Consider the following 131,972-nt stretch of genomic DNA (forward strand, 5'->3'; position numbering starts at 1 on the left):
CATGCGCCAGTGCAGCTCGGAGTTGTACCTTTGCATGTGACAAAGCGCAGACAGTGAGGCAGTAATGGGTTGTACGCCCATGTTCTTCAAATCCAGGGCACACGTAATCATCTCCCGCGTCATTAAACCCAGCAATTATCCACTAATTAATTATGATTAATGTTATTATTACCGTATTAATTACGGTGATAATTATTATTATAATTGTATTACTTGTAATTGCGGAGGGTTTTTATCTTATTATTATTGCACGCCACATGTAACCACGTGGATCACGTGCCGCAGATGCACGGCACGTGACTACATTCGACGTAATTAAATTAATGGGAAATGTAATCTCCATAGTCAATTTTTTATTTGTTATTTTTATTTTGTTGCAGAAATGCTATCCAACTCATTCTCGAGATTCAATATTAATCCATTATTTAACGTTCTATTGATCCAATCCTTATCCTAAATTATTAAATTAAATATATATATATATATCATAAAGTACTGACTAGTAGTACTTTGTCCGTGCCTCAAATACACCTCGTTAACAATATAATTAAAATATACATTATTTTAAATATATGTTTGAATTTGTTTTCTTTGTATTTTAAAATCTTCAATTTATATTACTCTCTCATCTCTGTCCGATAACAAATTATTCATTTTTCTATTTTAGTTTGTCACATAATAAAGTATCCATCTTATCTCTGTCCCATAACAAATTATTCATTTTTCTATTTTAGTCTGTCACATAATAAAGTATCCATTTCATTTTTTAGTAACTGTACTATCTACCTAACATTACAAATACACTTACAACTTACAATATATTACACAAATGACATTACATTTATATCACACGTACTAATAAGATTATTTTAGTCATTTTTATTTTATTCCTACTATATCCCACTATAATATTATATTTCTAAAACTACGTGTAAAAAATAAATAAATATTTAATTTCGGGAAGGAGGGAATATTATTTTTCTTATTTTTTTTAAAAAAATATTATACTTTAATAATTAACTTTCATACAAGATACTTTTTTGTTCCTGTGTTGCTGGTGTTTTGTCTGTAAATGTTTGAATATTAATTAATATATAGTATAAATTGAAAAAAAAGAAAAACAAAATTTTTATATTAGTATCTTATTATACAGATATAATGATATTTGTTGAATAAATTATACAAATATAAAAATATTTTTAATTTTAAGTACAATAACACAGAAAAACGAACGACATATTCTTATAGAACAGATGTAGTATCACATTTGGTAATTGGAAATTATTCCATCCGTCTCATATGCCATGTCCACGTTGCCGTTTCTGTCCATCCCACATTCCATGCCACTTTCTTTTTTTGAAAAATGATTACACATTTTAATCTCATTTTAAATTTTTTAATTTTTTTTTAATTTTGATTAAACTAATTAGTTATCTTAATTTTAATTTATAATTATTTATATTATAGAATAATTATTTTCACTAATATATTTTTAATTATCTACTAATTACATCCTTTTTTAAAATACCGTATCTACGGTGTAACAGACACGGTACGCGGGACAGAGAGAGTATTATAATGTTATTTGAGATATTCAATCAATCAACATTACATTTGAATTAATACAATATATATGATATACAATTTACTGTATATTTACAAATTTGTTGTGTTAACATATCTTTTTATGATTATTATTATTGAGATTAATCATAAGAGATATTATGCAAATTATTGCATTTATTGTAGATTTATATGTTATACTATGTCCGTCCCTTAACAATTTATTGATAACAAAGTATCAATTTCATTTTTTTAGTAATTGTACTATCTACTTAACATTATAAATACCCTTCCAATTTTTAATATATTATACAAATGTTATTACCTTTATATCATACAATACTAATAGGGTTAATTTAGTCTTTTTACTTTTAGTTCTACTTTATCTAAATATAATACTAATATTTCTAAAACTCCGTACAAAAAATAAATGAATATATAGATATGGGAGGAATGGATTATTTCATGATTTTAACAGAGCAAATAATACGTGGAATTTAGTGTTGAACTTTAATCATAACCTTTATTCTTTTAGAAAAAAAAAATAATTAAATTGATTTAATTACCCCTATTTAATTAATAATTATGATTAATTTTGCATGTGCTGATTTTAATTTGCATCTCAAAATGACATTCAAGGATTTTTTTATTTTTTTTTCAATGACGTGGGAATTCGCAACCGCTATCCGAAAGTGCGCATTGGGTAAACCCCCGGTCGAACCTAATACTCGTTCAAGCATTTTTAACTTTATATATGGTTGCCCAACAATTTTTATTGACATACATACTAATTAATAATATTAAAAAAATATTACATATAAATTTATACAATATATATTATATTTATTCATAAAAAGAAATTATTTTTATATTATCAACATATTTTTTTTTTATACGTCACATAAAACATACTTTAAAAGCAAAATATAAAACAAACCTACTTTCAATTCTCAAATTTAAGATGGTGTGTGTTTGTTTTTATTTTTTTTTATTTTTTCATATTTTACTATTCAATTTATTAGGTATCTTTAAAAGATAAATAAATAAATTGTAATCACACTTATTTTCCTCTGTCGCACTACATTCATTTATTATTCTCACTTAAAAAATATCAAAATATAAAGTATAAAACATAAATGACGTATTTGATTTACTTTTTATGTTTTGTACTATTTTTATTTAAATGATATGAGCAGTTTAATATGATATTTTATGATATATTAATATATATTTTTATTAAAAAAATCGTCGAAAATTATATATAAAGAAAATGCCCTTGATCCAAACTTTGTCCTATTCCATGGTTGGCCTTATTAATGGTACTTGAAATACTAAATATAAAAACCACCTAAAAATAAAATGTATGATTTTATTTTATTTTATTTATTTGAATAGTAATTTAAATATAATATTTTATAGGAAATATTATACTTTTATAATAAATTATAAGAATTGAATAGCAAAAAAAATTAAAAATAAATAAAATAATTATAATTTACCAATTGATCATAAAGCTAAAATAATGTAATAATTGAGGACATGATATTATATAGATTATTCCTAAATTATTGCAAGAAATGAGTATGAAATTAATTAAGATGTTAATTATTATTATTAATTAGTATTCTTGAGCATATTTTCTTTAATGAGTCTTCTCATGATCTTCCCCGAAGGAGATTTGGGAATAGCCTCCACAAACTGCAAAACCCTAATTTTTTTGTAACTTGCAACGTTGTTTGCAACATACTTCATTATGTCTTCTTCTTTCTCTTTTGCTTTCTCGTTCATTACAACGCTCGCCGCCGGTATCTCCCCGGCTTCTTTGTCCGGTAACCTGCGAGGCACCGCCAACCTCGTACTCGAACAAAAAAATATATATAATAGTTTATAACTTACATGTAATTTGAAAAGTCTGCGCCATCTTTTTTTTGGTAATTTACAAACAATATGGCAGCCTTCACCAATCCGTCAAATTATACATTTAGGGTATGTTTTTTTTCGGAGATTTCTCCGTATTTCTACTGTTCACCAAAATTTTCTTAAAAATATCAAATTTAATATTTATTTTTTATTTTAAATTTTTTACTATTCAAATCCTAATATCATATCAACACACCCTAAAGGTTTGGATATAGTTAATGATGTGATATAAATAGATGTTGATGTAACGTTTTGAATATAAAATTAATTTTTAATATAATATAAAAAAAATAAAAAATACGTGTTTGATTTAATGTTTTTAGAAAAAAAATATTAATGAATAGTCAAAATCTTATAAAATTCTTTAGAGATTATGTGTAGTATTTTTAAAAATACACGTGTATTTCTAAATTAACGAAGAAAATGATGCAGATTTTTCAAATCAAATGTAGATTATAAGAGATTTTACCAAAAAAAAAAAAAATGTTACCCGACAACGGCAGCATCTTCGATCGAAGGGTGTGTAAGAAGTATCGCCTCGAGCTCAGCCGGCGCGACCTATCGAGTGTTATTGTCAAATTTAACAATTATAAAGTTATATATATATATATATATATAACGCGCTCGATTCGTGTAACAGCTCTACCTGGAAGCCTTTGTATTTGATAAGCTCTTTGATCCGATCCACGAGGAACATGTCCCCATCGTCGTCGATGTAGCCAATGTCGCCGGTGTGAAGCCATCCGTCATCGTCGATGGTGAGGCTCGTCTCGTATTCGTTCTTGTAATATCCTAGAGTACATATGTTTTCTTGAGCTTATTAAACAAAAATGTTCGACGAATCGAGCTGCTCGTACAATACCTTTCATTACACACTGGCTCCGGACACAAATTTCTCCCGGTGTGTTCGCCGGAAGCGTGCTTCCGGTCTCCGGATCGATGAACTTCACTTCCAAATTCGGAAGAATGAACCCGACGGAATTTTTCTTCGCGATTCCGTGTCCCTTGCTCGGGTCGCCGTGAGTTAACGTTATGCAGCTATGCTCGGTCATTCCGTAGGCCTCTTGAACTTGAACGCCGGGGAACTTTTTCTCGAACTCGTTGAGAATCTCCGGCGCGAGAGGGGCCGCTGCCGTCATGACGGATCTGAGTCAGAATCGATTATTAGTTGAAATCATGTGTTGAGAATACGAAAAAAAATAAATAAATTTAAGACCACGCTATCGTGAATGACGGATTTGAGTCATAATCAAGTGTTAGTTGAAAACATGTGCTGAGAATACGAGAAAAAATAAATAAATAAAATTAAGAACACCTTAGCTTGAGCTTGGAGAGATCGAATTCGTCGACGATCGGATTCTTGACGAGGCCTAATATGATCGGCGGGACGATGGGCGCGAACGTGACCTCGTGCGTGATGAGTGCGTCGAGGAAGAGTCGGAGATCGTAGCGGTGCATCACGACGACCTTTCCCTTGTTGCGGATGGTGGCGCAGCAAATTCCGGTGAGGCCGTAGATGTGGAAGAACGGGATCAAGCCGAGTATGGTGACTTGTCCGATCAGCTCGGGGCCGACACTGAAGAGGGACGAGCAAAGGTTCGCCACGAGGTTACGGTGCGTCAACATCACGCCCTTGGAAAGACCCGTCGTGCCTAAACGAATCGAATCGAATCGTTTCTCATATAAGCATCATCGAAAATCATCGAGTTTGAGTTAAGAATGTATGCATGTTAACTATAAGTTGTTCCTAAACGAATCGAATCGAAAGTGTCGTTGAAAATCATCGAGTTTGAGGTAAGAACGTCGCATATCAACTACGACTTGTGTCTAATCGAATCGAATCGAATCGTTGCTCTCGTATAAACATCAATCGTCGAAAATCATCATATGAGTTGTATGGATGTCGATTGTCGACTACGACATGTGCCTAATCAAATCGAATCGTTGTTCTCGTATAAACATTGATCGAAGAAAAATCATCGAGTGTATGAGTTAAGAACGTATGTCGACTACGACGTGTGCATAAATGAATCAAAGCGTTGCGCTCGTTTAAGCATCTATCGTCGAAAATCATCGTATATGAGTTAAGAACATATGCACATCGACTATGATCAACAATGAGTTTCTTACCCGACGAGAAAGGGAGGGCGCAAATATCCGTTTGTTGAACTTTTTCTTCGACGGCGCCGGTGGTGGCTCGCTCGGCGGCCTCGAGGAGCTCATTCCAATTTATCGTACCCTCGACGTGATCCTCGCCTTGTATTATAACAGGCAAGCCCAAATCCTTAACCTGATGCGAGAAAGTCACGATCGACATATTATTACTACAAATCGAAAAATCAACAAAAAAAAATAGCTATTATACAATACCTTATGGTACGTCAATGCATCGGTGATGATGAGCTTTGCGTCGGCAGCCTCGACTTGCTTCTTGATCTCCGACGAATGACCGTTGGGATTGGCGCCGGAAAAAATGCCGCCAGCGGCCATGATGCCGAGGGCGATGGTGGCGTACTCGGCCACATTGGGGAGGAGGACGACGACGACGCGGCCTTTGCGGAGGCCGAGAGAGCGCAAGGCTTTGGAGAACCGGTGGACGTCGCGGTTAACTTCGCGGTAGGTGTAGGATTTTCCGGTGACGGCGTCGACGAAGGCGACTTTGTCGAAGTAGCGTTGGACGTCGGAGAGTATGAATTCCGGCAGGGTGACGTCGTCGGGGACATTTACCGGGGGGTATTTGCTACGGAATATGATCTCTTTCTGGGCTATGGTTTGAGTTTCTGTTCCCATGTTGGTTTCTTTGTGTATGAAACTTTTGGATATTGTGACGAGTTTTATAGAAGGGGGATTTATTTTATTTTTATTTTTATTATTATTATTATTAAAATTGTTGGTCATGGAGGGCTTGTGGTTTGTGAAGAATGATGGAAGATGGGTATCGGGAAGGTGAAGTATAGGTGAGTCTTTAATTAGTTGTGATGTAAATTTTAGCTGAAATAATGAAGAGGTTTGGTGAAGTCTTGTTGACTCGTAGACTCTAATTTCTTTGGGAGTTTTCAGCTAAAAATTCGTTAATATATATATATATATTTAAGTATAAAATCAAAATTTTATTTTTTTTATTCTTTATATCATATACTAAAAATGAAGTTTACTTCACAATATGATGAAACAACCATTTCAATAAATTCTAATATTAGAAAAACTCAAACTCACAAACACAACCATATAATTCTTATTCAAAAACTCAAACCCAACTCTCAAACCGACACCATAATGTTTGCACAAGGTTGTTCCAATGCTATTAAGATATTAGTCAATACAATATTGATAACACATCGAATAGCATATAAAATATAGATAGATATACAAGATATAATTATATGCTAATATAATCATACAAGTATATAAATTGGTTAGATGATGTAAATCATCGTCTAACCTAAAAGCAGCTTAAATTACTAGGAATACACATAATTTATACATCTTAAAAATATAAAAGAACAACATATTCTAGGAATCAATGTGTTAATAGACTGCATTTTATGTGCTGTTAGTACAATACTGAATACCGATTATTAATTTAAATCAACACCATTTCACACAATTTATCACATTTTCAGTCTTAAACATACATAAATACTATATATGTGTGTACATACTCCTGTAATAAAGGTTCAGAACCAAAAGGGTTTATTGATTGATTTCACAGTGGGAAGATACAGACAAGAGCTTAGGAGTTCTTCCAAGAAGAGAGACAGATTGAAGAAAGAGTATATTGTCTGGAAACAGGACATAAGTTATTTCTGTGTCCCAAATTGAATAACACATCCATGTTCACTACTACAGCTTTTAAATAGTGTATTATTTTAGACAAAAAAACTTACACAGGAACGGAAATAGATAAAAATGGAAAACTGTGCTTCCTGAGAAGGGCAGTGAGGAGGAACCTGAAAATGAAGGAGCTTAGTACCGGAGCCAGTAGGTTCTGCGTCTGAACCAGTTGTAGTCGGGCAGGCCCTGAATGGGTCCGATGGCGCTGATCGCCACGTCCTGTGGGAGAACCAAACAAATTTAAAATAGATGTTTATTTGTCGATGAGGTGAGAATTTGTAGAGCATTTTAACTTACTCTATCAAATATGAAGCGGTTTGCGACGCGCTTGATGGTGCTGGTATCCACGGCATCAATCCGGGAGAATAGTTCGGCATACGGAATCCTTCTCCCATATGTTATCAGCTGCAAGCAAATCGACAATTAACTTTTTGCTTTTGCTCGGGAATAAAATGATTTGTGTTCTTTTAATTTCAATTGCAAATCATACCTGGCGGCCGATATCTTCAGCAATGGGACTGGTCCCGTCAATGTGGAGCAGAAGTGAGGATTTCAACTGCATGTTGCGAGCAATTAAGTTTGTATTTCAATCGTACAAGTTGCTGGGAAGGAATATCGAGTGGTAAATGTTCTTTGGTTAATTACATTACCTGGTTGCGAGCTCTAATCACGTCAGCCTCTGACACTCGGTAGCACAATTTGGTAATTTCATACATAATGGCGTAGGACAGATCATCCAAACAATCGGGCTGTGAAGAAGAAAGCAGAAATGAACATCAGTCATATGGCCGATAAAATAGATGAATAGGAAGTAAAGATTCGACCAGCTATTCATAAATATATATTCTTTTCAGGTAGTAAGCAGATAATTGTTAGATATAATTTTTAGAAGTAAGCAGATAATCAGAACAGGAAAACTATGAAAATTATAAAAAATATAAAGCCATTGCCATTCACAAAGTTGATTATCAGACACGGATCGTATTATTTGTCACCTATTTATTTCCTAGTGATTGAATTTTCAATCAAATCTACTTAGTGAAAGTAGAAACCCTACCTTAGCAACAGCATACACACCGAATAAACCGGTGTCTTTATAATTGGTATTGAAAGCCATCATGCTCTCTGCAATTTCATTGATCCCAACCTTCTGGGCAAGCTCAGAACTGAATAAATAGAACTAAATTAAATGCCACAAAATGGATGATCAAAAGCATCAACCGATTAAAGAAGACAACTACTAGCTGAATGTAAAGTGCCAAATGATAATTACCCCATGTGTTTTCCACCACCAGCATTTTTATTCCAAGATCCTAACATCGACTGCATAACCATTAAAGCTATTGAATCGGGATCCGTCCAAGAAGCCCCTTCAAAAGCAACGGCGAATTGGGCGAGAGGAATGTCATCATCGACCATCCTAACCTGTAGTTTACAGAAATTGTCATAATAATGACCTTTTAGGGTGCACGACATTCACAATATTCAAATAAGAGGGGAGTACCTCTGAACCAGTAAAGCTCGAAGGTTCTTTAGCAACTAACTCAGAAGTGGTCGTTGGGTTTGATGATAGCTTTGTGAATAGTTTCTTCACTTCCTCAACAAACTCTTCATGCTTAACAGCACCAGAGCCAACGATCACCTAAGATAAAAGCCAAAAAGGAAAAAAAAAAAAAAAAGGCAACTCTTAAATCAAGGTGGATACAACAGATGCCCCGACAGATCAGGTGGGGCTCATATGGAGAAATGTTTCATTGTAGTAACTACCGTTCTGGGAGCAGTGTAGTGAGTTGAAATGTAGTTTCTTAGATGCTCTTTGCCGATTTTCTTGATATTTTCGGCAGGTCCAAGAATTGTTCTGCCCAGAGGAGTATATTGAAAAGCAGTGGCATGCAGGTGGTCAAATATAACTTCTTCTGTTTGTCCTTCAACCTACAACCATAAGCAACAAAGGTGGGCAAGCTAAGTATAAACTATAAAGCATGACATCACACAATCTTAATAACAATAACAACAACAACAACAACAATATCAAAAGCATTCCACCACACTTTGATGTAGAAACTAAACCGATAAGAAGCATAATGGCTCAAGTAATGCAATTAAAGAGGTTGTGAGTTACGAACAGAATTGAGATTCCAAAGAAATGCATGACTTAAAGAATCTCATAAAAACTGAGGCAATAAAAGTCGGGATTAAACAAGAAATTCATTTTGCACCTTTCCAGAACTTCCATACCTACAAATAATACAACAATAACAAAGAAGGAAGATGAAACATTATACAGAACAGTTTCATATAAGAAAACTCCACCTCAGGCAATTTCCTCTTTATCTCAAGATAACAAAAACATTAAAGCATATTGCATGCATATATATATATATATATATATATACGGAAAAGGTAATATTATAGCACTACCTACAAGATCCACAATTCGGGGATTCGGCTTCAAATGAAGCACCCAACAAAATGAAACCACCCGTTGAAGATGTCATGGTCAGTTGTGCATATACATTTGAAGCACCATAAACTAATTAGGGTGAGCATGGTCCAGAGAAATGGAAATAGAAAAATGGAATTTTGTCTTGTTTGTGTGAATTAGAGAAATCAAAATTGAGAAATAAATTATTTTTCTTCTATCATAAGGAAATAGAGAGAAATGCGGGTTCAGAGATGCAGGGGGTGTTCATTTGGTAACTTCTTTTATTTTTACTTTTTTACAATTCAACTTTCACTCCAAGTACATTATTTTATCTTAAAAAACATCACATCTAAATTACTATTCAAATCACAAACTAAATCCAAAAAGAAAAAATACCAACCAAATAAACCATATTTATCCACACTACTAAAAGCCTCTCTTTTCGAATCTATTGTCCCCTCCCAATCAATTCATTTTTCTCCACCAGACCGATCCAATCCTATTGTTGCATTTCTATATTAAAATTATCTGTTTTAAGAATCGTCTTTGAATTCTTTTTCTCAGTAATTATATTATCTACTGTCATTTCTCAACAATTACATTATATGCATCATGCACAACCTTAAAGATCCACATACACCTGAAATAAGCTTACTTCAAATCCCTCAAAACAACCAAGAAGGGCAACATTTGCATACATGAAGTCACATATAACATAAAACAATGATCAGAGATTACTCATCAACAAAATCAACATCTACAAATGAGAAAAACTCAATCAATCAGGCAGTAAAGGTCAGAGATCAATTGTACCTCCTCCATCTCGCGGAGAATCACATCTCTCTCCCGAATAATCCTCGGTTCCTCAAACTTGGAATTCTGAAGAATATCAGATAAAATATCGAGCGCACGGGGCACATCCTTGTCCATGACCTTTGCGTAATACGTCGTCTGCTCCCGAGAAGTATAAGCATTCAAATGCCCGCCCATATTCTCAATCTCCTCCTCCAATCCCCTCGCGGTCCTCTTCTCGGTCCCCTTGAATATCATATGTTCCAAAAAGTGCGCGGTACCGTTCGATTCCTCGCTCTCAAATCTCGATCCAGCATCGATGAAGACGCCGACGGTGGCGGTCTTCGACGCGAGAGTCGACTCGGTGGCGATTCGGAGGCCGTTGGGGAGAGTGGTGACTCGCGTCGCTGGAGCGGATAGGATATCGGTGTGCGAACCGACGGCAGGATGCGGGGAGTTGTACCTGAGGAAGCGCGGGTCAGGATTTTCCAGCTGTTTGAGCTTGTGCTTAACCGATTCCGCCAATCGATCGTAGATCATGGCGTTTGGAGGCGGGGGCGAAGGGAGGGGGGGGGCCTCCGATGTGGCGACCGCAGTGGATAGAGGTGCAAAAGCGTGCAATGGCCTTCGGGACCGGCGGGAGAGCTTGATTAGATGTCGGATCGCCATGGCTGCGGCGGCGGTTGCTCCGGCAGTTGAATTTCCTTTCCTTCGAAGACTAGGGTTCGATCGGAGAAATGATGCGATAGGAAGCACGAACTCTTACTTTCAGATGGCGAAAACCAAAACGTCGTCGTTTTGATCCGGCCCAATAGCTAAAAACCCGGCCCAACTAAATAACCCAAATCGCAAATTTTACTGAGCCCAATAAAGGGCCCAATAAGAAAAGACAATTACAATTATAGACAAAAAATTTAAATAATTCTTATTACTTTATAAATGCAAAATTTATCTAAAAATTTTGGGTAATATAATAATTATTTATTGAAAATTTATTTACATCGAAAGAATCAAAACCAGTAGGTAATATGTCATAGAAATCACAGTAAAGTAACACAAAAGATTCTCAGGCAGAGTATGGCTTCCCACCACCACTTCTGCCACCACTCCGCCGCCGTCGCCGCCTGTAACTGCGGCTGTTGCTGCGCTTCATACACCCCATGCCACCCCCACCTCCACCACGCGCCGCCTCCGCCGCCGCCGTCGTCTACCGGTTTCCATCAGCCCCATTTCTACCGAGACTATACAAATCCCCCAAATCCGCCCCATTTTCCCCAAATACATCAGGACCGTTCATTTCAAGATCAACGGCCGACGCACGCCGCCGTCACCTCCCTTCTCCGCCGCATCTCGGCGCTCGAGTCCGCCCTCCGCCGCCGATCTCCCGAGGGCTCCGCTTCCCATTCTCTCCGCGCCGCCGCCGCCCGGACTATCCAAACCTACTTCCGAGCCTACCTCTGCCGCAGATCGAGAACTCTCCGGCAACTCCAGGACCTCGCGGCCATTAAGTCAACTCTGGGAACTCTCAAAACCCTAATCTCCAAAAATCCCCAATTCGATTACGACGTCGTTTACCATAAGACTCTGAACCTTCTCCTCAAACTCGACGCCATTCAGGTAAGACTGACCTCCCTCCCTATTTCCATGGCGGATCTGATTAAATTAAATTAAATTAACTCCTCTGTGATTGATTCAGGGAGATGATCCAATGATTAGAAATGGCAAAAGCTCTCTAACAGCAGAACTGAACAAATTCCTGGATATAATCGACGGGATTTGCCTGGAAGGAAAGGCACAATTGATTGGATTGAGGAAGACGAAGCGAAAAGGGGATGATTTGAAATCTAGGGTTTCAAATGTCCAAATGAAATTGGGAAATTTGAAAATTGGGAATTCGAAAGTGGACAATGTGGATAAACTGAGTGCATTGCTAGAAAGAATTGACAAATTAGCAGAGGAGATCAACGAGGAAGAAGACAACCAATCACTCAAAAACTCCATTAATGGAGTTTTGAGAAGTAAAATCGGAGCTCGATCCAAATCGAAGAAAAATGTGAGCTTTGTGGAGGACGGGAGGGTTTATAAAGTGCCAAGACGACCCGGGCAGCCATTGTTGGAGGACTATAGCAACAGTGAGGATGATGATCTTGATCGGGAAATCGAAGAACTTGACGACAAGGATGACGAGCATGTCGAAAATGGAGATGTGGAAAAGGGTTCGAGAAGTTACAAAAGCAGCGAAGAAGATGACGACGAGGAGGAGGAGGATGAATTGGTTTACGAGACTCGGTTGCCGGGAGGTGGTTCGATTCACAAGAGGACGATGAAAGTGCCGAGTTGATGTGTCTGTTTATTACATGTCTTGCATCCTCGTAATTTTGTGGGATCGTTTGCGGGTTTTCGACTGGGAATTGATCGTCGTCGGCAACGAATTCGGTTAGTTTTCTTGGAGGTTGAAGGTTCTATGTTATGTAGCCATTGGAAGTGAAGTGTTTTGGAGGTATTTTGATTGAGTTTTGAGGTTTGGATGTTTTGTAGTTTGTTTCCTAACGTTGTTTCGTGTTTGTGTGATGCAGTTGAGTCTTGAATGTTTTAATTGTGCGACATTTGCCATAAAACAATGAGTCAGTTAGACTAATGTCAAATTTGTATTAACTGGTCAAAATAATACTATTTTAAATAAATATTTTCTCAAAAATATTATATTAAAATATTATTTAAATAAAAATTTAAATCAAATATTCTATTTGATAAATTTCAAACATTTCAAACCACAGAAGAAACGGCTATCAGTTTCGGACATATTTGGTGGACGTCAATGCACAATTTGTATTTCGTATATATTTATTCAAGCGTTTTAAAGGTTTCGTTTATTTTTATACTTAATATTAAAATTATTTTTATATTTGTCTAATTTTTTTTACAAATATCATTATAATAGTATTAAAAGATATTTTTGTCTTTTTTTTTCTCTTAATTTATATTACGTTCTTATATAATAATTAATATTCAAATATCAACTCGCAAAAAGTAAATGAGACATTTAGAGTCGGACGGATATAGTATTATTTTTAATTAAATATTTGAATTTTTTTAATAGGTATTTATTTTTTTATTTTGATTTTATAAAATATAATTTTTATTATTATTTTTTGGAATAGAAAAACTTTAGGCCAACAGAGCAAAGGTGTATGTTTAGTTTTGACACAAAATATTAAAAAATATTACTAGTAGATGGTATTTAATTGTTTTTACTTTCGTATAAACTAATATTTTTTCTTGTCATTATGTTCACTTTTTTTTATATCATATTTCAATTTTTTTTTTTAAGTAAACATATATGGGTGTGTTTGTTTGAAGTTTTGGATTTTGAGTTGAGATTTGAATAGTAAAAATTTTGAATTTGAATAGTTGTATGATGTGATATAAATAGGTGTTGATGTGATATTTTGAATATAAAATTGATTTTTAGTATAATATAAAAAAATAAAAAATAGGTGTTTAATTTGATATTTTTAGAGAAAAAAATAGGGTGAATAGTAAGATTAAAATTTAATCCCCAAAACAAACACACCTTTAATTTTTCTATTTATTCAATACCTTTTTATTAATTTTTTAATACAATTTTCACGATACTTTATTTCGCTTTTTATGTACAATATCTTTTATGTTAAATTACCAGGGGTGCGTTTACTTGTTAGATTTTGATTTTTGGTTTTGATTTTGAATAATAAAATTTTGAATTGAAATAGTCATTTGATGTGATATAAATATGTATTGATGTGATGTTTTGAATGTAAATTTAATTTTAGTGTAATATAATAAATAAAAAAATAGGTGTTTGATTTGATGTTTTGGGGAAAAAAAATTAGATTCTAATTTGATTGAGTCAATATATAATATAAAAGTAATTTATATGTATTTTTTCATTATACAAAAATCATATGTTGAATTATAATTTAACATATATAGTATCATTGCTAAAATAATACTCTCATCGTCCAAATACAATAGTCTTATTTACTATTTTTTTTTCCGTCTCAAAACAATAGTCTTATTTTCATAAATAACCATATCACTATAAAAGTACCTTTATTTTTTCATTATTATTACACAATTGTGACTACTTTTTAAGCTAACACACTCATAAGGGCAAAAACAATATTTTATTCATACATTTTACCCGCATCAATATAATATTAATATTTTTTAAATCCTGTGTCAAACGCAACCAAGAATATAATTATGGAGTAGAGAAAATATATAATATACTCCCTCAATCCCAAAAATAAGTATCCATTTGTTTTTTGCACGTAGTTTTGGGATATAGTAGAAATAAAGTAGAAATGACTAAAATAACTTTATTAGTATGCGTTATATAAAAGTAATGGCATTTTTGTAATATATTGTAAGTTGTAAGAATATTTGTAATGTTAGGTAGATAGTACATGGAAAAATAAATACTTTGTTATGGGACGGAGTATGTTGAATATTTTGATGTGATATGCTTATATGATCGGATCAACTATCATATCCGCGTATCTTTTTATCTTATAATATTAACCTTATTTGTCAATATACATATATACTCCTTTAATATGTTGTAATTATATAGTTTTTTCTCTACTAAATTAAATTTATACTCTATTCATTGTACAATTTTATTTATTTAAATTTTTATTACATTTACTTTAAAAAATAATAACTAATTCATCGTTATATTTTTATAACAATCTCTTACATTTTTATTAATTCTTTACTAGATTTTTGACAAAATAACATAATTAGTCTGTAGAGAATATACATTGAGACAATACCTTTTATTAGTATTTTTTTTAAAAAAAAAGGGCAAAAATTTCATATTTTTTTGGTAAGTTTCCTAAAATATAATTTTGTTATTATTATTATATTAGTATTTTTCTAAATAGTGATTAAGATTGTTACTTAATTAGTTTTAATTAACAGATAATTACCATTTGCGTTAGCACTAATAAATAATTTTTGACGCCTTTGCCGCTTCGCCTCCTCCTCCTCGTTCTTCGTCCTTCCCCTTCCTCCGCAAATTTGGGTTTTTTGTTTCTCCAAATTCTCGAATTTTCGGGGAAGGGAAAGTAGGGGCAAACCGATCCGAGATTCAGGTACTGTATTGTTTGTTACGATGAGTCCCATTTCATTATACGAGTGGATTGATAATTGATTGTGAGGTAGGTAAATGATGTGGTGATGCGCATTTCATCGTAATAATTATAATGATAGTGTGCTAGTTATATCAACTGTTTCTTTGATTCGTTTGTGGAGCAGCCGTTCGGTGCTTTCTTGATTTGATGCGGTTCAATTTAGTGAGGAATTTTTGCTGATTTTTATTGCGTTGGATTCGGCTGGCACTCTCGTTATTTGAATTCATTATTAACTTTTTTTGTTTGTGTCGAAATGTTGTTTGCAAATTGATCGCCGATGCATTATTGGATTAGTTCATTCCAGATTTGGTTGTTCGGCAAATTCGTATAATTGTTTGTTTGTATGCACAGTGATTTAAATGTATTATATTATCATCTAATCTGCAGTCGTGTTTCAGATTCGTTTAAATTAGGGAGGGATGCTCACTGGGAATCACTATGAAGCGAAGCTGTATATGTGATTGAGTGGGTTTCTATTTTTGGTGCTGGAATTGCACTGTGGAAGTGCCGAGCGTGTGAATTTTGATTTTTGACCACAATTGGATATGTCTGGGGCACAAGATTCTGTAGACATTAGATTTCGGATGACCGATGGAACCGACATCGGTCCCAGCAGCTTTCCGGTGTCGACCAGTGTGGCAGACCTGAAGGAGAATATTATATCTCAATGGCCTACAGGTTAGCTACATACTTGTGTGTGTGTGTTTTCCAGGAGAATGCTGGGCCTGATTCTGCATCTATGGTTAACGAACTCTGAATTTTGTTAAAACTATGGACACATTAGTACATTACCTGCTCATTTTTAACTGGATGGATCTTTATTGAGTGCATTTACTTGTGTTTTAATGCTTAGGGTTGTTTATAATTTTGATAATTTTGAGGTGACAATGATATTGGGTTTTATGTTTTGAATTTTGATCATTTTGAGGTGAAAATGATGTTGGGTTTTATGGTTTGAAGGGAAATTAGGTGTTGAATGCAATGTCTTTTGATTTGCAAAAATGAAAATAAAACACAAATTCAGCAGTTTTTCTTTCTTAATACTGATTGAGGTCATAAAGTAGCCTACATGTGCATTTTTTAGCCATTCATTAAGTCCATTTGGTCTTAAGTAGTAGTACAAAATTGTATCAATGCTGCTGAATCCACCAAATAAGTGGAATGAAAAATGCTCCATTTAGTTAAAAAAAAAATTTACGGGCTTAGGTATTGTCATGTTGTTCTCCAATGGGAAGCTGTAATCTTGAAGCAGCAACTCAATGAAGTGATTTTGGAAATGATTTATATGATGAAACTCAAAAGTAATTTAGCAGCACCCAACGGCATTTAAACTGCTCAATACGAGAACTACCAGTTCTTGTACTGATCATAAATTATTAAGGAATCTATTGTTTCTATTGTACAAGAGATGCAAAAGTTGCCTCTGGGTTTCAGTAGAGGCTGATGGATCAGTATTTGTTCCTTCTATCCACTAAGGACTCATTATTTGATCTCATGGGATGATGCTAATATATATATATATATATATTTTTGTGAGAGATATGAACGAATACATTGTACTATCTCAAAAATTTTGGCTGTCAATATTTTTTCTGTCTGTTGCTTTCTAGTATGATATGAGCTTGTAGACTTGTCACTTAATTTTAGAGCTTGTCATTGTAGACTTAAAATTAATTATTCCCTTGGATTACAAAGAAAGTGACATAATTTTTGCGGACAAAGCGAATATGAAATCGTGTGTGTATATATGTACTCTGCGTGTAAATATACATGTATTACTGTAAGATGATATGATGCTAGAAGTATGAATAATAAAAACATTTTAGAATATATGCATATGAATGTGTGAATACATGTGCTCCCACAAGCATTCACAAATTGAATCGGAATTCACACAGGCTTATATAATGCTTTAAAGTAAAGATATATTTTTAAGGGACCATGTGTGTAGGTGTCTTGGGAGGGTTATCATAATTCTCATTTGTTATTTCTTTAATTTCTCTTAGCTTCAAGTCAACTACAAAACCTAGTGAAAGTTCTTGCATCTAGCTCCTGAAATCTCGTTGTGTACAACAGCTTAAACTTCATTTTTAGGTTATAATCACGTCACTAAACTGTTATCATGCCTTTGTTCGACTACTTCATTCCTGGTTAGAACACATTACATAATTCAAGCACTTTATGTTATTTGCATTCGATCTTATCTTTGTTATTCTGACAGAGAAAGAGAATGGTCCACAAGCAGCAAAAGACCTAAAGTTAATTTGCACAGGAAGAATTTTAGAGAACCACAAAACCGTAGGGGAATGCTGCAATCCGTTATGTGACATACCCGAAGGAATCATAACCATGCATGTTGTCGTCCAACCCCCCACCCGGAAAGGTCGGATCAGACCCCATTTTTACAACACTTTCATGTATTCCCATAGAATCCCACATTTGGTTCTTAATTTTATTGTGTGCATTTCACATGAACAGATGAAAAGTTGCTACGCGATCCTAAGCCGAATAAATGTGGATGTGTAATATTATGAGATTCTAAGCAGCAGCAGCCATGGCAGTTCCCCTCAAATTATCGCGCAGCTGTTGTCGTCATCATCATGGAGGTACTCGACATTTCTCCACGTCCCGTTTTCTTTAATGACTGAAAAACCTTTTGTTTATCTGCTTGCTGCATGCTTTGATAGTATTCAGTCAATGTTTTTGTTCATAAATTGAATATATTTTCTTCTTGCTTGTGTTGGAATGAATAAAACTACATTTTGATAAGCCTTTTTCATGGTATTATGCACTTAGAGTTAATGAAATTTACTGTTTCAGATAATTCTGCAGATATCTGTTTTATTTTATTTTATTTTTTTACTTTAAAAATGATTTCTATATAATAATGATCTGCACAATTTTAGTAGAGTTTGGGATTGAATAATGTGCTTTGCTTGTATTTTGATCTGTACTATTTCAAAATGATAAAACTAATAGGGTTAAAAGTTATTTAAAATCTACTGCAATGTTTTGTACAGAGCCTTTTGTTGAACATAATTGATTTGTTTGAATGTGTTTTTTATTAATGTTCCTTCGTCCTATATAATGTCATTTATATATATATATATATACATTAATTCTATTTTAAATTTTAATTAAATTATATAGTTATTTTAATTTTAATTTATAATTATTTTTACCAGTATATTTTTTTTAACTATTTATTAATTATATTTTATATAAATATTAATGTTTACATAATAATAATAATAATAATAATAATAATAATAATAATATTAATAATAATAATAATGAGGGTGTGTTTCCATATTATATACTAAGTTTTAATAGTAATATTTGAAACAAAATATAAACATTTGATGATATAATATTATGAGTATGAAATTTTGTTGTATATAATATTTTAGTGTATGAAGCGAAAATAAAATAAAATAAAATACAGAAACACATCACATAGTTTGAAATTTGGGTTTAGCATTAGCACATGTATAAACTTAAATTTGTATAAACTCTCAGCCGACCAATATATACTTCACTCCCAATGTATAAACTTATATTTGTAATGCTTCAGTGCTTTTTTTTTTTTTTTTTTTTTTTAATTTTTAAATTTTTTATTTTTGTATAATACGAAAAGTCGCAACCGTATTCTAAGTAAACATTCGATCAACAAAACAAATCAGACTAATTATGTATGACAGACAAAATTCAAAGGCATCAAAGATTTTAAGTTAACGGTAGTTAGATGAATATGATATTTTGTAAATATATATATGTGTGTGTAGAATTTTAAAAATTACTGAATTTTTTTGAAAAGAACATAACTTAAATTGCACAATTAAATTTCAACCAACCTACCAAGTTCCCGATGTGACGAGCCATTTCACTCAAAACATTTTTTTTTTTTCAATATTTTAATACATTAACAAGCATTTGTTTGGAAAATGAAAAATAGAAAGTGCATAAGTAAATTAGAAAGGGAGAAATGTAAGTTGAATACTATAAAGAAAATCTCATCAACTGAATGATTTTTTTTTTCAAGAAATACAAACACATAAAAAACGATATATATGGATATATAAAAATATCATTACATACAGGTGTGTTTATTTGTTGTGTTTTGATTTTGTTTGAATATAAAATTAAATTTAAGTATAATACAGTAAATAAAAAATAAATGTTTGATTCAATATTTTCGAATTAAAAAGATTTTAGAATAATCTCACATGTAAACACATTAAACACACCTATTGAATTTTTTGGTACATTATTTTTTTATCATATTAAAAAATCGGTATAACAAAAATTCAGTATGATAGATATTTATATTGATTATAATAATATACGGTATTTTCAGTATATATTGAAATACCGAAATAATTTAAAAAAAATTGATATTTCGGTACATACCGAAACATCAAACTATATAACGTTACTGTACAAACATATTCAATATACTACCTCCGTCAATCGCCAATCTATCTATTTGTATTTGATGTTATTGTTTTTAACATTAAAAATATCTTATATGTATAATTTTTTTTTTACAAATCTCATTACATTAATGTTATAAAACATCAATAGAAATATTTGTCATTTTTTTTATTTGTACTACATTTTAATATAATAATTAATATTTAAATATTAACCTACAAAAAGATAAACAGATCGATTGACAGTGGAGGAAGGTAGTATCAAAATTTTGATCTTTTTAATATTCTTTTGGATACTATTGTAGCTTTTCTTTCCACTTTTTTTACTATTTGTATTTTGTATATTTTTAAAAAATATATATACATATTGTTTCTTTCACAAAACATGATAAATCAAAATTTTCTAATCTAAACCCGAAGAAACACATCCAAAGTATCATCTTCTAGCAACAAAAATCGACTAAAAAAGACAATCACATAAAAACATCGTTACAAGTCCCATAATTACAAACAATTAGTGTCTCATCCTTTACAAAAAAAGGGCTTCCAAATTCAAAGAGGTCATTCACACATAGCACAAAATACAACCATGTCATAAAGACAATGGAATACAATGGCTACCCAATCAAGAAATTCGACCTAAACACAAACTAACCATCGATGAAAAGCACGCATCATCATCTAGCCCCCCCGGCGCTCGATTCAACACAAGCATCCCCCGACTCTCTGGTTTTCGAAAGTAGACAACACATAGTTTAATACGAATACCATAATGTAAAAAGCAAAGTTATGCACCACGTAACATAATCGAACAAATTGTCATGTTAAATTTAAGCGAGCGCAATTTATAGACAAAATTGCTTATAACATACGTGTAGTTTGATAAGTCTGCATTATTATACCCCGTGATTAATAAAGTAAATAAGACTTCCTCATATTTTTTGAAATATTGCACAATGTCACATAGTTTTAGGAATTTCTATGCAATATTTTCTAAGATACGAGGGGTGTGTTTCTTTTGTTTTTTTTTTCTTACACATTTTCTCAAAAAAATTACTCCATCCGTCCATCAATATTAGCACATTTGGGTCTGACACCAATATTAAAAAAAATGAATATTTTATTGAAAAATAATAAAAGTAAAAAGATAGTTTGAGATATTTTTGAAAATTCAATTAGAAACTAAAGTAAATGAAAAGAGAATGTAATAAATGTAGTGGTATTTGTGGTAAATAAGTGTAATAATTAAATGTTGATTTTTTGAATTTGCCAAAATTAATAACGACTGACGGACTAAAATGGAAAATGAGAATAAATTTTGAAGTAATACATTACACATATTCATTTTTTATATTAACTATACAATTTCCTATATCTCACATAAAACAAATATCCCTTCAAATTATTTCACAAAACAAACACACCCCTCGGAGTCTAATGCATTTTTTAAATCACGAAGGAGTATAGTGCACAGTATGACATACTTAGTAGAGATTCTGTGCAATATTTTCTAAACTCAAGGAGCCTTATGCATTTTCTAAATTAACTTTTCAAATCATAAATCAGCTATAAGCAAATTTCGCCAATTTATTCGTAATTCTCCTAATAAAATTTAGAATGAACCAAAAAGTTGTAAAAGGAATGCATACCTTAAGGGTTAATCACTCCTCGGACGCTTCATCGGTGTCGGACAATGGCAAGAGAGTGCAAATCCCGAGTACATGACCATTAAGACAGACATAATACTCGATGCAATCCTCGTAAGCACCCAACCTGCAACTAGCGCTCGATGGAATCATCCCAGCTGCCAGCATGTTCCATAGCTTCGCCTTACAGTACATGCAGACCTCGGTAGGGTGCAGAGGAGCCCCTCTTTTAATCAGCATTTTCCTCACCTTTGACGTCACAAACGACTTAAATATCCCGCGAAAAAATCCAATATCGCCGTCATCCCCTTGATCAAGATGCTCACAAGGATCAGACACGTAGAGAACATCGCTCCTACATTGTGGCAGCAGAAAGCTCTTCCCGGATGTTCTTGAGAACCGTGTACGGTAAACAAAGTGGCCCGGGATTTGGCTGCTGTTGAACAAGCCATCCTTGGTGCATCCCGAGCAATAGATGAGTAGCTTCCCTAGAGCCCTCCAGTTCCCATCTACGCTGTGGCTTCCGCTGGATTGCATGTCGAGCATCATCTTAGGGGCCCGTGTTTTGCAGAACTCCTTCCAAAGGACACGCTTGGCGAGATCATCAAACCATTTGCAAACACAGGAGAGTGTCGCGATCAACTTAGGGTTCCAATTCAAGTTGTTGAACACTAGGAAAATGATTTCTTCGGTAAGGTGCCCTTTGGTGCAGACACAGCTTGTTGAGTGTAGGCAACGATACTGCTTCGTCAGATTCATTTTTTGACCTGACAACAGAAATGAAACAATTTCTTTACTATGTTCGTAAGCATTAGTTAATCGTGGGAAGCCAATGATTCACCTTAGCAGGCTATAGTTGTATGAAAGTTTTTCCATCACTAAGATCTTAAACACAAAAAGCAATTAGAGAATAAACAAATAGTACAATCAGATTTCAATGATTCTTGAACTCTATTTTTCGAAGAAATTGAAGATATGAATGGAAATTAGAGAACCTCATATTCAGCATTTTCTTAGGCACTATACTTAAATTTGTATCACTTAATCAATCAAGAATGCCTCAAACAGAGACATGCTTTAAATTTGAGAGAAGTCTAAGCTCATTCATGTAGCAAAATGTCGAATCTTTCGGTAGAATAAGCTTATTTATTTTCATAGAAAAATCAACTATAAAACCAATAACAAAGAAGCTGAAAATGGAACAAACTTGACTGAATTCGAAGACCTCTTCGTCCAAAACAAATCTCAATGTTGGTCAAATGATAGCTAGTTTATCATCTAGTTGAAGCTTGGCCGTTCCAAATCAAATCACCACCAAATATATAGTCCTAAGAAAGATTGAAGACATGAAAATCCCACCCGATCGCCCACACAAATGCAGAGAATAATCGACATTCTGTCAGCACAAGTTGTTAGATTGCATAAGAAGTAGGATTCTAGACTGATCCAAAAGAGAAAACTACGGAACAAAATCAACACTAATTCGATACACCACTGGCGATAACATCAAATAAAACATTATATAAACCCCTCCCGTTCTTGACATTTCCATTGAATCCACAATCAATGGATAAATACTACAGAGATTTCAAACAAACCCTAGACGCAACAATTTTTTGTCAAATTAAAGTTAAATCCAACTGCCATGCCACAACTTGCATTGCAAACAACTTATCCACCGCAACAAATATCCCAAACTATATGAGAAACAACAGTTCAATCAAATTTCTAATCGCAGCTATGCCAGGACTGAAAATCTTCTAAAATAAGCTCCAACGATTACCAATTTTTTTTTTTTTTTTAACAAATGAAAATAAGAATCTGCAATTCAACCAAACTAATAGAAAAAATAAATAAATACGAGCCGCTTCTTCCAATATACCACGGATCAGTAACAAAACACGAAATCGAGCACTCAAAATCAAACCTCACTCCAAACGCAGCTCACTTCCGGCAGACGCCCCTAATTTCAGCTGCACGACCAAAGAATACACGAGATTTTAGGAATTTACAAATTAATTCAAAATCTGAGGAAACGAAAGGAAAAATTCACAGAAATTGCCGAAAATCGTACACATATCTGGAATTGTTCTTGGCGAATTTGGAGCAGAAACGATTTGTCTTGAGGTGGGAGAGATCAGTGTGCCCTGGGATTTTCTGAAAACAAATTAATATAAGAACAAAATTGAAAGAGGGCAAAAAAAAAAAAGAGCTGCATATCGAGCAAGCAAAAATTTAAAATAACAGCTCATGTTGACGGCATGTGGTAAAGTTACAGGGCGGTGATTCAGACGTTGGTGACAGGCATGGCTGTGTTTGGTTTAGTTTTAGAGTTTGAATTCGATTTTAAATAATAAAAAATTAAATTTAAATAAACGATATATAATATGATATTTAAATATAAAATTGATTTATTATTTTATTATTGTCTACTTACAAAATCTACATATATTTATTCTAAATTGTCTAATTACATTATTATTTTTTTAAGTAACTATGAAACTCATTTTTTTTTTAAAAAAAAATATTTTACTTTTATTTTATCATTGTTAATTTTACATTAAAAATAAAAAATAATTATTTTTATATTATTTTTAACTAATCATGTAATTAAAATATTATTTTTAAAAAAAATTTAAATCAAAATAAATATACATTTTTTAGGTGGATAGATAATATATTTAATTTTATATATTTTTTAAAAAATTAATGAATAATAAAATTTGAGTAAAATTTCCTATCAAACACGCATTCACCGTACTGACAAGATGCCACGTCAACAAGCAAATAAAGGGTTGTTTGGAGATATTTTCAACTACAACTAGTATTTTTAATATTTATAAAAAATTATCTATAATTCATTTATTTTTATTATCATGTCTCTCCTTAACAAAATTAAAAATAATAACAAATAATTTGAAAAAAAAGGAATATATGTAAGATTTGTTTACTTTCATATAGATTAGATATTGTTCTCAATATAAAAACTTTATTTTACATCTCAAAATTATAAAAATTATTAAATACTAAAAAGATAAAATAAATTTTTATTTCTTTTTTTAAAAAAATATTTTTAACATTATTAGTCAACAATATGTCTATCTATGATTTGAGCATATATAATCGGTTGTTTTCATTATAAATATATACTGGTAACAAATCTTCGAGTTTATCTGAGTATTTTTTATATACTAAATTTTTTTTGTTGATGTCGAGAGATAATATGTATAAAATTTTTTACACTAATCAAATTTTAATGATAATATTCCCTTACCTCTACATTGTTAAGTCGGAAGTAGAACTCGAACAGCCCAAGCAAGGTTGTCGCAAAATCAATAAAAAAATGTGATATAAGTTTTAATTTTTTATTTTTTATCATTTTATCCTAACTTTTATATTTGAAATCATTTTAATTTTTATCTAAAAGAATAAAAGAGAAAAAATTGTATAAATAAAAAAATAAAAAAAAAAATCAAAAGTTTTAGGGCATCTCTAGTTAAAAGAAAAATAAATACAAGTGCATTTTTACTATGTTTAGATAAAAGTAAAAATAAAAATATTTGTAAGTATGTGTAGACAAAAGTGAAAATAAATTACTTCTATCCGTCTCAATATAATGTACTATATATAATTGTATTTAAATATAAAAAATATCAAAACAATCTTATATACTTTTAATAATTAATAGAATATTATTTTTTAATTAATTTTAAAAAACAAATAAGTAAAAAGTGTATAAATTTTTTTTTATATTTTTGTCACTTGACTTTACTTATAAAATAATTGTATATGTAAATAGTATACTTATCATTTAAATATAATAAAAAATAGATACTTTAAAATAAAATAGAAAAAAAATAATAAAATAATATTTTAAATTATGATTGAGAGAATATAATATATGAATTAACAAGACATAATAGTAGGCCACACATTATGTATTAAAATTAATATCAACATAAATAATTATATATTGTACACTAAAAAGAAATATTAAGAATGATATAATAAGTAAATAATGAAAAAATATATTAATAAAATTAATTATAATACAATATAAATAATTATATATTAAAATTAAAATACTTAATTAATCTAATTAATATTAAAATAATTATAAATTAAAAAGTTAAAATATTATAAAAGTGTGCATTTTTTTTTTTAAAAAAAAGATAAAAAATATGAGATAGAAGGAACATATAAAATAACATATCTTTTTTTATTATTTATTTAAAATATTACATCCAACTATTATTATTTTTTCCATAAAATATCTAACTCAAATAGCACCACAATTTTCTTTTTTTTTTTTTTTTTCCCTTAATTGTCAATAACACCAAAAGAACACACTTTTACCATGTCATTCTATTTTATTTTAATTTTTAATTTGAATATAATATTTCAAAAAAAAAATTATCTACTTTTCTGAGATATTAAAGAAAAAAAATTGAAATCGAACTAAAAAAAAGAGCCATATTTAGCAAGAAGAAAAATGTTACGAGGTTTCTAATATTAATGGAAAGAAGACATACCTTCTTGGAGAGAAATCACAGCTTCAAATGCGCCCACAAGAGCTTTCACTTTACTCTTCTCGCTTAGGACAAGCTTATTAGCCGTTTCTTCGATCACATTATTCAGCAAACCTTCCCTTTCTTTCTTCCTCTGCACTGTCTGATGCTTCAGATTGATTTTCAGACACTCATCATCTGCGTTCTTTCCGCTTGCAGCCTCGATGATCCTCGATGTCCTAAACCTGAGCCTCCGGGGACTCGAAAACCTGTCCTTTGTGTCATTAGTCGAAGACAGGGGCGATGATGATGATGATGATGTGGCATTTACGGCTGCGTCGACAATCTCTGTTCCTGTCCTGACAGTGTCTAAGGTTCCATTACAATCGTCGTGATTGGAAGCCCCGATCGTTCTATGAGGCGATGAAATTAGCCTTTTACCGGAAGATACCGATGTTTTCCTTGTTCTCCCTGTTTTCGCATTGCTGCATCTTTGTCCCTTTCTGTTTGCGCCGCCATCCGATGTTGTCTTAAAACCGGATGACTCTGGCTTGTTGTGCTCGACTGCGTTCTGCATTTTTCGCTTGCCGGGAATGGCCATATCTGCAGATTTCGTGACATTTTGGGAAGATTTTGGCCATATTTTTTGCAGAGGTTTTCGCCTATTCTCGTGGTGTCCTCCATATTTACAAAAATCGTGGCAAGAACCAGTGGAAGCTCTGAGATAATTTGGAAGCTTCTTAGGTTTATCCTCCGGCGGCGCACTGCCCCCGGCGCTGGAGAAGCCCTGCCGATTGTTTAGAGATCCCGGGAAACAGTTGGTCATGTTTTCCCGATTATTCAAAGAACCTGTCATTATAGAATGGAAGAACATAAGGAAAATCATTAATCAAAAGTGGCGAGAAATTTTTGGTAAATCAAACATCTATTTTTCACTTAGTCGGGTGTTAGTACGAGGAATGTTTATGTTCAATATGGTGTTAATAATATTTCAAATATAGCCAAGCAATATACAACTACTCTCCCATTCCCACGTAATTTGTCCATATTTTTTAATTTGTCCTTTCATGTTTTGGAAAATTGATTATACACTGTAATCATATTTTAAAATTTAAATTTTTTTTAATCTTAATTAAACTATTAAGTTATCTTAATCTTAATCTATAATTATTTTTACTAAATAATAATAATTTTTACTAATATACTTTTTAATTATTTACTAATTATACTTTACCTAAATTCCAATATATGCGATAATGCTCCCATCTTATCTAGAACGGAGGGAGTAATAGACAAATTAATATTATACAATTTATGCTAATTTAATATAAAATGAGATATGATAACCGACTATACATAACACAATAATTCAACACATATCACATGTTACAAAGTTGCAATACAAATAACATACAAATATAGTACATGTTAATGTCGCTTAATACATGGTCTAGTAGTGCAGAGATGAACTTGTGACCGTGAGATCATAAGTTCAAACTCCAATGCTTCCATGTCTTGCTATCACACATGATGATTTGTCTTGTCGGACCTGATTTAATGTGCATTTATTACTCCATTCGCACCGGCTCAATTTATACTTTTTACTAATTGTACTTTCTCTATATATATTTTTTAAAAAGAACTTTACAATTTATATATCCACAGTCAATTTATCCATTTACTTTTTGTATGTTAATTTTTAAATATTAATTATTATATCAAAACACAATAAAAATTAAAAAAAAAAACAACCGACAAAAATACTTCTATTGGTGTCTTATAATACTGATGAAATAAAATTTGTACAAAAAATTATACAAATATAAAGATATTTTTAATGTTAAAAATAATAACGCCAAATACAAATGTATAGATTATTGGTGGACGGAGATAGTAGTAAAATACAATATTTTTTATAAATATATAAAATACTAATATTAAAAAATTTACTTGTAAAAAAGATATTAGATCAAATAAATACCTAGGTGTATATCATATCGAGCACAATTTGAATTCAAATGGTTACTATTCCCAAATCAGAAATCAAAATCCAAACCCTAGATATGTACACCATCAATTTCTATATAATGCTCAACTTGATCACAGCTCTCTAAATTACCTAATCCACACGAATTATTAACACACTAACAACACACTCTAAAAGACAAAATGAAAATGTAAAGAAGTTCTTTGGATCATACCCTAAGTACAACAAAAATGTATATTTTTTTGTCTTGATCGGAAAAGTATCCAAAAATTCAAGAATTAACAGCACTAACACACCATTGATCGAAATGTTTTCAAAATCAGGAGAGAAGTCTAATACAGGAAGAACAAGCAAATCGATGAGGTCAAGAATTCATGAAAAGTTCAATGATGAAATCAACCAAACCTCTAGCAGTAATTCTGTATAGAACGCAGATAACAATCCTAAAATTACCACTAGGCAATTGAATATCGATTATCACAGTGAAAAAACAGAGTAAATTAACCATACATTATGCACAATAAATCCAGATTTGAAATTCTTAGACTGAAAATTCCACAACTAATGCGAAAATTGAACTTACCATTTAATGTCGTCGCCATTAATGATGAGCAAAGAAAGAAAGCATAATCTCATACTACCATCACGGACCGCTTTAACACATTCGAAGGAGTTCAGAACGAACAGGACTTTGTGAAATCCCCAATCAATTATCCAAAACAATTCTTCATGACGATCTGTTCATTCATTCAAATTCTCCACACAGGCATTTCTTCGAATACATTGAAGCTATACGCATCATAGACAAAAAAAAAAAAAAAAAAACAGAGAAAGGTCGCACACTCACACGTCTCGATGATCTGCATGAGGTTTTGTTCAGTTGAACAAATCCGCAACTGAAATTCGCAGAAATCGGGATTTGGAGAAGAAGATCGGGAATTGACGTCTCTCCTACAACTGAATTCAAAATTTTCCCCCAAAATATGCAAATAACGTGTAGCAATTTCCAAACAATAATTCGGATGCGTTGAATTCGTCGCCGAGTGTTGTAACCGTTGGAGAAGATTTCTTGTTTTTGGATAACGTCACAGTTTTGAGAAAGTGGAAGAGAATTCCCAAATCTAATTAGGGTTTTGTTGGATGTATTTTTCTATCAGTTTCTCCCTCATGCATGCAAACTACGGGACTTTGCAGGCCCCGCCATGGATTGGGCCTCAAAGATCAGCCCAAAACGAACAAATTTCTATGTAGATCTGAACGAGGAACCTTCCAGAAGGAGACAGCTGGAATTTTTGTAATACTGCTAACTTACTAATAATACCCCCACCCGTATATTGACACGTTTTTTTAACTGTACTGTTTGGAAAGATATATTCCCTCCATTCCAAACTTCTAATCATTAGTATTAATATTAAAATAATTTATATCTACAGTAAAAAATAACAATATCAAAATAATTATATATATATTTATTAATTAATAACATATTAATTAGATTAATTAAAACAATATCATTATATTTGATTAAAATATAAAGGTTAAAAAGATTATACAAAATTAAGTACCCATCAAGGTATAATTCAAATACAATGAATTTCGGACAACGGTCGAAGATTTTTCCGTCATAAAAAAAAGTAAAATAAAAATAATAAATTTGCTTTTTTATTTGAAATACTCTTTTAGTACTATTAATAAAAATATATTAATTCTTTTATAAAATATCATATCAAAATATATTTAAATTAAAATTAAAATTAAACATTCAATTTCAAATAAAAACCAAACACACCCAATATATCTTAAATTCTGTAATAAAAAAATAAATGGATCTCTTTTCAATAGACAATATAATATAATTTTGATGGTTTTTAATTTTATCATTTTTTATTTGAATAATTTTATACGTTGTACTCCAAGCTATGTATTTTTTTTTTCTCTTTGACAAAAATATATATATTTTTATTTACAGTAAATATATATATATATATATTACATGTTATTTTAATATATAATTATATTACAAATTTATCACTATTATAATTATACTTCTTCCATCATATCACAAATAATTATTTTTTTTGTTCGTCTCATAAAAGATGACGTCTTTTTATTTTTAGTAAATTTATTCCACTTAAATATACTTGACGAATATTAATCATTTTAATTATATTTTCAACTTCTTATGCATAGTACACTCGAAATCCATTAATTTCTATTTTTTTCTTCAATAAACAAATATTTTTATATATATTTAAAATTTCTAATTTTTAATAAAATAAGTTTAAAGTTAATAGTAAATAAAAATATATATTTTTTATTTATTTGTATTATATAAAATTTTATTATCTATAAAATAATATCCATATTTCATATATTCTATTGAGATATAATAATCCTAAAAATATTTAAAATATCAACCACACTACTCGTATAAAAAATAATAAACTAAGATTATAATTTATTATTAATAATTTACTGATTTACACTACGTAAAATATAGTGTCTCTGACCAAATGGTTCATCATTTTTGGGACGGAAGGAGTATTATTTATACATTTCATTTGTACGATTTATATGATTTTGTGAAATTTTAAATTATACTCCTTCTATCTTACATAGTTTGTTTTTATTTTATATTTTCGTCAGTTATATGTAATTTATCCTTTTTTTAAAAAAATATAATTATACGTATTTTAAATTTTATAATTTTTAATTTTTAAATTTTAATTAAATTATTAAATTATTAAATTATTTTAATTTTAATTTATAATTATTTAATTGTATAATAATTATTTTTATTAATATTTTTAATTACTTACTAATTATATTTTAATTAAATTTATATATATATATAAACAGTAATAAATCCAAATTATATGGAATAACTAATACTTCATTCGTCGTATAAATATGTGCTCATTTGATTTGATACGTATTTTAATAAAAGTGAGTAATAATTATTAATTTTTTTATAGTAAAAAATAATACACAAATGAAATGATTTTTTACTTAAAAAATAAATGAAAATATTTTTTAATGATAATTTAAAAAAAATTAGTATAAATTTGAATGACGGATGTAGTACGGTAAAAATTGTGATGCCAACGTGTTAATAATTAAATAAAAGAAATAAAGACAGAAAAGTTGCGTACGTTATTCGAATAGAAGTGTACGGAGATAGAAAACAATCGCTTTTGAGTTTTGTCTAGTTCGGTCACTTTCAGATCATAATTCTTGGGAGCTCCCGGGTGTTAACTTCCTATATGACAGTGCAAGTGCAACGCTATGCGGATGGACCCTCTGGAGTTCGTAGGCTCCCGGACTTCATGCAAAGTACGTATGTTTTTTATTTTTATCTTTTTTTTATTATTAAAAATAAAATGTATTTTTCATATTAGCTTCAAAAATAATGAAAATGAAATGAATTTGGAAGTTACTATTGGCACAAATAGATCAAAATTAACATATAGTTTGGCATCGCGGCGGAACTAGGACCCCTTTGTGTGGAGGCATCCCTTCTCCCGAAGTTACGGGGCTATTTTGCCGAATTCTTTAAAAAGAGTTGTCTCGGGCCTCTAGGTATTCTCTATTTACCTACCTGTGTTGGTTTCGGGAACGAAAGAAGTTTATTTTAAAAATCTTTGAAATAAAAAAGAATTATTTATTATATAAAATAATTTTATTCCTCACGAGGTCATATTTAAAAATTTTGCAAAATACTCCCTCCGTCCACAAAAAAAGTATACAATTATTTTTGGCGCGGTGTTTAAGAAATAATAGTATTTTAATTATAGTGGGTAGTTAAAAGTAGTGTAATGATATTTTTGTCTTTGCTTTTTGGTGTAAAAATAATGATGTGATGTAAAGTAGGGGTATTTGTGGAAAAAAGTAAGGTATTTAATGAAATGTTTACTTTGTAATTGAACGTCCCAAAATAGAAACATGTGTACTTTCTAGCTGGACGGAGGGAGTAATAAACTACAATAATATCAATTACATAATAATTTTTTATTAGATTTTTTTTTAAAAAAAAATATCGGAGATTGTTTCTTCAACATATTTTTCTAATATCTTTTAATTTTATTAAAAATTAATTTTATATTTAAAAATCACATCATATTTATTTATATCAGATAAAAGATATTCAAATTTTAAAAATTTTATTATTTAAAACCTAAATTTAAAATCCACACAAATATACTTTATACTCCTATAAATTAGTATATTTTTAGTTATTCTATATTTTTTATATACCAGATATAAAATATTATATATATATTGTTGATCGGTCTACTACAACAATGGTATATTCTGTGTTCATTTTGTATATTTGGATGAATGTATTTTTTTTTATATTAAATACGAGAACCGTATCGAAAATATAAAAATAATATTTTTTTATATTGAATTGTTAATTTTGTGTATATGCATATATGAAATGTTTTTTTTATATATAGGATATGTGAATTATATCGCTAATATATGAAAAAATATTTTAAATTGTTGATTTTTTTTTTTTTTAAAATAAAATTATGTGGTAGTATCACTTAAAAAAAAGATTGGGCGTACCAAACCTGCAATTTAGTCATAATTTTCAAAATTTTATTTCAATAAAAAATATATTATAATTCATTCACTTAATATTTTTAAATAAAATTATTCTCTATAAATATTAATAAAAAGTACTATATATATGTATAATATTTTATCAACTGATAAAATATCAATAATTTAATATAAAATATTATTTTATATAATTTTTTATATCTAATATAAAAAATACATCTATCTAAAATTAGGTATATTTAAATACATATTTATGACATAACTTTTATTAATTATATAAAATATTTATCTATTTATATAATACTCCCTCCGTCCCAGATACCATATCCACGTTGTCGTTTCTCTCCGTCCCACATACCATGTGACTTTCATTTTTTGAAAAATGATTACATACTTTAATCTCATTTTAAATTTTTTAATTTTTTAAATTTTAACTAAACTAATTAGTTATCTTAATCTTAATTTATAATTATTTATATTATAAAATAATTATTTTCACTAATATATTCTTAATTATCTATTAATTACATCTCTCATAAAATACAGTGTCTACAGTGTAACAGACACGGTATTTGAGACAAATGGAGTGTATTTTGTTTTCTATAGATATAATATATATATATATTGTATAATTGTTGAAATATTTATTGCATATTAATTTAATTTTACTTAAATATATTATATCATATTTGGAGTTATGTATTATCCTACTACCTTGGTTAATAAGTGTCTTCTTTTTGTGTTTGTTTGATATATTTCTATAATTATTAGAAAATTATTATATTGCGAGAATATCAAATAATTATCGAAAAATAAAATTCGATAATTACGTCAAATTGTGGTAAAATCTCTCTATTAAAACAAATAATTCCTGGTAGTGCAAGCGAAAAATGAATTATGCGTATCTCTAGTCATAGTGTGAAGAATTATGTCCAGTAAGGAATGACGGGTTGGACTTGTGACCGTGAGGTCATGGGTTTAAACTTCTGACACCTCAGGTCACCTGCCACACATGGTTCGCCTAATGGGACTTTCTCGTCGGGCCTGGTTTGCAGGGTATTAGGTTCAAAAAAATAAAATACTCCATCTGTCCCAAAATAATAGTCTTATAACCATAAAACTACGCCGACCAACCCAATTAAAACTATATTTATGGGACGGAGTGAGTATAAGATAGATGTTATGTACATTTTTAAAATCACAAGAATAAATTTAGATAAATAATCTTGCAAATGACTTCACGTACAAGTTTCAACGGCCTAGCATATTACAACATTGTATCTCATCAATATTTTCAATAGCTTGATATACTAAATAATAAGTACTTGTTCATATATACGAAAAAAATATATATACATATATATTAATAATACAAATTATAATTTGTCACAAGAATTATAGGTTCTAATAATTTAAATTTAAATTTAAAAAAATATAAAATTAAAATGTTACAATCAAATTATTGAATGATAGAACAAGGCACATGCACATCACACGGCCGCAATGGGCATTTCCCTATTTATGGAGGCCACAAGATGTCATCAATCAATATTCATACCTATAAATGTATGTATATGCAATTATATATATATATATATTTTAGTTATGTATGGTTTTTTTTTTTTTTTTTCAATTGGTAAAATTATATTCTCTTCGTTTCAATACAATAGTCTTGTTTATCATTTTTGTCTGTTTCAAAACAATAGTCTTATTTTCATAAATAATCATATCACTATAAAATTATCATTACTTTTTCATTATTATTACACAATTGTCATTACTTTTTACACTAATACACTCACAAGGGCAAATAAGTATTTCACCTGTACTTTTTACCCACTACGAATATAATATCAATATTTTTTTAAATCTCGTGCTAAATACAAACTAGATTATAGTTCTGGAACGGAGGGAATATAAGTTTATTTCAATATAAAATTAAAAATAATAATATTTTAATATTAAGATGGGGCAAGTAAAAAATAAAATACAAGTATTATAAAAATGTATTAAATGATTAATAAAAAAGGTAAGGGAGTAAATAGAAAAAGATAGTGATAAGTTGATCATTATTTGCTAATATAAAAATAATAAAATTATGATTTTAAAAAAAAGAACAATATCATAATTTTGGGATGAAAGAAGTAGTATTTCAATAATATTTTAACTGAAGTCTATATACTTCCGTGGTTTCATTGAAATGTTGTCATTTTTTATTTTTATCCATAAAAAAAAAACAAAAATACTTCTATTAATGTTACTAATAGAAGAACATTTGTATAAAAAAAAAGTTATACAAATATAAAATTATTTTTAATGTTTAAATACAACAAAAAAATTGTATAAATATAAAATTATTTTTAATACTAAGTACAAAAGACAAATATAATCTTGTGGACGAAGAAAATATGACATCTTCAATATTAGCGAGCTTTCCGGCGACTAATTATTAGATATAGCTATATATAAACTTTAATAAAATGATTAAAGTGATAACAAGTGCTATAAATTAGACGGAAAATATATATATATATATCCTTTTATTTCAGGGTAAATTGTTTTTTTTAGTTTCTTAATTTGATTCCCTTATCATTTTAGTATCGTAAGGGGAGCCTATCGTAAACTAGTTTTATAAGTGAAATTTTTTCGCTATTTTAGTCCTCCGGCGCCGGAGACGCCTGCGTGGCTCGTCGGAGGTCATGTGTCCGCCAAGTCAGCGACACCTGGCGAACACGTGGATTTTATTTTTTATTTTTATTTTTTATTTTTTTTAAAAAAAATTATTTTTAATTTATTTTTAATTTTATTTGTTTTTTTTTAAAATTTTTTTATTTGGTCCAATTAAAAAAATTTAAAAAATTTAAAAAAAAAAAAAAAATTCACGTGTCCGTCCGTCGGGTGTCGCTGACCTAGCGGACACATGGCTTCCGGCGAGCCACGCAAGCATCTCCGGCGCCAGAGGACTAAAACAACGAAAAAATTTCATTTATAAAACTAGTTTGCAACATGCTCGACTTACGCGACTAAAATAACAAAGAGTGTCCATTTACGAGATTAAAAAAATAATTTACCCTTTATTTTATAACGTATAAATTGACAACGATTATTTTCCACTAGTATAATAATCTGCAAATTATGTCAATAGAGAAAACTGTATATCTTAACTGTATATCCTGAATACTTCATGTATATATATATATATATATAATTAAATAAATAATTAATTAAGACAGGAAGAAGTTTTGGACAAGTGATGAATTTATTGCATGGCATCTGTTTCAACACAAATATTATTGAGCCTCTGAAGATTGAATCAATGTCTGTTTCTCTGTCCTTATTATTATATACACACATATTATATTCTTTTCATGATAGGCTTAATATCAATTATTAGACTTCATGATTAATTGAGATCTTATCATATATACAAATTTGAAACCAACATTTCATTGTTCAGTAATAATTTTTTTTTTACTATTCAATTTTATATTTTTACATAAAATAATACTCAATCCCTCGTCCAATTGTATGCTTCTTTGACCGAGCACGAATTTAATAATAAAGAAAAGGTAAAAATTAAAATTTTTTACTTTTTTGAGTAAAGAAAAAATAGAAAAGTGGTATTTTTTACTAAAAGATAAAACGAAAATAAATTTAAATGACAAAAAAAAATGTAAAAATAGATTTAGATAACAAATGAAGATGGAGTATTATTTTACTTCAAAAATATTAATTTTTTTGTTCTAAAAAAAATCAGTGCCAATTAATCCAAATGAATTCTTTAAAATAAATAAATATATATAACATAAGATTATCGCTTTTGTATCAAATCAGTATATATTTATACAGAAAGTAGCATATTCCGACAACATATTTTAATATAATACATAATATATATTTTGATAATATATTATATAATTGTATATATCTCAATATATTCTGATTTCAACTTTATACATTACAACACAATATATAACTCAAAAAAAATATTAATACAATATAATATCATACTATTATATAATAAAATAGATTATATAATATAATACAATATATAACTCACACAACAAATGTACTCACAAAGTCCCAAATACCCTGCAATATTTCTTTATTGGTATGTCCCAAACATCATGCAATATTTTCAAAATAGGAAATGATTTATCTTTACTCCATACTTTATCCCCTCGTATTATCCAAATAAAAAAATAATTTCTAAATGATCCTACTTAATACTACTTGCCTAAAAACTCGTGCCAAAAGCAAATGTTGCACCTTATTTGGGACGGAGGGAGTACTATTTATCTTGTGATGAAATATTAATTGGTTCATATTGGTATACTAATTTTGTCAAATCAAACACTCTAACTGATCTCGAAGATAATTCACATATTTTTATTTTTAATAGTTTATTTTGGATAACAAGGATTTGATATTTTTCAATATTAAAAAAAAAAAATTTAATATAATATTTTAAATAAAGTATACTTCTTTCATTTTCTATAATTGTCAATTTTTTTTATATATATTAAATTTATATATAATTTATTTATAGTAAATTACTTTATTATTATCTCTATTTTAACAATAGTAATAATCAATTTACGAATAAATTTTTTCCATTTATCCACTATATTATTATTAATTTTTTAATAAATTTTATATAATTATCTTATTTTATTTTTTAATTATTTGTTATATAAAAAATATTATTATTTTTTAATCTTTGTATCTAAATATTGTGTCATAATTAGCTCTGATGAAAAGAATAATAAATATGAATATTTTTCTAAAAAAACAAAAGAAAAAATTGAAAACAGGATACAAACATAACATATCTTTTTAAACTTGCCAACGAAACTTTTTTTAATTTATTTTTTATTTTTTTATTTATCACCTTCACCTTTCATTAATAGTAACATATAGTATGTGTTTGTTGTCAATATTTTAAGTGTTAAATATATATATATATATATATTTAAACCACATGCCAAGAAAGCTTTATAATTCTCTTGAAAAAAAGTTTGCTTTTTTATGTGTATGTTCATTTTGTATTTTGGATGTATATTTATTTGTTTGTCATGCTTTATTTTTTTTAGTAAAAAGTTATACTACTTTCGTCCCATAAAAAAAGATAATATTTATCTTTTGCGTCATTATCTTTAACGTTAAAAATATTTTTATATTTGTATAATTTACTCCACTAATATCATTGTATTTGTATTAGAAGAAATTAATAGAGATATTTTTATCATTTTCTTTTAATTTGGACTACGTATTGATATAATAATTAATATTCAAATATAACATCCAAAAAACTCATAATATTTTCTTATGGACGAAGGTAATACTATTTTAATTTTTATTTTTTTTAATTATAAAGGCAAAAAGTACACATTGTTTTAACATTTAAATACACAATTGGTCGATTATGTGTTCTTGTTGTTAAAAAAAAACAATTTAACATATTTTTCCAAAAAATTATCAATATATCAGACACATTCGTTATTTTTATACTCCCTCCATCCCATATAATTTGTCTTTATTTTCTATTTTCGTCCGTTTCACGTAACTTGTCATTTCTATTTTTGGAATTATAATTATGCACTTTAATCGCATTTTAAATTTTAAATTTTATAATTTTCTTAATTTTAATTAAACTATTTATTTATCTTAATCTTAATTTATAATTATTTTTACTAAATAATAATTATTTTTACTAATACACTTCTTAATTACTTACTGATTATACTTTACATAAATTACGGTGTCTACAGTAATACACATATTACATGGACGAAGGAAGTATTAGTTTAACACAATTATTTTTACCTACATAATTACTTATACTTCACGTAAATTTTTTTTCCTACAAATCAAAATACAAAACAAACAAACTATGTGGGGCTTATCAGCCAATTTGATTAGAATCCTTGTCCAATTTGAACAGCTCAGTCTGTGGTGGTCATGTCCTTTTCTTTCTTTGTTTTCTTAAAATTTTTTTAATTTTTTTTTTTGGTGTTAATAAATGTGGATGAAGTTAACTGTAATTGTTCTTGAATAAATGATTAGTAGACATCCTAATTATTGTTGGAATGTTTTCTAGCTACAAAATGGATAAAAACAACGAACAGGATATCTATATGTAGAGAATTTGGATAAAAAGTTAGTTCATGATTATGATTACTGTTCATCGCGATCTGATGAACGGCCATGGCGATGATAATTACTGATTCATCTCCATAGTACTGCCATGTGATTCCACTGACACACACTCCAATTGCGCTCATGCATTTCGTCTGACAACGCCTGCATCATCTTCAAATTTGCCTTGTTCGTTTCCATTTCTGTTGTTTCAGACTGTAATTGATCCGCATCTCTCTGCTCTCCCATGGTTAGCCGCCTACGAAGATGCCTAATTCGTCTCCGGCGTTCGAGTTCTCCATTTCTAGGTAAATTGATTTTGGATTTGAAGTTTGAGTTTGGATGTTGAACTGGTGGTTATGTTAGGTTTTGAGTTGAATTTTTGTTTGTGGTGAGGAGATGGATTGGAATTTTCCGGCGGAAATCAGTTGCAGATACCGCCAGCGACGAGAGCGAGGAGAGTGTGCAGTTCTCAAATTCCGGCGAGTGCTACGCCTGCACGCAGGCCGGAGTTCCGGCGTTCCATTCGACGAGCTGCGACAACGCGAATCCGCCGGAGTGGGAAGCTTCCGCTGGATCTTCATTATTTCCGGTGAAAAGCCAGTCGCAGATCAGAATCCCCGGCCGGCGGTCGTCCAGCGGAGTATTGGACCCGAGGAGCAAAAGCGTGCAGCGGTGGAACCGCGCGTTCCTTCTGGCGCGTGGAATGGCGCTGGCGGTGGACCCGCTGTTCTTCTACGCGCTGTCGATCGGCCGCGGCGGATCCCCGTGCCTGTACATGGACGGCGGATTGGCGGCGGTCGTGACGGTGCTCCGCACCGGCGTCGACGCCGTACACTTAGGTCATCTATGGCTGCAGTTCCGGCTGGCTTACGTGTCAAGGGAATCTCTGGTGGTTGGTTGTGGGAAACTCGTGTGGGACGCACGTGCCATAGCTTCACACTATCTGCGCTCCCTTGGCGGTTTCTGGTTCGATGCCTTCGTGATTCTTCCCATTCCTCAGGTCAGATGAAATTCCCCAATCTGTTCATTTCATATACAATTTACCAATAAATCTTTGTGAATTGAAGTGATTTCGCTCTGTTACAGGTTGTGTTTTGGTTGGTGGTGCCGAGATTGATCAAAGACGAGCAAATCAAGCTGATAATGACGATTCTTCTCCTGATGTTCCTCTTCCAATTCCTGCCTAGGGTTTATCACAGCATATATTTGATGCGAAAGATGCAGAAAGTCACTGGCTATCTCTTCGGCACAATTTGGTGGGGATTCGGCCTCAATCTCATAGCTTATTTCATTGCTTCCCACGTAAGTCCGATTTCTTCAATTTCTTATTAATTTTTTGAATATTTCAGTTCAACTTCAAACCTTACTTGTATCCATGGCTGTTTTCCGATTAAGGTCGCCGGCGGTTGTTGGTATGTTCTCGCGATACAGCGGGTAGCATCGTGCCTGAAGCAGCAGTGCAGAAACAGCAGCATCTGCAATCTATCCCTGTCCTGCTCCCAGGAGGTCTGCTACCAAGTTTTCATGCCCTCCGAAACGATGAACAATCCTTGTGGAGGTAACTCCACACTCGCAACTAGAAAACCTATGTGTTTGGATGTCAATGGACCATTTCGTTACGGCATTTACAAATGGGCACTTCCTGTTGTGTCGAGCAACTCTGTAGCTGTAAAAATTCTTTATCCAATTTTCTGGGGATTAATGACTCTGAGGTAATATGAGGATTGAGGATCTATCATCCATGGCTGCAAACTAATTTTACAATCGCCATTTTCACCTGCAACTCCTTCAATTTCAGCACTTTCGGCAACGATTTGGAGCCGACGAGCAATTGGCTGGAAGTTATCTTCAGTATCATCACTGTCCTCAGCGGTCTTATGCTATTCACTCTGTTAATCGGTAACATTCAGGTTAGAAATCAAATATCTATATTCGATCTGTGTTTTGATACGTTGAAACAGATGATGATGGTTAGAAATTTGGTTCGAAACAGGTGTTTTTGCACACGGTCATGGCGAAGAGGAGGAAAATGCAGCTGAGGTGCAGAGACATGGAGTGGTGGATGAAGAGGAGACAGTTGCCGTCGCAGCTGCGACAGAGAGTTCGACGGTATGAACATCAAAGATGGGCAGTGATGGGCGGGGACGAAGAGATGGAGCTCATTGAAGACTTGCCCGACGGCCTAAGGCGCGACATCAAACGCTTTTTGTGCCTCGATTTGATTAAGAAGGTAGAATGACGAGAACGTCGGACTGATGATGCTTTGATTTTTAGTACTAATTCGTGTATAGGAATGTTTCTCCAGGTGCCGATCTTTCATAGCTTGGATGATCTGATCCTCGACAACATATGCGACCGCGTTAGTCCCCTCGTTTTCTCCAAAGACGAAAAGGTACGACAAAGCGCTTTTGCTGTTATATTTCGTAGAATTTCATAATTGCATATTATTAATAATGAAGTCGAAAGTTTATAAATACATAGTGATCATAATGATCGAATAGAATCCATAATAGTTACATATGAAATCTCTCAATATTTCATTCAAATTGAAATGGTACTTTAAAAATCAATTTGAACTAGATAAGGGTCGGAAACATGATTCTCAATAGAATTAGAGTTTGACCAAACTCTTAACAGAATTAAAATCGGAAAGAAATATTTCAATGGATTGAGAGTTTTAAGAATTTTAAACAACTATAAAGTTAAAACAAAAAACGAATTGAAATTGAAAAGAAACTTTCAATATAGTTAAACTCGAAAACATAACTCTTAACATAGTTAGAATTAAAAGTACAAAATAAGACTCTCAATACCGTTAGAATCGAAAGTAAGATTTTTAACAAAATTAGAACAACAATCAAAGACCGGATATAAGAATTTACCAAAACTAGAAACAAAAATGATAAAAGAAGATATCATGGCAAGAATATACTCGGAGAAATATCTCAAATTATAACGACTTTATTTAAAGAATCACATAAAATCTCTAAAAGACATGGTCGTTCTAGCGACAATGAACAAATTCTTACCGTATACATTTGTGATGCATAACGGCAGATTGTTCGCGAAGGCGACCCGGTGCCAAGGATGGTCTTCATAGTTCACGGCCGTGTGATGAGCAGCCAAAACCTCAGCCGAGGCGTGGTGGCGACGAGCACACTCGAGCCCGGTGGCTTCTTCGGCGATGAGCTTCTCTCATGGTGCCTCCGACGTCCATTCCGAGACAGGCTTCCGCCGTCGTCTGCCACGTTCACCTGCATCGAGCCCACCGAAGCGTTCGCGCTCGACTCAAAACATCTCCGGTACATCACCGAGCACTTCCGGTACAAATTCGCCAACGAGAGGCTCACCCGAACTGCGCGATACTACTCATCCAACTGGAGAACATGGGCTGCCGTCAACATCCAGCTCGCCTGGCGGCACTACACTCTTCGGACGAGACCCGTCACCGGACAGCCCTTTCGGTCAGCTGCCGCCGCCGGCGGAGACGATCGCCGCCTACGGCAATATGCTGCTTACTTCATGTCGTTCCGGCCTCACGATCACCTCGAATAAGGTTCTCCTGAAATTCTTTTTCCTGCATCCATTGATCAATTTAACCATTCTTGTGAGAATTAAAAAGTGCTGTTATATTCATGTATGTGCGTAGAGCTTGCCGATTTGTCTCAGGTTTGATTACTTTAAACGGATTAAATAATTCAAATCTAACTCAATTCGTTTATTATCACGTTGAATTCGTGTTAACTAGTTTATTATTTTGTCTGCTTAGTGTTGACCAGTGTTGACCCGTATATACAATTAAGTCGAAATTTTGGATTCAAATTCAATTCTTTTTTATGTTGTGATATTATGTTAGTTTTTATTGTTTATAGTGTAATGTGTAAGATAAAATTAATACTTGGTTTAATTATATAATTATAATTATTTTACATGTATAATAAATATATAATTAATATAGACATTTTATAAAGAGTTGTGTCAGATTCGAGTTAAGAGAGTCCATCCTAAACTGACCCGTTTATTATCGTGTTAGATTTGAGTTAATCCGTATATATGATCGGATTGAAATTCTTGATCCAAACCCAATTATTTCGTGTTGGATAAGTTTTTGTCAACTCTATCCTTAGATATATCAATGTTCTCTGGTGAGACTTTTATGTTCTTACATCATAGGGATCATTTTTTGGCCCTGAGATTCGACAAAGAACATACAGGAAATCAAAAGCTTCAATTTTGCCTCACTCCAGATGATCATGAGGCCTAAAAGAAAGAAACATGGAAGCATACTTTCGAAGCCGGCGACTCCCGCCGTCACCGCCGCCGCCGCCGTCGTTCTCGACTGAATTTCCTCGCCGTGTTCTCCCGACATGTCGCCGCCAGGCCAGCTGTATATTGACGGCGGCCCATGTCCTCCAGTTCGACGAGTAGTACCTCGTCGCTCGCCTTACGGTATCGTTCGTGAAATGGTAACGGAAGTGTTGTATTACGTATCGCAAATCCTCGGCCTCGAGAGCGTATGCTTCCGCCGGACGAGTGCATACGAACGTCGCCGACGACGCCGGGAGCCGGTCGAGAAATGGGCGACGAAGGCACCACGAAATCAGCTCGTCTCCGAGAAAGCTACCCGTCTCCAAAATACTCGTCGCCACTGCGCCTTTGGTCCGGCCTTGACTCCGCTTGACTTGTCCGCAGACGACGAAAGTCATCCGTTTCACCGGATCGCCTTCTCGGATGATCTACAAGACGATAAAGAAATTCGATAGGTACGTCGTCGTCGACCATAATTCCGCATAAATATATATATATATAATTCACGAGCACGATCGAGATCGATCGAAAAAACCTTTTCGTGTTTCGAGTAGACGAGAGGCTTTACGTGGTCGCAGATGTTGTCGAGGATAAGATCGTCCAAGTTGTGGAACAATGGCACCTGCGAATCAGTTTTTTTTTTTTTTTCGTCGTTAATTACGTTTATGCGTACGTTACGATCGACTTGATAAACGTACTAACCTTTCTAATCAGATCTAAGCAAATGTGTCGCTTGATGTCGCGCCGAAGCCCCTCGGGCAAATCTTTGATCAGTTCGTTCTCGTCTTGCCCTCCAGTCATCTTCCATATCTGATGTTCGTATTTTTTCACCCGTCGTCGCAGATGGGAAGGTAATTGCCTGTGGTTCATCCACCATTCCATGTCTCTGTATCGTAATTGCATTTTTCGTCGTCTCATCATGACGGCGTGCAAAAAAACCTTTTGCACACAAATGCAAGCCCGGTTAGTCGAACATTTTTCTAAACTATGGAAATGAGTTTAGGTCGACGAATGAAACCTGAATGTTTCCGATCAACAAGGTGAATAGAAGCAAGCCGGCTAACACCATGGTCATCGAAAATAACACTTCCAAGCAATGGCTCGTTGGCTCGAGATTGTTTCCCATAGTGCTTGAACAAAATTGAGGGAAAAGACGTATAAGGTGTGAGTATACATATTGTTAGATGATATAAATGACTGACTAATCTAAAATCACGAAAATGGAAGATAGTGGACTCGAATTCGAGATCTAAGACTCTGATACCATGTTAGTTGATATAGATGACCGACTAGCATAAAAGCTTAAGCTATTAGGATACACATCAACTTAATTATTTATCTACGAACGAGAGTCAACCAACATATATATGTCGGAAAAGATCAAATGCAATTTTGATCAGGTACGTGACGTGACGTTCTTATCATTTTAGTCGATTTTGAACCGTCGTATATTTCATTTGTCGTCACGCTAATGATCATATATTTGTATGTGACACTCACACATGTATTGTGGATCCATTACATATCACTTTCCCTATAAAATGCATGAGTGTCACATTCAAATATATAATCACTAGAGCGAACATGTGAGATATATAACGATTTCTCTATATAATTCATTTAAGGTGTGTTCGTTTATGGAATTTTGTAAAAAATCTACTATTCATCAATTTTTTTTTTCTCAAAAAATATTAAATCAAATACCTATTTTTTTATTATATTATACTAAAAATTAAATTTACATTAAAAATATTATATCAACGCTTATTTATATCACATCATACAATTATGTAAATTCAAAATTTTTACTATTTAAATCTCAATTCAAAATTCAAACTCCCTAACAAACACACCCTTATATAACCAGAACAATAAGAAATGCTACTTATATTACACTGACATAGATTATGTATACATATATACATATATATATATATATATGTTTTTCGATTATGGATGTGTACCTGAGAGCCATTAGTCCCCAAAGATTCGAGTAAAGGACTTTCGTCGCGAAAGAATTGCTCGTCATAAGAGGAAGTGCAAACTCAAAAATCCCATACGGAAACGGTCCATCGCTATCCAAGCACGTGCTTCTTTTAGCCGTAGTTGTCGAGTTATGAAAACACGACATGTCTTGTGTCGAATGACATACTTGCCCCGAGCAAGACAACGAGACGTTCCAATTTCTTGCATTATATTGTTGTGTAAGACATGACGCTATACGACGGACGGCTAGGATGTACCAATACCCTCCCGATGCCTACACAAATGCACATTCGATTAATTTGTGTAATAAACATATGCAACCGTACATTTAGCCACTTAGCTTCGCGCGCACTTACGTGAGAAGCGAGAAAATAGGCTATGAGATTGAGACCGAATCCCCACCAAATAGTCCCGAAAATGTAGCCGGTGACTTTGCGCATCCCGCGCATTAAGCTAAAACAATGATAGACTTTCGGTATGAACTGAAGTAGGAATGTTAGTTGTAGTATAGTCATCGTCGACCCGATTTTGTTTTCTCGTATAAGTTTTGGAACTACAAGCCAGTACATAGCCTGTCGATATAACCACACAATCATCAAGGCTTGTTGTCATAAAATTTTTACTATGTAACCGTTGCAAATTCATATAAATATATTTATATATATATATATATATATATTATTTTTTCTAATAAAATGTTACATTTAAAAAAGTACATACTTTTCGTCGTGCTGAAAATTTTTATGTTATAAATAATAATAATAATAATAATAACTAAACTAAAAAAGAACACATCTTTGCTGATTATTACTTTGCATTTTTTAAAGTTAAAAGTTTGTCTTTTTTAAAAAAAAGTTTGACTTATTTTTTTAAAATTAATATATTACACACTTATTATTTTTATATTATCTACGTAATTCTATATATCTTATGTTTTTCACACACCTACTTCTCTGTCATTCAAATCTCACTAAGATCGAACTTGGGATTCAACCCTTAAGCTAGAGATGCCTCACTGTTTAATTTATAAAGGTTTGACTAGACATAAATTTTATTTAAAGTGAGTAATAATTATTTTGTTTTTCTTTGTTTCTTTTTTTTTTTTATACTTAAAAGTACAAAAAAAAACATTATGGATCTTTTCTTTAAAAGAAGATAATTCTTTTTTTTTTAATGAAAAAAAAAAAAGGAAAATTAACAGGGACGTAAGTCTCCAAACATAAATGTCTTCGCACTTTATTTACAAGTGCTCGGCTATTTTTGTCACATTTTAAGAAATTGGAGTTGGTATGGAAATTATCTTTTCTTTTACTAAATAGATTAAGAGAGCCATGTGTTGTCTAAAGGCATGGCCAGTTTTGCTATTTTTTGTCATTTTTTAAAAAATAAAATATTTAATTTAAAATATATTAATAAAAATAATTATTATATAATATAAATAATTATAAATTAATATTAAAATAATTAAATACTAAATTAAAAAAAATTATGATATATGGAAAGGAACTATTCCTCATGGTTTTTTAAAAAAGATTTTATTCATATATATATATATATTAAGTATGTTCCCTCAATAATTTTTAATGGAACAATTTCTTATAAATATTATTAAAAAATACAAATATATCCATATTAATATAATATACTCCCCCGTCCCATAAAAATAGTCTTAATTGAGTTGGACATCAGAGATAAAATATTAATGCAAAAAATAGTAACAATTGTGTAATTAAAATGAAAAAATAAAGGTAATTTTTATGGTGATATGGTTATTTTTAAAATATTATTCACTAGTAAAAAAATCAACAATTCAACCAAAAATATTATTTTTTACATTACTAATATAGTTATTATACACAAAAAAAAATAAAAATAAAAATAAAAATAATAATAATAATAATAATAAATCAATTTATCTAAACAAACTAAATGAATAAACTGATTATATATTATATATTTATTTTTTATAATATTTTTTAAATGAGATAAAATGTAAATTATAAACAATGAAATCGAAATAAAAAAAAAAAAAAATACCTGAGGGATTGGCAATACGACGAACAAATCGAACCAGAAGCCCTTCCAAGTCTTCAAATAATGTGAAGCTATGGCACGTGCATCCCACACGAGTTTCCCACACCCCACCACGAGCGATTCCCTTGACACGTAGGCCAGCCGGAACCTCGCCGCCAGGTGGCACACGTGCACCAAATCCACGCAACTCCGCACCACCGCCACCGCCACCGCCGCCGCACCATCCACATAAATACACGGCCTTCCGCCGCCACCGCCGCCGCCGATCGAAATCGCGAATAAAAACAAAGGATCAACGGCCAGCGCTACCCCTCGAGCCATCACGACCGTCCGATTCCATCTCTGCACGTTGACGCTCCGCGGGTCGATGATGAACCGGCGCCGGTCCTCGTAGACCCCGCCGGACCGACCGGCGATCGGGACGAGCGACGAACCGGCGGTCGAATCCCACTCCGGCTTTTCGACCGGGTTGCACTTGGTCGAGTGGAAAACCGGCCCCGATTGTGCGCAGGCGTAGCAATCCGCCGGCGAGTCGTCGGCGTTCCGCCGGAAATTCTTTCCGGTTAATCTGAAAATACTTAAAAGCATTTGAGGCAAAGAAATTAACTAAAATTCGAAAAATAAAATTAATAAAATTATTTTTTTTGAAGAACCTGAAAATGCGATTGCAGAATTCAGACATCGAAACTGAGCAACATTAATGGAAATGGGAATGGGAATTATCAAAGGGTGTCTGCATGAAGCAGAAGATATTAGAAACCTGTAAGCTTAATAGCGTGGCCGGAGGACACGTGGAGGGCACATGCGCCATTCAGGGATTGGACCCCACACCATCGACGGCTGGAGTGGATCTGGTGTTGGAGTCCAGGGAGCTCGCCGATTTTTCTAAGGTGTTTCGCAGTGTTTGTTATGTTTAGTTTGTTTTGTATGAAAATTTATTTTGCATTAATAAGTAAATTTATTTTGCATTAATAAGTTCGTTTGTTTGTTGCGATTTATTATTAAATATATTTTTTTCCCCTTAAAATAGTATTATTATAAAATAATTATTTTTACTTTAAAAAATTAAAATAAAAGTAAACATTTAATGATACAAAAGCGTGTGCTCATTTTTTTACTAATTTTTTTTTTTTATATATAAAAAAAGTATGCCATTTTATACCCATTTCTAAAAATCCACATTAATTCTTGATTGTCCCATCAAAATTTTACTAATACAATTTTTAATACATATAATATTTATTTTATTCTATTATAAAAAAAATACGTATAATATGTGTATTACTGTAAACACAAGAATTTAGGTAAAATATAATTAGTAAGTAATTAAGAAGTGTATTAATAAAAATAATTATTATTTAGTAAAAATAATTATAGATTAAGATTAAGATAAGTAAATAGTTTAATTAAAATTAAAAAAAAATTATAAAATTTAAAATTTAAAATGCGATTAAAGTGCATAATTATATTTCCAAAAATATAAATGACAAGTTATGTGGGACGGATGAAAATAGAAAATAGGGACAAATTATGTAGGACGGAGGGAGTAGTATTTAATACTTCCTCCGTCCACGGATAAAATATACATTTACTTTTGGCGCGGGGTATGTAAAAGTAGTGTAATGACACTTTTGTCCTTACTTTTTCGTATAAAAGTAATAATGTGATGTAAAATAAGGGTATTTGTGAAAAAGGGTGGAGTATTTAATAAAATTGTTACTTTGTAATTAGACGTCCCAAAATAGAAATATGTATATTTTGTAGCTGCAGAAATATAATTTTTTTTTTTTTTTTTATATTATTGAACAATCTTTATATTTAACATAAAAGGAAACACCTTCAACTAAACTAATGAATCAATCAATCCAAATTACTCTCTCTCTCTCTTTCTCTCTATGTGTGTAAACTTTACGACTTCTCATTTGTCATTTTAATTTGTTTAAATAAAAAAAAAAAAATTATTTCTTTTTCAAACAATTAATTCTCAATTAACTATCGTAATACTCATAACTTTTTTTTTTAAAAGTTAAATAGATATTATATTGTTTTATTATATTAGATATCTATACAAAATACTAATTTATCTTAATTCGCGTACAAATGTCAAATAAAAAATTTACTAATAGACTAAAGAAATATTATTTTATGAATAGTAATGTAAATTAAATTTTTTACCAAATAAAATAATATAAAAATTGTATGATAAAAAAAGTGAAAATAATAAGCAAATAAAATAGAACTTTAAGCTTTTTTAATTATTTTTATTATATATATATATATATGTATGCTTGCTTAAAAATAATTAGAATTTAAAACATCAAATAAATTAAATTCCAATTATTATCATAGTTTTTCTTTATTTTTATGTGATTTAATTTTCTTATGATGAATGATGTTAATTCCTATAAGTGTTATATTATTTTTCATGTGTTGTCACCTTGTGATTGGGAGCATGTTTGCGATCATTATTATTTTCGTATAATAATTGGGCCAAAGAATGTTCTAGAATTATATTTCGTATAAATCTCTAGACTTTTACATAATTGCACATGCAAGTTCTACTTTTATTTAATTTTAGAGCCGGCAAAAATTGATCCGATAAGAAATAATTGGGTTTGAATAAAAAATTTCAAATTATTTATGTATGCGGATCGATACGAACCCGACACGATAATAAACGGATTGGGTTAGGGTTGGGGCTCTCAACTCGAACTTGACACGACAATTCGATTATAATATATTAGTATTAATTAATATATTTATTATATATATAAAATAATCATAATTTAAAATTTTTTTCATAAATGAATTTAAACTAAGTCCAATTTTAAATAATTCAATCCAATTTACGCTCAAACCAATAAAAATCAACATAACACGACAAAAAATAATTTAATTTGAATCAAGAATTTCGACTTAATTACGTATATGGGTCAACACGAGTCAACCCGAACCCCACACGATAATAAACAGATTGGATTACGGTTGAGTAATTTAACCCATTTAAAATAATCGATCAATTGTCAGCTCTATTTAATTTGGTCTTAAATGTTATATTTTAAAATAAAAAAAATTATTGAATATATTAATTATTTAGATTTTTTTAAAACAAAATTTTAATTACATGTACAAACACGCTTTATGAAAGCAAGCAATGTTAATATAAAAATATTGGGTGTGTGCCAATTCTCGACATGTCTTTTGTTAATATTATAAAAAACTATATATTATAATATATATATATATAACCTAAAAAAATATAATAAAATAAATGAAAAGTACAAAAAGAAAAATAAATAAATAAATAATAGATATATACATATATATTTTTAATTACGGTCTAAAAAAGCATATTATTTTTTAATTATGAAAAATAGAGTAATCAATTTATAAATGTAACTTTGGTTTGGAAATGGTAATTGAAATCATTATTTCGTCTTTGTTTCCTTTGATTTTATTATTAAAATTTGTTTTATCTTTGGTTTGGAAATGATAATATATATTATTTATTTCATGTAAGATATATCATATATTTAACAATTATTTATCAAAAAACAAAAAATAAAGACACATAAAGAACCCATTATTAATTCGATATATATAGATTAATTTAAAAAATAAAATAAAAATAATATTATCCAATATTAAATGAAAATATATATATATATATATGTATTTTCTCTATTCATCAAATATATGTATATATTTTATTTTATTTTTCACAAAGAATACATAATTTTTATTTATAGCAAATAACTTTTATACTATTTAATTTATATAATTTAATATTCTATTTATTTACGTATATTCAAAATTTTGTCTCATCTCATTAATTTAATCGTAAATTTTACAAAATATTCTAAATTTACGTTATAATATTATGTTCGTTAAAGCTCGTGTAGAGCTCATGTGAGCATACTTTTTTTGTGTAGGGAGAAAGTAAATTTTAAGTATTGTTTTGGTTGTTGTAAATACAAAGAATTATGAAAATATTATAAATACATTTAATTTAAAAGAGTAGATTTAAATAAAGTTACTTAAATATAAATTTAATATAATGGTTCCATGGTGTAGTGGTTAGCACTCTGGACTTTGAATCCAGCGACCTGGGTTCGACTCCCGGTGGGACCTATTTTTAATTATTCTTATTTAATATAATAAAATTTTAATTTAATATAAAAATTAGTTTGAAAATTGTGGACAGCAGTAATATTTACTTCTTAGAATTAAAAAAAGTATATATCATTTTATCTAATAAAATTTTAATTTTATTTTAAATATTAGTAGTATTTTTTATTAATTTGAAAATTTTGGGTAATATTTTATTTTTAGATTTTTTTTTTTTTTAAAAAAAAAACAGAAAAACAACTGAGACCGTCAAAATAAGCCTGTTAGGCATTGATTTTGCTAGACAAGAATGGCGGCGAGGTTTCTGGGCACACCTCATTCCGCCGTGCTCAGCGCCGGTGGCTCTAATTCGTCAAGACGAAGAAGTATGCTCTTTATGCATCAGGCGAGTTGCAGACCTCGCTTCTGCGATTCAGGAATTTTCGGGAATACTACCTTCTCAGTTCATACTTCTGCTTCTACGCTAGGGTACGCATAACTATGAGTTAAATTTCCAGCTATCAAATAAGGTTTCGTTACTGCTCTCTTCGATTTATCATGGAGCTTGCTTCACTTGATTTTGCATTCCTTCTGAATTTTCGAGATTGAGTGTTGTTAGTCGGTTATTAAAGTTTTGGCTGAGGAAATTTCGATAGATCACAGACAATTCTCCGTCAATATCAATCACGATTATAAAGAAATTACATTTCTTATGTGGAATCAATGTTGAAGTTAAGTTTGATCTAAATTCTAATTTCCTCCGTTAGATCAGCGCGGCGAAGCAGAGTAGATGAGAGCGAGAATTACAAGCTCGAGGGGATAAGGCACTCGTTGATTAGGCAAGAAGATAGCATCATCTTTAGTCTAGTGGAGAGAGCTCACTTTTGTTACAATGCTGATACGTACAATCCCGCTGCTTTCCCCATGGACGGTTTCCAAGGCTCTCTGGTTGAGTACATGGTCAAAGAAACTGAAAACCTTCACGCAAAGGTACATTGAATGTGAATCTTTCCTGCGCAATCAGACTCGTGAATTGCATTCTAATGATTGATTCTTTGTTCAGCTGGGAAGATACAAGAGCCCCGACGAGCATGCTTTCTTCCCTGATAATTTACCCGAGCCACTGTTGCCCCCACTAGAGTTTCCAAAGGTACACTAAATTGCAGGGGAATCATCCATTGTTAGTTAGCAAAGAAGTATAATATATAAACCTGGATGTCATTGAGTAGTATAGCTAGAAAATCCAATGCCCCTGTTAAAATAGATAACCTGCAGAATCATGGATAACAATTTTTTTTTGCGAATGATCGATATGTGGCTAACAAAGAAGTAGAATAAATATTCCTGGGTGTCGTTGAGTAGTGTATCTAAAAAATCAAATGCTCCTGTTATATTAGATAACCTGCAAAACATGGATAACAAAAAGTTTTGCCAATGATCGATGTATAGCTTGCATAGAAGTAGAATATATAATCTTGGGTGCCATTTAGTAGTATAGCTAGAAATCCAATGCTCCTGTTAAATTCGATAACCTGCAGGATAATGGATAACATTTTTTTTTTGTTGCGAAAGGACATTGTATTAAAGAACTTGATAGCTAAAAGGTGCATCTGGATATTATGAAAGCTGTGGGCATCTTGTCACTAGCATCGGTGTTCAATTTTCTTAAAGATTTGGGGGTTTCTGAGACATGGATGGTTTCTAGTTTAGTGTGGAATGGCTCGTTTGCGTCTAATATGTGCATAGGATACTAAGTTCTGCTCTCTTACTGTTATATAGTTAGTTGGAGTGTTAAGAGAGAGCACTATTGAAAATCGTGCAGGTTCTTCATCCAGCTGCAGATTCGATCAATGTTAACACCCAAGTATGGAAAATGTACTTCCAGAACATCCTCCCAAGTTTAGTTAGAGATGGAAACGATGGTAATAATGCATCATCAGCGATTTCTGATACAGTTTGCTTGCAGGTACGTGTGTTGACAATTTTCTTTTTGTTGATAGATGAACTACCTGAGATTATTGCTTATTCGATTGAATTATATTGTACGCTTAAATCTTGATTTTAGAAAGAAGAATTACCTCGCACCTGATGCAGTTATCTGCTGACAGATACAAAAATATAAATGTAGTAGAGGTGGAATTCATCTCCACTTTTAGGTATGGTTTTCACTGGGATATGTGATACGGAAAAGATCGAAATAATACACAACTAATAAGAATCTTTATTTCATATAATGATTTCACTATGTAAAAAAACATTTGGGTAATAAGAAATAACATTATTGATCTTCCATGACAAAATCCAATTTATGATCAATCGATAGTTCCTTGTCCAAAAAACTTATCGAATTTATCATCTAGCAATAGGATATAAGATTTACTGAGACTTATTTACTGCTCACTGCTCGTTGCTCTATTCACAGGTCTTATCCAAGAGAATCCATTACGGCAAATTTGTTGCCGAAGCGAAATTCCAAAGTGCCTCCGAGATCTATAAACAAGCAATCAAAGCACAGGTAAGATGGCGCGCCTACATTTCTTGAAAAAACAACGTACACAGTGTCTGATAACTTTCGACTGTACGGTAGGATGCAAGTAAATTGCTGGATCTGCTGACATATCCGGCAGTGGAGGCTGTAGTCGCGAGGAGGGTGGAGATGAAAACCCGAAAGTTTGGGGAGGAGGTGAGCGCAGATGAATACGAAGGTAACAATGCGGAGCCGGTATACAAAATTAACCCGCAGTTTGTTGCTCAGATATATTTGGACTGGATAATGCCGCTAACGAAGCAGGTTCAGGTCGAGTACTTGTTACGAAGACTCGATTAAATGAAAAAGGAAATTAATCAACGGTCGTGCCTTATGCTATTTTTGTTTTGGACATAGCTCGGGAGGAATTTGAGCTGTCTATTGAGTATTGAGTAAATAAGTACTCTTTTGTATATTATAATTATAAGAAATAATAGTATTTTAATATAAAAAATATAATATATATATATATATATTTAAAACTAGCCTTAAATTTTTAACTTGAATTTGTTCTTCTAAAGTTTAATTTGATTCACTTGGGACTTAGAGTTGAAATGTTCACAGAGGCTAGAAGGCCCGGGCTTAAATAGGTGGAAATAGGTCAGGCCAGACTTTGATTAAATAAGTCAAATCTATTTCATAAAATTAAAGCTTGAGTCTGACTTATTGGCCTATTAAAATATACTATATCTAAAGCGTGCTTAGGTTTGGCCTAAGAGTCTATTTAAAAGTCTATATAATATATATTTTTTTTCAAATTTAATATTTGTAGAAAAATATATACTATTATTTATTATATATAATAAATCAGTTAAAATAAATTAATTTTTTAATTTTTATTATCATCAAATATATTTTTTATAAATTATAAATAATTAAAAACATAATATATTTATATTAGATAAAAAAATATACTATATAACTTAAGTCTATTCTATTTATTTAAAAAAAATTAAAAATATATTTTAATTTAGTTTTGTTAGTAAACAACCAAACCCGACCTTATGCAGAACAAAGTATTGGCCCTACAGGCCGCCTGGTCTTTTTGCATTCCTATGCAGAACTACTCTTGTAACACGTTTTATATTGATGGGTACAGAAAGCGTGTTCCCAGAAGTTCCCTGGTTTAAATAACGTTTTCTATATCCATGGATACAGAAAGCGTGGTTGGAAAAGATACAGAATGTAAAAGCGTGGTTTACGATATTACAGTTTAGGATAAGATACTTTTCGGCAGGTATCCCTTTTTGGCCTGTTCCATGGCGACGGCTTTCTCTGCCGTATGGCTACCGCCGGCGCACAGTAGTTTCATCGCAGTGAAAGCGCCAAAGCTGCTTCCTCCAATTTCACGGGGGAAAAAGCCGCTTCTTCGACGCAGACAAAGTGAATCACCATTTTCACCGCTTTGTTCGCGCAACCGCGCCGCTGAGGCTACGAGGGAAGATGAAGAGCAGAGCGATGAGATGTCGATAAGCATTGATGTTCTTAAACGCTTTATCGGTCTTAATTTGGGTAACTGGACTGGCTCGTTTCATGTAAGCATTGACAATTCCTTTGCTGGTTCGCGACTTTGGTTATGAATTTTGTCTAGATCGAGGCAACTCTAGCATATCCTACCGCACACTCTTTGGAACCAACGAAATGCGTGTAACATGTCATGTGAATTTATGTCAGTGCAATTTATTTGGTGTTTATCAGAAGATTGCTCTCTGTTTGAAATTTCGTTGGTCTGAGAGGCTCAATCGATTAGAGAATATTGTATTGATTTTGGATACTCTTCTTATTGCAATCTAAACGAAATTAAGTTCTGATGTGTGGATGCAGCAATTTGATGGCAACGGGAATTTGCTGCATAAGATAAGCACAAAGCTTGCTGCCAGCTCGTATGGGGAAGAAGAACTCATGAGTTTGATTCAATCGTAAGCTTTTATCTGGCTAGACATGATCTACAATGCTGCCTGTTTCCATAGCTACTGTTGTTTTTCTTATAGGGTTTTGCTTAGAAAAAACTTCTAATTAGGATCTAATGGCTGCATAAATTTCAATGCAAGATCAGCTAGGAGTAACAGTAAATACACAAACAACATAAGCACAAGAACAAGAAGAAATAATGGTGGAGATTCCCAAACTGGCGCTAAAACTTTTATATCATAAACACCAGAGAATTACAAACACTGACAGCACCCTGATATTATACACGAGACTAGCCTGTTTTTCTTGTTAAAAAGATCCCTCAATGCCTGTCCCGCAAATTCTTCCTCTGTTTATACCTAAAAATCTAATTTAAATGCAGTTTTAGTAAACTTACAACTTGAATTCAAATATTTGTATTCCACTCTTGCGGTGTATTTGGTACAAGGAATGATATTGCATATAAAAGAGAGAGAAAAGGGAATGATGTATTGTGAGTGGAACATGAGAGAATAAATTGATTAGGAGAAAATGTTGAGTCGGGAAAGAGTGGGTTTCTGTAAAGCGGGAATCCGCTGATTAATTTATAGCTAGCAAAGAACTAGAATATATATAATCCTGGGCGTCATTTAGTAATATAGCTAGAAATTCAATGCTCCTGTTAAATTAGTTAGTGAAATTTTTATTCTGAGAAAAAATACACGAATAAACACACGTAGTATTCTCAATTTTCATTTCTCTCCACTTCTACACACATGGGAGAAATGAAAGTAGGGAATAATAAGAAATGATTCATTTCTCACTTTTGAATTCTCTGTTTTAAACAAACAAGATACCCTTGTAGTCTGTACATTTGTTGCCTTCCTTGGAGGTTTTACTGGTTTTGTTACTCACAGGTTATACATAAAACAACCTCCATTTAGTGGTTTTGGGACCCCAGATGAACCGGAATGGTTTGAATACAAGATTAAAGAATCCAACATGTTCACAGTGGATAAATATCAGCAGGTGAAACTTCTTTGTCACCAGAAACCCAAGAGTTGTTTCAGCTGTATATATATAAATTTTCTTGGTAGTTAAGTTTGACATTTTAATGGATTTGGTTGAATATGTATTGACTATAGTTTGCAGATTGGATTTTTCCCCGAGGAGAAGGCGTTCGCATTGAGATATCAGACAGCTGGCATGTTGGAGATGGTTATAAGACAAGGTGTGCTGGGTGAAGATGATACTGGAGAGGAATCTCCCAGGTACTTGTTTCTTTGTTCGAATAGTAATTGGATGAATAATCCATGCTATTAAAATCTTGATGTAATTATTTTGGAGCTAAGTAGTAACATGTAACTCATTTTGGTTTCTTGTATCAATTCTACTTGATTTTGCGGAGATTGCCTTTTCAGTTTTTATGATTTAGCTTTTGTTTCAACAGAAATTTAAAGCTTCCTTCTCGACGACCTGCCATTGTTTGTGAGAACTGCCTTTATTCACTCGTGAGGGATGCAAGAATCAGAGCTTTTCATATCTTGGACCCGAAAGGCATACTAGAAATGCTACTTGTATTCCTGGAAGAAAGAGATAGCACTGTGATTAATCATCCTTCCTTCGGCAATTTTAAGGTATCTTAGCTCTAATATCTGCAGAACACTTCTCTATATGATGTATCAGGATATATTAAGGAGCCCATGTTAAAAATATCCATTGTAGGATTCAGATAGGCTCACTCCTCATTTGGGGACATGGAAGGGCCACTCTACGACGAAACGCAGTGGTGTTTATGGAGCTACAATAGCCGAAGCTGATACAATTGCTACCCTCGAAATGACACAGGATGGTCAGCTCATCCAGGTTTGGAATTCTACTCCAAGATTGTCTCCATTCGCTATATATCGGCTGTAACAACCGACATTTCCATGATTTTGAAAATGGGGCAGGACATAAAATCTAAATCAGATGGCAAGGAAACAGCAACTGTCAACTGGACAGGATCATTGTCAAACAACCTGATAACATTCGATGGAGGTTTTCAGGTGACATTGTTGCCTGGAGGCATGTACATGGGATGCCCGACCGATGTGGCGAAGAGTGTGCAGGAATTAAAGTCTTTCCACCTCGAACTCTGTTGGGCCGAATCGCCATCCAAGCGACAGAGGCTCGTTCGCACCTTCGACGCCGAAGGGCTTGCGGTTTCGTCGACATATTTTCTTGAAACAAAGGAATGATCACACTCTATGCTCTTCGATCGAATTTTAATGTCTTTGGATAAGATATCTACTATGCACACGTACGTATGTGTTTCAATTCATGTGTATTGTATGTCACATTATATATATACACACATATATATTCTTCTTGTTTCAAGATGATAACAAGAATGCGGAGCAATCAACGCCATTGACGGCCACCGAGCTTGTTTGACATGAGGCAAGAAGTTTCTCTACGTCTTATTATATATATATAAAGATATGTATATATATAAAGATGTATCTATAATATGAAATATAGGTTATCCTGGGCCCACAGGTGTCTCCTTTTCTGAGTGCCACGTGGTGCTTACTCAATCTATCTATGCAGACAGCGAGGCGGGATTTAGGTGCAGTTCCGTACTGGAGCAGGAAGTCGATTTATTTATTTCCTTACAGGAGGAATCAGTAGAACTTCTTTTGTTATTATGCCTGCCATTTCTTTCGATAGTCTTACAGAATTAGGAGTATGGGCGAAACAATGGAAGATGGGAAGCACATACCGACGGTCGAGGTGCCGCCACGTGGCTCCATGGAGTTCCTGACGGCGGGGTCGGTTTTAGGGTTCAGCCCAGGTCCGATGACGGTGGCGTCGAGGTTATTTCCAGAGCAGGGGCAGTTATCCTTCACTCAGCTCTTAGCTGGGGCTAATGGAGGTTTCTTGTTGAGTAATGATTTTGTGGGAGAAGAGGGGAGAACAGAGAGGTCGTTTGGCGTGGGGCAGAAGTTGAACAGAGAGCTGAGTTCCTCTCATGGATTGCTTAATTCCCCTGATCAGCTTTTGTCTCCAAATCAGGTAAACCGTTGTTTATATTTGCCTTTAAAGCTGCTGAATTTTGGTTTTGAGCACTGCTTAGGTTATTTAATTCAAATTTGATTCAAGCTTTTCTGAAATTTCTTAAGTATAACTCCGGCTTGGTTAGGTACTCTGATTTGAATTCATGCAATATATAAAACTATGTTGGACAAGATATGGCTTGTATGAACTGCTTTCTTGTTCAATTAATTTATATATAGAGCATTTTTAGTATGTTTAGGGAGAGTACTGCTGAAAGTACCTGATCATACCGCATATCTAATCAAAATTTTTGGTATATTAAAAGAATGTACTAATATTGTACCGAAAATTTGGTTAACCAATATATATACCGATACTCTATTGATAATTTGGTATACCGAATAGAATAGCTTGTTTAGGAGTGAGCATTAGTCGTTCCAAATAGAAAAATTCTATTTTTTTTACTGTTTGATTCATTGGTTCGATTCAATCCAAAATAGAATTTATAAATTTCAATTTCGATTTAATTATGATTTTTAATTTTGATTATCCGGAATAACCAAAATTTTAAAAATATAATAATTTTATATTAATAAATAATATATACTCCCTCCGTCCCATAAGTAAATATCCATTTGCTTTTTGCACGTAGTTTTAGAAATAGTATTATATTGGGATATAGTAGGAATAAAGTAGAAATGACTAAAATAACTTTATTAGTACGTGTGGTAAGGGCATTTGTAATAGTACAGTTATTGAAAAAAAAAGGAAATGAATACTTTGTTTTGTTATGAGATGGACTAAAATGGAAAAATTGATATTTGAGTATTAATCTATATTAATAAACCAAACCAAACTAATAAAGGAAATTTTTGTTGGTTTGGTTTTAAATCGAACTGACCTAGGTTTAGGTTTGTTCGATTTTGAAAATTCTCGGTTCGGTTTTTATTTCAATTTTTACGAACCGAAAATCAATCACAATTAAAAGTTTGGGTCTGTCGACGTATGCGCACCTCTAAGCTTGTATAGTATTGGATATAAGTTTTATACCAAAATACTGAAATTAAAAATAATAAATTTGGTATTAATATACCAAATTAAAGTATATTCTGAATATCAAAATATCAAACGGTACTCAGTATTTTAACAGTAAAACAATTGGATCAACGGTATTACAACTGGGAGGGGTTGACTTCTTTTGTATATCCAGAGACAAATACTTTTGTTTTAAATAATAATTGGAACGTCGTGTGAGAACAAAAAAAGCTGAAGAGATGAAAGAGCTTGCAGGTTTGTGGTTTATATTCTAGCCCGAAATGAAATAAAGAGACAGGTAATGGATCTAGTGTCGATCTCGGTTGTCTATGGTTGGAATCATAGCTTTTCTTACATCGGTTGCATACTGTATATGGAGCATATGTGATCGATGTGTACGACATTTATGCACACTCGTTTCTAACATATTTATGACAGATTGGTATGCCCACAAGCTGCTTATCCTATTTCCTTCTTTAACATACTGCAGAGCGCTTTCGGGATGTCCCACCAGCAGGCCCTCGCACACGTTACAGCACAGGCGGCATTGTCTCAATCCTCCACTTGGAACCAGGCAGAATTTCAGCGCACATCTCTTACAAATGCTGTGGAAACATCGACAAACCTCTTGTCCTCTTTGCCGGAAGCAAGTGATAGACAAATGTTGTCTAGTGTTTCGGGTGATTTACCAGCTAGTGATGGCTACAAGTGGAGAAAATATGGGCAGAAGCAAGTGAAGGAATGTCCTCGAAGCTACTATAAATGCAGTCATCTCAACTGTTCTGTTAAGAAGAAAGTCGAGCAATCTTTGGATGGTCGTATATTTGAGATCGCGTATAATGGACAGCACAACCACGACCCTCCTCAGCCTAATAAAAGAGTAAAAGATGATCATGCGCTGAATCCCAACATGAAGTCTGTTATTACCAATCAAGATTCTGTACCCGAGAATGATATTGTCGAAGATATTCTAACTACAGTGGATGAAGAAGATGCTGATGAACCATCCGCGAAGAGAAGGTAGAATAAATCTCTCTTTGTTCTTGTTTTATTGTCTCTCTCGATTTATTTGATCGCATTAAACATGTCGCAACGAATGTGAAGGAATGTTCGGGCATCCGCTCAACCGGCTTCCGTTAAAACTGTTGCGGATTCGAAGATTGTGTTGCAGACTAGGAGCGAAGTGGATCTTCTTGATGACGGATACAGATGGAGGAAATACGGGCAGAAAGTAGTCAAGGGAAATCCCCATCCAAGGTGCGATTGTTCGTTTAGATCCTTACTATTGTATGCTCGATTGTTCGTTAAGATTAAGATGATTAAATAGTTTAATTAAAATAAAAAAATTATATACTCTTTCTGTCCCATTGAAAGGATGTCATTTTCCGTCACAAAATAAGGTTATCATTTCCTAATTTAGTAATTGTACTACCTACTTAACGTAATAAATACCTTTCCAACTTACATTATATTACACAAATGTCATTATTTTTATATTACACAATACTAATAGGGGTATTTTTGTCTTTTTCATTACAACCCATTATAATACTAATATTAAAAAATCTACGTGCCAAAAGTAAAAGTAAACGGCAACCTTGCACCGGGACGGAGGGAGTATTATGATTTTTAAAATATAATTGGAGTATATAATTATATTTCCAAAAGAAAAAGAACAAATTACGTGGGACAGACGAAAATAAAAATATGGGACAAATTAAGTGGGACAGGAGCAATATACTCTTTGACTTTTGCAAGCATATTTAGGTATTTTTTTTTTTTTTTCGCTTTCTGACATTAATGGTGTTGAAATAATAATAACAAAAAATAGAAGTATTTTGGTATTTAGTTTGAAGATATTTTTATTTTAAAAAGAAAAAAGATATATTTGACTAGGACGAAAGAAGTATTTATTTTACTTGATTAAAGATAGAATATTATAATGTGTTATTATTTTGGGCTTTAATCAATGTCAGAGTTTAGTCGATAATCAAAGTAAATAATTAATTAGATTTGAGAAAATAATATTATTCCTAATCGCCTTAAGTTCATAAGGGTCTATTGATTTTATATATCTTATGTAGTAAGTTCAAGGATGTTGTATAGGTTATTATCCTGTGCTGTCAGTTTATGAGCTGTAATTATATTATATTAGCATAAATATATTGTTGTTGTATGTCAATATTTGAAGTTTTGTCCGTATCATATCGAATAATTTTATCAATCCTTGGCGCAGGAGTTACTACAAGTGTACAACAACGGGCTGTAAAGTTCGAAAGCACGTCGAGAGGGCATCATCAGATCCGAAAGCCGTCATTACCACGTACGAAGGCAAGCATAACCATGAACTCCCGCCAGGAAGATTTGTCGGCGCTTCGCAGCAAAAGAGGAAGAGTTGTTCAGGAAATAGAGATCGAGACTGTGAAAACAAAGAACAAACGATGATGAATCTACAGCTTAAAGAACAGATTTTAGCATGATGCAATATATATATATATATAGAGAGAGAGAGAGAGAGAGAGAGTGATACGTAGTCTCATGGTTTATCACGTGCTTAAGTTGGATTATAAGAATGTTGTTTTGTGTTGTGCATGCTCTGAACAACACATCACCGTGCGAACATTACATGATGTCATTTGACAGGAGATAGGATTACTACATGCTTATACACAGTGCATGTTGATATAATATAAATATATCATATGAATAAAAATTATATGTTATAGTCTCAACAATATATCGTGTGTTGTTTAACAGTACATAATATTATTACAAACAACATATTGCTTATGTTAGTATAATATAAATATAATATATACAAATATAATACATGAATTAGCACAAATTATAGTTTTATACTCCCTCTGTCCCAGATACCATGTCCACGTTGCCGTTTCTGTCTGTTCCACGTACCATGTCACTTTTCTTTTTTGAAAATGATTACACACTTTAATCTCATTTTAAATTTTTTAATTTTATTTTTTTTAATTTTAATTAAACTAATTAGTTATCTTAATTTTAATTTATAATTATTTATATTATAGGATAATTATTTTTACTAATATATTTTTAATTATCTACTGATTACACCTCTCTTCCTAAAATACTGTGTCTACGGAGAGACGATATTTGGAATGGAGGGAGTACAACACACACAATGTAATGAGTTGAGTTGAAAAATCAGGGTTCAAATAAATACCTTAACCATCCCATTTGTCACCTTGCTTTTCACACCAAATTGTATGTTTTTTTATCCTCTAAATTTTGGATTTTTTTTAAAAAAAAATATATATTTACAGTAAATACTTTTTACATGTTATTTAATTTATATTTTTTAATATTATATTTATTTACAAATGTATTATGAGTATTTATAAATTTAATTTGTCAATTTTCTTTCTTCCATCCTAGTAATTTTATTTGTATATTTTTCATTTCAAAAGATTACAAATTTTAATAAAAATGTGTAATAGTTAATTTTTTACTTTTTTATAATGAAAAATAATATGTTTTTTTACTATCTATTGATTAGATAAGATATTAATCTAAACTTATAAACTCGACAAAAGCGAATCAAACTAAAATTAACAATAAAAAGTAAAACACATTATTACTCCACAATCCCATCGCTTACAACAAGAAATCCTTCTTACTCCTCAGGCGATCCAGGACCACACTACCAGAGCCAATCCCAATTAATCCCCACTAAAAAACCCATCAGGACCCAAACTCCATGCCCCTCCTACAAACCTAACCTAAAAACATAAAAAACAAAACAAAAGAAGAGAATGGCGCGAGCAGAGAGAGCAACGGGCAATCAGAAAAGAATGGCTTCCCTCCGTCTCATGTCCGCGCACATCTCTCCCACCCACCCGATTCTGCAAACCACATGGCGATCGCGCATTCCTCCCTCCCCTGGGTAAAAAGCTCCGCCCTCCCCATCACCTCCCCCCCTCCACACCATTTCTTCCCAATTCCACCCGCCGCCGGGGCTGATGTTGTAGGGGGCGCTGCGCTGTGCGGTGGCGGTGCTCAGCTCATCCCTACCCCCTCCAGCATCCGTCGATTAGGGTTTTGGTGGTCAGGCCATGGGTTGTATCAGCTCCAAAAATGCCAGGCCTGATTCCCCAGACCTATACGGCGTCGTTTCCACCTCCAAAGCCAAGCGGATTCCCCTCTCCTTTTCCTACTCTTCCTTCCTACCCGCCCAATCGCCGCTGGAGAAGATCACCGAGGAGGAGGATGAGGAGAAACATGTAATTTCCTTGAATTCGGGGCATTCGGGAAATTTGAAATCCCTAAGGAGAGGATCCTCCCGTAGAAGGGCTGGCTTTAGCTTTAAGCTTGGGAGATTGACTGAGGGCGAGCTTGTCGCCGCCGGCTGGCCTGCTTGGCTCTCCTCCGTCGCCGGAGAAGCCATTGACGGATGGTTGCCTTTGAGAGCAGATTTGTTCGAACGATTAGATAAGGTTGGATAACGGTCCTTCTGTTTTATGCTCGCAAGGTGTTCGATGAAATGTCTCTGAGAATTTTTACTTCTTATTTTTGTAATGTAGATCGGACAAGGTACATACAGCGATGTTTACCGCGCCCGCGAGCTGGAAACGGGTCGATTCGTCGCTGTTAAGAAGGTTCGGTTCGATAATTTCCACCCGGAGAGCGTTCGATTCATGGCTCGTGAAATCACGATCCTTCGCAGGCTTAACCATCCCAATGTCATGAAGCTTGAAGGAATAATCACTTCCCGATTTTCGAGTCATATATATCTCGTCTTCGAGTACATGGAACACGACCTTGCCGGGCTGCTGGCTTCTCCGAACATCAGATTCACCGAGGCGCAGGTTTTGTTGTCCATCCGAATTTTAGAATTGTCGAATGAAATGAAATCATTTTCACTGTCGCTTTTGGATTTGAACTTTTTGCAGATAAAATGCTATATGAGACAGATATTGAGCGGAGTCGAACACTGCCACTCGCGCGGCGTAGTGCATAGAGACATTAAGACATCGAACATCTTAGTCAACAACGAAGGGATTCTGAAAATTGGGGATTTTGGGCTTGCAAATTTCATGAGGCCTAAGAACAAGCAGCCAATGACTAGCCGTGTGGTGACGCTGTGGTACCGCCCGCCTGAGCTTCTCTTGGGGGCGACCGAGTACGGCGAGGCCGTCGATCTGTGGAGCGTGGGATGTGTCTTTGCCGAGCTTTTTATCGGAAGGCCAATCCTCAAAGGCAGAACTGAGGTTCGAACATTCGTTACAGTCGATTTTGTTTGAATTCGTGATCTGTTTCGTAATAATTGCGCGATTTATGGATTTGGGAATGTTCAATCGATGCAGGTTGAACAGCTGCATAAAATCTTTCGACTCTGCGGATCCCCGCCCGACGAGTACTGGAAAAAATCGAAACTTCCTCTGGCTAATATGTTCAAGCCGCAGTATCCGTACGAAAGCACGCTTCGCGAAAGATGTAAAGAGCTTCCGAAAAGCGCCGTTAGCCTGTTGGAAACTTTCCTCTCTTTCGAGCCTTACAAGCGCGGCTCAGCTTCGTCGGCACTTAATTTTAAGGTCGGGATTGCTTTAAATCGAATTTTTAATTTTGTTTCGTCGCAATAGCGTCGTCGTCGTCATATCGTTACTTTGATGTTTTTGTCATCAGTATTTCCACACAAAACCATATGCTTGTGATCCTGCAAGTTTGCCGCAGTACGCTCCGAGCAAAGAGTTTGACGCCAAACTTCGGGATGACTTAAGAAGGTTTGGCGAGATATATATATCTGTATCTATATATATATTACATGTATCGACGCGGTTAATCGAGGTTGTCCTAACTCCAGGAGACGATCGGGGCACACGGCGCAGCCACACGGAGGTACAAGAAGCTCGAGAAGAGTCCAGAAGCCACTGCAAGAATCGACAGACGCATCCAAAGTCATTCCGGCCGAGGTTCTTTTCCTGTTTCGTCTCCGGACAAGTTTCGTTTTCGGTGTCTGAACCGTTAAAATGCGACAGGTTGGCGACGGTAATAATAAGAGGAGCCAAGGCGAAAGTTCCAACGTGTATTCCAAGAGGAGAATGGCATCGACGACAACGTCGCAGGGATCGAACATGTCAAATTCTTACACAGGTCAAAAGGCGACCGCGTCGTCGTCATCCTCTTCGAAGAGCCGGCATTACATTCCCTTAGAACAACCACCGAAGCTATTGCAGGCGGATGACATCGCAGCAGTAGACATGGATGATCTAGAAAACAACGATTCCTCAGACAGGACATGCACGACAACGACGACGAACAAGGATGCCAAGCCGGATATCGGCGATTCCTCCAATCTTTACGCGCCTCATGAGCCGTACATGGTAAGAAAACTCACTCTAATTACAATGCTCGATCGAATACATGTGCGATTAAATTAAACTTAACTCGTATTTTACTCGCTTTTCATTATTTCGACGTGTGACTTTCATTTGTGAAGGCTTTTGTTTCGACGCTTGTTATAGGATGCCGATAACAAGAAGAAGAAATCCCAGGTCGCATTCTCAGGACCGGTGATATATCATTACGAAGAAGTTTCTTACAACGACAAAGACCATCCGGTCCAACAAGTTCGCCAAAGATCGCGATTCTACCAAGGTAAGAAAAAATCTTCTAACAATAAATATATATATATATATACATACATATGCTCAAGTCACCGTCGTGCTGATTTGACCAAATTGACATACTAACTTGAAGCAGTTAATATTTCATCACAAGACTGTTATAAATAAACATGTGCTATAATTGAGTTATCGTGCTGAAATCAAAATATATTGTATTACATAAAATTATATAACGTATTATTGATTATACGCTACTTTTTTACGTATATGTGCTGATTGGGTTAATCAACATAGTAACTAAAGCGATATTTATAATCTTTCCTTCTGCAATCTTTATATTACTATGTTATTTTACTATTTATCAATTATACTTCAACTCATTTTTATGGGCGCGGATCTCATGCTTTTCCGGTCAAATCATATGCCACAAAGGTAAATAACATATATTTCTACATAATACAAAAGTATGTTGTGTTATCATATATTGCGATATATATAATATATGATGTTTACTTGTATGATATATGTTGATCCGATCAAATCAGCATCATATTGATGTGACCAGATCAGCATGGGCTCCGTGTCCCATTTTTATCGAAACAATCTTACAAATTATCTTATTTTACAATTTTATCAATTGTACTTCAAAGTCCTTTTTTTTTTTTTTTTTTTTTTATCTATATACCTAGACAAGTATATAATCGACATAGGGAGTATATATATTTATCGAACACATTTAAATTCTTTGTCGCACTCTCTGCAGATTCATGATCGAGCTAGATGGATCCAAAAATCGTGCGCCGAATGGTGTGAATAGACGCTCGGAGAGAAGAAGGATCGGATCGATATCGATCGATCAGTAAATATATTTTGATTGTAGATGTGATCCTCTTTCCCTTTCGATCCGAGGAATATATATATGCATGTCTAAAAACCAAATTGTTGGTACATTCTGTGTCTTGTTGTTTTTATTCTTTCTTTTTTCTTTTTTTTTTTTTCTCTGGATTAATTCCGACCTGAATCCTCTGCGTATATATATATGTGTGTATGAATTATGTATGTCTTTATGTCTCTTTTGATCGTTGTTGGTGTAGTGGTCAGTTTTCGTGTTTGATTATGAGTTTCTTTGGTGAATCAAATTATTTGTTCATGATTGAGTTTGTTTGGTTTGTGTTTTCCACTCAAAAACATTAGGAATGATTCATTTAATTTGTGTTTTAATATAAATATATAATTAAAAGAAATTTATAATATATATTTAAATGTTCTAAAAATTATATTTGAATTAGATATTATTTTATAAAGAATAATATTTTATATAATATAAATAAATAAATAAAAATTTAATTTATTTGTCTATTAAAAAAAATAATAAAAAAATGTGAATTATCATATTACATATTATATATAAAATAAAAAAAATAAAAATAGAAGTATATGACCTCACAGTTTGAATCCACGGAATCCACTCCACACCCCTTGTTCATAACGAAAACTCATATATTATTATTTCCTTCTATCGCCGTAAAGGGTAACATTTATATTTTATGTTATTGTATTTAATTTTTTTATATAAATTTCCTTCGTAAGACATGAGTGGAAGTATTTTTGCAATTTTTTCTTTATACTACATTTTGATATAATAATTAAGATTCAAAGATCACGACAAAAAGTAAATGAAACTTTAAAATCGGAGGAAGTTACTATTTTATATTAATGTACTAATCTTGTCATTTTAAGTTGCTTTAACTCAATTATTTATTTTTTAATTTAATAAATATGGTGCCTATAAGCAGGTTGATTCTGACTTTTATTCAAATATATTTATTTATTTAAAAAATAAATAAAAATATTTAAAAAATACAAGTGATTACTTAGAAAAAAAAAAGAAAATATTTGAAAAAAAATATTCTCTTCGTTTTTTATTTTTCGTTCGTCTCAAAACAAAGTTATCATTTTCTAATTTAATAATTGTACTACCTACTTTAACATAATAAATACCCTTCCAACTTACACTGTATTACACAAATGTCATTACTTTTATATTACGCAATACTAATATGGATATTTTTGTTAATTTACGTACAAAAAGCAAACGTCACCCTTGTTCCGGGACGGAGGGAGTATTTGATTTAATATTATTCACGTATTTCTATTTTAGAGTTTGTTTGATCATAATTTAAAATTAATCTAAAATAAAATTTTGATTTATATTTTTATTTAAATAGTATTTTGATATAATAATTTATAACAAATTAATATATTTTATTAAAAATTATACCAAGTTAATAATATTGGTTTCGATTTAAAATCACAAAATAACAGATTCTTATTTTACAAAATAGTATTGGGAGACTACTAGTACTATATATTTTGAAAATATGTAAGTTAGAAGGGGGGAATAAAAAGTAACTTTTCTTTCAAAATTACTCTTAAGGTTTGTGTATTTTCGTCATCTCCCTACAGCAGGAATTGGTATTAGTTAGCTAGCCTTTGCAATTCCTTTATGCTACCGCACCGTGATTCGTATCGTGACGACGCTATCGCCCAATACTCAACAATTAGGGGCTGTCGTACAACTTCTCTAGATACAGGTCGGCAGCCGCTCCAGCCCCGTCCTCTGATGCTCCGCCACGCTCGCATTGTGCTCCTAGTCCTAGAATAATCTTGATCTTACCTCGGACGATGAGGCCCACCCTTAGACAATCCTTTTGCTCATTTCGTTGGACACCGATATCGTGAGTTTGACCAAAATCGCCGATGGGAGGAAAGCTTCAAATTGGATATGCCAGAATTTCACGGCACGCTACACCCGTATGATTTTCTCAATTGGTTGCATTACATAGAAGATGTGCTAGATTTCAAATCAGTCCCACAGGACCGCCGTGTGGCTCTCGTTGCCACCGGCCTTTGCGGCCACGCTGCATTTTAGTGGTCCAAGTTTAAGACCACCCGTCAACGCCGCGGAAAATCTCTTGTTACCTCTTGAGAGAAATTCGTCAAATATTTGAAACCAGAATTCTTACCTTTCAATTACAGACGTCGTCTCCTCTATCAATGCTTACAAAATTTTGAAGCAAGGCCCCCGATCAGTTGACGAATATAGAGGGGTGTTTTATCAACTCATTTCCCGATCGAATTTATTTGAACCAGAGGAACAACAAAGTTCTCGGTATATAAGGGGTTTACGCATCGTATTTCAAGATGCACTCAACCTTCTCTCCCCTCCTCGATCTCTGAAGCGCACCAGCGTGCGGCGGGCCATAGAGCGGCAAATGCTTTGTGGAGCCAACACCCCATTCACACCGACATCCACCACACCCCGTCCATCTCTACCATGCGAGAAAACCGTTGCGCGCGTGCAGGCACTTGCCCAGCTCATCGCCCTTCCCCGAAGGTAGCCACCGATGACGACCTCTCGAGACCCATGTTTCTCTTGCGGAGAATATGGGCATCGACTTTCTCAATGTCCTAAGAAACAACATTCAGGATTTTTTGCTGAAAATTTTGGCGCAAAGTGGACATCTTACCTTCAGCAATTTACATTTGTTGTTCGTCATCATGCCGGAACGGACAACAAGGCGGTGGATGCCCTTACCCAATGTTCTTCCACAAATAATATTCAAGATAAGGCGGACGAATTAATACAAAAATGTTGTAGTATTGTTTTTTTATTTTTTTTTTCTTTTCAAATGATATTTTACTAATAAAATTTTAACGAGGTACATTATTTATATAAAAGTATTCAAGGAGAAGCTTTGTACATATAGCGTATATGAAGATACTACATGGTAATTATGTATGCTTTCATATTCCTTCCAGATTCAAGTATTTGTATGTATTTATATCTCGCATACATATAATATAATATATATATATAGATACGTTAATGCACACATTATATATATCTCGTATACATATAAGATATATAATGGCTCTGTCCTACTTAAATTGTCTCATTTTGCTTAGGTATAAAATTTTAAGTATTATGTAATTAATAAGTAATTAAAAAGTGTATTAGTAAAAATAATTACAAGAATAATTATATATTAAGATTAAGATGATTAAATAGTTTAATTAAAATAAAAAATTATAAATTAAGAATTTTAAAATGTAATTAAAGTGTATAATTATATTTTTTTAAAAAAAATTATGTAAATCAAACGAAGATAGAAAAAGTGGAAAAAATAAGTGAGACGAAGAAAATATTATATACAATACATAAAATACTAATTAGCCGTAAAAATAAGTAATATTTCAATCAACTAATCCAATTAATAATATTACAACAGTTTTTGTTTTTTTTTTTAAATATATATATATATAAACTAAAATTTATTCGATTGTATATTTTTAAAAATTAATTTATAAAAATAGATAAATAAAAATATTAATTTGATATTTATTATATAAAAAAATTAAATAAAAGAATTTTATTTTATTTTATTTATTTTTGGCCATGTCCCATTAAAACTTAGGTTATCTCCAACCCACTGCAATGCATTGCAGTGGATTGTACAAAAAATGGGGGGAGGGGTTCCAACCTTACCCCAAATCCCTCCCATTTTTGCAGATATTTGGAGTAATACTGTGGAGTGGAGTTTTTGTGGTATTTTTTATATTTTTGGTATATTTTTGTTGTACTGTGTAATTTTAATTTTTTAGTAAAAGATATATAATTGTATATTTTAAAAAGTTGTATGTAATTTTATTTTTTTTTGAAAAATAATGTATAATTTTATTTTTTAAAAGTGATATAATTTTAATTTTTGGAAAGTAATACTCCCTCCGTCCGCTTACAAAGTTTACATGTTTCTATTTTGGACGTCCAATTACAAAGTTTACATTTCATTAAATACCCTACTTTTTTTTTCACAAATACCCTTACTTTACATCACATCATTACTTTTACACAAAAAAGTAAGAGCAAAAATGTCATTACAATACTTTTAACTATTCACTATAATTAAAATACTATTATTTCTTAAACATCGCGTCAAAAGTAAATGTAATCATTGTAAATGGACGGAGGGAGTATATAATTTTATTTTTTAAATTGATATATAATTTTACTGTTTGAAAAGTGATATAATTTTTATATTTTAAAAGTGATATGTAATTTTATTTTTTTGTAATAAATTTTTATGAAATAATAATATTACGTTATCTTTGTTTAATTATTATATTATATTTGTCTTGATAGCATTTAATTATTTATTTAAAATTATTTTATTTGTAATAGTTATTAATTATAAATATTAATTTTAATATATGTAATTTTTAAAAAATATAAATTATATGTGTATTGATCTAATGTAAAAATAAATTAAAGTTGGGGTGTAATTTATAAATATGAAAAGTTATATAAAATAATATAAAAGAGGAATATATAGGAAATATATTTTTTAAGTAAAAATTAGAGTTTATGATTGGAGTAAAATTAGCGTAGATCAACTGTGTTTTTACTGTAATAACGGCAGAAATAGAGTAGAGGATTGGAGATACCTCAGTATCGCTCTAGCAAAAAGGTAGGATTAAAATTTATTTACTACAAGTAGAAGCTGTCACTGTAAGTCTGTAACTGTAACTGTAACGGTAACCATTACATAACTCCACAATTCACAACTAACAATGGCCTTAAAGATTCATTGAGGCCAAACTTATCTTCTTCTTTCTTCAACAATTATCAAAAAACACTCATCTTTTTCAGACAAACAAAAACAAAAACAAAAACAAATCTCTACATACAGAAGATAAGAAAAGAGAGAAAGAATTCTTACACAACAATAATATCCATATCTCTATACAACTTAACCTCTTTTTACTCTTAGTCCTGATCGAGCCTCACAATTCTTGGGATCTGACCATGGTTAACGAAATCGATCTTGTTCAGCCTCAGACACCCCAGCACGTTCTCCGGCAGCTCCTCCGGCTTCTGCGCCTGTTTTCCGGCAAGTTTCGATAAAGAAAATAATAAAAAATGTTGTCGTAAGAAAGTTCGAAGAAGAACGTGTAAGAACGAACCTGAATCGTCAGTCCGAGGTCAAGAATGCCGTTGCCTAGGCGCTCCCGGAATGCGTCCAGTCCTTTTCGTGCAATGTAGCTAAACCGATGAATGTCGAGGTCAATCTCTAAGTAATTTGATCCCTGATGAAGATGACGAAAAAAAAGATTCAGACAACATGTTTTATGTTCGAGTCGCTTGTAATAAGAAGTAAAAAAGACAGCTCGCCTTGTAAAAGTTGTGCTGAGGGCGCGAAAGAACCGGCTTCTCGTTGTACGCGACGACTAGTTTCCTCTCCGTCGCAGTCGAGACGAGGTCTTCGGGGTTAACGACCCCGACCATGATTTTTAGCCTTTCCCGGAATGGAATGACGGATTCTTTCGTGAACCCTTTAACGGTCTCCATTTCGTCGTTGATCAATTTCTACGTCGCAAAAAATTCATCGTAACTAAATTTAAATAAACAATCTAAAGAAATCTTCGATCTTGATCGAAAAATAAACGGAGATTATTGTTACCTCGACGCATTCTTGGAAATGCAACGACACCTCGCTCTCGTAATTCTCGTTGCGTTTGAAATAGAGCACGAGGCTCAATCCCTCGCCGTCTCCATCCCCATGAAACATCGGAGGCGCATACGTAGGCAACTGTCAGACAAAAAAATCGTCGCAACGATCACGATAAAGACTACAACTTTATAAACATCACATCAAATACTAACGTTTTACTATTTTCGGATTTTATCAAAACTCCAAAAATCTCTGTCTAAACGAAACCTACGTTCATATTGAAATACCATTTTCGTTACTTTTTACCTGAATGTTTACGATTAGCAGCGCGGGGATTTTCCCGTCGGCTTTCATCGGCGGGAGCTCAAGGTGTTGTGCGATATGGTTGATTTTTCTCGGGCACGCGAATAAATCGACGCCGATGGGAATGTAGGGAGAGACGTTCGACGCAGGACACTTCCTCTTATCTCTGCGATTCGAAATCGTTAGGCGAAAACAAGGTATGGCTCGAGAACGATTTATAATCGATAGAACGGGAAAACAGCATTGTACTTGAAATAGCTTTCTCCGCGGAGCTTGAAAGTTTCAGGCTCGATCGGTGACCAAGTTGCCGGCGTCGGCTTCCCCTCAGTCGAACACGGAATCAGTAGGCCAGCTCGGGGACGATAAAGATACTTTGTCGACAAACCTGGATACACCAAGATGAGTATTATCGATCGCTGTTGCCTAACGTCTCGAATAATTAGAAAGATGGATATATAACTCACGAATATCATTGATTTCTTCATCGACAGATTTCCGCGTGATTGAGAGTCGAATAACCGTCGACGTCACCTTTTGCGACTGTTGCGTCGTCGTCGTCGTCGTAGAGTGGATCCTCTCGTTGAAACTCACGGAGGGAACTAATCGTGGTAAGACTGTCTTCAATAAATCCTCGGAGGTCTTGTCATTGACGCCAAAATATGCCTTCTCGAGGTTCTTGTCTACCTTGACCAATTCGTCGTTTTTCAGTAATGCGGGAAGCTCGTTCCTTTGGGAATCTACCGTTCGAAACTTGTTGGGATCCTTGGCTCCGTCTTCGATCAAATTTTTTTCGCTGCATTCTAGGAAGTTGCCATCCGACGCAGCGACGAAATCTGTATAATTAGCGATGTAATTGGCAGATCATCAGATTAATCGAAGAAAAGTAACCAAATTAGGCAGATTGCTTACCTCCTTCGACGCTATCAAAATCATCGTCGGAGTCGGACTCCAGCATGCTGACTGTGTCGAACCACGAATCTTCCTGGTAAAGTCCTGTAAGAACATGAAATTTCTCTCGTTATCATCTTCGAGAAATGATAGAAATATTTACACTTGTATGTATGTATGTATACCTTTGGCGTCGATTTGGCTATGGTGAAACTGGAGCTGTGTAATTTGGTACGTCGAATTAGAGGCTGATTTGCTGCAGGTTGTGGTTGTGTGAACGAATTCGCTGACGGCAATATCAGTCACACGGGCTCCAGCTTCGCTGTTCTTCTTCCTGCTCCCGTGCTTTTTTGAGTGTCCTCGACTCCTCTTCACCTTCCTGTTCTTCGGTGGCTTGAACGCGACCCCTGGGGTCGACACACAAGCTCCCATTGTTGTTCTGATTCTCAGCAATGTGCACTGCTCGGTTCGCAGAAGTACATGAACCTTGAAAATGGCATAATAACAACGATAATGTAAACCATTAAAATGAAATTCGATAAAGCTCCAAGATATGAGTTTCTTCGAACAATTGTTCTTACAGTAACACGCCTTAGTTTCGGAAAAATCAAGAATCCTTTCAGAATATTGACACTTTAGGGATTCGGTAACCCCCGGAAGCTCCACTCCCCCCAAAGAACTGCAAAGAGACGAATTTCGATTACAGAATCAAAACAATTTACAAATGTAGGCACAGATTCATGATCCAAACTTGTTTTCCACAACTTTTGTAATAGCCACAGCAAGTTCTGATCCGAGAAAAGGTCCGAAAGCTTTGAAAACCTCACTCGAAAATATTATATTGTTGATATAACTACAAGATTGTGGAAAACAAGAAGATGATCCATATTGACGTCGATTAAATATGCATTACAAGACAAACAAAAAAAACATATTGTCATTATCAAGAACATATAAAATTCAAAAAACAGAGGAAGGGAAGATATAAAACCCCCAATTTACATCAGAATAATTGCCCTAAAGAAATCAACAATGGCAGATAGTACAGCAATTTCATCTATGGAAACATACAAAACCCCCAAATTAACCTCAGAATAATTGCTCTAAACAATTCAACAATGGCAGATCAAGCAGATGTACAGCAATTTCATCTATGGAAGCATAAACAATTGAAAATTAGCTACGACGCGCATTCCTAGAAAATCGATAAGAAAACAAAGGCGTGACCACAGATTCAATGTACATTCATGTTCATATCCACGTCGCATGAAAGAAGGTACCCGAAAAGAGGACTTTTCTGGGAGAAGTGGGGCCAACAATGGCGGATCCAAAGTGTGATTCCTAACCGAGATTGTTCTTCGTTTCTTTCAGCAAACAAACAGAGGAGATGAAAAAAAAAATTAACAATAATAATAATTGGAAAACAAAGCAAAGATGCAATGTTCTTTGCTCTGTTAAATTGGCGCGATTCGCCTTCTTTGTCGATGCTATAACAAGCAGTGGATCGTCTTCTCTTCTTATGTGGATTTTGTTGAACGAACCCTAAGAACCCTACATATTTGGGCATTGCATTTCCCTCCATTTTTGAGCTTGCCGTTGATTGCTGTCTGATTTGGGATTCTCCTATTCGCTGTGCTTCCACCATCGTCCACATTCCGAAATCGCTGCTCCTTGCGGATTTCTAACCGCAAATTTAACAGGCGATTGAAATGAATTCGCCAACAACGAAAAATGACGCGAATATCACGAAAAAAAGAAAGAAAAGAAATTCCACCACTTCTGTTCATCCTACTTTAAAGATAAACTTAATTATGAACACGGCCGTGTTAGACAATTTGAACTTTTGTGAAAAATTGATTCAAATTAAATTGAATTGTTCTGAATTCCAGTTATAAAATCGAACCAAATCAAATAAAAAATTAAATTGCAATATATTAAAATTTTTGATTATATATATAAAATTAGTGTGTTTGTTTGGAATTTTTTTGAATTTTTGTCTAACTTTTTTTTCAAAAATATTAAATTAAATATTATTGTTTATTTATATCATATTTAAAAATTTATGTTGATATTAAAAATATCAAATAAATAAGAAAAACATACAAATTCATTAAGAAGTAAATAAAAACCAAACACATTGGGAAATTATCCTAACACTTAAATAATTACAATTAATTATTAAAAATCAAAATCCAAAGAAAACTCATAGTATGACGCGTGTATACAAATCTATTATAAAATATTTCAGATTTTGGATTTATCCATATTTGTTCAGTGAAATTATTTTAAAAATATTCTTTTTACGTAAAATACTCACTCCCTTCGTAAACAAGTATCCATTTGTTTTTTACACGTAATTTTAAAAATATTAGTATTATATTGAGATATAGTAGGAATAAAGTAAAAATGACTAAAATAACTTTATTAATATGTGTGATATAAAGTTAATGGCATTTGTGTAATATATTGTAAATTGTAAGGATATTTGTAATGTTAGATAGATAGTACAATTATTAAAAAAAGAAATGGAACTTTGTTATGGGACGGACTAAAATAAAAAAATGGATATTTTGTTATGGGACGGAAGAAGTATTGAAAATTACATAAAAATAATACTATAAAAATAATCTAATATACATATATATATATATATATTTAGAGGGTGTTCTAAAAATAGCTTTTTGAATAGTTTTTAGTTTATTGAACAGCTTTTAATTATTTGACAGATTAAAAAACTAATTTAGGTATTTAGTAAATTAGCGTTTTGGACCCAAAAAGCTAATTTTTGAGAAGCTAACTTACCGAGCGTTTTGAAATAGTTTTTTCCGTAAAATTTTTTTTATTCTTTATATACCTTTAAAAATTTATTATGCATTTTACACAAATAAATATATTTTGATTATTTATTAATTATATTAGAATATTTTATTATATTATAGTTTTACTTTTATAAATTTTAAATAATTAATTTTTATATATAAATTATTTTAATTATAAAATATATAAATTTAATAAAATCAACATAAAATAAAAAATATTAATATTAATAATTTATTTTTATATTAAAATTATATTATATAAATTTTATACTAAAAATAAATTAAATAAATTAAATTATTGAAAATTATAAATATAATGAATTAATCGATAACTAATATAATAAATATATATACGAAAAATTTATTATTTTATATTTTACATTATTTTTAATAAAAAAAAACTATTTATATATTTCAATAAAAATATATTATTTTTAAATTTAACTATAATAAAAATAAATACTTTTATAACACTTTTACAAATTTGAATAACAAATAACAAAAAAATTCAAATATTCTAAATTCAAAAGAACATAATTGAATATATTAGAAACAAAAATAAAATAGAAATGTCATCAATTGTCATTTTACTTATAAACAACTAATATCAAACCGTTGTTTTACCAAATATTTTAATACAAACAGCTAATCAAATCAGCTAATTGAATCGGCTAACACCTATCAGCTAATTGCCAAATATAAGCCCTTTGCATTGATTTTGGTCTGCCACGTGGCATGTCATGAGCTTTTCTTTTTTTCTTTAAATTTCTATTTATGGTGGGTCCCACCACTTATATAATAATAAAGTATAAATATGAAAAGAAAGGGCGGATGGCGACTCAATAATAATAATATCATATTTATCTGTGTATTTACTTTTTATATAAAAAATTTAAAAATATTAATATTATATTAAGAGGTAATAGAAATAAATGCAAAAAAATTAAATTATTCTTCAATATTATATAATATAAAATGAATGATTTTCATCTTTCTAATAGATTACAGAGGTTGCATTTTGTTTTTTTTAAAAGAAATTTATGAGTAGATCCTCAAATTAAATTTATAATTTTTTTATTATATAATAATAATATTTTACAAATTCCTGTGGATAGTATATTTTCTAAAGTAAAATAGAAATAAATGCAAAAAAATTAAATTATTCTTCAATATTATATAATATAAAATGAATGATTTTCATCTTTCTAATAGATTACAGAGGTTGCATTTTGTTTTTTTTAAAAGAAATTTATGAGTAGATCCTCAAATTAAATTTATAATTTTTTTATTATATAATAATAATATTTTACAAATTCCTGTGGATAGTATATTTTCTAAAGTAAAATTTTATGGTATAGTTTATTCTTATTTAATATAGTTTTTTCGTCAGCCAAATTTATTTTTACTTTTTTTTTTAATATATTCATTAAATTTATTTTATTACTTTACTTTTTAATTAAATTTTTATAAATGAGTGCCCCAACTACTTATCATTTTTTCAATAAAATATTTATTTTTCTTAATTTTTGTGATGATCCTAAATAAAATAATTTTAATGGACGGATGAGATGGAATATCATATACAATATTTAAAATTATTTAGCTGAAAGAAAAATATCAACCGCTTGCTTCAACTACAACACAACAATAGATAATTATTCTCTCGATATCCAATATTCCATTATTATTATTATTTGTTATAAAATATGAATATATTTTTCTAATATTCGAACGTCGACTTGAGTTGCACCATAACAAACTACGATTTAATAAGGATATATATATATTTTATGACGTGTTACTCCACAGCCGCTACTCAAAAATGCACACCGGATAAACTCCTGACCGAACATAATACCCTACAAATCAGGTCCTCGACAGACAAAATTGATTTGCAATTTCATTATGTATAGTTGATTTATAATTGGAAAAGAATAGATGAATTCTAAACATTTCTCGCTCAATTTAAGAAAAAATAAAATAAAATCCACCAACCACACATGCACCTCATTCCGAAGCAAAGACACATAGGATGTTGTAATGAAAAGTTTGTTTGTTTGAACGATTATGATAATCGTTAAAAATATTAAATTAAATACTTATTTTTAATATTATAATAAAAATTAATTTTATATTCAAAATATTGTATCAATACTTGTTTATAGTATATCAAACAATTATTTTAATTAAAAAATTTTACTGTTCAAATCAAAACTCGAAATCTATTAAACTTCCAACCAAACAAGCAACACCATCCTACAATATGGGATTAAAAATAAGAAAATAATAATAATAATAATAAATCTTTTGTAAAAGATACCCGACATCATCCGATGATGTTGCAAATGAACTTTTTATGATCTTCAAAGATCGATGGATATTTTTTTTGAATAATTCTCGTAAATACAAAAATATACAACTTAACTAGTAAAATAAAAATTAAATAAACTCAAATTAATAATATCAAATTAAAACTGAAATTAACACTAATATTATATACTAGCGTGTAAACCCTGCTATGCACGATTTGTATAAATTGTTAAAATAATAATTAATTAATTAATTAATTATATTGACAAATATTTTATAGAATGATACAAATATTTTATAGAATAATACAAATATTTTTAAGACTTCAACAATTTATACTAAATTTACCATGTGACAAATTCTTATTACTGTATCAATAAAGATATAATTAGTAGTATACATATATAAACACAATTTATAAAAGTGTTAATAAACTCTCGTACTAATTATATATCATTTCTTGTTATATATTTAAAAAATATATTAGTATGCTAAAATAATTAACAATGAAATAATATATATGTATATTTATACGTGTAAATATGTCTTATTTTGTAAATTTTTGAAATAAAATAGTTGACATCAAAAGATAACTTGAAATTGTTTTTGTGACAATTTTAAATTCATACTTACAGTATCGTCTTTTATTGTCTAATTAGTCTTATATCTACACTAAAGATTGTATATAAAATATAACTAAAAAGTACGATGTATTTATAGTTATATAAACATACAATCTTTGTAAAATTAGTTTCACATATTTTGAACATGGAAAAACTTAACATTCATATAAAAAATAAAAAAAAATTTATAAAGTTAGTATATAATGTACAATAATTATGTAACAATTTTTAATATAATTATTATATAAAAAATATATAACATAATTAAATTATTTATACAAATTAAAACAACTACTAAAGTAAAATAGATAATTTTTTAAAAAAACTAACTTTTAATTTTTTTTAAAAAAAATTAATATATAATCATTTATCTTAATTTTTTATTACCAATTTAATAAATAAGCAAAAAATAATATAATTCAATAACCAGTATTTATAGTCACTGAAATATTAACTATAATTATTCAAACTTATTTTTTAAAATAAAATTAGATATTAACTTATAAATAAAAATATTATATAAAACAAAAAAAAAACCAAATCATTTAAAATTTTGAAAATTGACTAAATTTTGTTAAAAATTATTCAAATATATATTAATTGAACATGATATACGTGATAGATAAAAGTTAACAATAAATTTACATATTAAATACAAATCAATCATTCGTCCCCTATATATGATCAATTTTTCTTTTTTGTAACATTTTTTTTTATTTTTAATAAATTTATCAATTTTAAATACACTTAACAAACATAAATCAACTTAATTAAATTTCTAATATTTTACAAGTATGACCCCCTCAAAACCTTTTATTTCTATATGTCTTCTCAATTAACAAATATTTTATTTACCTTTAAAACTCTCCATTTTTTTACGAAAATAATTTATGGTAATGATAAATAAATAAATAATTTTTTTTATTTGTATTATAAAATTTTATTCTCTAAAAATTAGTATTCATATTGCATATATATTTTATTAAGATATATAATGTTTAAAATATTCAAACACATTTTAAATTTGTTTTAATCATTAAATAATAATATTCACTATTTAAATAACTAATTTATACTACATTAATTCTCATATCCAAACAAAATGTTGCATCTTTGTTGAGACGGAGCGAGTATATTTTAATACTTTATTAAATTCAATATCTTTTGAAACGCGACCAGATAAAAAATTCACGAAAAAAAATCTAATATATGAATAGAAAATAAGATTTAAATAATTGAGAAATTATCAATTAAAAATATTATTAAGTTTACCAAGAAAAAAATAACTGTAAAATAAATAAGATCTTGCAAAATATAAATAAATATCATATTAAATTATTTATACAATATAAATACAATATGAGAACTGACACTAAAATCAATACAAAATCAATACAGATCAAATGAAATAATTATAAAATATAAACTTGAAAAAAAAATCAAAATTGTGAACGATCAAAATATAAATAAATAAATTGTTCCTTCTATAATTTCATCTTCTTCTTAAATCAAAATAAATATAAAAGTAAAATTTGTTGAGAAATATGCAAAAAAAAAAAAAAATGAGAATATGGGTTTCAACAAAACAAAAAATAAAAAAAATTAAAATAAAAATAAAAAATTAAAATTAAAAATAAAAATAAGCTTTATAAAATTTAAAAAGTGTATATATATTACTAACAAAAAAAAAAAAACTGTAAAAAATATATAGATTTTAAATACCCTACTATCATGATAATAAAAAAATCCAAAAAATATCAAAGTAGAGGAATTGGAGATTGATCTTAAATACATAATATATAGATAGTAGGAAACTTTACAATCTAACTAACGCACCACATTTGTTTTAAAACTCTCAAAAGTTAAATTTATTTGGACAAAAATAACAATAATATAAAAAATAAAATGTTTTTCGATTGTTATGTAGTAAATATTTGATTAAAAATAAAATTAACAATATGTATATTTTAAATATTTTAACAATTACTAATTTATTCACTTTTATAAAATACTATGTGACATTTATAATAATAATAAAAAAATTAAAAAGAAATATTTTAATAATAAATTCCAATAACTAAAAAAATCCAAAAATATCTTAAATACTAAAGAACATAATATTATCTTTCAATAAAATAATAATAAATATAAAATTTTATATAATAAAAAATATATATTTATACACACCTCATTAATAACTAAATTTATAAAAAAATATAAAATTTCAAATATGTAATTAATTATATGTTTTACAGGAATAAAAATATGAAATAAAAAGGAGTCATAAAAGAATAGACAAAATAGCATAAAGCTAAATTTCTTGTGCTATAATCTTTTATATACAATCCATAAGTAACATTATTATTATTTTATTATTATTATTATAAATTTTATTTTAAGTGACAGTTATATCCCCGGTCAAAGTACTTTAGTGTCAAACAATTTGTCTTAGGCCATCGGGGAGTAGCAGCGTATATAAATTATGAATTTTTAATTAAAATAATTTTACGATGTAATATAAATAAAAATTAATTTAATATTTTGAATGTAAAATTACTTTTTAATTATGTAAGAATAAATATTTAATTTAATTTTTTGAAAGAAAAAAATTTAGTAAGTAAATAATAAAAATTTGAAAAAATCTTCAAAGAAAAACACACAATTAAAGTTTTTTTAAAAATTCTACAAAAATTTATACTCACATTAGATGGTCTGACATAATGTTTCTTCAATCATCGAGGGTTCAACTAAATTTTTAAAATATAAGAAATTGAACTAAATTTTTCGAAACAAATAAGTGAATTTTATGCAATTTTACTTAAAAAATACAAAATAATAAATAAATTAGTTAAAATGGAAGAAAAATAATTCAATCTTAACTTCAACCACGAAATATTTTGGATTTGTTCACAATATTTTTAAATAGATGTACTTTTTGAAAAAAATGTAAATAATTATATTAAATAACTAATTTTTAATGTTCATATTTTTTTAAAAATGGTATCATTCATGTATTTATTATTGATATAAAGTCTGAATTTGTTTGTCGAATTAAATGTTTGCCAACATAATTCCCAACAGATAATATATTTATTCTATTTTTAACACAATATTAGTAATATTCAATAACAAAAATAAATAAATAAAATTATGTTTTATGTTATTAAAAATAGAAAAGTATATTGTGAATTGTAATCAAGGATGAGTTAGTCTATGATTTTTTAATTTTAACAAAATCATTTAGATTTAACTATTTTTATTTAAATTATTAATTTGTATTAATTTTTTTTAAAAAAAAAAATAAATTAAGTGAAGTATCGTGTGTGTATATATATTAATTAATTAATTAAAAATACCTGAGGTGAGGTCTTTATGGAAGATAGATATACCTGAAATTAGAAGTCAGAAGAGGAAATTTAAATGAGAAATATGGGTTATTTGCTGAAATAGAAAGTATAGCAATAAGAAGATCCAAGAAAGCAAACCTGGTTGGCTAAATAATGAGCAATTTTATGTTATAGTTCTATTCTAACCCAATTAAGTATACACTACAGTTTCGGAATGTAAACTTACCAAGACCCCACCGGTCAATAACACTGCTCTACAAGAGAAAGCAAAACCAAATTGTCATATGGAGAAAGAAATATAAAAGTGAATCCAAATTCACAAACCTAATAAAGCAATTAAAGAAGTAGTAAAGAAACAGAGAAATTAAAGCAGAGTGTGCTATCACTAAGAATAGCATGGCCAGAATAATCTTATTTTCAAGACAATGGAGTAACTCATCTAAGGTCCTCTCCCAGCAAGAACCAACCTCTTGATCGCCTAGAAACAATTCTATGCACAAATGCATAACTAAATTATTCATAAGTTAAAAAATGATCTACTGGACTAGATGTAAATAGTACCTTAAAGCTACAACCTTGATCGACCAAAATTTAAAGAGCTACGTTATAAAGGCAGAACAAACAAATAGCTTAAAAGTTTAATGACAGTCTCATTTATCTAGGCAAATAACAACCTACTCGGATAAGAAACAGTTCACAATGCTCAAAGAACTTGAAGGTATATAATTCTCATCCAAAGCCTACAATAGCAATCAAACATTTCGAGTTACAAATCAAACAAATCACAGAATAAATTAAATTCATCATGTCAAAGCCTTGTGAAGTACAAGAACACACAAAACATAAACTACAGGCCATCAGACAAACAACATGAATATATATATATTTAGAAATACATAAATACAACACACAAGAACAAAAGACGCAGAAAAATAACACAAAAATAGAGGCTACAAGGGCGCCATACCATGCATAAACACAACACACAAGTACAAACAATGCATTCTAACAATACAAACAACACAGTCTGAAAAGACACCACAAGCACACCATATCATATCATTCGTAAACACAACACATAAGCAAAAAACAAGCAGCATAACGATACAAAAGAACACCGCAAACATCCTTTATCATACATAAATACAACAAACAAGCACAAACAATGCAACATAAAAATACCATACAAAAAGACACCACAAGCATGCCATATCATACACATACATAAACACAAACAACGTTGCATAACAATATAGACAACACAGAACAACAAGACACCACAAGGACATCAAACCAGAAACACAAACAACAAAAAATAACAATACAACCAACACAACACAAACAACACAAAAAAGAGACTACAAGCGCATCATACCATACATAAACACAACAAACAAATACAAACAATGCATCATAATAATGAAAACAACACAGCCCAGAAAGACACTACAAGCACACCATATCATACATAAACAAAACATACAATCACAAACAACAGAGAATAAAAATACAACTATACCTTACAAAAAGACAGTACAAGGGCACACAAAATGCACAACAAAACAATACAAATAACACAAACAACACAAACAAGAGACTTCAAGAGCACTATACCATACACAAACATAACATGCAAGTTCAAACAATGCATCATAACAATTAAAACAATACAACCCAAAAAGACACCACAGGCACAACATATCATACATAAACAACACACATAAGCACAAACAATGCAACATAACCAATCCAACAACACAATACAAAAAGACACCACGAGCATACCAAAACCATATATAAATCTCATCATTTTTCCTACTATAACTACACATTAAACAATAAAATCACACAATAAAGTCAATTCATCATATCATAACCTTGCAATGCAGAAGAACCCACAAAACACAAACTAAAGGCCAACAAACAAACACAAAAATGAAAATATATATATATAATATTTGAGAAATTAAAATAAATAAATAAACATAAACAACCACACACACACAAGAAGGTGAAGAACCCCTAATTAACTTATTTTTCCTACCATTCTTGTATCTAACCATCTGTGTGAACCCAGGTAGTTGAAAATCCAGCACTTGAAAATCCCTGCAAGATGACCGCCACATAAGTAATACGTAGCATCATTGAACAGGTACATAGTAAATGAAACGAAGAGAATGGTTTGAACGCACCAACTCATCAATTGAGAATGTCATTCAAAAAATGCATACCCGACTAACATCAATATTCTTTATATGAAGGCCCAAGCATTGACATTGTCATTCATGCTGCCACCTTGGATGAAAAGGCAACAACATGTGCAGTGCGAAGATGGCTTCGACACTGGCCAAATAAGATGATAGGGACTTACTGACCAGACAACTTGAAACAACCCTATCTCCCACTCTCTGAAGAAAATGAACCAAAAAAACAAATTTGTCAGCCATTATTGGATAAACCTTAGTCTGCCCGTTCAATATATCAGATGCAATAAAGCTTGTTCAACTCAAGTCAACTCATTCATGATGAACATCGTATTTAGACCTGTTATAGATGTGTGTATATAATTAGCAGGACAACTTTGCCGCTGCCTTTGCCTGTGCAAGCTGCTCTTCTGCATAAAGCAAGAAATAAATAAAAAAGAAATAAGAAATGTGGAAGACAATACACATAAACGACTGACTGAAATCCTCTCACACCAACTCTCTATTATGAAGAAGAAAAAAGAAACAAGTAATGAATGAATGAGTGGGTGTCAGATATTTATGATTGAAGAAACAAGAAAAGTTAAAGAATGAAATAAGAGGGCAATTAGATATTTTGACTTATTGACAAGAAAAGTTAAAGAATGAATAAGAGGGCAATTAGATATTTTGACTGATTGACGAGGTGATTAACTGCTGCAATGTACCATTTTGTAATTAACAGTAATAATTACTCCGAACAAACTACCTTAATAGTTTTAGATCATAATTTTCAATTTGTAGTCCACAGCCACTACCGTCTAATCATAATTTTCAATTTTCACAATGAACAAAGAAGTTTTAGATCAAAATTTGAACTAGATAATTAATAGTTTCTCATTTACATTCAAGATCCAGCAAAATAATAATCTTTTCACATTGTTCAATCTTAGAGGGATTCAAACATACACAAACTTTATCATCATGCTTGGATGCAGAAATGATACCAAATCTACGAGACTGAGAGAATCATACAATCTTTGGATGCACCTTAGTCCCGGAGCTTTATTTCAACCTCCCCCATTTATGTCCACCAACCTCATACACACACCAAAAAAAAAAAAAAATCAAAATAGCATCTATTATTAAAAACAAACAAGTAAATAACAACATACTCTTGAAAAGACGGTAGTAAAGTTCCTGCCAACTAAAAAGATTGGTATGTTTCTAAACAAACAGAAGTAAGCTAGATAAAATATAGTGACACAAAGTGAAATCAACCAAGGAATTGCACATAACAAGAACGGCATTGGCACCAGCAGGAAACTTCATCATTGATCAAAAACTAGGTCGAGAGAACCTGAAAGCATAGTTAGTCAGCATACCGGATTGAAAAAAGAAATCATGTTTTGAAAATTGTCGCAATGCCATTTTATGAAGGTAAAATATATTGAGTTGAAAACAATTTTGGAAAAATACAAACTTAAAATAAGAGCTAAAAATAAGAAGAATTAGTTTTATAAAAGTTAATACAGGCCAAAGCCTAAATTTGAGAAAATTGTACATAAACCAACCATAGAGAAGACACATATAAATACATTATATTTCCCCTTCCACAAGGAAAGGCTTGTGGAATCACGCAATTCTGTTGATTAAGGAAAAACCCAAAACCTCAATTGTTCAACTATACTAGACAACAGTTGAAAAGGAAAAAATGGCCAATTTTTTTTTTAAGAAACACATTAAGTTCTAAGTTTCCCCTCTCACCCACATGAATGGTACGTGGAATCACCCAATACACCATCCATATTAGGTTTAAGGGCTCAAAAACTGTTTTAAGAAAGACTTGACATAGTATGCACGAACTATCAAAGGACCTTAGAACCTCTATGGCTCATCTATGGTAGGAAAAAAATAGTCAAAGAAACACATTAAGTTCTAGGTTTCCCCTCTCACCCACATGAATGGTTCGTGGAATCACCCTATTCACCATCCACATTACGTTTAAGGGCTCAAAAAATGTTTTAAGAAGACTTGACACAGTTTGCACGAACTATCAATTAAGAAGGAACTTAGAACCTCTATGGCTCATCTATGGTAGGAAAAAAATAGTCAAAAGAAACACATTAAGTTTTAGGTTTCCCCTCTCACCCACATGAATGGTTCGTGGAATCACCCAATTCACCATCCACATTAGGTTTAAGGGCTCCAAAAATATTTTAAGAAGACTTGACATAGTATGCACGAACTATCAATTAAGAAGGAACTTAGACCCTCTATGGCTCATCTATGGTAGGAAAAAAATAGTCAAAAGAAACACATTGAGTTCTAAGTTTCCCCTCTCACCCACATGAATGGTTCATGGAATCACCCAATTCACCATCCACATTAGGTTTAAGGGCTCCAAAAATATTTTAAGAAGACTTGACATAGTATGCACGAACTATCAATTAAGAAGGAACTTAGAACCTCTATGGCTCATCTATGGTAGAAAAAAAATAGTCAAAAGAAAATTTAAAAATACATATTTAAAGGTTTATACTCCATTTTTATTTGAAGGAATGGTTTGTGGAATCACCCATCATCATTCTCATCAAATCTAAGGGAAAACCCAAAACATCACATTTTTAGCTATGGCATGACAATAGTAAAAAGATGAGAAAGGCACATTTACGGTTTAAATTTCCCTCCACTTTAATTAGAATGGTTTATGGAATCACCCAATTCACCACGCTCATCAGTTTAAGGGAGAACACAAATCTTCAATTTTTCAACTATGACATGCGAGTAAAAAATGAGTTATTTGTTTTATTTAAAAAAGAGAACAGACGACATAAATATAAAGATATCAGGGGAATCAATTACTTCAAACTTTTGTAAAAATAAATTTTGAGAGAATATAGATTGGGACAAAAATTATTGGTATTATGTACAAACTATATCATATTCTTAAAAAGAGATTGAGGGAAGAATTATTAGCATGTTTGGAAAAAGAAATTGAAAGATAGAAGAAATTAAGGAAATATGCAAATTGAAATGAAGTTTGATAGGCTATTTTGAAATTTTGAGATAAAGGATTTGAAAAATGGGAGAAGATCGCATCGTAATGACATTTCAACATTTGAAAATAGGAGTCCAAAGAACTTGAATTGAATTGAGAGACAAATAAACAAAAAGAAAAACCAAGAAACAAACAAAAAATAGGACGACAGTGGGGGTGTGAATCGCAAAAACAGTTTATAAAACTTAAGAAAAATAATCTATTGCCATCATAAATTGGAGGCGCCGACTGTACAAAGGGAAAGGGTTTAGGGTTTAGAAGAATCTAAACTTAGCGAACAGTTGATGGTGTTCTCGTGACTATCCATCCACTCGTTTCTTGAGCAATGCGGCTCTAGGGATGAGGACGGGGTTTCTCTCTGTTTCTATCTCTGCAATATACATAACAAGAACCCTAAATATCAAAACCGAAGAGAAAAGATAACAAAAACATTACCATACAATCGGAATTGAACCCTAAACCGTTAATTCTGTGACAGCGGTTGATCGATGCTGAAAGGCGACGACGGGACAGCGACGAGAAATGGGATACCCAGCCCCAATCTCGTCGGAACTGCGATGAGAAATGGATCCCTACACCAACACCACTTCAAGGACTATTCTCTGCTGAACTGCAGATGGAATTTGGGGATTGGGAATTGGGAAATTGGGAATTGGGACAAGGATTAAGTTGCAGGGTCGCGTTCGTGTATATATGGCAAGTCTGTTCTGTTGTTGCAACGGCGAGAAGACTGATTATAAATTAATTACAAAGATTTTGAATTAATTTAATAGTAAGTGATTAGTACAACGGTCAGATTACAAATCCTAATTTAGGATTACTTTCCTAACATAGATTACAAATTTAATTAATTTTAATTTTCTTTTACTTATTTAAAATTGCTATAAAATTATTGATACGAACAATTCTGTTTTTTTTTTTTATTATATAATTTACATATTTTCTCATATAAATATTTTCTATAAGACTCTTTTATTATTCTCAAAAAAATTACAAATTTTCCGACACATTCTATGTATATTGAGTTTGTCTACTCTTTAAAAAAAACATTGTTGCTTTTTGGGTCAATTAAATTTTATTTATGTTAAGTTTTTTCTTTTATTCCGTTTTAAATATGCAATTTTTATAACTCTATGTAAATATGTATATACTAATTAATATTTCATACAAAACATTATATTCAATTATTATTTCACAATATATATAACTTTTATTTATGTAATATTATAATATAATAATATTTTATAAGAAAAACTAATATATTTTTATTATAAATTAAGCCGATTAAATAACAATAATTTTTTATTTATTTTTTTTTTTAAAAAAAAAAACATATTCTAATGTACATGGAATGAATTGATGTTTTAAATTTTTTATTCATTCGTCAAAATTATATATTTCTTCGGAATTATAGTTTTATTTGTATTGAACACAAAATTTAAAAAATATTGATTATATCAATACTTTGTAAAAGAATAAGTAAAAAACTTTTTTTACCTAAATGTATTAGTATAATAATAATAATAAAAGTAATGATAATTTTACGGTGACTATTGTTTTGTGGACAAAAATAAGTAAATAAGACAATTGTATTATAACGAAGAGAATATGATTTTTCAAAGCAAATTGAAATATCCCCTCCCTCCAATTTGAAAGAAAATATTTATTGTTGATGTGGTTTAAAAAATAATACTCCATATTTTAATTGAAATGTATAATTAAAAGTAATACTTTGTCATTTTTCATTGTAATACTTTGTCATTTTTCATTTTCTTCCGTCCCAAAACAAGATTATCATTTTTTAATTTAGTAATTGTATAGTCTATCTAACATAATAAATATCATTCAAACTTACACTATATTCTATCTAACATAATAAATACCCTTCAAACTTACACTATATTACACAAATGTTATTGCTTTTATATTACATAATACTAATAGAGACATTTTTGTCTTTTTCACTACAACCTATTATAATACTAATATTTAAAAATTTACGTGCAAAAAGTAAACGACAACCTTGCATTGGAACGGATGGGAGTATCTAATCTAATATACATATATATTTAGCGTTAATTTTGGTCTGCCATGTGGCATGCCATGAGCTTTTTCCTTTTGATTTTAAATTTCTATTTATGGTGGGTCACACCACTTATATAATAATAAAGTATAAAAAATGAAAAGAAATGGCGGATGGCAGGCTCGAATAATAATAATAATAATAATATTATTGTACTCTCTTCGTTTCATATTTATCTGACAATTTATTTTTTACAAAAATTTAAAAATATTAATATTATATTAAGATATAATAGAAATAAACGTAAAAAGATTAAAATAACATTTAGTATTCTATGTATGATATAAAAGGAATGACTTTCATCCTTCTAGGGTGTGTTTGTTTGGATGTTTGAATTTTGAGTTGGGATTTGAATAGTAAAAATTTTAAATCTGAATAGTTGTATGATTTGATATAAATAGGTGTTGATGTGATGTTTTGAATGTAAAATTAATTTTTAGTATAATATAAAAAATGAAAAATAAGTGTTTAATTTGATGAAAAATAAGTATTTGATAAATTAATTTTTTTTATTATAATACAATAATAATATTTTACAAATTCCTGGGTGACCACTAATAAATATCTAAAATATATTAATTTGTTATATAAAATATATTTTTTGGAATTGTAGAAAAATACAGAAATTTAAATAAATTTTAATCTGAATATCAGAAAAATATGAACTAATATTTAAATTTTAATTTGGATTCGGATATTTTGCTAAGTCCAAGTGCTAATATTTACCTTGAATTTGGGCCTATTATGTATTTGGCTCAAAACAGCAATTTATGTTGGCCCAAATAATTAAGCCCATATAGGCCCATGTATATATAATGAGATTCGATCCGTTCTAACAGTTTTGGTTTGGTAATTAACATACGTCGAGGCTCGAGCCGATGGAAATCTTTCTACACTGTTGACTGTTTCTCCTACCGCCGCCGGCCGCTGGTTTCAATTTCCATGGTATGATTTTGTTGTTTATGTTGAATTTCTGATCTATTTGTGTAATTTGATGCTAACATTTGGAGGCAAATACTGTTGCGCTGGACGGGGATGATTGGATCTGTGGTTTTAATTTTGTGAAATTTGATGTGTTTATGCTGGCAGGATCACTTCATATGTGTATTTAGGTTATTATGAAGTTACTGCTGATAACCAGTAATTCGATGTTCGAAGTTTTGATTCTTGAAGGAGAATTTTGTAGGAACTGCAATTAGCTTATGGATTAACTTTTGTTGTTAATTTGTTATCACCTGAAATTTTGAGGTTGAAAATTATAGATAAGTTTGGTCAAATTGGATGATGGAAAGCGATGAGTGCCCCTAATTGGCAGATCTTACTCAAAACTGCATTAATTTTGCTCATGTTTGAATCTGAAATGGATAGTTTTGTAAACTGACAGGTGAATTTAGATTGAAATGAATATTTTTTTTTGGGAACCAAACATGTTCTAATACCTCACTTATTGCAGCTCTCTCCATTAATGGAGGATGACAGCTAGAGGTGAGTAAAATATATGAAACTCAAATATCGGATCCGAACCAAACTGAAATTTAATACTTTAGTTCAGACATTTTGGACTTTAGGATTGGATTGGATTGAAAAGCCTAAATTTTGGATAGATTCAGATAGGTAATACTGAAAATCCAAATAAATCTGAAATTTGAACTTATTAAAATATTAATATATTATAATAAGAATGTGTACATAATGTATTTTGGTTTAAATACTCCCTCTGTTCAATTCAATATAAAGAGTAACGTTTGTTTTTTGCACGTAGATTTTTTAATATTAGTATTATATTAAATTATAAGAAAAAGACGAAAATACCCTTGTTAGTATTGTGTAATATAAAGGTGGTGGCATTTGTATAATATATTGTAAGTTGGAAGAGTATTTATTATGTTATATAGGTAGTACAATTATTAAATTAGGAAATGATACCTTTGTTTTGGGACGGAGGAAAATAGAAAATGGAACCCTTCTTATGAGACGGAGGGAAGATTATTTTTATATTGTGCTATACAAGAGGAAACAGTGTATTTTTATTAGGAACCGTATCTGCTTGGGTTTACCGCTGCTCCACTTCTTGTCTTCTTTTGACAACTTTCTTTAGTTCTGTCTTTGGATAATGATCAGATGTGTTTACTTGTGAGGTTTTGATTTTAGGTTTTGATTTTGAATAGTAAAATTTAGAATTGAAATAGTTGTTTGATGTGATATAAATATGTGTTGACGTGATGTTTTGAATGTAAAATTAGATTTTAGTGTAATAAATAAATAAAAATTGGGTGTTTGATTTGATATTTCTTTAGGAAAAAAAAGTTGGAATAGTAAAATCAGGTGTAAAACCTGACAAGTAAACACACTTACTTCTCAAGGGATCAATAAAGATCTCATAGTTCATAAAATTTTTATCAGAATGACCTTCATGATCCAAGATTTGATTAATTCGAGTGTCAGATACAGCTTTATAGTTTCTCATCTGTATTTTTGTGTAGCTATTTATGTAGCCAGTGCATGATTTCCGAACAATATTCCAGTGTCCAAGAATTACTTCAACAAAATGGCATCTAAAAGAAATGTTCGTTACAGTCGCCTTCCTGTTGATGAAGATGATTATTACGATGGCCAAAATGATCCTAGATTTGATTACGTACCGAAAACCTATGACAAAGTTCCATGGAAATCAATATGTCTTGCACTGTTCTTGCTCCTCCTCGGATGCCTTCTTCTCTTGCTTTCGTTTTTCATCTTCACGGGTCATATGGGAGGAGATTCCTCGCAAGCATACGGTCTCTTAGGACTCGGATTTCTTACTTTCTTGCCAGGTATAACAATTATTTACAACCTTGATTTTCTTTGTAATAAAGGACTTAACAACACTCTTTATTATTTAGCACCCTAGTGACATCACATTAATTATACAAAGACAACGGATAACAAATAGATAGATAGTATATGAACGAACTAAAAAGACATGACAATAGTCTACACAACACATGTTATCATTGATTTTAGTACACATAGGGTGCGTTTACTTTAAATGATTGTATTATTATACATAGAACTATTTCAATGAATTATATAATCATTAGATTAATTAATATGATGTTTACTTTGATTCATTAAAGTTAGATTAAATTGTACTATATATAAAAATTTCGAAAAAAAAATAATCAAATTATAGTATATTTCAAAGTAAAATAAAAATACAGTTCAAATAAATATTAAACAAAAATATATTATCGTATTTATGTTAAATGATTCTAAATGGTTAAAAAGTTAATAATTTAGAAATTTATTAAATGAGATTAAATAATATTAGGAGGAGGGATTGTACTATTAGTAACACAAAATGCTACTATAGTATCGGGCTTATAATTATCTCGGGTTCCAATACTTTAAAGTAAACATGGGATTAGAGCGGATAAAATAATATTATCCACCATAATCCTGTTCAGTAAACGCATTTTATGAACTGACAATAGATATTACCATTTATCTCAGCATATATTATATGTTAACACAACACAGCATGTAATATATAACGGACAAAACATGATGTTTTAACAATCATATGTCGTGCATATCCTTACAATGTGTTAATTGGAATTAATCATGGTGATGCCGTCAGAACCATAGTCAGTCTGCTTTTTTATCGAACTAATGTAATTTTTTTTTACGACTACTATCATTGTTCATGGTCATACTAATAGTAATGAAATGGTTGCCAGGCTTCTACGAGACGAGGATTGCTTACTATTCCTGGAGAGGCACTCAAGGCTACCGGTTTGCTTCGGTTCCCGACTACTAAGGTTTTTGTCCGATTACTCATGTTTTACTATCTTAAATTTATGCTTTTCCTTTGTTAGTTTTGCTACCCTTGTGTTGCTTAGAACCAAGTATATGTGTACTTAATGATCAGCAGAAATCTCTTGTTGCCTTTTGCCTTTTGTAATGTACAAAAATAAATTGGCTTTTGCTCAAACTCTGTGGCATATTTGTTTTGGATATTTATTCATTGTCAATAAGGTACACGTGTGTGTTTGATTTTTAGGTTTGGATTTTTTTATAGTAAAAGTTTGAATGTAAATAGTTATTTTAATTAATTAATTAATCATATTTGAATTTTGATTATTTTTGAATTATCTTATATAATTAAACTAACCTAAAATTGTGGCCCACTTTTCTCCCATTAAGTCTATCACATTCAAAATATACGTGAGAAGTGGCAGAAAAATCGTGATGGACGGTTTTTCTTTTGATTATAAATACTCTCACATACGGGTTACTAAACCTACTCTCAGAAAATTAGAATACACCATCGCTATTTGAGAGCCAGGGTTTGGCAACATCATCCTAGGGTTCCACGATCTGGCACTATCTTCGGAGGTTTCCAAAGTTTGGCAACATCCTCCCAAGGGTTTCAAAGTCTGACAACACCGTCTTCCCACAGCTCCAATTCACGTTTTGCTTGGAGAAGAGAATATCAAGAATAAATCTAATTTTTAGCAATGGCAGGAGGTTTGTTTAAATTTCGCTTCCGCTAACATATTTGATTATATGTTTATTTTCTTACATTTGGTATCAGAGCAATTTTTGGCCTCTGCCTTGCTTAGAATTTTCTTCTCATCAAATTCTTGATCAAGATTCGCTTTAAATTCTTATTTGAAAATATTTTGGTTTTCTATTTTCAACAATTGTTTTGCGATATTTTCTTGATCAAAATCCGATCCTGCGATTTGAGAAAATTTCATTCTGTCTTTTAGGAAAATTTTGAATTTTATTTGAAATTAATTTACACAAAATATTGAATTTCTGAATTTTTCCTATTTTGTGTTTCGAGGGAATATATCTGATGGATTAATGTATGCCAGTATGCAATCTCTAATCGGTTATGATGCATGAATAATTGATTATTTAATTGATAAAATCAGATCTGCAAAATTTATTATTTATTATTATTCATCAGTGTTTATTGTGAATCCATGTTGTATGCTTCATTTAAAATAATTTAATTAAAGACATGGATACATCCATATGCATGACTGTGTATATGTTCTCGAAATATGCGTACGTATATTGATCAATTAAATAACACTGCATTGTTCTGCACGAATTTTTGGATCACCTAATTGTTTTTATCAAATCAGTTAATTAAGTTTAGTTTGGTCGTATATGAAACTTTGCATGTTTGTTTGACTATCTGCACTACATTTTTAATTGGAGCATGCTGATGGTATAAATATGATTTATTTATGTGAACTTCAGTCTATATATTCATGATGTTTGTGATTTATTTTAAATTTTATTTAATTGTGGAATAGCCACAGCATCCTCGATTAATTAAAATTTTGTTCATGATTTATTTGAAATCACATTAATGGACATCAATTGTAATTATCATGTACGATGTGATGAGATCTACCCACAGGAGTCTCGTTATATTTGTACGAGTAATTAGGATAAAATATCGAGTTGTATTTCTTAATCTACCCACAGGAATTGAGAAAAGGAACACAATTTGATAGTTTTATTGTAAAGTTCTTGATGAAATCTAATTGAGTAAAACTTTAGCCCACAGGCAAGTTTTATGTCTCTAGATTCATGTTTTAACGTGTTTACATTGGTAGAACATGTAACTTATTTGCCTCGATTATTGATGAGCATGTATGTTTAATTTTGCAGCATTTAATCCTATGAATTTCTCTGACATTAAATGTGATATTCCTGAATTGACTGGTGATAATTATAAGATCTGGAAGGAGAGGATTCTCCTTCATTTAGGCTGGATGGACATTGATTATGCTATACGGAAAGACGAGCCGCCGGTTATTACTGAAACCAGCGAGCCAGATGATGTGGATCTTTATGAGCGATGGGAGAGATCTAATCGTCTTTCCATGATGCTCATAAAGACTAAGATCTCTGCTGGTATCCGTGCGTCTGTCGATCAGCATGATAATGTTAGAGAGCTTTTGAGGGCTATCGATGAACAATTCGTCAAGTCTGATAAGGCTCTTGCCAGCACATTGATCATTCAGTTCTCCACCATGAGGTTCACGGGTGCGAGGGGTGTGCGCGAGCACATAATGCGCATGCGGGACATTGCGGCGCAGCTGAAAAGCTTAGAGGTGACCATGTCTGAGACCTTTCTTGTCCATTACATATTGTGCACTTTACCTCATCAGTACGGTCCATTTAAGATATCCTATAACACACATAAAGATAAATGGTCCATTAATGAATTGATGACCATGTGTGTTCAAGAGGAGGAGAGACTACTGATGGAGGAAGGTGAGAAAGTAAACCTAACGGTCCATGGCAAAAAGAGAAAGCATGACACAAAGGGGAAGGGACCTGTGCCAGCTGAGCGGGTTATAAAGAAGGAGTCTACGTGTTTTTTCTGTAAAAAGAAAGGACACATGAAGAAGGACTGCATTAAGTTCAAAACCTGGCTCGAAAAGAAAGGTATCCCTTCTGCATTTGTCTGTTATGAATCCAATATGGTTAATATTAATTATAACACATGGTGGATTGATTCTGGTTCTACAATCCATGTTTCCAATACCTTGCAGGGTATGGAAAGCCTAAGGAAACCAATGGGAAGTGAACAGTTCATCTATTCCGGTAGTCGGATGCGTTCGCCTGTGGAAGCCATTGGGACGTGCAGTTTAATGCTGAGTAGTGGTTTTGTTTTGAAGTTGGAAAAGACTTTTTATGTTCCTAGTTTTTCCAAAAATTTAATTTCTGTATCGAGACTATCATGCTTGGGTTTTTCGTTTCACTTTATGGATTCTAGTTTTGTTTTGGATTTTGAATCTAGAACCGTTGGTTGTGGTGAAATTAATGATGGTCTTTATTCGATCAAATTGAAAAACGACACTACTTTTGATTCACTGCATGTCACAGCTGGTTTAAAGCGATGTGTTATGAATGAGAACTCATATATGTTGTGGCATCGTCGATTGGGACATATCTCAATTGACAGAATTAAGAGATTAGTGAATGAAGGGATACTTGGTACCCTGGATTACACTGATTTTGAGACTTGTGTTAGTTGCATTAAAGGCAAGCAAACTAACAAGTCCATAAAGGGTGCACAAAGGAGTTCGAATCTTTTGGAAATTATTCATACAGACATTTGTTGTCCAGACATGAATGCAAGTAATCCGAGATACTTCATCACCTTTATTGACGATTGTTCACGGTATATGTATCTTTACTTACTTCATTCTAAGGATGAAGCTTTAGAAGCCTTTAAAGTTTTCAAGGCTGAAGTAGAGAAACAATGTGGAAAACAGATCAAAATCGTCAGATCTGATAGAGGTGGTGAGTACTATGGCAGATACACAGAAAATGGACAAGCTGCCGGTCCATTTGCTAGATTTCTTCAAGAGAATGGGATTGTTGCCCAATACACTATGCCTGGTTCTCCGGACCAAAATGGTGTTTCAGAACGAAGAAATCGAACATTAATGGACATGGTGAGGAGTATGAGGAGTAATGTGAAACTTCCTCACTTCTTGTGGACAGAAGCGCTAAAGACGGCTGCGTATGTATTGAATCGGGTACCAACCAAGGCTGTCTCAAAGACACCTTTTGAATTATTCAAGGGTTGGAAGCCGAGTTTGCGACATATACGTGTTTGGGGATGCCCGTCTGAGGTGAAAATTTATAATCCACAAGAAAAGAAGCTAGATCCGAGGACTATTAGTGGGTATTTCATTGGATATGCCGAAAAGTCTAAAGGATATAGATTCTATTGTCCGTCTCATAGCACTAGAATTGTGGAATCGAGAAATGCGAAATTTCTCGAGAATGACTTGGTTAGTGGGAGTGATCATATTCCAGATACTCATTCTGAAACAGATCACTATAAAGATCAACCTACTAAGCTGAGTGATAGATTGATTGTCTTTCACGCTCCTCAAGTTCAAACGCGTGTTAGACGATTAAGTAATGAAGTTCCACAAACTGATGAAAATGATCACGTAGATCAAGTTGTTGATGAAGAACATCAAGAAAATGTTGAACAACATGCTGTTGAATCAGTTGGTCAGCAAGTTCTTCATGATAATGATGAAACAACATTAAGAAGATCTACACGAGTCAGAAAGTCAGCTATTTCTAGTGACTTCATGGTGTATCTTCAAGAATCAGATTACGATATAAAAGCCGCAAATGATCCTGAAACGTTTTCACAAGCCATGAATTCTAAAGAATCCGATTTATGGCATAGTGCTATGAAAGACGAGATGGACTCTATGGCATCAAACAAGGTATGGGATCTTGTCGAGTTGCCTGATGGTGTAAAAGCCATTGGATGCAGATGGGTCTTCAAAACCAAAATAGACTCTGATGGCAACATCGAAAGACATAAAGCAAGACTTGTTGCTAAGGGATTCACTCAAAGGGAAGGAATCGATTACACCGAGACATTCTCTCCGGTATCTAAGAAAGATTCCCTCCGTGTGATCATGGCATTAGTAGCTCAGTTTGATTTTGAGTTACATCAGATGGATGTGAAAACAGCATTCCTGAATGGTGACCTAGAGGAAAAGGTTTATATGAAACAACCTGAAGGATTTACCTCTAGTGGTGGAGAAAATTTAGTTTGTAAGCTTAATAAATCCATATATGGATTGAAGCAAGCCTCCCGTCAGTGGTATTTGAAATTTCATGATGTTATCTCTTCATTCGGCTTTGAAGAAAACGTCATGGATCACTGTATATACCAGAAGGTTAGTGGGAGTCATATTTGCTTCCTTGTGTTGTACGTGGATGACATTTTGCTTGCAACTAATGATAAATGGATGTTACATGAGGTGAAACAATTTCTCTCAAGGAACTTTGATATGAAAGATATGGGAGAGGCATCTTATGTCATTGGCATTAAGATCCATAGAGATAGAAATCGAGGCATTTTGGGTTTGTCTCAAGAAGCCTATATCAAGAAAGTTCTAGAAAGATTTAATATGAAAGATTGTTCACCAAGTGTAGCTCCCATTGTGAAGGGTGACAGGCTCGATTTGAGTCAATGTCCGAAAAATGACTTTGAAAGGGAACACATGAGCAATATCCCTTATGCTTCAGCAGTAGGAAGTCTTATGTATGCTCAGGTTTGCACCAGGCCTGACATAGCATATGCTGTTGGAGTATTAGGGAGATATCAGAGTAATCCAGGTGTTGACCACTGGAAAGCTGCAAAGAAAGTGATGAGGTACCTTCAAGGTACGAAGGATTTTATGCTCACATATAGACAAACTGATGTGCTGGAAGTGATTGGCTACTCCGATTCGGACTACGCTGGCTGCATTGACACTCGGAAATCCACATCGGGTTATGTGTTCATGTTGGCTGGTGGGGCCATCTCTTGGAGAAGTGCGAAGCAGTCTATCACTGCTACTTCCACTATGGAGGCTGAGTTTGTTTCATGTTTCGAGGCTAGCTCGCATGGTGTATGGTTGAAGAGTTTCATATCTGAGCTTAGAGTCGTTGACTCTATTTCCAAACCGATTAAGTTGTACTGTGACAACTCTGCTGCGGTATTTATGGCTAAAAACAATAAGAGTGGGAGTCGAAGTAAACACATCGACATCAAGTATTTAGCCTTAAGAGAACGTGTCAAGGAAAATAAAGTGGTCATTGAACACGTTAGTACAGAGTTGATGCTTGCTGATCCCCTGACTAAGGGCATGCCACTAAAGAGTTTCAGGGATCACGTAGCAAGTATGGGACTTGATTCTACAATGTAGTTTATTTGCACACATTGTTATTTGAGACTCTTATTCAGTTTGATGTTTTCTCGCTTTATTGTGCACATATTTGTTTATTATTGAGAAAACTCGCTTATGTTTAACCCGGAATAAATATAAGATTTATTCATTAAGTTGTGAATTTAGTTTGAGATGCTTGACATATCGTGATACATGGAAGGTAACATTCGTTTATAGAAGACCTACCGCCATGATTCGTATGTAAGGTTTTTCGTTATGTTGTGATAGTTTGAGTGGGCCAAGTGGGAGAATGTTAGTTTAATTAATTAATTAATCATATTTGAATTTTGATTATTTTTGAATTATCTTATATAATTAAACTAACCTAAAATTGTGGCCCACTTTTCTCCCATTAAGTCTATCACATTCAAAATATACGTGAGAAGTGGCAGAAAAATCGTGATGGACGGTTTTTCTTTTGATTATAAATACTCTCACATACGGGTTACTAAACCTACTCTCAGAAAATTAGAATACACCATCGCTATTTGAGAGCCAGGGTTTGGCAATATCATCCTAGGGTTCCACGATCTGGCACTATCTTCGGAGGTTTCCAAAGTTTGGCAACATCCTCCCAAGGGTTCCAAAGTCTGACAACACCGTCTTCCCACAGCTCCAATTCACGTTTTGCTTGGAGAAGAGAATATCAAGAATAAATCTAATTTTTAGCAATGGCAGGAGGTTTGTTTAAATTTCGCTTCCGCTAACATATTTGATTATATGTTTATTTTCTTACAAGTTTGATACGAAATGGTTGTTTAATTTGATATTTTTAAGGAAAAATAAAAATAATAGTAAAAATCTTGTGAGAAATCAGAGTTTGATTTGAGTTTTTTGTTTGAAATGTATTTTAGATATAATATTTTATGAGATAAATATATTTTTATAAGAATTTCTTGTAGTTATATAGTAAAATTATAATAATAAAGAAAAAAAAAAAGCTCTAAAAGAACATACTTTTAATTTTGGATATTTTTTATGTGATATTTTAAATATAATATAATATTTAAAATAAAAAATAGATGTGATATTTTGTGAATTAAAGAATAGGATTTTATTATTTTCATTTTCTTTATTATAGTATTTCATTGTTTATTATAAAGTTAAAAATAATATTAATTTTGTTATAAATACAACCAACAGAAGTGTGTTCTAAACATAGGGTTTCTCTGTAGGCTATGTTCCTTTTTAGTTTTTTTTTTTTTTTTAATTATTATTAAAATATTATTATTTTTATGCAAACTATTATATTAAACTATTATTTTATTTAAAAAAAAAACAACAAAAGTCAAAATTTACAATGTATAAATTTTATTTTAATAAAATTTTAAAAAGATAGTGATGTTTTGTAAAAAAGAAAATAGAATGTTTTTATTAAAAATCAATGTTGATTTGTGTTTAAAATTGTAAAAAACTCAACTCAATTATTTGTTTGGTTTCAGGTTGAGTTTAAATTTTGATTTAAATGTTGTCTTGTAAAAAAATAATATATTTTTATTAAAAGTTATTTAAATTGATTAGTAAAATATATATATATATATATATATAAAAACAAACAAACAAACAAATCTAAGAAAGCACTGTTGTCGTTTTTTTTTTAAAAGTATATACTTTGGTCTTGTGCAAAAAAATAAATTAAAAAAAAAATCATATACTAATGTATAAATAATATTTTTAAATTTATAATAAAATATAAATAATTAAATATAATAGTTTTTTTAACATATTTTGATAAAAAAAAACAAATAACATTAAAAATTATTTTGAAGATTAAAACTTTGAACTCGAGACCTTATTTTTATAAATTTAATAATATAATACCAAATCATATATTTTTATACTTACACATATCAAATAAGTTATATATATAAAAATTATACGTATATAATATAAATATTTAAGGAGTTCCTTTTTAAATGGGACTTTGGAATGATGCCCCTTTAAATAAATTTTGAATGAATTTTACTTGTAAATGATTAGAAATTTAATTAAATTTTTTATTTGTTAATATATTTAAAATTAATAAATTTACTATAAAATAGATTAAAAAATGAAAAAGAGTCATTGTGACATAACATAAAGAATATATACGAAACTAACCTATTAATAAATTGATTGCAAACCATCTGAAATGGTAAAATAAATATATAAACACTTGGTGTGTTTAAATTTATATATTTTTAGTATACTATAGAACCACATTTTAATCATTTTTTGTTAGAATAATGCATTAGAATTTTATAATGAAATTTAAACGCATTAATTAATTAATTAATTAATATTTTTCAATCAAGTTTTGATATTTTTCTGGTTCGGCTGGAGGTTTATCGGTGCACACTTTTGGATAGCGGCTGCAGGTTCCTACGTCATAAAAAAAATATATATATATATATTATTAATTGTTATGGTTTTAAATTCCGTTGATACTATTTGATTTTGCATGTTACACATACATAGTTAATTTAGTATAATTTATCTTGCCAGCTTAATTTACAAATTATTATATTTGAGCAAAAATTTATCAAAAATATACTAAAAAAATAGTGCAGTGAGTTTCTATGGCATAATATATACTCTATTCGTCCAAGAAGTACAGTCTGACTTGTGTTTGACACGTTATTTAAGGAATATTGATATTATATTGGTAGTGGGTAAAAAGTACGGGTAAAAAATTATTTTGCTCTTGTGAATGTATTAATGTAAAAAGTAATGACAATTGTGTAATAATAATGAAAAAGTAAGACTAGTTTTACAGTGATATGATTATTTATAAAAATGAAACGATTATTTTTTTTATAAACAAAAATGGTAAACAGTATAATTGTATTGAGATGGATAGAGTATTAATAATTGTTTAAGGGTTGTTAGAGTGTGAGAATTATTTTTACTGCTCAATTTTGTTTGTTTAGTGTTGCAATTTGATTCTTTTTTTATTTTTTACGTGAAATATAGAAAATTATGTCGTAGTATAAAAAATAATATATTATGTTGAATATTACTTTTTATGAGATGATAAATTAGTATATATTAGAAATCTTATCAAAAGAAAAATTATGTACAAACAAACTTAATTCAACAATTTTTATTATTCTTTATTATTATTGTTTAAAATTATATTTAAAATTATTTTTACATAAAATTAACTAATTAATTAATTAATACTACTTATTTAGTCCATCAAATTTACTTTTATTTTTTTAATTCATTCGCTTAAATTTACATGTTATTAATTTTGATAAAATCATCAAATTAATATTTAATTATTATCTTTCATTCAAATTTATTTACAAAAAATATTATTATTTTTATTATATTTTTTTCATTAGTTTTTTAATTTCTAGCTAAACTTTCGAACTATTCAAACCTTTTTTTTAATCACTTTTTACTAAAAATATTAACCTTTTTTTAAATTTTTATATTGGATCCGAATATTCTAAATTTGGCTGATAAAATAAGTATTACTTTTCAAAATATTAAATTATATATATATATATATATATGTATACACTTAATTCTAATTTATTTATTTGATTGGGCCTTCTACACCATCCAACTTTGAAGACAAGGCCCACAACCACTTCTAAAACGAGGTCGTTTTGCAGAGGGAAGAAATCCAGCTTTTATAATTTCGTCAGTTCCTTCCGTTCGATCCGATTGCCTGAAGAGAATTCCACGAAATTCTTTCGATCCTGTTTTTCCTTTTTGGCATTTGCGTTGTCTGAGATCTCGCAATTCATTCAGCATCCTAATCTGCGGTGAGTGATGTTTTTGTTACCTAATCTTTACGCGAAATGTTTTGACTATGGCGATTTCGATCTGATTGAATTCTGCGCCAGGTGACGATGAGCACGGTTTTTGAAGGCTACGAAAAGCGGTACTGCGAGCTCTCTGCGGCTCTGTCGAAGAAGTGCTCCGCGGCGAGCCTATTAGATGGAGGTTAGCGTAAGCCCTAGTTTGATTTCGTCATCCAATTTTTGCTTTTAATTTGTGCGGTGATGTTGTAATCTTTGTCTGTTTCTGCATCCGTGCATAGATAATCTGCTTCCTAAAATTGAGAATATAGAAATATGGAGGCGAATATATGCGTAGAAGTAGTTGAACAGACTGACTGGTATGGCGGAAATGTTGTCATGTCATTGGTTATAGCTATAATTTAAATTCAAAATTTTCTGCGCAGAAGTTCTTGGAAAAACTTCACTCCAAGTGATGTATGATGAACACAGTCTCTTCTCAGGGATTCATTTCTAGAAGAGTTTCGAAGCTTCTTATTATGTATGATGATTACTTTCGAATGGTGTGTTTGGTTGGGGGTTTGGATTTTGAATAGTAAAATTATAAATTTGAATAGTTATTGGATGATGTAAATAAAAGTTGATGCCTGATGTTTTGATTCTAAAATTGATTTATAGCATAATATAGAAAATAAAAAATAGGATTTTTATCATGTTTAATTTGGATTTATTACATAATAATGTTTAAAGGGATAAAATTCCATTTCTACGAATTGTATGGATGAGGCCAAATGAATGGAAGATGGGAAAAACATGAACTTTAAGAACTATGAGCTTGAATGAAGTTCGACAGTGTTGTTTTTGTTTTACTTAATCTTTAACATCTTGATATTCGACCTTTCGCTTCTTTTCGACCAAATAGTGTTCTCCCTTTCTTTTTACCTTTTAAAAAAAATATATAATAGGTCTAGTTTTGTATAATGGCTTTCACTTCCTTTTGTTTCTGACTTTCTGTGAATGTATTGTTAAATTTTATTTGGCTAAAAGGTATGTGTTATCTCTCGGATATGTTCGTCGTTTTGTTGTTTAAATTTATGCGCTTGCTTCATTTTAATGCATACTTGATTGGCCATTTTACATGGATTGTCGTGCTTCTGTGTTTGTTCATTTTATCTTTGTTTTTCTTCATTTTGTGTTTGGTTTGATTTCTTAGTACAATTTTGTTTGTGTTGGTGCGGATAATTGCATGAAATATCAAAATTTATTTATTTGCAGAACAAAAGAAGCAAAAAATTTCAGAAATCAGATCTGGGCTGGACGAGGCAGATGAGTTGGTATATACATAGATCAGTCCACTTGGCACGATTAAATTATTTTTCACCATTGTATGTTTCTGTTTTGGAAACTGAACTGATAATGCAACAGATTCGGAAGATGGATATCGAGGCTCGTGGTTTGCAGCCTAATACTAAGGCAGTGCTTCTAGCGAAGCTGAGGGAATATAAATCTGATCTGAACAATTTGAAGAGCGAAGTAAAGCGAATCGCGTCGACAAACTTGAACCAAGCTGCTCGAGATGAGCTGCTGGAGGCAGGGATGGCTGATACATTGGCTGTATGAACAATTTTATATACCTTTTCCAATCCCTTCTAACATATCGCCACATTACCCTACTTTTTATATCTTTTCAAAATGTAGATAACAAATTAGGATAATTTTGAGATACGAGGAACTTGCTAACTTGTTTTGTGATTTTTACAGGTATCAGCCAATCAAAGGGATAGATTGTTAGTGTCGACTGAAAGACTGAATAACTCTAGTAACAGGATAAGGGAAAGCCGAAAGGTCATGCTGGAAACAGAAGAGCTCGGCGTGTCGCTGCTTCAAGATTTACATCAACAGAGACAGTCTCTCTTACACGCAAATAACACGGTACGAACTGTTTTTGGCGATTCTTAGCGTTTGGTGTTTTAAAATCTTGAAAAAAGGTTGCTTTCATTTTAATCTTTTGCGGGGGCATGCTTAATTTTAAGTATAGGATTATAGTGATGAAATGTTTAAATTACGCCCATGGATTATTATATATGATTATTGTCTTTACATTTAATTTATAAGATAGTTGATTTTAGATTCGTTATTCTTGGAAAATAAATTACACTTTGAACATAAATATTAATTTGGGGGAATGACTATGATTAGCCCTAATCAGCGGATAAAATATAATTTGATAGCACATGCTAATAATTTATACAATTGTGCTAATATACCTTTTGTGTCGAGATCGTGTTTATTTATTGTATTTGTATTATATTAATGTATACCCTGTGCTGTCGGCTTATACTTAATATTCTATCGGTATATATTGTGTGTTGTCAGTACTGTGTTGACCAAATATAATCAGTACAATAACAACCTTGGTTTGATCCTATCAATTAGGAACGATTTATTATCCTTTAACTTAGCTACGAGATACGATACCTTGGATTTAATCGCTCACCAGTCTTAATAATTTCGGGTGTGTTTTTGAGTTGGGATTTGAATAGTAAAAATTTTGAATTGAAATAGTTGTATGATGTGATATAAATAGATGTTAATGTGATATTTTAAATGTAAAATTGATTTTATTATAATATAAAAAAATAAAAAATAGGTGTTTGATTTAATGTTTTTGGGGAAAAACAAAAATTGATGAATAGTAGTAATTTGTTGATATTCTTGAAACGATCGCACTCTTAACTATTGTTGTCATTCATTTGCTGAATTTCTTGTTTGGCATATGAAATTTGTTTCCCGACAATTTATGTAAAGGCGAGACGGTGATGTAGAACATGTCTTATCATTCGTGTTTTTGTCATAGTTGTTCGGTGTGGACGACAACGTTGGCAAGAGCAAGAGGATCATAAACAACATATCGAGTAGGATGAATCGAAACAAGTGGATCATTATCGCGATAGTTACCGTGCTGGTTATCGCAATCGCCGTCGTCTTGTACTTCAAGCTCTCTAAGTAAACAAAAAGAACCAACATCATATGGCTATTGAATTGTACTGAAGTTTGAAGTATTTTGTCGTTTCTAATGTTGGCTGTGATTTGTAAATTTCGAGTTTGGGATTCTGCATCTGAATGAGAACTGCATTGTTGTAATCAAATTTATTTCGAATTGGGGATTTTTGTACTTACTTTTCTGAGTACAGAAGAGGGATTTCAAACTTGATTTAGGCTCCGTTTGCATACATTTATCGATAGTATTTTTGGCCTTACTCATAAATGGTAAATTTTTTCAAAAAAAGTTTAACATTATTTTTTTCCCCCATTATTTATAACGATAATTTAACAAAAAAATATAAAGTCAAATATATAATCTCTTCGTTAGTCTGTCCACATAATTTATCTTTTTTTTAAAAAAAATATAATTATACACTTTAATCAAATTTTATATTTTATAATTTACTTAAATTTAATTAATTATTTTAATTTTAATAATATTTATTTTTATTAATATACTTTTTAATTATTTATGAATTACTCTCTCCGTCTCATATCTATTTATCCATTTAATTTTTGCAATTTCTGTTATTAAGTATTATATGATATAAAGATAATGACATTTGTGTAATATATTATAAATTGAAAGAGTATTTATAATATTAGGTAGATACTACTGTTATGAGATATAACAAAAATGAAATATAATTTAAGCAGGAGTATTTTTCTTATAAAAATATTTGCTAATCTACAATACCATTTATAAATATAAAATGTAACAAAATTAACAAAAATGGGGATGTAGCTCAAATGGTAGAGCGCTCGCTTTGCATGCGAGAGGCACGGGGTTCGATCCCCCGCATCTCCACCAATTTTTGGTTTTTTTTTTTTTCAAGTGGGTCGATGTTACTGTGAGGCTCAATTATTTTGGGCTCGGTTTACTTAAATTGGCTTGGGCCTATTATAATACTATTAATATGACTATTAAATTAGTTTGAGCTGAAAACAAATGTAGGCCTTAAGTAAATAGTTTTGGGCCTATCATTAGTATTAGTTTGACTACTAAATTATTTTGGGCCTATGACTATTATTAATTGGACTATTATTATTTTGATTATGGCTCTTCTATATTATAAATTTGATTAAGCTAAAAATGGGCCTGTTCTTGAATCTTTTTAATATTATATATTTTTTAAATATATATGTACAAAAATATGAATGATATGATCTGAAAATCTAAAATTAGAGGGTTTATTTATTATTTTTTTTCAACAGAAATATGAATTGTATGACCTGCCTGTACTTGAATCTTTTTAATACTATATGTTTTTTAAATATATGTGCACAAAAATATGAATGATATGATTGAAAATCTAAAATTATAATATTTTTTTCTTTTTTTGTGCAACAGAAATATGAATTATATGACCTGAAAAAACGGAAGGGAACATCAGCAGCATAACACATACTGACAATACAAATAACAAATAACAAAATGCCCATATAAAACATAAAACAAATACAAAACATAAATTAACAACGAGCGACAAGTTGGTCGTGCGCTCATTAGAACTAATCAACATTTTTGTAAAATATCTTCAACATAAAACAGTCGAAAAACATCGACTAGAAACTATCGGAGTCAAACCTCACCCAAAGATCTAAGCATTGCACATATGAAAAACGATTCGGGCGTATAAACTATTCAGTATCTTTCAAACAAAATATCACATTCAAATACTATTTCCGTCCGGCTCTAAGGGCCTCATTTACTTTTTGCGTGTTGATCTTTGAATAGTAATTATTATATCAAAACTTAGTACAAATTAAAAAAAAAATTGCAAAAATACTTCAATTAGTGTCGTATAATACTAATAGAAGGACATTTGTAAAAAAAAATTATCAAATATAATGATATTTTTAATGTTAAGTACAATGACGCAAAAGGTAAATGTTACCCTTAGAGGCAGACGGAGGAAATACTATTTACCAAAGAATAACCAAATAAGAAACTTCGAACAATCAATCAATCTAAAAGATTATCACACATCCTCTAAACCATCCAAGATCAAACTTATATTTCACCGTTATGTTACAGTTCGTGGAATATTTATTCAACCATATTCGACAAAAAACAAAAAAAAAAAAAAAAAAAATCACCTTTTAACATAACAGATCAAGGAGAGACAGATTGCTCACCAAATATATATATACCATTTTTCATTTCGAAGAATTGGGAGGATCTTCCTCGGCATTCTCCTCCTCCAACGTGGCACAGGGCGAGTTTTCAGCTGTCACCGAACCTGTATTTTCATGATCTTGGTTGCCAAACAGATACGACAATGACAAAGGGTTATAAGTAGAGCTTGCCTTCTTAAAGCCTTGTATAGCTCTAATTGCCGCGAGTGTACTTTTGTATATATCTAAAGTTTCTTCCCCGAGAGGTAATGCTGATTTCCGAGGAGAAGTAGCATTTGCTTTTGCAGCCTGGATTTGATTCGATTCAACAACCTCTGCTTCCATCGGAAATAAAACCTCAAGATTTGCCTCACACTCGCGGACTAATCGAGTCAGAGGTTCGGTCGTGAAGAAGGGCTGGTGAACGGCGAGCTGAGTATATGGTAGACTCAGCAATTTGCCGGTTCTCTTGTCGTATTTCTTCAAAATTTTGATAAGACCTGATAAATGAGTGAAGATAAAGTTCTGTTTCAAGAATATGATCGTAAGTAACGAATAAGATTTATGGAAGAACTCGGTTGGTGAGGAAATTACCTGCAAAGTTGAGGGAGCTGTAATTTTTTAGGAGGACCATCTCGCCATGAATCGAAACGAAATCCTTACGTATCTCCATCATCTCTTCGCTAAACTCGGTTTCGGATGTGAAAATTCCATTGGAACTTCCTTTTGCCTTCACTTGCTCGATCCTTTCTTTAAGTGTCTGGCGAATAACAAATGAGATGCTCAATTACAACCAAGAAAAATTCCCGTGTGCACAGCTCTGTTCTCTTCGATTTTTTCTCAAATTTGTACTTATTTTACTGTGGAAGATCGGTGTTTTCGACAAAAACATACTCATTTTCTAATTTCTATACAAAATACCAAATCAAACAACTATTTCATCTAAAAAAAACAACGAAACCCAAACTAATGCAGCTGTTGTTTGATTGCCATTGACATAAGCAAGGTTTTAGAACAGAGACAGATCAAGAGATGATCATACATTTTGTTCATTGAATTATAACTCTGTTTTCATGTTCATCTACATCAATAAACTCTGGTAATTTCCAATTTCTGCAACTGAATACAGCCAACCGCCCCAAACTCAGAATCCTCCATGGCTGAAAATTTTAGGGAGGCAGATGATAGATACATTCTACATTACTAAAAACACTGATGAGTTCCAAGTTCCATAGGTAGCAATTTCCTCAATTTGTGTGCAATTTTTTTCCATCTAATTTGAATTTATGTGTGAACAGCTTACCCTAATTCAATTTATCAACAAAATTCACAAATTGAAGTACAAATTTCTGCTCAATTGAAGAGATCAAATCACTATTTAATCGATCAGTAAATCAAATACCAAATAACTTCAAACAATCACCACAAAGCGAAAACAACGAGGCGCCGACCGATCCACGAATAAATTCAAAATTAAGACAAAAAATTACCTGCAATCGGATGATGAATTCCTCCTCCTTATTGACGTAGAAATCATTGAACTTATCGAGCTCCTCGTTGAGAATCCCCACGAACCATTCCTCGAGCTCCGTCAATCGCCCCTCCGGCGGCAGATTCTCCTGGTCGGGGACCGGAATATTCTTAAGCAGCTTCTTCAACGGTTTGTACGACAAATACTTGTCTCTCCACTCCGGTAGGGTTTCCTCCAAGTGTATCCGGAATTCTTTCCCAAATTTCATAATTCAATCTATCCACCACCGATCGCAGAATCGGAACAACAAAAATATCCGGCAAAAGCAATGAATCCCGAGTTGATAAACAACGAAAGTGGAGAATTTGCTTTGGAATCTAATGTGTGAAAGTGGACCAGACGAGACGGGCGGCCATGGCCGATTCATCCCCACCACTGCAGGCTCTTCCTATTCAATATTATTATTATTATCTGACAACGACATCTGATGGAATAAATAAATAATTATTCAAAATAAATAAATTACAATAAATTATTTTAGATTAAATTACAACAAAATAAAATAAATCGTGATTATGTATTGGATGAAAATATGAAATCAAGGAAATAAAATTAAGGAAATGACGGGGAAACAACAAATTAAATTAAATTAAAAACCTAATAAATTAAAAAGAATATCATGTGACGTGGAATTAGGATCAGAAGGAATATATATGGAGATAAATTAAAATATTTGTAATATACTTAGGAAAATTTTCTCAAACGGGCTGACCCGGTCCAAACCCGTCCAAATTATTATTGGGCCGTTACTGTATTAGGCCTAAATAAAAGAATTAGTCCGATCCAATCCGGCCCAATTCAAATAGATGTTTTTATGGAACAATTTAAAATGTATAGTAATAAAACACAAAGAAATATTTTTTTCTTTTAATTTTTAAATGATTATTACTAAGTTTTGTTTACATATATATATATATTTGAAATTTTTATACTATTTATTTATAGTAAACTTTTCACAAACATTAAACCAAGTACAATTTATTTTCTTACTGAAAATCAAATCACTTTTTAAAAAAAAAAAAAAAATTCAAATTTTTTTCTAAATGGAGTATATATATATATATATATATATATATGCACGAATAGTTCCATCAATATTTTAAAATTAATTTAAAAAACTATTGGTCAAGGTAACATATATTCAATTATTGTGACCAAACCATTTTAATTTAGGTTAGGTAAATTTCTTAAGGGAGTTCAATAACTTTTGTTTGCAACTGAATTTGTTTACCAACTGATTCTTTTAATATTTAAAAGTTAAATCATTTTAAATATGATAATTTATATGAAAAAATTTCAAATTAAAAACAATAATTTTGAAAAATAAAATTGAGAGATTAAAAACACCAAAAGAAACGAATTTAATTTGAGGATTAAAATATTACAATTTTTTATATAAATTATATAGTAGCATATTTGTTGAATTCTATATTAAGAAAAAAAAATATCAGATTGTATAAAATATTAGCCTAATATTGAAATAATTGTATATAAAAAATATGTGTGAGTATTAAAATAATATAGTTTTAGAACAAATTCGAAATAATTAATATATTAATTATATTATTGAATGGATATTTTGTAGAGAGGGTATTGTCGTTTAGTGGTTTAAGATAAGTGTTGGCAAAATATTTTTACACGTTTCGACCGTTTAAGATTTCAATTTAAAATATGTAGTTGTGTCCCAATCTCTACCATTTAAATATATATATATATATTATATATTAAAATTGAGCTCAATTTCAATTCAATAAAAAAATCAAATCTATTCCCTCCGTCCTGAATGTATAGTCTTAGTTGTGTTGGTACGAGATTTAAAGAATATTAATGTAAAAGACATTTTTGTCCTTATGAGTGTATTAGAGTAAAAGGTAGTGACAATTGTGTAATAATAATGAAAGAGTAAGGGTAGTTATAAGTGATATGATTATTTATGGAAATAAGACTATTATTTTGGGGCAGACAAAAAATAATAAACAAGACTATTGTATTATGACAGAGGAATAAAAAAACATTTTTTATTAATCGTACATATAACTCCACTGGTACAAAATCTTTGGAATAATTTCAAAAACAAGTCTATACGGGCTCGTCCGAAGCAAAAAATATTATATTAGCATTAAGTTAGTCTGGTTCTAATAACTCATATTATAGCCCGATTTGAAGAAGTTAGTTGATCAAATAAATTGAACAGTATTGAATATTAGCCGGTTGTAGGAAGTTCTCATTGACCTCATAAATGAAATATGTGGTAATGTCTCATGTCTAAAGTTGTGCTGATGTTGTGGTGGTCAATAGGGATACGATAGAGTAATTTATGTTGCTGCCAAATTTGTAATAGTATCTTGTATTATAGTGTAGACAATTCAATTCTTGTTTTGCTATTTTATTTGTCAATTTGAGATTCTATTGAGCCTATGTTGTATTTGAAGTCTATATTTAGTGAAATTTTTGGTTTATGTGAACATAAAAAATTTATCTCAAAATGTAAATTAGATTTTTTAATTTTTTGAATTATTTGGATTAAAAATTTATTTGATGTGAGATAGAATATTGTGGTCTTTGTTTATATAGATGTTTTAAAGTATTTTTGAGTTTTTAATTGGTTTATAGAGACTCAAAATTTAATAAAAAATATTTCTTCCGTCCCGCATAATTTATTTTTATTTTTTATTTTCGTCTATCTCATATAACTTGTCATTTTTTTTAAATATAATTATACACTTTAATTACATTTTATATTTTATAATTTTTTTAATCTTAATTAAGCTATTTAGTTATCTTAATCTTAATCTATAATTATTTTTACTATACAATAATTAGTTAGTTAGACTAATGCACTTATTAATTACTTACTAATCATACTTTACATAAATTTTCGTGTTTACAGTAACACGCTCAAATTATCTAGGACGTATGGAGTAAATATTTGTTAATTTTTCATCTATAATATAGATGTTTTAAAAGTAGATATTCAAAGATGACTTAAAGGTAGATATTCAAAATCTATCCTTTTAAAAAAAAAAAAAAAAAAGAATGCAAAAAAATTCAAACTCATTACTATGTATAGTCAAGTATACTCCTTGATTCATTCCATAATGTTCTCTTATCTTCAATTTCTTTCATTTATTTAATTTTCATTGTTACTTAATTTATGTATCTTTGGTTATAAGTTAGCATTGTAATTAGAATATATGAGCAATTGTAAGTGTTGAATTATAATATAACATAAATTTAATTAAAAAATATTAAAATATGTCATGAAGATTTTAAAAAGAATCATTTTATCTATAATTTTTAATTTGCGGATTTTCTCGTCAACTCTACAGAAGTGTTAAGAATTGTCATTTCTGTTAAAAAAAAAAAGTTCATGTATTTTATCAACAAGTTTGACAGTATTTTTGTGATAATTTCTTGCAAGTAATATACACAATGAGTTACTTATTATAATCCTTTTACTAGATATGAAATCATTAATGACAATTACTTTTAAAATATATATATATATATATGGAATAATTGTGATTCAAAAATTTGAAAGAAAATCAACACCTAATTATCGAAATTTTAGTGACTGAAATGTGTTGGCATTTTTCAATTATACTTCTATGTCAGTTTGGAAGACTACTAACTGTGGTTAAAATTTTAACTTTGGTCACATATTTGAAAAACTGACGTAAAACTAATAGGCGGAGTTTACAAATAAAAGACCAAGTTTCTTCGTAATATATATTTATTTTAAATATAAAAAACAGTTAGAAAATCAAGTTTCATAGCAATTCTAAAAAACACTTTTCTTCTCTTCTCGAAGACACCGTTTCAGTTTAATTTATCTTCTTTAGGTATTCAGAAATTTATTTTTGTTTTAAATTCGCAGAGTTGCAATTCTTCTCGTAGCACGTCCAGTAAATAAATTTTTACATAATTAATATAAAAATAATTTTGTATATATATAAATTATTTATAAGAGAATTTTACTTTAAAAAATTCAAAAAATTTATTAAGATGGAAAAAAATTAAGAGCATAATGTATACCGACCAACGTTCTAGCTAGAAGCCAAATATTCCTTTAATTTTTTATTTATATTATTATTTGTTTTTATTTCCATCATAAGTTGTTGGATTTTTATGGCTAATTTTCATTTCATCTCAGAACTCAAATTTACTATTGAGGAAAACACAAAAAGGTCTGTTTGCTTTGTATATAAGATTGAATTTTATACGAGAAGCCAAGCATATTTTAATATGATAAAAAAATTTAGTTCTAATTCTTAAGTTGAAGGAAAATTCCGTCATTTTATCAGAATAATTGAACCATGTATAGAAATTATCTCACAACTAGTAAAATTGACAAAAATAATCCTCATGTGCCAACATTGCTAACGTGGCAGAATCGTGACATGTGGAAAATTGTGTCGATGACATGTAAAAAATATCTGAAAATCATTTTAGGTCCATGACTAACTTTGCATTGTATTAGTTTCATAACTAAAATTTTTTTGACATAAATGATTTTCAAATTTTGTTCACATGTCAGCAGACTGACACATCTCTGACGTACACGCAACCTCTAGTGTGCTACATTCGCAGCTCCCGGCGCTAGAGGGTCAATTGTATATATAAAAATAAAAAATAAAAATAAGTTACATGACTATTTTTATACCGGATCCAATTGTGCTATTAAAATGATAAAAAAATCAGTTACGTGACTTAAAAAAAAAAAAAAAAAAAAAGAGAATGACAATCTTTAGCTCTTTTAAATCAAATCATAAGTCATATTGAACAAGTTGTGAAATTAATTGGTAAGAACTTAAGATGATTTTAGAAATAATTAGGTAAGTATTGTTGTTTGCTTTTACGAAGGAATGAACATAAGTTGTGTTTATCGTTCCCGAAATAGTCATTTTAATATATAAAATATTATTAACATTTTATAAATTAATAATTTACATATTTATTATAAAAGTTGACAACTTTATCCGTAATTAATAACAAAAAATTATAAACCGTAAAAATTGTTCATCTCATTTAATAAATTTTATGCATAATTTCTTAAAGTGTGTTGTTGATTCCAAAATTTTGATTAGTAAAATACATTTTCTTCAACTTAATTTTAAATGTAAGAATTATTATATTTAGTTGTTTATATAATTATTTATTTTGTAAGTAAAAAAAAAATGACATTAAAAAGTTATTTAGCACAACGTTGACATCACAAAATATATATTATAGTATATGTATAAACGGGCAGTATGAGTTGTATGTTAATATAATACAAATATAATATAAATGTGTTTTTAGCTAACTTTTTTTTTACTATTTAAAGTTATTTTTCATAAAAAAAAAATATCAAATCAAATATGATTTTAAATTTTATATAACAATAGTTAACATACATGTTACAATTGATCTCATCATAAAAAATATGTTAATACACCACAATCTACATATGTTAAATAAAATAAATAATACATGCTAAAAATCTATAACAATCTATTGTATATATTATTAGTATGTACTATTAAATCTATCAATTACCATGAACAAATATAAAAAATTGTTATTATATAACTAACACATACATAAATTATATAATAATTTTTATAAACAATACTACATACAATTATATTTTTTTTGAAGATTTAGTTATTTTATATTTTTTTGTTAAGCTTGTTTCTCTAGGATTGCATTGGATCAACAAACACTAAAAATTTGAATTAAAATGAAGCTACAAACATGCTTCTCCATATACATATATATATATATATATATTATTTATTAACCACATTAAAAACAATATATATTAAATTTGTTAATAAAAAAATCTTTTTGTACAAACATTATCCAACATTGATTTGTATTTCATGAAATACCTATCATTTGAGTGAATAAATAAAAGATAGGAAAAAGTATAGATGCCTTGAAGGAACTCCACAATAATTTCTTAACAAATCATACCACTTTGTTTAGATGAGAATTTTACATAATTTTAGAAATGATAAAAAAAAATAATAATAATAATAAATAAAAAAAAAAGGAACATTCGATGTAATATTCTATAAGAAAAAAAATAAATAGTTGATGTAATTTTTATTTTAGAAAAAAAATGTAAATGAATAATAACAAAACATCCAAAAAAATTTATTATGGAAATACAACTATAATCTAACCTTTCATTTCCTTACAAAGTTACGAACTTTAAAAACAAACCCACCTATATATATATATATATATATACATACAAGTTACCCCAACCTCAATCATGCATACAAATTACACAAATCTCAATTGTCATAACCTAAAATTATACACTATATATATATATCGAACTCAATAATAATTCCACAAACAATCCATCTGGTAATCTACCTGCCCTGCTCCAAAATCCTCAAAAATCCCATAATTCGCCACGTCATCCTCTCTCCGATCGTCGTTGTCGCCTCCGCCGACGTCGAGAAGCATCCGGAGCATCGTTGATTGCCGATCCGCCGGCTGCATATTCGAACAATAAGGACCAAACCCATGGACGACACGATCATCGATCGAATTCGAGAAGCACGCCGTCGCGCGATCATTGCCGTGCATCGACGGTGGCGGCGGCTGACGGCTGCTCTGTTTCAGACACGATATATGGACTTTCTTACCTCCTGAACTCTTCTTGAACACTCTGCATATCACCCATTCCTTCTGCAAATTAAAATCGTAAGAAAATTTCGACGACAACGTTAATCGAAAAACGATCGATTAATTACGATATGAAAAAAACATAAACGGCTACCTTGGCGGGATTTTGAATCGAATATCGAATCGAATAATTTCCTTCGAATCGATACTCATGCATTACCCAATTAGTCTTGGCCCCTTTAGGAGCTCTCCCTTTGTAAAAAACAAGAGTCTTTTTCATTCCGACAAGAACTTTGTCCTGAAAAATCTCCTTATCTTTTCCGGTGGCTTTCCAATAACCGGCCGCCGTCGCCCGGTTCGTCCTGGACCCGGTCGGATACTTCCGGTCCTTCAAGCAGAAGAAGTACCACTCCTTCTCTCCCATACTCGCCTTCCCTAAACATTAGAAAATACAGTTTTTTTGTTGTTCAGACATTTCGTCGAACAGGTTGTCTGCGTTATTACAACGATAATACTTACAGGGCAGTTCCCAGGGCTCGACCTTGTTCAAATCGACGTCGCCGATGACTTTGGTGGTGAAGGAGGTGTCGAGGACTTTTTGGGACAAGTAGTGAGTTATGAGCTCCTCGTCGGTCGGGTGGAATCGGAAACCTGGCGGCAGATCGGTCGGATCGTCGTTGGTTGCTGTAATGGAATTATCGGAGGGGAGATTGTCCATGAAAGGGAGGGGATTTTGGGGGGTTATGGGGGTGGGTGGAATCATGAAAGATTGCTGTAATTAAATCATAGTCGTGTGTATTTAAAAAGGGAGGAGAAGAAGAGATAGGGAGGAAGAAATTTGGGAAGCTAGGTAGGATACGAGGATCGGTGGAAAAATTAAGGTCTCATTTATATGTGAATGTGAAGTGTCTTGAGGAAGAACACAGAGAGACATTCGTACAACGTTTGTATGTAATTATAATTATAATAATAATAATAATATAAAATTATATTAGAAAATATAATATATTGTTCTTTATTCAATATTTCTTTTAAAAATGTATGTACATATATTTTTAAAAAAAATATCAATATATATTATATATTCATTATTTTAATTATATTTTTATTTTTACTATTTTTTTAATAAAATATATTTTTTAATCTATGTTCTGAAACCAACAACTAAATATAATTGAGAGATTGAGTACTATATAATGAGTTTATTTAGTTATAGTTTAAAATTAATTTAAAATTAAATATTGATTTAAATTTGTTTAAATAATATTTAATATGATATTTTATAAAAAAAATATATATTTTTTTATTAAAAATATATCAAATAAACAATATTAATTTAATTAAAAATAATATTAATACATATAGATAAACTAATTAATTAAATGAAAATAGACTTTTGTGCTGTGGGGTAGGTGGGTGGGTCTGGATGGCCATAATTTTTTATACTCCTAATAGTTGGGTTTTTAAAATATTTTAATAACAGATACAGTTGAATTTAGGATTTTATTATTATTTTTTTATTATTTTTTACAAAATGAAGTACCAATCGTGACGTAAGCAGACCCAATGGAGAATCTTTAATTATCTGTTGGAATTTTGACTTTTAGTTTAGTAACTTTATTGATTCACATTTAATTTTACAATTAATTTCTGGAGTCAGAAAAATTAATAAATAAATAAATTGAAAGGGAAGCTTTTGGGACTTAGTCGCCATTTGTTTAACCAAAGTTCATCTACTCGTAGCTACGTAAAACGTCTATATGGAGGACTTATTTTATTGAATAAGATTAATAGGTATTATTTTTATTAAAAAAAAATTAATTAGTAACAAAATTGAAAAAAATATATATATAGGGTTTCTTTGTTTAATATTTTGATTTGAATTATATATATATAAGATACATGAATCGTATCAGTAATATAAACATAATATTTTATATTTAATATTAACTTTTGTAATAATATAAAATATATTGTAAAAATTGTATCGAAAAAAAAAAAAAAAAACTTGCTTCTCTAGAGTTTCTCTAATGAGATTTTTACATTTTTTTTTTAATTTCTAAATATAATGTAAGGGAAAAATCGTTATAAATTATTGTAAGGTTCAAATTCATGGTCAAGTTGATTCAGCATAAAAACATTAAAATAATTATTACGTTAAATATGTAAATTTATATTTTTAAATTGTGATAGAAATTTATAGATTATATTAAAATTCAATTAAAAATAACTAGTTAATGAATCGAGCTTGAGGTCATTTCAAATTCGAATTAATATTCAATTGATTTTCAATTTAATTATTTATGTTGTACTTTTTAAAAATTTATTTAAAATGAAAATGGTGATTAAATGTAACTTTTTTATGTCAAGATAAATGATAAATATCAAGTAAAGAATATATAATAATAATAATAATAATAACAATAAATAAATAAGACATTCTAAATTATTGCAAAATATGTTTCCATTTTTGTATTATATAATTTATAATAATACTAATAATTCTCATATACAACTATCAAATTCAATATTTTTTTTTGCAAAAAAAAAAAAAAAAAAATCACCATAATTAAAAACTCCTAAAAATAATACAAATAACAACATAAATGAGCTATTTTATATTTGAAAGAAAATACTCCCTCCGTCCCTATTTTTTATTTTCGTCCGTCCCACATAATTTTTCCATTCCTTTTTTGGAAATATAATTATACACTTTAATCTCATTTTAAATTTTATAATTTTTTAATCTTAATTAAACTATTTAGTTATCTTAATTTTAATCCACAATTATTTTTATTATACAATAATTATTTTTACTAATACACTTCTTAATTATTTACGAATCACACTTTACCTAAATTATCGTATCTATAGTAATAGGCTCATAATACATGGGACTGAGGGAGTAAAAATTAAAAAATGTAAGTACAGTGACACGTGTGCATTTTATATGGAACTTCATTAAATTTTTTTGCAGACCAAAGTTGATTTTACAAGTATTAAACAAGTTGTAATAAATAAATTATATCTCATTTTCAATAATAAATTTATTTAATCTCATTTTCAGTTATATATATAAAATATTCCCTATTTTCATTATATACACCTCAATTTACTTTTATTAAGTAAATGATAAAAAAAAAATTAAAAAATACGTTACTATATAATTTATTTATAAAAATAGATTATCATATCTAAATATTATTTAAATACAAAATATCGAGTAAAAATACCATAAAATGTTATGCAAATTTTATATTTATAATAAGATTATAAAATTATTGGGATATACAGAGGGGAGGACACAATTTTCAATTGGTAGATATTTGGAAAAGGATAGACCATAAAGAAAAATTCATTACACGTGTATTCTTATAATAGTGACATTTATTTATTTAAAATTTCCTAAATATATTATATAATAATACAAGTACATGTGTTAGGTATACGATAACAATAATACACACATATAAATTATTACTTATTTTATTAATGTATTAATAAAAATATTTAACAAAATGTGCATAATGATATGAACATGTTTGGTTATACCCCCTTATCCCATTTGTTTTTGCTATTTATTTATAATAATTTAATATATTTTTTTTTTCCTAAAATCATTATTTCAAGAATAAATTTTGCTATAAATTATTTATTTTATATTCTATGTATTTTTATATTTATATATATATATAAACCAATATTTATAAATGTAAGTTGTTATGAGTTGTAATTTCGTAAAAAATAATTTAGTTGTGTGAGATGGACTCGCAACTGCATCAACACTAAATATACCAAGCACATCTTAAGACGTTTGTTTGATTATAGATTTCAAATTCAAATTTTACGGTTAATTAGTTTTTCTTTTTTTAAAAAAAAAAATCAAATATATTTTTTTATTTTTTTAATAATATATTAAATAATTATTTCAATTTAAAAGTTGCTATTCTCAATTTGAAACTCAACAATCTCAAACTTTTACAACCAAATAAATCTTGTGTTTTCTTTATTTTTCTTATATAATTTAAATAATATTGTAATTAAATAATATTTCATCGCTATCGTCTCTCATTTAATGTAGAACGGAAATTTAGGATGATATAATTAGTAAATAATTAAGAATATATTAATAAAAATAATTATAGTATAATAAAAATAATTTTAGATTAAGATTAAAATAACCAGTTAGTCTAATTAGAATTTTTTTAAAAAAAAATTATAAATTAAAAAATTGAATATATAATTAAAGTGTAATCTGGAGAGATAGATACGATAAGTAGGAAAGTAAAAAAAAAAAAGGAATACAATTGAATATTTGATATAATTTTTTATTATATAAAAAATGTATTTGATAGTATTTTTTTTAAAAAAATATTTGATTTCATGTTTTATCATAGAAAATATTACCTCCGTCCAGCCGTAAATAAACACATATTTTTGTATTTTTATATTTAACATTAAAAATATGTAATTTACTCCATAAATATCATTGTATTTATATTATAAAGACTAATAAATATGTTTTTGTCTTTATATATTTATTTGTATTATGTTTCGATATAATAATTAATATTCAAATATCAATACAATAAATGTAGTGTATGCTTTGTGACGACGAATGTAGTATTTAATAAATAATTTTAATTTTTTTAAAAAAAATTGAACTAAGAACAAAGTCATACGTAACATGTAAAATTGCATAATAATAATAATAATAAATTAATTAATTAAGTTTGAATAATTTTAGTTAATGATTGAGATTAATTAATGTAAAACCGACCTAAACAAAGGCCACCTTTTTGACTGACGACTTTAGATTAGATAAATGCAGGGTGAGGATTAGGATATGCTTCCGTGTGTTCCGACAGTGTGCCACGACAGGGGACCGACACGTGTCGCTTCATGATTGGCCGGGGAGGGTCCAATTGCGTGCTTTTCTCGTATGAACAACGTAGGTTAGGCGAAACTGTGTCTGACAAATACAAATTATACATATTAATACTACTAGTACTTTTAAATTTGTTTACCAGTAGTATTTAATATTTACTATTATTATTATTATTATTATTATTATTATTATTATTATTGGTATAAGAAAACGAGAAACAGAACAAATAAATAATACAGAAATTTTACGTGGTTTGATGATGGTGTGTCAACCTACGTTCATGGGCAGGACTCGGGGAGATTTTATTATACTAATTCAGAGAGTTGTAATCGTGTCATACGACTAGGAACCATAGCTATCTATTTATAAACACCCCAAAATATCCTAAACTTTAATCATATTTGTTATTAATTATGATAAGCCAAAAAAAAATCCTGTCAATTGAAACAGTTCTTTCACTTTGATTTCAGATCGGATAAACCGCAAAATCCAAATTATGTTTCAATTATTATTATTATTGTTATTTAATTGTCAAAGATAATATTTACGCAGTAAGAGATGAAAAATGACATTTCAAACGAACAAACGGGGCGGCTACGGTATTAAATTTTAAACGGTATTGGTATATTTTGTTTAAAGATTTAAAAAAATAATATTCCCTCCGTCTCAATACAATAGTCGTGTTTACCATTTTTGTCCGTCCCAAAATAATAGTCTCATTTTTATAAATAATTAAATAAGTACAAAACTACATTTACTTTTTCATAATTATTAAACAATTACACTATTTTTTACACCAATACACCCATAAGGGCAAAAAAATCTTTTTACCCGTATTTTTTACCCTTTTGAGACGGATGGAGTATTATTTAAACAGTAGTGGTATATTTTGTGTAAAGATTTTACAAATTTCAGTAATAATTGTTAAAGTCATTTAATTTATTAATAAAAAAAGTTTGCAGATAGAGTTTGAAGGAAGAGCACAATTTTGATGCAACTTTTCGTCCTTAAAAATATTTAAATTACAGTCTTTAGTGCACTCTGTCTTGATCGTTACACTTTCTTATTAAATAAAATAATTTTTTTAATTAATTTTTTTGGGAAAGCTAAAGTCCAGTCTTAATTTAGGCAAATTATGTCTGCTTATTTTCTGCATGAGATTCAGTGAACAAAATATGTTTATTTAGAGTGTTTGTTTTCTTAAATTAAAAATAAATTATTATTATTTTTATAAAAAGTATTATTTCCATCTCTAAAAATACAATATCAAATTATTATTTAACTAAAAAATTAAAACAAATCAATAATTAAATTGACTTTTTAAAATAATTTATTTATTTCGAAAAGTTAATTTTTAAACAACTGAATATCCTAGTATTTTATAATAACTTTTTCATCTTTATTTTTTATTCATTATTTGCTATTAAAATAAAAATATTTATTTCATATATATTAAAATATTTTTATTACAGTATTTATTAATTATTTCAATATATATTTTTCTAATAACTTATAAATTTATTTTTGTAAATTTGAAGTAATTGAAATAATAATTATTTTTATATAAATTATTTTATTTTTAGAAATTTTAAGTTTGCTAAAATAAAGACAAAATAAAAATATTAGTAGTATTAATTTATTTTAGATAATTTTATCACATAAATTTTTTACTAAAGATTAATACTCCCTCCGTCCCAAAACTAAATATCCATTTGTTTTTTGCACGTAGTTTTAAAAATATTAGTATTATATTGGGATATAGTAGGAATAAAGTAGAAATGACTAAAATAACCTGATTATTACGTATGATATAAAGGTAATGACATTTGTGTAATATATTGTAAGTTGTAAGAGTATTTGTAATGTTAGGTAGATAGTACAGTTACTAAAAAATGAAATAGATACTTTGTTATGGGACGGACTAAAATGGAAAAATAGATACTTTGTTATGGGACGGAGGGAGTACATTAGAATAAATTTATTTAAAATTATAAGTTTAATACAAAAAATAAATTAATTAAAAATAGAATATAAAATTTCATTGATTGTCAATTTATTTATAAACAAGTATTTTATCAAACATTTTACCTCAAATAATTAATATATTCATCTAATCAAACCAATCACTATTAATTTAAATAAATATAATTATACGTATTATTTAATAATATAAATTATAATAATTAAAAGAGGCACAGCCATTCAATGAATTAATATACACATACACATGCATTAACCTCGTTCATTAATCACAAAAAAATTAGGTTGTCTAATTTTTTTGCAGCAAACAAAAATAGGGAAATTTGTGACTTTAATTTGTCCATTCATAAATGGAAACCATACATTTTATTTGTGGATTTTTTTCAAACATTAAAAATTGACTATACTCCAAATTCCTTTTTCCATTTCCATTTAAAATAGACATATCTGAAATTTTAATTTTTTTAAAAAAAATGTGAAATTTACTGTTCAAATCTATTCTCAGGTTCTTTTCTTTTTTGGTTGTCATCCAAATTTATTCATATTTTTTTTAAGTAAAAAAATACCACTTTTCTTTAAAAAAAATAAAAAAGTAAAAAATTTTATTCTTACATATTTTTCTTAAAATTCGTCGGTCAAATGAGCACATAATTGGATGACGGAGGAAGTATCAAATTCGTTAATTTATCGTTTTCCTTGAAACTAGAGTGTGTTTATTTTGTATTTTTTATTTTAGAAATGAAAAATGTCAATAATATAAAAAATAATATTTAATGTTGAATTGTTGATTTTTTGCAAATAAATAAGTACATATATTATATATTGTGTTGATATAAGTTTATATTATGGAGTAGTATTTTTAATTTTTATTTTTGTAATATTTATAAGTATTGTGCCAGTTTAAAAAATATTGAGTAAAATAACTCTTTAATTATTGGGTGTGTTTATCTGTGAGATTTTGATTTTGGATTTTCGTTTTGAATGATAAAATTTTAAATTGAAATAGTTGTTTTATGTATATAAATATGTATTGATATATTATTTTCAATATAAAATTCTATTTCAGTGTAATATAATAAATAAATAAATAAATATTTTATTTAAATATATATTGGGCCGGGCTGGATCAGCATGAAAAAAACACGCCTGGCCCAATTTTACCAGCTCTTATTCCATATTCATCTTGTAATGATAATAATAATAATAATAATAATAATAATAAAGAATTAGGGTAGAGATTAAATAATTGATTGTGATATTTTATAAACACACAAATTAACAGATAATTTAATCTAAGGTTTGGCTATGTTTCCTTCACTGTTTCTTGGCAGATATTTTTAAATTGGTTTGATTTTTTTATTTGATGATTTTGATTCTTAATTTGTATTATTAATTAAAAATTTTTTTATATATAAATAAATAGTAAATAAAAAGAAATAATTAGTCTAATAAAAGAGGTTTTTTTTTTTTGAGAACGAAATATAGTTAGTAGTGCTTCGGTTCATCAATATTGTTCTCATAGATAAAATAGTTAAAACCACGATTGAAAGATATCGACAAGCTGAACAAAAAAAATAAAAATAGATATTATGGAGTATTAATAATGATAATTAGGATTGTATATAGAGAAATTTTTAATTGTGGCACATAATTTAGGAAAAAATAAATATACATACAAAATGCACCAAAAAATCTTATGTTAAGTTGTTTTCTTAAAATTTCATCATTCAATTAATTTTATTTTTTTAAAAAATCAAATTAAATTTCTATTTTTATTTTATACGCAATATTCTCTTAATTCGTCAAATTTAGAAAACCTTTCTTTAAATTTGGATAAAACAACTATTAAATTCAAAATTTTATTATTCAAAAATTCAAATCCTCGTACAAACACGCCCTTATCTTTTTAATTCTATTCTCGATTTACTCATAAAAAATCCAAAAGATTTCTATCGAGCAATAGATTAAGAATAAATAAAGAAAATATTTATTATGTAAAATGTTACATCTAACCTTTTTTTTTTTAAGATATTAGATGCAACATATATATTTTATATGTAAATTTTTATTATTTTCAAAATAGTTAAAGATGCCAAAATACATCTAATTATACTATATAAACAAGCTTAAATTGAAATTTAATTTTATATTTCAATTTTAAGTATTTATTTAAATAGTAATTTAGTAATATTGTTTTGTGTTTTGATTTCAAGAAAAATTTTGTAAAGTTTAAATTTTTTTGTAGATTATATGATAATAATAAGTGTGTTTAATGTATTATTATTTCTAATAATGTGTTAAGAAAATTATTACAAAAAAACAAACATTATTAATAATTTTTGTTAATAGCATTACTAATGCTATTAACAGCACATTAAATAATCTAAATTTGTAACCCCTTCAAATTATACAACATTACTTTTCCGTTTAAGTTTTATTGTTATTATTATTTGATCTTATATAAAAAAATATTTCAAATTAAAATATTAATTAAACAAACATTAATTCATTTTACAATAATATATTTTTTAAAAGAGGTTCAATATATATATTTTTGATTAAAAAAAAAAAGAATTCAAAGAATTTTAAACTATAAAAACATTATATATATATAAAATAAAAAAGAATGATGTGTTTTTTTAAAAAAAAATAAAAAATACATAAGTTTTTTTTAAAATACTAGTATATCACACATATTCATTATTTTATATTTCTTACACAATTTATCATACATTACATGAAAAAAATACTCATTCAAATTATCTCACAAAACAAACACACCAGAAATCTTATGATTTTTTTCTATATAACCAATTGTGAGAATTGTATAACGTCAAACATTAATTACCCCAAACAAGTTAAAAATCCAAATCTAACACAAGCAAAAAAAAATAAATAAATAAATAAATCATCGATCTTGTCCAAATTAATCAAATCCATCAAAATGTTCATAACAATAGCCTTCTTTGTATTACAATTCTCCAACTCCAAATCCAAACCCGAACCGGTTATTACATTGTCGCCTCAATACATCATATTCCTCGAACAATGCCAGGAGCGATTCGACAACAAGTGCGCCAACGAGGTCTTCAAAAGCCTATTCAAAAACGGCGCAATGTCCGAGCCCTGCTGCTCGATGCTCATACACGCGGGCACCGACTGCCACAAGGCGATCATCCATCGAGAAAAGGATATGATCAAACAAGATCGGGACAAGGCGAAAATGGTCGTGTCCAAAAGTTGACAATTATGGAAAACATGTCTGAAAATCGCGACAAAAGACGAGGACATGATTAAGAATTATCCTAGGCTCCCCGGCCGTGAATATCTTCTGGGATACCCTCAATTCTTGAAGAAGTGCGATGGAAAATTGACGACACAATGTGGAGCTGAGCTCGGGGATGCTTTGTTCGGTCGAGGTTGTCGTAATAGGACATTAAGCAAAAGTTGTTGTACTAAACTTTTGAACGTAGGAAAAGTGTGCGGCGACGAATTGTCAGCCGAGTTGGCGAAGAAGAAGAAAGAACTGAAGAGTGATCCTAGCCGGGTCAGGGCGAAAAAGAAGAACATTTGGAAATATTGTAAGAATATCATAGGTGAACTCAGATTTTAGAAATGTCTCACTGCTTGATCTATTATTGTGTGATTATTGGAGTTTAAAAGACTTTGTCAATTGATTATATTTTTTTTACTAGTAAATTCTTACATTTGTTTATAAAGTGTTTTTTTTTTCATAAAATGTTATATAAGAAAAATAAAATTAAACCAATAACCAAAATCACAAGTAAAGACACATTAATTAGTTATTGTATTTTAATTAGTATATGTCTTGTATTTTTTTATTATTATTTTTATTTTATCTTATTTTTTGGTTTTGATAATATTTTATGAAAACTGAAAAGTTATATATATTTTTACAATTAAAAAGAACCTTATGTAATAATCATCTTCAACGAATGTCATTATTTTTATGTATATATTTGTAAATCTGCATTTATCTAAAAAAATAAAAATTAAAAATCAATAAAATAATCAAACTATATAGCATTAAAAAAAAAAATACAACAAATCGAAGCCCAAATAAATTTAAATCACCATTAATCAAACAACATTACAAAATCAAGAATACAAGTAACCAATATCATGTGTGTTTTTCTCACAATTTCTATCATAGTTTTGTTACTTTTACTATTTGAATTTCACATTTCATAACAAAAAATTAATTTTTTTTTTTGTCTCACAAAACCTTATATTTGTTACTAATGAAATTTAGAAGAAATTGTTCATCTTCTTGAAAATAAACAATATTAAACATTATTTAAATCGAAAAAAAAAGTAAAACATTCGCATTAATTCAATTCATACCTAGATTTACAAAAAAAAAAAACCCACGATATATATATATTGTTACAATATTATCATGCTCCCTATATTAATATAATCGGTGCTCGATCCTTAAGATTCACTACAAAAAAATAATATATTTGTAACGGAATTCCGTTCCTAAAGTTCACGTAGCTAACGTAATTCCATTCCTAATTCCGTCTCTAATATCATTAGTAACGGAAAAAGTAGATTTAGAGACAAAAACATTTTGTTACAAAAATGATTTTTTCTTATAGTGATTCCAATAAATATATATATATATAATACGCCATTTACGATCGATCCATCATCTTAGAAATCTAACATAAGATAATTAGGCATCGATATAGTCAAAAATAACTTGCCGATCCAAAAACCCTAAAGCCAAAAATCCTATACAAACAAATGTATATATATATTTAATTTTTTTTTAAAAAAAACTATATATATATATATCTAAACATAATTATAAAAGAATCGATGGATGGATCGGCAAGTCATCCTTGGCTGTAACTCATGACCTAATTGGCTTATGACAGATTCTTAGACGAAATAAAAAAGATATATATCTATATCTATATAATATTCCGACCACCTCGTCGGAACAAAGCATGAAAATGATTAAAATTTCCCAAATGAGACACACAAAATACAATTCCTTATTGAACAGACAGACAACCAAAATGAAAAGATATATATATATATAGAGAGTAGAGTGAGAGAAGAGAAACCCTAATTCCCAATTGGCTGTGAAGTGAAAAGTTAAAAAGGAAAAAGAGGCAATTCAATTGTTCTCCGTTTCATTTACGTTTGTTTTATTTTTTGCATGTAAATTTTTAAATATTAATATTATAATAAATTACAGTAAAAAAGACGAAAATATTTTTATTAATATTATATAATATAATGTAAGTTAAAATTATAGTTATTATATTAGAAATATAAAAAATAATAATCTTATTCTTAGACAAATATAAATAAAGATTAATAACTTTTTAAATGAGACGAAAAGAAAATTAATAATTAATTAATTAATTAATTAATGTGGTAGGAAATTTTGGGATTTGATCGGTACGTGGAGAGATTTCAGTTCTGACATTGTAATAAAAGAAAGGAAAACCTACCTGCCTACAAACTGATTAATTAATTAATGCTGTTGCTGACTTGGTCATACAACCCTAGAAATACATCTCTTTTACACTAAAGTTCCGCTTTTTTACTATTTCAATTTTTTTTTTTTCACAAAATTAATTTATATACTACTTTCCTCCGTCTCAGATAATATGTCCATGTTGCTGTTTCTATTCGTCTCATATATTATGTCACTTTCTTTTTTTTGGAAAATGATTACATATTTTAATGTCATTTTAAATTTTTTAATTTTAATTAAACTAATTAGTTATCTTAATCTTAATTTATAATTATTTATATTATCGAATAATTATTTTCACTAATACATTCTTAATTATCTATTAATTACATTCCTCCTAAAATATCGTGTCTACAGTGTAACAGACACGGTATCTGGGACGGAGGGAATATTATTTTTGTTCAGTTTTAAATATTTAATTTAGTTTTTACGTATTGATATTTAAATATTAATTATTATATCAAAATATAATACAAATTTTAAAAAAAATTGCAAAAATATTTTCATTGTTGTCTTATAATACTAATAGAATGAAAATGTACAGAAAAATTATACAAATATAAAAATATTTTTAATGTTAAGTACAATAACGCAAAAGGTAAAGTAACCCTCAGAAAGCGAATGTAAAAGGTATTTTTTTTCATAAAATATTTTTATCAAATATTATTTTAATATCAAATTTTAAAGAAATTATTTTTTTTTTTTCTAAATAATCAAAAGAAACATAATTTTGTTTTTTACAGTTAGATGTTTAATTCGGAAAGGGTATTATATTTACAGGTAGTGTATAATCAAGAAAAAAAGATAAAAATATATTTATTACTATATTATATTACTTTCGTTCCACTTAATTTATTTATTATTTTTATTTTCGTTTGTTCCACATAATTCGTTCTTTTTTTTAAATATAATTATACATTTTAATCATATTTTAAAATTCATAATTTTTTATTTTAATTAAATTATTTAGTTATTTTAATTTTAATTTATAATTATTTTTATTAAATTATAATTATTTTTATTAATATATTTTTTTAATTACTTACTAATTATACAATACCTAAAACTTCGTATCTAAACTAAAATGAATAAATTAACTGGGACAGACGAAATATATAATAAAATTAATACTACCATTTATATAATACTACAAATAGAAAAAATATTCTTATTAATATTATATAACATACAGATAATGATATTTGTACGGTGTAAATCAAATAAAAGGAAAAGACAAAAATATCATTTTTTTTTTATGACATGAGAATCCGCAGCTGCTACCCGAAAGTGCGCACTAGACAAAAATATCATTATTAATAGCGTGTAATACAATGGTAATGATAATATAATGTAAATTGTAATAGTATATTTAATACTACCTCCGTCTCACATACCGTGTCTGCTAGACTGTAGACATTGTATTTTAGGAGATGTGTAATTAGTAGATAATTAAGAATGTATTAGTAAAAATAAATATTCTATAATATAAATAAGTATAAATTAAGATTAAGATAACTAATTAGTTTAATTAAAATTTTTAAAAAAATTAAAAAGTTTAAAATGAGATTAAAGTGTGTAATCATTTTCCAAAAAAGAAAAGTGTCATGGTATGTGGGACCAACAGAAACAGCAACGAGGACATGGTATGTGAGACGGAGGGAATAGTATATAAGTAATACAATTATTAAAAGACAATTAATATTCTACCTCCGTCTATGTCAATATATCCATTTACATTTGACGTCATTGTTTTTAACATTAAAAATATTCTTATATTTGTATAATTTTTTGTACAAATGTCATTATATTAATATTATAAGATACCGATATAAATATTTTTGTCATTTTTCCTTGATTTGTACTACGTTTTGATATAATAATTAATATTCAAATATTACCATACAAAAAGTAAACGGATACACCGGTGGTGGACAGAGACTATTGTTTTGAAACAAAAAAAAAAAGTAGAGCAATAAATAATTTATTAATGGTTGGAGAAAGTATTATGACAATACTCCATCCTGAAATTAATTTATTTATATTTTTATTTTAGTCCATTTTAAATTAATTATCTGTTTTAATTTTTAGGAATTGTATTTTTTTTACAAATATATTTATATATATTTTGAA

The 131,972-nt window shown here is 30.2% G+C and overlaps 16 protein-coding genes and 2 non-coding genes across 41 annotated transcripts; 11 read left to right on the forward strand and 7 right to left on the reverse strand.

The window, feature by feature from the left end:
- Positions 1–3,077: 3,077 nt before the first annotated feature.
- Positions 3,078–6,595, reverse strand: LOC127242157 (4-coumarate--CoA ligase-like 1). Its single transcript, XM_051261582.1, has 7 exons — positions 5,854–6,595; positions 5,614–5,773; positions 4,799–5,135; positions 4,346–4,629; positions 4,130–4,275; positions 3,974–4,041; positions 3,078–3,397 (listed from the first exon to the last, which is right to left on the reverse strand). The coding sequence occupies exons 1-7, from the start codon at positions 6,379–6,381 to the stop codon at positions 3,178–3,180; spliced, it is 1,743 nt and encodes a 580-aa protein (XP_051117539.1). The 5' UTR covers positions 6,382–6,595; the 3' UTR covers positions 3,078–3,177.
- Positions 6,596–7,163: 568 nt separating this feature from the next.
- Positions 7,164–11,288, reverse strand: LOC127242158 (probable mitochondrial-processing peptidase subunit beta, mitochondrial). 2 transcript variants are annotated; one of them, XM_051261584.1, is made up of 9 exons: positions 10,556–11,288; positions 9,085–9,249; positions 8,822–8,959; positions 8,591–8,742; positions 8,375–8,483; positions 7,968–8,066; positions 7,808–7,873; positions 7,611–7,722; positions 7,164–7,536 (listed from the first exon to the last, which is right to left on the reverse strand). In XM_051261584.1, exons 1-9 carry the CDS (start codon positions 11,201–11,203, stop codon positions 7,367–7,369), a joined length of 1,659 nt encoding a protein of 552 aa, XP_051117541.1. In that variant the 5' UTR covers positions 11,204–11,288; the 3' UTR covers positions 7,164–7,366. The 2 variants fall into 2 exon arrangements, with proteins under 2 accessions (XP_051117541.1, XP_051117540.1); XM_051261583.1 differs by having other exon boundaries at positions 7,615–7,722; positions 10,556–11,286.
- A 253-nt stretch (positions 11,289–11,541) lies between these two features.
- LOC127242472 (BAG family molecular chaperone regulator 6-like) lies at positions 11,542–13,138 on the forward strand. Its single transcript, XM_051262027.1, has 2 exons — positions 11,542–12,151; positions 12,231–13,138. The coding sequence occupies exons 1-2, from the start codon at positions 11,612–11,614 to the stop codon at positions 12,873–12,875; spliced, it is 1,185 nt and encodes a 394-aa protein (XP_051117984.1). The 5' UTR covers positions 11,542–11,611; the 3' UTR covers positions 12,876–13,138.
- Positions 13,139–15,525: 2,387 nt separating this feature from the next.
- LOC127242184 (membrane-anchored ubiquitin-fold protein 1-like) lies at positions 15,526–18,523 on the forward strand. Its single transcript, XM_051261623.1, has 4 exons — positions 15,526–15,672; positions 16,110–16,389; positions 17,933–18,094; positions 18,190–18,523. Exons 2-4 carry the CDS (start codon positions 16,257–16,259, stop codon positions 18,243–18,245), a joined length of 351 nt encoding a protein of 116 aa, XP_051117580.1. The 5' UTR covers positions 15,526–15,672; positions 16,110–16,256; the 3' UTR covers positions 18,246–18,523.
- Positions 18,524–20,602: 2,079 nt separating this feature from the next.
- On the reverse strand, positions 20,603–29,424 carry LOC127242327 (EID1-like F-box protein 2). 9 transcript variants are annotated; one of them, XM_051261823.1, is made up of 6 exons: positions 29,133–29,424; positions 28,869–29,022; positions 26,323–27,147; positions 23,865–23,947; positions 23,718–23,763; positions 23,013–23,186 (listed from the first exon to the last, which is right to left on the reverse strand). In XM_051261823.1, exons 2-4 carry the CDS (start codon positions 28,885–28,887, stop codon positions 23,928–23,930), a joined length of 864 nt encoding a protein of 287 aa, XP_051117780.1. In that variant the 5' UTR covers positions 28,888–29,022; positions 29,133–29,424; the 3' UTR covers positions 23,013–23,186; positions 23,718–23,763; positions 23,865–23,927. The 9 variants fall into 9 exon arrangements, with proteins under 9 accessions (XP_051117785.1, XP_051117784.1, XP_051117783.1 ...); XM_051261828.1 differs by lacking the exons at positions 26,323–27,147; positions 28,869–29,022; positions 29,133–29,424 and adding exons at positions 20,603–20,870; positions 21,794–22,557 and having other exon boundaries at positions 23,016–23,186; positions 23,865–23,991; XM_051261827.1 differs by lacking the exons at positions 26,323–27,147; positions 28,869–29,022; positions 29,133–29,424 and adding exons at positions 20,603–20,870; positions 21,794–22,557 and having other exon boundaries at positions 22,998–23,186; positions 23,865–23,991.
- Positions 29,425–38,932: 9,508 nt separating this feature from the next.
- LOC127242365 (cyclic nucleotide-gated ion channel 2) lies at positions 38,933–42,716 on the forward strand. Its single transcript, XM_051261878.1, has 8 exons — positions 38,933–39,297; positions 39,389–39,992; positions 40,079–40,294; positions 40,388–40,704; positions 40,791–40,902; positions 40,986–41,222; positions 41,298–41,384; positions 42,050–42,716. The coding sequence occupies exons 1-8, from the start codon at positions 39,257–39,259 to the stop codon at positions 42,545–42,547; spliced, it is 2,112 nt and encodes a 703-aa protein (XP_051117835.1). The 5' UTR covers positions 38,933–39,256; the 3' UTR covers positions 42,548–42,716.
- A 386-nt stretch (positions 42,717–43,102) lies between these two features.
- Positions 43,103–48,159, reverse strand: LOC127242223 (cyclic nucleotide-gated ion channel 2-like). Of its 2 annotated transcripts, none has more exons than XM_051261685.1 (8): positions 47,974–48,159; positions 47,324–47,888; positions 45,643–45,858; positions 45,265–45,560; positions 44,319–44,430; positions 44,003–44,239; positions 43,836–43,922; positions 43,103–43,728 (listed from the first exon to the last, which is right to left on the reverse strand). In XM_051261685.1, exons 1-8 carry the CDS (start codon positions 48,000–48,002, stop codon positions 43,231–43,233), a joined length of 2,040 nt encoding a protein of 679 aa, XP_051117642.1. In that variant the 5' UTR covers positions 48,003–48,159; the 3' UTR covers positions 43,103–43,230. The 2 variants fall into 2 exon arrangements, with proteins under 2 accessions (XP_051117642.1, XP_051117641.1); XM_051261684.1 differs by having other exon boundaries at positions 47,324–47,897; positions 47,974–48,048.
- A 3,220-nt stretch (positions 48,160–51,379) lies between these two features.
- Positions 51,380–51,451, forward strand: TRNAQ-UUG (transfer RNA glutamine (anticodon UUG)). The gene has a single exon. It is a non-coding gene; the product is annotated as a tRNA-Gln (tRNA).
- Positions 51,452–51,712: 261 nt separating this feature from the next.
- LOC127242010 (chorismate mutase 1, chloroplastic-like) lies at positions 51,713–54,275 on the forward strand. Its single transcript, XM_051261344.1, has 6 exons — positions 51,713–51,916; positions 52,195–52,417; positions 52,491–52,577; positions 53,250–53,393; positions 53,850–53,942; positions 54,015–54,275. Exons 1-6 carry the CDS (start codon positions 51,738–51,740, stop codon positions 54,252–54,254), a joined length of 966 nt encoding a protein of 321 aa, XP_051117301.1. The 5' UTR covers positions 51,713–51,737; the 3' UTR covers positions 54,255–54,275.
- An 844-nt stretch (positions 54,276–55,119) lies between these two features.
- On the forward strand, positions 55,120–58,453 carry LOC127242009 (uncharacterized). 2 transcript variants are annotated; one of them, XR_007836680.1, is made up of 9 exons: positions 55,120–55,489; positions 55,779–55,873; positions 56,762–56,873; positions 56,997–57,115; positions 57,295–57,481; positions 57,570–57,710; positions 57,797–58,146; positions 58,225–58,286; positions 58,368–58,453. XR_007836680.1 is itself a non-coding variant. In XM_051261343.1 (7 exons), exons 1-7 carry the CDS (start codon positions 55,214–55,216, stop codon positions 58,082–58,084), a joined length of 1,218 nt encoding a protein of 405 aa, XP_051117300.1. In that variant the 5' UTR covers positions 55,120–55,213; the 3' UTR covers positions 58,085–58,216. The 2 variants fall into 2 exon arrangements, 1 of the variants encoding a protein (XP_051117300.1); XM_051261343.1 differs by lacking the exons at positions 58,225–58,286; positions 58,368–58,453 and having other exon boundaries at positions 57,797–58,216.
- A 121-nt stretch (positions 58,454–58,574) lies between these two features.
- Positions 58,575–62,653, forward strand: LOC127242008 (probable WRKY transcription factor 4). Its single transcript, XM_051261341.1, has 4 exons — positions 58,575–58,901; positions 60,409–60,938; positions 61,023–61,175; positions 62,155–62,653. The coding sequence occupies exons 1-4, from the start codon at positions 58,575–58,577 to the stop codon at positions 62,396–62,398; spliced, it is 1,254 nt and encodes a 417-aa protein (XP_051117298.1). The 3' UTR covers positions 62,399–62,653.
- Positions 62,654–63,705: 1,052 nt separating this feature from the next.
- Positions 63,706–67,594, forward strand: LOC127242474 (cyclin-dependent kinase C-2 C-like). 2 transcript variants are annotated; one of them, XM_051262033.1, is made up of 9 exons: positions 63,706–64,387; positions 64,475–64,759; positions 64,844–65,161; positions 65,258–65,485; positions 65,577–65,674; positions 65,755–65,863; positions 65,930–66,274; positions 66,416–66,548; positions 67,281–67,590. In XM_051262033.1, the coding sequence occupies exons 1-9, from the start codon at positions 64,007–64,009 to the stop codon at positions 67,286–67,288; spliced, it is 1,905 nt and encodes a 634-aa protein (XP_051117990.1). In that variant the 5' UTR covers positions 63,706–64,006; the 3' UTR covers positions 67,289–67,590. The 2 variants fall into 2 exon arrangements, with proteins under 2 accessions (XP_051117990.1, XP_051117989.1); XM_051262032.1 differs by having other exon boundaries at positions 64,475–65,161; positions 67,281–67,594.
- Positions 67,595–72,037: 4,443 nt separating this feature from the next.
- Positions 72,038–89,273, reverse strand: LOC127242098 (uncharacterized). Of its 10 annotated transcripts, none has more exons than XM_051261448.1 (16): positions 89,025–89,273; positions 88,834–88,933; positions 86,538–86,600; positions 85,864–85,933; positions 85,551–85,727; positions 85,364–85,425; positions 74,802–74,899; positions 74,406–74,706; positions 74,242–74,325; positions 73,797–74,165; positions 73,582–73,717; positions 73,336–73,498; positions 73,039–73,167; positions 72,750–72,944; positions 72,542–72,664; positions 72,038–72,458 (listed from the first exon to the last, which is right to left on the reverse strand). In XM_051261448.1, exons 8-16 carry the CDS (start codon positions 74,650–74,652, stop codon positions 72,345–72,347), a joined length of 1,560 nt encoding a protein of 519 aa, XP_051117405.1. In that variant the 5' UTR covers positions 74,653–74,706; positions 74,802–74,899; positions 85,364–85,425; positions 85,551–85,727; positions 85,864–85,933; positions 86,538–86,600; positions 88,834–88,933; positions 89,025–89,273; the 3' UTR covers positions 72,038–72,344. The 10 variants fall into 10 exon arrangements, with proteins under 10 accessions (XP_051117405.1, XP_051117401.1, XP_051117403.1 ...); XM_051261444.1 differs by having other exon boundaries at positions 86,538–86,862; XM_051261446.1 differs by having other exon boundaries at positions 86,538–86,862; positions 89,018–89,273.
- A 2,211-nt stretch (positions 89,274–91,484) lies between these two features.
- On the forward strand, positions 91,485–94,668 carry LOC127242469 (uncharacterized). Of its 2 annotated transcripts, none has more exons than XM_051262022.1 (3): positions 91,485–91,591; positions 93,130–93,459; positions 94,366–94,668. In XM_051262022.1, exons 2-3 carry the CDS (start codon positions 93,195–93,197, stop codon positions 94,443–94,445), a joined length of 345 nt encoding a protein of 114 aa, XP_051117979.1. In that variant the 5' UTR covers positions 91,485–91,591; positions 93,130–93,194; the 3' UTR covers positions 94,446–94,668. The 2 variants fall into 2 exon arrangements, with proteins under 2 accessions (XP_051117979.1, XP_051117980.1); XM_051262023.1 differs by having other exon boundaries at positions 91,486–91,591; positions 93,172–93,459.
- Positions 94,669–104,016: 9,348 nt separating this feature from the next.
- LOC127242446 (vesicle transport v-SNARE 11-like) lies at positions 104,017–107,355 on the forward strand. The gene is made up of 6 exons (XM_051261992.1): positions 104,017–104,165; positions 104,247–104,346; positions 105,417–105,475; positions 105,567–105,755; positions 105,903–106,073; positions 106,999–107,355. Exons 2-6 carry the CDS (start codon positions 104,253–104,255, stop codon positions 107,149–107,151), a joined length of 666 nt encoding a protein of 221 aa, XP_051117949.1. The 5' UTR covers positions 104,017–104,165; positions 104,247–104,252; the 3' UTR covers positions 107,152–107,355.
- Positions 107,356–107,921: 566 nt separating this feature from the next.
- Positions 107,922–107,994, forward strand: TRNAA-UGC (transfer RNA alanine (anticodon UGC)). Its single transcript has one exon. It is a non-coding gene; the product is annotated as a tRNA-Ala (tRNA).
- Positions 107,995–109,175: 1,181 nt separating this feature from the next.
- On the reverse strand, positions 109,176–111,222 carry LOC127242300 (SPX domain-containing protein 4). The gene is made up of 3 exons (XM_051261784.1): positions 110,795–111,222; positions 109,899–110,064; positions 109,176–109,804 (listed from the first exon to the last, which is right to left on the reverse strand). The coding sequence occupies exons 1-3, from the start codon at positions 111,041–111,043 to the stop codon at positions 109,347–109,349; spliced, it is 873 nt and encodes a 290-aa protein (XP_051117741.1). The 5' UTR covers positions 111,044–111,222; the 3' UTR covers positions 109,176–109,346.
- Positions 111,223–116,929: 5,707 nt separating this feature from the next.
- LOC127242301 (NAC domain-containing protein 92-like) lies at positions 116,930–118,341 on the reverse strand. 2 transcript variants are annotated; one of them, XM_051261786.1, is made up of 3 exons: positions 117,979–118,341; positions 117,614–117,894; positions 116,930–117,519 (listed from the first exon to the last, which is right to left on the reverse strand). In XM_051261786.1, exons 1-3 carry the CDS (start codon positions 118,220–118,222, stop codon positions 117,166–117,168), a joined length of 879 nt encoding a protein of 292 aa, XP_051117743.1. In that variant the 5' UTR covers positions 118,223–118,341; the 3' UTR covers positions 116,930–117,165. The 2 variants fall into 2 exon arrangements, with proteins under 2 accessions (XP_051117743.1, XP_051117742.1); XM_051261785.1 differs by having other exon boundaries at positions 116,936–117,522; positions 117,979–118,338.
- Positions 118,342–131,972: the final 13,631 nt, after the last annotated feature.

Source organism: Andrographis paniculata, unplaced genomic scaffold, assembly GCF_009805555.1.
Source record: "Andrographis paniculata isolate CXL003 unplaced genomic scaffold, ASM980555v1 Contig86END, whole genome shotgun sequence".
NCBI lineage: Eukaryota > Viridiplantae > Streptophyta > Magnoliopsida > Lamiales > Acanthaceae > Andrographis > Andrographis paniculata.

Excerpts from the sequence above, each read along its gene's own strand:
- LOC127242300 (XM_051261784.1), bottom strand. The coding sequence starts at position 111,043 with ATGAAATTTGGGAAAGAATTCCGGATACACTTGGAGGAAACCCTACCG. Across the intron at positions 110,065-110,794 it reads AATTCATCATCCGATTGCAG|ACACTTAAAGAAAGGATCGA; the intron begins GTAATTTTTTGT and ends GTTATTCGCCAG. Across the intron at positions 109,805-109,898 it reads CAGCTCCCTCAACTTTGCAG|GTCTTATCAAAATTTTGAAG; the intron begins GTAATTTCCTCA and ends CTCATTTATCAG.
- LOC127242365 (XM_051261878.1), top strand. The coding sequence starts at position 39,257 with ATGCCTAATTCGTCTCCGGCGTTCGAGTTCTCCATTTCTAG. Across the intron at positions 39,993-40,078 it reads TGATTCTTCCCATTCCTCAG|GTTGTGTTTTGGTTGGTGGT; the intron begins GTCAGATGAAAT and ends GCTCTGTTACAG. Across the intron at positions 41,223-41,297 it reads GCCTCGATTTGATTAAGAAG|GTGCCGATCTTTCATAGCTT; the intron begins GTAGAATGACGA and ends ATGTTTCTCCAG.
- LOC127242469 (XM_051262022.1), top strand. The coding sequence starts at position 93,195 with ATGGCATCTAAAAGAAATGTTCGTTACAGTCGCCTTCCTGTTGATGAA. Across the intron at positions 93,460-94,365 it reads ATTTCTTACTTTCTTGCCAG|GCTTCTACGAGACGAGGATT; the intron begins GTATAACAATTA and ends AATGGTTGCCAG.
- LOC127242010 (XM_051261344.1), top strand. The coding sequence starts at position 51,738 with ATGGCGGCGAGGTTTCTGGGCACACCTCATTCCGCCGTGCTCAGCGCC. Across the intron at positions 51,917-52,194 it reads ACTTCTGCTTCTACGCTAGG|ATCAGCGCGGCGAAGCAGAG; the intron begins GTACGCATAACT and ends TTCCTCCGTTAG. Across the intron at positions 52,578-53,249 it reads CCCCACTAGAGTTTCCAAAG|GTTCTTCATCCAGCTGCAGA; the intron begins GTACACTAAATT and ends AAAATCGTGCAG.
- LOC127242472 (XM_051262027.1), top strand. The coding sequence starts at position 11,612 with ATGGCTTCCCACCACCACTTCTGCCACCACTCCGCCGCCGTCGCCGCC. Across the intron at positions 12,152-12,230 it reads TCAAACTCGACGCCATTCAG|GGAGATGATCCAATGATTAG; the intron begins GTAAGACTGACC and ends TGATTGATTCAG.
- LOC127242157 (XM_051261582.1), bottom strand. The coding sequence starts at position 6,381 with ATGACCAACAATTTTAATAATAATAATAATAAAAATAAAAATAAAATA. Across the intron at positions 5,136-5,613 it reads CGCCCTCCCTTTCTCGTCGG|GCACGACGGGTCTTTCCAAG; the intron begins GTAAGAAACTCA and ends CGATTCGTTTAG. Across the intron at positions 3,398-3,973 it reads GAAGATGCTGCCGTTGTCGG|GTTACCGGACAAAGAAGCCG; the intron begins GTAACATTTTTT and ends GGTGCCTCGCAG.
- LOC127242158 (XM_051261584.1), bottom strand. The coding sequence starts at position 11,203 with ATGGCGATCCGACATCTAATCAAGCTCTCCCGCCGGTCCCGAAGGCCA. Across the intron at positions 8,484-8,590 it reads GGTGGTGGAAAACACATGGG|TTCTGAGCTTGCCCAGAAGG; the intron begins GTAATTATCATT and ends CTATTTATTCAG. Across the intron at positions 7,537-7,610 it reads CTTCATATTTGATAGAGTAA|GACGTGGCGATCAGCGCCAT; the intron begins GTTAAAATGCTC and ends GTTCTCCCACAG.
- LOC127242184 (XM_051261623.1), top strand. The coding sequence starts at position 16,257 with ATGTCTGGGGCACAAGATTCTGTAGACATTAGATTTCGGATGACCGAT. Across the intron at positions 16,390-17,932 it reads TATATCTCAATGGCCTACAG|AGAAAGAGAATGGTCCACAA; the intron begins GTTAGCTACATA and ends TTATTCTGACAG. Across the intron at positions 18,095-18,189 it reads CCAACCCCCCACCCGGAAAG|ATGAAAAGTTGCTACGCGAT; the intron begins GTCGGATCAGAC and ends TCACATGAACAG.
- LOC127242327 (XM_051261821.1), bottom strand. Across the intron at positions 23,948-26,322 it reads TGTGATTTCTCTCCAAGAAG|AAAATCCCAGGGCACACTGA; the intron begins GTATGTCTTCTT and ends ATTTGTTTTCAG.
- LOC127242008 (XM_051261341.1), top strand. The coding sequence starts at position 58,575 with ATGGGCGAAACAATGGAAGATGGGAAGCACATACCGACGGTCGAGGTG. Across the intron at positions 60,939-61,022 it reads GAACCATCCGCGAAGAGAAG|GAATGTTCGGGCATCCGCTC; the intron begins GTAGAATAAATC and ends ACGAATGTGAAG. Across the intron at positions 61,176-62,154 it reads AAGGGAAATCCCCATCCAAG|GAGTTACTACAAGTGTACAA; the intron begins GTGCGATTGTTC and ends TCCTTGGCGCAG.
- LOC127242098 (XM_051261448.1), bottom strand. The coding sequence starts at position 74,652 with ATGGGAGCTTGTGTGTCGACCCCAGGGGTCGCGTTCAAGCCACCGAAG. Across the intron at positions 74,166-74,241 it reads TTTTGATAGCGTCGAAGGAG|ATTTCGTCGCTGCGTCGGAT; the intron begins GTAAGCAATCTG and ends CTAATTATACAG. Across the intron at positions 73,168-73,335 it reads TGCTAATCGTAAACATTCAG|TTGCCTACGTATGCGCCTCC; the intron begins GTAAAAAGTAAC and ends TTTGTCTGACAG.
- LOC127242223 (XM_051261684.1), bottom strand. The coding sequence starts at position 48,002 with ATGTCTGAATTCTGCAATCGCATTTTCAG. Across the intron at positions 45,859-47,323 it reads TCGTATTGCCAATCCCTCAG|GCTATGTACTGGCTTGTAGT; the intron begins GTATTTTTTTTT and ends TTATATCGACAG. Across the intron at positions 44,431-45,264 it reads TGGGGACTAATGGCTCTCAG|CACTATGGGAAACAATCTCG; the intron begins GTACACATCCAT and ends ATTTTGTTCAAG.
- LOC127242009 (XM_051261343.1), top strand. The coding sequence starts at position 55,214 with ATGGCGACGGCTTTCTCTGCCGTATGGCTACCGCCGGCGCACAGTAGT. Across the intron at positions 55,490-55,778 it reads ACTGGACTGGCTCGTTTCAT|CAATTTGATGGCAACGGGAA; the intron begins GTAAGCATTGAC and ends GTGTGGATGCAG. Across the intron at positions 56,874-56,996 it reads CAGTGGATAAATATCAGCAG|ATTGGATTTTTCCCCGAGGA; the intron begins GTGAAACTTCTT and ends TATAGTTTGCAG.
- LOC127242446 (XM_051261992.1), top strand. The coding sequence starts at position 104,253 with ATGAGCACGGTTTTTGAAGGCTACGAAAAGCGGTACTGCGAGCTCTCT. Across the intron at positions 104,347-105,416 it reads GGCGAGCCTATTAGATGGAG|AACAAAAGAAGCAAAAAATT; the intron begins GTTAGCGTAAGC and ends ATTTATTTGCAG. Across the intron at positions 106,074-106,998 it reads TCTTACACGCAAATAACACG|TTGTTCGGTGTGGACGACAA; the intron begins GTACGAACTGTT and ends TTTTTGTCATAG.
- LOC127242474 (XM_051262032.1), top strand. The coding sequence starts at position 64,007 with ATGGGTTGTATCAGCTCCAAAAATGCCAGGCCTGATTCCCCAGACCTA. Across the intron at positions 64,388-64,474 it reads TGTTCGAACGATTAGATAAG|ATCGGACAAGGTACATACAG; the intron begins GTTGGATAACGG and ends TTTGTAATGTAG. Across the intron at positions 65,675-65,754 it reads CTTCGGGATGACTTAAGAAG|GAGACGATCGGGGCACACGG; the intron begins GTTTGGCGAGAT and ends TCCTAACTCCAG.
- LOC127242301 (XM_051261785.1), bottom strand. The coding sequence starts at position 118,222 with ATGATTCCACCCACCCCCATAACCCCCCAAAATCCCCTCCCTTTCATG. Across the intron at positions 117,895-117,978 it reads CGAGCCCTGGGAACTGCCCT|GGAAGGCGAGTATGGGAGAG; the intron begins GTAAGTATTATC and ends TCTAATGTTTAG. Across the intron at positions 117,523-117,613 it reads CGATTCAAAATCCCGCCAAG|AAGGAATGGGTGATATGCAG; the intron begins GTAGCCGTTTAT and ends TTTAATTTGCAG.